This window comes from Trichosurus vulpecula, chromosome 1, assembly GCF_011100635.1.
Source record: "Trichosurus vulpecula isolate mTriVul1 chromosome 1, mTriVul1.pri, whole genome shotgun sequence".
Classification (NCBI taxonomy): Eukaryota; Metazoa; Chordata; class Mammalia; order Diprotodontia; family Phalangeridae; genus Trichosurus; species Trichosurus vulpecula.
Genome location: NC_050573.1, coordinates 77,859,754 through 77,994,570, shown reverse-complemented (window position 1 = coordinate 77,994,570; position 134,817 = coordinate 77,859,754). Strand labels below are relative to the sequence as shown.

At 43.1% G+C, this 134,817-nt stretch overlaps 6 protein-coding genes across 8 annotated transcripts; 3 read left to right on the top strand and 3 right to left on the bottom strand.

Moving 5' to 3' along the window:
- Nucleotides 1–20,449: 20,449 nt before the first annotated feature.
- SHFL (shiftless antiviral inhibitor of ribosomal frameshifting) lies at nucleotides 20,450–24,053 on the top strand. 3 transcript variants are annotated; one of them, XM_036763680.1, is made up of 8 exons: nucleotides 20,611–20,770; nucleotides 21,411–21,543; nucleotides 21,832–21,881; nucleotides 22,382–22,417; nucleotides 22,510–22,662; nucleotides 22,748–22,851; nucleotides 23,177–23,328; nucleotides 23,517–24,053. In XM_036763680.1, exons 1-8 carry the CDS (start codon nucleotides 20,741–20,743, stop codon nucleotides 23,720–23,722), a joined length of 864 nt encoding a protein of 287 aa, XP_036619575.1. In that variant the 5' UTR covers nucleotides 20,611–20,740; the 3' UTR covers nucleotides 23,723–24,053. The 3 variants fall into 3 exon arrangements, with proteins under 3 accessions (XP_036619560.1, XP_036619575.1, XP_036619567.1); XM_036763665.1 differs by lacking the exon at nucleotides 23,517–24,053 and having other exon boundaries at nucleotides 20,450–20,770; nucleotides 22,349–22,417; nucleotides 23,177–23,510; XM_036763672.1 differs by lacking the exons at nucleotides 20,611–20,770; nucleotides 23,517–24,053 and adding an exon at nucleotides 20,777–20,975 and having other exon boundaries at nucleotides 22,349–22,417; nucleotides 23,177–23,510.
- Nucleotides 24,054–24,109: 56 nt separating this feature from the next.
- On the bottom strand, nucleotides 24,110–31,846 carry ANGPTL6 (angiopoietin like 6). The gene is made up of 6 exons (XM_036763653.1): nucleotides 31,787–31,846; nucleotides 29,855–30,475; nucleotides 29,024–29,216; nucleotides 28,575–28,762; nucleotides 28,207–28,477; nucleotides 24,110–24,476 (listed from the first exon to the last, which is right to left on the bottom strand). The coding sequence occupies exons 2-6, from the start codon at nucleotides 30,461–30,463 to the stop codon at nucleotides 24,292–24,294; spliced, it is 1,446 nt and encodes a 481-aa protein (XP_036619548.1). The 5' UTR covers nucleotides 30,464–30,475; nucleotides 31,787–31,846; the 3' UTR covers nucleotides 24,110–24,291.
- A 4,503-nt stretch (nucleotides 31,847–36,349) lies between these two features.
- Nucleotides 36,350–41,956, top strand: PPAN (peter pan homolog). Its single transcript, XM_036759016.1, has 11 exons — nucleotides 36,350–36,787; nucleotides 38,637–38,738; nucleotides 38,957–39,007; nucleotides 39,092–39,262; nucleotides 39,613–39,689; nucleotides 39,906–40,013; nucleotides 40,102–40,225; nucleotides 40,410–40,488; nucleotides 40,607–40,736; nucleotides 40,828–41,000; nucleotides 41,104–41,956. The coding sequence occupies exons 1-11, from the start codon at nucleotides 36,758–36,760 to the stop codon at nucleotides 41,337–41,339; spliced, it is 1,281 nt and encodes a 426-aa protein (XP_036614911.1). The 5' UTR covers nucleotides 36,350–36,757; the 3' UTR covers nucleotides 41,340–41,956.
- A 172-nt stretch (nucleotides 41,957–42,128) lies between these two features.
- Nucleotides 42,129–44,748, top strand: P2RY11 (purinergic receptor P2Y11). The gene is made up of 2 exons (XM_036759027.1): nucleotides 42,129–42,187; nucleotides 42,686–44,748. The coding sequence occupies exon 2, from the start codon at nucleotides 42,691–42,693 to the stop codon at nucleotides 43,744–43,746; it is 1,056 nt and encodes a 351-aa protein (XP_036614922.1). The 5' UTR covers nucleotides 42,129–42,187; nucleotides 42,686–42,690; the 3' UTR covers nucleotides 43,747–44,748.
- A 657-nt stretch (nucleotides 44,749–45,405) lies between these two features.
- EIF3G (eukaryotic translation initiation factor 3 subunit G) lies at nucleotides 45,406–50,502 on the bottom strand. The gene is made up of 11 exons (XM_036759037.1): nucleotides 50,423–50,502; nucleotides 50,121–50,167; nucleotides 49,882–49,965; nucleotides 49,657–49,745; nucleotides 49,147–49,206; nucleotides 47,878–47,982; nucleotides 47,592–47,781; nucleotides 47,218–47,325; nucleotides 45,909–46,045; nucleotides 45,685–45,791; nucleotides 45,406–45,541 (listed from the first exon to the last, which is right to left on the bottom strand). The coding sequence occupies exons 1-11, from the start codon at nucleotides 50,440–50,442 to the stop codon at nucleotides 45,526–45,528; spliced, it is 963 nt and encodes a 320-aa protein (XP_036614932.1). The 5' UTR covers nucleotides 50,443–50,502; the 3' UTR covers nucleotides 45,406–45,525.
- Nucleotides 50,503–52,046: 1,544 nt separating this feature from the next.
- Nucleotides 52,047–131,270, bottom strand: LOC118833450 (DNA (cytosine-5)-methyltransferase 1-like). The gene is given in 25 exon segments (XM_036740810.1): nucleotides 52,047–52,099; nucleotides 52,592–52,682; nucleotides 53,098–53,214; nucleotides 53,809–53,972; nucleotides 54,783–54,960; nucleotides 59,281–59,355; nucleotides 59,584–59,902; nucleotides 60,005–60,384; nucleotides 60,469–60,576; nucleotides 60,677–60,987; nucleotides 62,179–62,309; nucleotides 63,114–63,280; nucleotides 65,422–65,596; nucleotides 67,550–67,554; nucleotides 68,294–68,492; nucleotides 70,971–71,017; nucleotides 71,019–71,172; nucleotides 72,665–72,838; nucleotides 74,045–74,178; nucleotides 74,291–74,492; nucleotides 79,769–79,881; nucleotides 80,858–81,005; nucleotides 82,053–82,149; nucleotides 82,641–82,685; nucleotides 130,928–131,270. Coding segments are annotated over 25 exon segments (3,930 nt in total).
- Nucleotides 131,271–134,817: the final 3,547 nt, after the last annotated feature.

Sequence of the window (134,817 nt, the reverse complement as noted above, 5' to 3'; positions counted from 1 at the left end):
CCAGAGATCTTGCCTTCTGATCCCAAAAAGAGCAGTATCATGACTTTGCAGACTTTGCACAAGGTGGGATGACTAAGTTTTTCTGAGTAATATGAATATTCAAATCAACTACAAAGGACCTATGAAGGAAGATACTAACCACCTCCAGAAAAAGAACTGATATATGGAAGTATGTATTGAATAGTTTCACATGGGTGTGCGTGTGTGTGTGTGTTTGTGAGAAATGTTGACCTTCTCTGGTGTGGAATTGGGAGAGAGGAAGGGAGACAGCTCAGATCTCAAAATGCAATGAGAGAGAGAGAGAGAGAGAGAGAGAGAGAAAGGAAAGGGGAAAAAAAGAATATGCCCTAAGGCTACCAAAGACCAAGAAAAGGGACCCATATATACAAAAATATTCATAGCAGTTCTTTTTGTGGCAACAAAGAACTGCAAACTAAGGGGTTGCCCCTCACTTGAGAATTGGCTGAACAAATGATATATGAATTAATGGAATATTATTACAGTGTGAGGAAAAAAAGACAATTTCAAAGATGCTTGGGAAGACTTATATGAACTGATAGAGTAAAGTGAGCAGAAATAGGAGAGTGATTTATACAATAAAAAGAACGTTGTAAGGAAAAACAACTTTGAAAGAGTTAAGAATGCTAAACAATGCAATGTCCAACGACAATTCCAAAGGACCAGCAATGAAGCATTAATCCGCTTCCTGAGAGAGGTAATGGACTCAAGGTATAGAATGAGACATAGTAAATGGTAAAATGGTACCGGATGATGTCTTTTGATTCATGCATAAATTGGATTTAAGTGAGGCAGAGTGTATGAAGTCATCAGCCTCATTCTCTCCTCCAGAGTCATCACGGTCCAGTGGTAGGGCAGAGTCAAGATGACTAGTGATGGCTGAAGATGCAGCTCTAAGCTCTAAGCCCTCCACAATGCTTACTTCAGTTGCCTTCATGATCATTGGAACAAATTGTTCTCATCCGCCCATTCCACCAGGGGAAGTCTCCACATGCTTAGGATAGACACCCCTCTGACTCATCAACGGGTTTGGGACCCCCCAGTTACCCTGTCTGCTGAAATGGTTTACTGGGGTGTGGCCACTGTACATGGTACAGCTTCTTGGAGCCACAGTTGAGAGTTAGGTAGAATAGGTGGTCACCAAAGGTGGAAACAATGAAACATACATTTTTGGACACAGGCAATGTAGGAATTCATTTTGCTTCAATATGCATATTTGTTGCAAGGATTTTTTTCTTTTCCTTTTTTCAATTTTATTGGTGGGGGGTGTGGAGGAGGGGAGGGGAATGAAAGTCTAGTGATAGGATTGCTGAGAAAAGAGAAAGAAAGAAAAGTAGGTCACTGAAGTGTTTTTTTTTAATGCACAGAAAAGAACAGAAGAAAACAAATAAGCAGGACAAGCTTTGAAAGGTACATGTTGAATTTATTATATACTTAAAAAGAAAAGCAATCTGGATATAATAGAAATTCAGTTTTGTGTACAATTCTCTTTTTATTGAATATTTTATGAAAATACTCATTTTACTTGGTATTTGCTAATTTCAGAATAAAAACAAAATAAAATAAAATAAGTCATGACATGGCAGAAGCAGGAGTGGGGGACCAGGCACTTTCTGGAAGCAGAGCTACAGAACAGGAAGATCAGCTCTGGGCAGAGAGGCCCCAGTTGCAGGTTCATGTGTAGTGTGGAAGTACAGGAAGTGACCACATGAGACACTCACAGTTACAGTTTTAGGTGAGATTTCTTGCAAGTGTGACACTATGTGTATCACATATGACACTTGGGGCACTGCACTAGCAGGAAAGCAGTACAAACAATCTAAATCAGCTTGTGTTTTGGCCTCCATTAAGCCTTGTGGACTTCATTATATTGTTATACATAGTGTCCAGATGAGGAACATAATGTCTGAGTTGTTAAAACAGGCAGTGCTCTACTCAATCAACCAGTCAAGTGGTCTTTTCAGAGTCTCTCTGCCACATGCATGTGGCAGCCTATCCACTCTGGCCTCTACAAAGTCAGCCTACAAATATAGGCTGCCCTTACCTTCTGCCTTGATGGTATGTAGCCAGAGGAGTTTAAAAAAAACCACACTGGAGGCAGCTAGGTGGCAAAGTGAGTAGAGCACCAGCCCTGGAGTCAGGAGGACCTGAGTTCAAATCTGGCCTCAGACACTTGACACACTTACTAGCTGTGTGGCCTTGGCCAAGTCACTTAACCCCAATTGCCTTTCCCCCTCCAAAAAAAAAAACAAAAACAAATAAAAAACCACACTGGCTAATTTCAAAGTTTAGCCAAGAGATGACATGCTCTAAGTATCAAAATTTGGAATCTATGACTCTAGAGTGCTTATCCTACATCTGGAATCTCCATTATCAACCATTACCTTTCCCAGGCTCTCAGCACTACATTCACAGGAAACAGGTACTGTGACCTTGAAATTTTTTAAACATAGAAAAAATTAAAAGGGAAAAAGGCTCCTACATGGAGCCATCCATCTCCAAACATCTCCCCACACATCCTCTAGCTGGACTTTCCAGTTATTTAAGTTGAGCAGTCATGGAGGAGGGCAGTGGGGAATCCTGAACCTGCCACTACCACCTAAGGATTTTAGAAAGGATGGCAATTCCTCTCATACAGTTAGGAAATCAGGATGCTGTTATACTCTCCCTAAAGCACAAGTCACTTATATAGATCCTGAAAGAAATTATCCCACCTTCTACAGGATGCCTTTCCTAATCCCCCTTAATTCTAGTACCTTCTCTCCATTAATCATTTCGTCATTATCTTGTATATAACTTGTTTGTACATAGTTGTTTGCATTAGATTGTAAACTCCTTGAGGATAGGCATTGCCTTTGCCTTTCTTTGTATCTCCAGTCCTTAGTACAGTACTTAGCACATACTAGGTGTTTAATAAATGCTTATTGACTAACTGACCTTCAGCTCCTATGTAGATTCTTGGGAAGAAGCAGTCATCTCAGAGGTGGTTATGAGACATCTGAAGAAAAATGAGCCCTAACAACTAACATCTAACAACTCTCATTTGGGATCCAGGAGAGTGATTGCTTCAGTGGTCTAATGAGATTGACTTGAGATGGTTAACATCTGGTTAACTGAATGCCACTTGATTAGGAAAGGGGAAAGTCAATACCTGTATGGAAGCCTAGACCCTCAGAGGAGGGGTTGTCTTCTTTTTTTGATTCAGCTCTTTCTGATGGCTGAAGGCACAATCTTATCTATCTCTTCTTATCCCACTGTTTTGTATGGCTAGTGCCCTCCTCTCAAACTCTCCTGTATACATTGATCTACATTGTATTTACTTGTAGTTACTCTCTTTGTGTTTATTCTGTATACATAAATATAAGGCTTCTAAAACTTTTTCCACTCTCAATTTCTTTTTGCCTAAGAAATTTTTACAAGACCCCAGCTATACAGATATATAAAATAGGTATACAAATCAAACATTTACTGATAATAAATCATAAATGAATTTATTTTAAAACAATTCTTTGGTATACATATAATTTTACCATTTATTAAAGATAAAAGAAAATTTGCATACTAATGAGATTTTTACATAAAGAATTAAATCTTGGCTGAATATTTGATACTGCAGGACGTAGATCATCTTCAACGTTTTTCAGAGTTGATCAATAATTTGATTTTATAACCATCAATGCTGAGAACTTCACTTCACATAAATATGTAGTACAAAATGGCAGAAGTATGTTTAGGGCCATTTCAGAAATTGTTGGAAATTCTGTCTTAATCCCAAGCCAAAATTTATTTAATGATTTTTTAGGAAACTCAAGTTTTAAACCTGTGTTGTTTGATAACTCGGCAAATTCTTCTTGAACTTTTAGTGGCAGATGATTGACCTTTTTGGTTTCAACTGAGTATGGTTTATGAACCCAACTTAGTTTTTTGGAATCAAAATTTGAAGGGGAGTATTTCTGAAACCATCTCTCCAGGAACTTCAAATGATCAATTATAACTCTTAGAATTAAATCTTTGGGAAGGTTATTTTCAATTATAAAATCATCTGTAGCTGTAAACATTTCTAAAGAACCATTTTCCACTCTATTTTTCCATATGTTAACTTTTTTAGTAAAACTTTCACTTTTATCTTTTAACATAAATGTCATAATTTTTTCCTTGAAGCAACATGTTTAAATCATTTTTTGGGGGGGAAATATCTGACAAATAACATAGTTTTGAAAGCCATAAGTCATTAAGAAAAAAAATGAACAAAATCAGATTTCTGCTCAAAGATATAACAACTTCATCTTTCAATTTCAGTAATCTGTTTAAACTTCACCCTCTGGAGAGCCACCCTACCTCTGCATGTAGTAATAAGATTTCATTATTGCAGTCCTTGTCTTTCCAAAGGTCTGAAAATGAATGACTGTTAGGGGCATAGTTTTTAATGAAGTTAATTATTTTTTTAGTATCACGAAGCACAACATCTAACTCTGGTTATATTTTTTGGCTATGAGTGCCTCTGGATGAATCATGCAATGAGTAAAAGTGATGTGTTCATTGCCACCAGCTTTAACTTTTGCTACAAATCCAACATTCTTGCCCGTCATTGCTCTAGCACCATCTGTACAGACTCCAATGCAATTTTTTCCACTGTAAGCCTTCATTTGTGAAAAATTCATCAACTTTAAGACATATATCTTTCCTTCTTGTGTGCCCTTCCAAAGGGCGACAAAACAACAATTCCTCATATATGCTTCCTTTATAAACATATCTTACATAAAGTAACAGCTGTGCCATGTTAGAAATATCAGTTGTTTCATCTAACTGAATTGAAATTTTGGGCTGTCTTTAAGCCTAGTAATAAGCTGCTGGAATTGGTCATTACCAATTTCATAAATTCTTTTGGAAACAGTATCATTTGATAAAGGAATTTTATTAATTTCATCTCCATACTTTTCCCCATGAACTATTTCTGACATTTTAATAGCAGCAGGTAACATGAGATCTTCTATTGCATAGGGCTTTTTAGTTTTTGCAATTAAATAAGAAGTTTCATAAGATGCAAGTAAATACTTTTCATTGATGGTAACACATTTCTCAAAACATTGTTTTTCTTTATTTGAAGATTTTAAAACTCATTCAAAATATTCCTTTGGTTTATCGAAGTATGCTGCATGCTTGGCATTAAGATGTTATTTTGATTTGGCTGATTTCATGCTCTCTGCAGCCAAAATTTATTACAAATTAAGCAAAGAGGTTTTTCCACACCATCATAATTATTGGAAGTAAATCCATATTGCAAAAATGATTTGACATATTTTCTTTTTCTTGTTAATTTAGGTATACTACAACCTGGTAGCAAAGACCACATTATCATCAGTATTTTTACCTCTTCTGTCTACTGTCTATTTAGCTACTTATCCATAGCCAAAAAATATTTTTGTCCTAAAATAGAAATATTGCTAATAATTTCTCAAATAAATACTAGCTTTATTTTATGAAATTACATTTGTTTGTGCTCAATTTCAAAAATTGACATTCACACTTACATACACATACAGCAGTGATGGCGGAGAAATATTATTAAAGGGCTTTTGTCTTTACTTGCTACAATTAAACACTCATTTCTGTAAATGAAGAAGGTAACAGCAATTTTTAAAATCAAACATTCTAACACAATACAATCCAAAGACATACTAATTTGATATTTACATGCTGAGGAATGACAGTAGGAAAATGTTAAAAGTCTTTATTTTCTGTAATTAAACTATTCTGTTTTTGTAAGAGCAGAAAACTTTGTATGTACAGTAAAAACACTGTGATTCATAACATACAATAGTCTCAAATCCGTGCCAAGGTGTTTCTGACAGTGTTCATTGGTGTTGCATGGCATGATGGGATGCACAGTGCAAAATGCACATTATATATAGTGAAATCACATGATGCAACAAGGGCAAGCACCATCAGAAACACCTCGGATTCACTATGCATTTGATTTTGAATTAATTTGTGGTTCGCTGTGCGTTCAGAAACCTTTTACTGTTGACAAATTTTTCTCAGCCCCCACATTCAGTTACATGGCCTCATATGGGGTTATGACCCACAGATTAAGAAGTGCTGCGTTAATATATGTCTTTAAGTACCCCTCCATTAGACTGTAAATTCCTTGAGAGATTGTTTTATTTATCATAATAAATATATAATATTTATTGTTGCTGTTCAATTCTTTCCAATTCTTTGTGACTCCATTTGGCATTTTCTTGGCAGAGAAACACTGGAGTGGTTTGCCATTTCCTTTTCCAGCTCATTGATAAGGAAACTGAGACAAACAGAGTTAAATGACTTGCCCAGGGTCACAGAGCTAGAAAACATCTGAGGTCAGATTGGAACTTGGGAAGATAAGTCTTCCTGACTTCAGCCCAGGTACGCTATCCACTTCACCACCTAGCTGCCCAATAATATTTATTATAATCTATATGATTTATGACATTCTCTCTCCCCAGGGGTTAGCACAGTAGGTACATAATAAATTCTTCTTAGTTGAATGATGACTTGATTGGCCTGGGAATGTGCTGGAAAATGCAATTCATTTGTCTGAAAGATCTATACCTTCCCCTGAGGCATAAAATCTTCAGTAGGCGCAGAGAGGGGTGGAAGGAGAAGGAGCAATGGTCACTAAGAGCTGGCTGTAGAGTACCTCCTCTTGGAACAGTCCAGTTGCATATCCCAGAATAAGGAATAGTGGGGCAGGGGTAGGGGGTGGGTTGGGGGTGGAAGGACAATGCAGCTAGATTACACTATGTCCACTCCTTACATAATGGAGACAGTGTATGCAGTTTCTTGGTCATACATGTCCTTGTGTAACCAATATCCATGCCATATGCTTTCTTATATTTTTCAAATTATCATTTACCTCTGATCTCAGGGGATGATGTTTTGGGAAGACAGGTAGGTGGGGAGAGGACATCTTCTTGAACGTCATCTTATTGGGAAACTTGGAGAGTGTAGCCAAGATAACTGTAGAAATTATTGTTTTAACATTTAAAAATATATATTTTTATCTCCCTTAGTTTATAACTATATACAAAAGGGGAAAGCCTTTGTCAAATACTGAAAATGAAAGGCAAACAGGCAGCCATTTAGAAGGAACAACTCAGGTGCTGGGCACCCCCTCATGGCCATAAGTGATACTGCAGCCTCCTGCAAGGTTGAAGGTCTCATTTAAGTAAGTCAATAAGCATTTGTTAAACACTATGGGCAGGCACTGTGCTAAGCGCTGGGGATATAGAGAAAGGCAAAAACAGATCCTGTCCTCAAGTAGTTCACAATCTAGATAACATGAAACACCTCTGTACAAAAAAGCTAAATCAGGATAAATTGGAAATAATCAACAGAGGGGGAGAGCACTAGAATCAAGCAAGATTGGGAAAGGCTAGCTGTAGAAGGTGGGGTTCTAGTTGGAACTTGAAAGAAGTCAGGGAAGCCTGGAGATGAAGATGAAGAGGGAGAGAGTTCCAGACATGAGGGACAGCCAGAGGAAATCCCTAGAGGCAAGAGATGGAGTGTCTTGTTCAAAGAACAGCCAGAAGACCATAGTCACTGGATTGAAAAGTACATGGTGGGGCAACTGGGTGTTGCAGTGAGTAAAGCATTGGCCCTGGAGTCAGGAGGACCTGAGTTCAAATCCAGCCTCAGACACTTGACATACTTACTAGCTGCATGACCTTGGGCAAGTCACTTAACCCCAATTGCCCTGCCTTCCCCCCTGAAAAAAAAAGAAAGAAAAGTACATGGTGAGGTTGGCGAGGTGGGGTAGGGAGGTGAGAGCAAGGTGTAAGAAGATGGGAAATATGGGAGGGAGAATTATTTCAAAACCATAGATAGGATTTTAAGCCATGTGACAGTTGTCTCCCTGTATGTTTAAAGGAGATAAAACAAACCAAATCTTCACTGCCTCAAAAGAAAATTCATAACTATATTTTAAAAGACAGGAGATGATTAATTACCTGTAAGAGTAATTCAGCAGTTATTTCTGAATTAAATGCCTATGAATAGTCAGACCACTGACTTATTTGTCAGTTTAAGTTTATTGTTGTTGCTGTTTGTCCTTCATGCTTGAGGAAGACCACAATGACATCATGATGTGAGGGTCAATGTACAGTGTGTGTGATTGTGGTTGATCATACCAATATGAGCTTAGAAGGATCTATCACAGGTTGGACAAAAACAATCCATATGACCATTTGAGAGGGAGATGTTTCTAAATTTGGACATCTCATGTTTTGAGCTACTGCAATTCTGCTTTGCTCATAGAGCACAGCACCTTCTTTGATGTGGGCACTCTGTGCTGAATGATCCTGTCCCACTGTTTCTCATGTCTCACAATTGATACCAAAGTTCTTCAGAGACACCTTGTGAGTGTCCTTGTATGCTTCTTCTGACCACCATGTGAGTGCCTGCCTCATGGGAGTTCTCTGTAAAATAGTCTTTTAGGCCAACGTACACTTGGCATTCAAACAATGTGACCAGTTTGTTGGAGGTGTGCTTTCTGCAGTAGAGTTTGAATGTCTGGCAGTTTAGCTGAGAAAGGACCTCAGTATCCAATATCTTATCTTGCCAGATGATTTTCAGAATCTTCCTAAGACTATTCAAATGGAAGTGATTCAGTTTCCTGGCATGACACTGGTATACTGTCCAGGTTTCACAGGCATACAACAATGAGGTAAGTTCAATGGCTCTGTAGACCTTCAGTCTGGTAGGTAACCTAATACCTCTTTTCTCCCAAACATTTCTTTTGGAGCCTCCCAAATGCTGGGCTAGCTCTGGTAACACATGCATCAACCTCATCATCTCTATGCACATCCCTGGAAAATATACTGCCATGATAAGTTAACTTATTCACAGCATTCAAAATTTCTCCATTTGCTATAACCAATGGTTCCACGTACGGAGTGTGGGGTGCTGGCTGATGGAGCACCTCTGTTTTCTTGGTGTTAATTGTCAGGTCAAAATTAGCACAAGCAAAAGAGAATCGATCCATACTTTGCTGTATCACAGCCTAAAAGGCAGCATTGAGTGGACAATCATCTGCAAACTAAAAGTTGCGCATCAGTTCTACCTTCACTTTAGTCTTGGCTTGTAGCCTTTTCAAATTAAACAATCTGCCATCAGTGCAGTAGTTGACTTTGATGCCATTTTCATCCTTGTTGAAGGTGTCAGACAGTATTGCTGAAAACATCATGCTAAAAAGTGTGGAAGCAAATACACATCCCTGCTTCACTCTATTGGTGACTGGGAAAGTGTAAGAGCAAAGCATGTCTTCATGAAACTGACATACAATACTGATGAACTTCTCCAGACAACCATGATCTTCCACAAGCTCTCACGACTGACAGTATCAAAGGCCTTGGTCAGATTGACAAAGGTTGTATACAGACTTCTGCTCTACTCTTGGCATTTCTTCTGTTGTCGTCTGGCAGCAAACATCATGTTGACTGTTCCTCAGCCCTTTCTGAAGCCATAATAGCTCTCAGGTAGATGAACCATCTTCCAAGAGAAGGATCAGCTCATTAAGGAGGACTCTGGCAAGAATCTTACCAGCAATGTCTAAGAGAAAGAACCCCTGTGATTATCACAGGACAATCTATTTCTTCTCTTTTTTTCCTTTCTTCTAGTTCGATATTGATTTTGACTAAGTTTATTAGTCTAATTAGTCAAAATCAACATCAAACTAGAAAAAAGAAAAAAAGAGAAGATATAAGGGAGGCAGCAAGGTACAGTGGACAAAACCCTGGCTCTGGAGTTGGAATTGCTAGGTTCAAAGCCTGACTATGAAGTTGACTAAATGCGTGACCTTAGATTAGTAACTTAAACTCCCAGAGACTCAGTTTCCTTTTGTGTAAAAAATATTAAAGGATTAGACTAGATGACCTATGAAGTCTCATAATTCTGATATACTATAAAATTGAGTCAATGCCAACTTGACTTATTTAAACTAGATAATGATGCTGAAAATTATAATGAGAGATGGATAAAAGAATGGACATTGTATCTAATATAAAGATCCTACTATGCTTATTGTTTATCAATTTTTGTAGTCAAAAATTTTTAGTGGTGAAAAATATTGTACTACAATGAAATAATTTACATGCATATTTCAGCTTTACATAAGATCCTTTGAAAGATGGAATTAGAGAGATAATCTAGGCAACTTTTTTATGGCTATAAGTATCAGAGAAGGTGCTGACCTGCATGGATAAAGTATTTTGTGGAACAGCAGTAATCAACAGTACACCTGAAAGAATTACCAATCTATAAGGGATGTCATCCCAATTTCTCTAACCTGTTCCATGAACTCCTAGGCATAAGATGGAGACATATGCTCACTAGAGGTGTTTGCCATTGTCATGGAGGATGATCAGTACAGATTTCAAATGAAAAAGTTATTCCAGTTAGATAATGATGTCCTCCAGATAATCCTGTTTGCAGATGATATTGTGCTAATTGTATCAAGTCCAAGAGCACTAAGAGCACTGCATAGCCTCCTAAGCAAGATCCATGATTACTCAAAAGAGTTCAGGTTAACTATCCATACTGGAAAAACCAAATAGAAGAAGAATGACTATTATCCAAACTATAATAATAAAGAAAGAAATGGGGACTAGCCCTGTGATTTCACTGACCGATGCAACTCTCAGATGAAAACATCTGCTTATTTCCTCCTAATTACCCTCATTGAGAATGACCTCAATTCACGTGGAGACGACTCTCTGGAAGACTTCATATTAGATAGGAGAGTAGAAACACAGGGCTAGTTATTAATGTTCTCTCAGTTTCCTTTTTTTAGGTATTAGTAGGATTCAATATTTTTTATGCATTTTATCTTTCCCCTTCATCCAGATACCTTGTATATCAGTCCCTCAATTATCTCCCAATTGTGTCACCTATAACAAGCGTCTTCTTTTTTTTTCAGGCAGCCAGTACTTTAATTGTGAGGCACACAGAACTCAAGGGGAAGTCTAAGAGAAGAGGAAGGAGGGTGGAAAGTGGAAATTCAGGCTGAACTGCCAAATACCAAATATTGGAGTGGAGGGAGAGGGAGAAAGGGAAGAGCAGGGTGGAAAGGCAAGGAAGACCTGAAGAAACTCAATGGAAAAGAATCATTCTCATGACAGATCATGGGTTAACAGCCACAGCAATTTTCTTGTTATAGATGGCACTTTAAACAGGAAGGAAATGAATCCAAACCACCACTAGAGAAAGATGCAAAAAATGCAGGTAAGGTAATACACTGGGTTTTTTCCCCTCCCAACAAGGGTCTTCTTTATGTACACTTAGTCTAATCCAGCAGGTTTTCCCTTCTTTGTTCTGCTTAATGTCATTTCTAACTCTTCCATAAGCATACCCAGAAATTTATGGTTAAGGTCTATGTAAGGTAGTTCTACTTTCTTTGATGGAGAAAACAGTCTATTACAACGGTTTTTGTAAACTTTTCTTCCGTTTGTCTCCTCACTATAGTCTCCCTTCCATTTTTATTCTTGAATACACTTGGGATAACTTTTCTCAGTTAGCTATCTTGACAAGCTTTCTTTAAAATGGTTTTACTTTATGCTGCTTCTCACCTATGAGATAATGATAAAATTATTAACATTAATCATAACTACCAACTTTATATAGCACTTTGAAGTTTTGAAAAAAACCTTTACATACATTATTTCATTTAAGTCTCATGACAAAATGTATAGGGACAGTATGTTGAACTGGGTCAAGTTCTAATCTTCTATTTCTCATTGTCTGTGTTCTTACTGACTTTCAACGAGTCAATTAACATCTTTGGGCTTTGACTTCCTCCTTTGTAAAATGAGGGAGTTGGGCTAGATGGTCTCCAAGGTCTCTTCCAGCTCTAAATCCATGATCCTATGATTCTATGAACTCTGTAAAATGGATATAATAGTTCTTAATAGCCCCATTTTACCAATAAGAAGTCGCTTTAATTATGTCTACCTCTTCATGATTCCATTTGAGGTTTTCTTGGCAGAGATACTGGAGCAGTTTGCCATTTCCTTCTCCAGCTCATTTTACAGAAAACTGAGACAAACTGGGTTAAATGACTTGCCCAGGGACACACAGTAAGTGTCTGAGGCTGGATTTGAACTCAGGAAAATGAGGCTTCCTGACTTTAGGCTTGGCATTCTCTCCACTGTGCCACCTAGCTGCCCCAAGAGAAGGTTAGCTGAAGTGATTTACCCATTGTCAAGCAGCTAATAAGTGCCTGAGGCAGGATTCAAACCTAGGTCTTCTGTTTCCAACACCATCCGCTATGCCATCCTGCCTCCCACACACAAATACAGAGAAAAGGAAATTGATATGGAGAAAAGCAAACATATATACACATAGATATGTAGTTGGATGGCCAACCCATAGAGTTGTTCCATCAGTATGTATACTATATATACATATACAAACATATATTCAATATATACATATATTTCTGTATATACTGTATACACTTATATATAACATCTAGGCAGGTGTATATACATGGTACATGTATGTATATGTATATATACACATAGGCATGTGTACATACATCTATACATACATACATTCATTGTTCATTGACAATGAAGTGACCCCAGAATTGAACAAAAGGAGACAAAAGAGTTATCTTACTTTCACAAAAAATTGCATGGTGCTTTTAATGATCACAAGCTTCCCCCTAGAATGAAGTTTTATCTTTGTCTCAATCCTATTCTTTTGGTGATACCCTATAACAACAAGCCATGTGTGTTAGTAAGCAAAATGGGCCCCTTAGCACTTAATTCAACAAGTGCCCTTGAAGAGTTTGGCTTTTGTTTGCTTTGAGTAATTCAGTGTATTTCATTGAGTCTTACTAAGTGCTAAGCCCCAGGCCCAAACCCCTATTAGGTGTAAAACCTATGTGGGTGTGGATTGGCAACTAAAGTGGGGCCCAAGGTGGGGCTAACTCCAGGGAGGGCCTAGTTTACATGTCTGGGACAGCAGAGGCTCTTAGACCACGTGGGTTTAAGTCACCTCTTTGTGACGATTTTAGGTCACGTGGGTGAGTCGCATGTGTGACTCACCCCTGATGCTGAAAAAGATATAAAACCAGGGGTTGGCCTCCTCTTCCTTGGAGCTCATTCCCGCAGCAGTGGTGGCTGTGGGTGACTCTGGGCCAGCCCTTGTTCTGAGCTCCCAGGCTGAACCTAGATGTTGGTAACTATGAATCTGTATTTGGTCCATCTGTTGATGTTTGTAATTTCTTTGTATTTTGATCTGAAGTTCAGGGTGCTGGTTTTTTCCCCTGAACTAAGTGAATGCTGTCTGTATGCTGGATTAAAGTAAACTTGTCAACCCCTTCACCTTGCTTTCCTTAGATAAGCAGATCAAAAGAACCTGTGCTGTTGGCAGCTTTCTGGGTGCTGACTGTGGGTGAATCTTATACCCCCACAGAAGCTGCTAGCCGGATTGTGGAAACACCATGGAACACCAAGGTCTCTAGAGAATGAAAGTTGAAGGTCACCTGAAGGGCAATGGCAAGGTGTAGAGTAGTTGGAGTAGGCTGTAGTACATTAACAATGAAGACCAGCACAAGAGAAGCACCATAGAGGATTAATCAGTCAAGAAACATTTATTAAGCTCTTACTATGTACTAGGCACTGTGCTAAGCTCTGGGGATACACAAAAGAGGCAAAAGACAGTCCTTGCCCTCAAGGAGCTTACAATCTAATGGGGGAGACAACATATAAACAAATATATACAAAGCAAGCTACATACAAGATAAACAGGAAATAATTAAAAGAGGGAAGGCTTAAGAGGGGCTGGGGAAGACTTCCAGCAAAAGAAGGGATTTTTGTTGGGATTTAAAGGAAAGCTAGGGGGATCAGTAAGCAGAGCAGAAGAGGGAGAGCATTCCAGACATGGAGGACAGCCAGACAAAATGCCCCAGGCCAAAAGATGGAGTGCCTTATTTGTGGAACAGCCAGGAGGCCAGTGTCACTGGATCAAAGAGCATCTATCAGGGAGCAGAGCATGAGAAAATTGAAAAAATGGGAGGAGGGTAGGTTATGAAGGGCTTTGAATATCAAACAGAGTGTTTTGATCCTGGAGGCAATAGGGAGCCACTGGAGTTTATTGAATGGGAGGTGAGTGGAGTGATATGCTCAGACCTGCACTTTAGGAAATCACTTTAGTGGCTGAATCAGAGGATGGATTAGAGGGAGGAGAGATTTTGAGGCAGGCAGACCTACCAATCAGGCTATTGCAATAATCCAGGCATGAGGTAATAAGGGTCTGTACCATAATGGCAGCAGTGTAAGAAGAGAAAAGGGGACATATTTAAGAGATGTTGGGAAGGTGAAATCAACAGACCTTGGCAAAAGCTTAAATATGAGAAGTGAGAGACAGGGAAGAGTCTTAGATGAGGCCTAAGTTGTGAGGCTGAGAGACAGGGAGGATTGGAAAGCTCTACAACTAAAAAAGAAGGCCAAAAATGTGTTCCCACAACCAATGGACAAGCTACATGCTCCTTTTGTGTGACAGGAGCAGTATTTCATAGGCCCTGCCACATAGGCTGGCCTAGCTTTTCTAAGACCCTATCCCATCTTGGCTAGGCTGATTTTACCTTAAAAGTCATCAAAACTGTTGTTAAGACTTAATTGAAGTAACTGCTTTTTTTTTTTACCCAAGTACAAAAATGGCCCACCATTCTCTCAGGTTTCTGACTACATGCCATCAAGGACAACATAAAAACAGGAAAGCTGCTCCCTACTGAATTAATTAAGGTTGTATCCTGATTTAATATCCTTCCCCTTGTAATGGGGTGATTGACCAATGCAGGCCCAATCCTTTGTGCATTTTCTGTAAAACCCACCAGAAGATATAAATCCATGCATAAGAAAATTAAACTTCCTATCTCAAAAGGAAGACCTAGTTCCTACAGGCCTCCCAGAACATATGGGACTCACTCCACAGGAATTAAGTACCTAGGGTCCCCTCTTTACCCTCAAATGAGAAACCAAATTGTCCTGGCTTAAATCCCTTCCAAGACTTCCTCAATGCATTGGGTTATCTAACTGGAGTCTGGTAGAAATCTTTAGGTGTCTCTTTCCACATAGGGTACCCAAACTTTCTCCAGGGGTCCCTGTCCTATTGGTAATCTTAAAGTTACAAGCAAATTTCCACTGAGTTCCTATACCAAAAGGCATCTGCAATTTCTCCAACAGATCTCTGCCACTACAAGGGCATTCTGAATGGAATCCCAAACTCACCCAACCAATAGGACAAGCAGGCATGGTTCAAAAAGGAAGAAAAAAAGTAAGCACAGAACATGTGTAGGGCACCCCAAAGAGATTAAGCATGTGGAGGTGATTATTTGGGGTTTCTAGACTAATAAGCAAAACCTATCCTTGCATCTACAGTCTGGAAGGATCTCACAATAAGGAAAGCAGCCTAGGTCTGCTTGAATGAAAAAAGAAAAACCAATTATATTTATGAACCATCATAGTATAGGCAGTTACAAGTATAGTATTCTAGGAATGCAAAATCCCTGCTGCTCTTAATGGCTGCAAAGTGTGACTAAATAGTTGGGTGATCTTGAACAAAGGAATACAGAAACACAATGGATACCAGTACATAAGCAGTGAGATAAAAGATCTCAGAAGAACTGGTCTGACTTGTAAAGAGAATACATCAGAAAACAGAAATGCTAATGTTTTTCCAGTGGATCTCTGAAAGCAGACTATGTAGTATCAAAAGTTCTGGGCAAAGAACCTCTCTGATAGGAGCTTGCAGATGATAAGGGCCCCCAAATTGTCCTGGACAAGCCCTGTTGTGTAATCATTCTCTGGGGACTCAGCCCACCAATGCAAGCAGGAGGGAGTTCTACATCTCCTTTCATTACCTGCTAAATGTTCTGAGTGTTTTGTTCCATTCCAGTCTCAAACCTGGACTATCAGCATAGTCTGGACTATTACAATTGGTGTACATGTAATGTCAAGAGAACTAGAGGGAAGTCCAACTCAGTACGTTGACTCCCTGTGAAAGATTTATGAAAGGTCAGAGTGAAGAATCTCACAGAATGAGAAAGGATGGACAGGCTGCATTCCGTATCATTGAAAAGAATAGGTCAAGAATGAGATCATGGATCCATCAAGCACTGAAGTAACCAAACGCAAGACACTATGCCAAGTGCTGAGAAAGAATACTAAGACAAAAGGGAAATGGTCCCTACCCTCAAGGAGCTAACATTCTGCTAATGATATCAGATGTATACCAGTAAGTATAATATAAGGAAAAATGAGAAAGGGGGGAGTCCTAACAACTAGGGGAGAACAGAGAAGGCTTCAGAGAGGAGGTGGCACCTGAAATGTGTCTTGAAGGAAGACAAGAATTCTGAGAGGTAGGAATGAAGATGGAGCACATCTGTCTAGTTTGGCTAGAGTGTAGAGTTCATAAGGGAGACTAGAAAACATTTACATGAAGTAAGGCTGGAAATGGAGGTAAGAGGCAGATTGTGGAGAGACTTAAAGGCCAGACTAACAAGATTATATTTTATCATATAAGCAATAGGGAGCTGCTGAAGATACTTAAGCAGAGGAGTAACATGGCAGCAATGTGGAGAATCAATTGGAGAGAAGAGAGATTGGAAGCAGGGAGACCGATTAGGAGGCTATTATGGTAGCCCAGAGTAGAGGTAATGAGGGCCTGAAATAGAGTGGCAGCTGGATGAGTGGAGGAGAAGAGATGAACTTAGGAGATATTGTGGGGGTAGATTTGAAAAGACTTAGCAATTGACTGGATATAGGTCACGATATAGGGAAGAGTCAAGGATGTTATAAACCAGAATGATGGGGAGGATAGTGGGGCTCTCAACAGAAAAGAAAAAGTTTGGAGGACGAAGTTTAGAGATGAAGAGGCCAAATGAATCCATTTCAGATAAGCTGAATTGGAGCCACTTATGGCATATCCAGGAGGAGCTATGCAGCAGGCAGCTGATGATGTATGACGGAAGCTCTGGAGCAAGACAAGGGTTGTATACGTAGATGTGAGAGTCATCTTCATAAATACTTGATTCCAGCGGGAAGTGATGAGATTTCCAAGAGAAAGAGTCTACGCACAGAAGAGGGCTTGCTACAGAGCCTGGGGAATACCCTTGGGGAGGGGGCAGAACATAAATGATAGTCCAGCAAAGGACTCTGAAGGAGAATAGTCAAACATAGGAGGGGAATCAAGGGAGAGTAGTGTCTCAAAACTCCAGAGTATACAGTGTCAGATGCTTCTGGGAGATCAAGATGAATGAGGACAGAGAAAAGTCCATTGGACTTCGCAATTAAGAGATCACTGTTAACCTTGGAAAGAACAGTAGTGGTGGGATCAGAAGTCAGATTGAAAAGGGATCAAAAATGAGTGAAGAAGAGGTGTCAACAGATATGGTTTTAGTTCTAGTTTGGCAGTGGAAGACGGGAGAGATATAGGACAATGGTTTGAGGGGAAAACAGAGTCAAACAAGGGTTTTTAAAAGATGAGAGATGGGCATATTTGTAGGCAGAAGGGAGAGATACCTTCAAATGATCCAAGAGGCAAGCCCCTGAAGGAGTCAGGAGAAGATGGGATGGAGATCATAGGTAGAGGGGTTGGCCTTGGCAAGGGGAAGGGCCACTTTGTCCTCAGAGATGGAAGCATAGGATAGAGCTTTGATGGGCAAAGTGGAGAAGAAAAATAACCTTGTAACAAATGGCCTCTATTTTCAACATAAAGTAGTAGACAAGGACATCTGCTGAGAAAGAAGAAGGAGAAGGCAACGGAGGGACTTTCTTGAAATGAAAATTTATTGTTACATATTTTGAATCCTCTCTTATGGTCCGCTGTGCACAAGACATGCTTTTTTTGTTCTTACTTTATATTTAAGTTTATGATATGTTTTTATTTCTTTTCTCGATTCTGTATTTATGTTCTGGTGTTTGAGTCTAAAATTAAAAAAAAAAAGTAAAGGTCCATAAAACACATTTGCCTGCCCACAGGGATAATCAGTACTTTCTGTACCTTCTAGGGGGCATGACCAGAATAGCTACTTGGAGTCCAATGTCTGTGCAGGTGACCAGATGATGTCCCAAGCTTGAGCAGTTCCAGTTCGCTCACATCACACAGGTGTGAGAAACTCCTAGGTTCTAATCTTGAGTAATTTGCTCACTACCAAATAAGCATGCTCAGTCCACACACAGCTCATCCCCACTCCTAGTTATCTTTCCAAGGTGTTCTATACTGGGATATAAATAATTAGAAGAACTCAGAAATTACTCAAATGACTAGCCCCCATTCTCACTAGATTTCAGTCAGGTTACCAGGGTGACCCGTAAGAATGAGTCACTCACATGTAGATTAAAAAATGTTTCCTGAATGAAAGTAAAAATGAAAGATCCAGTATTCAAACCCCATCATTCTTGAGTAAACCATGTTGTCTTGAGTAACCCCACAAGTCATTAAAAGTGGCAGAAGGGGGAAGGGCTAAGCAAATTGTGGTATACAGATGGAATGGAATATTAGTGTGCCATAAAAAGTGAAAAAATCAGAGAAGTATAGGAAAGACATAATAAACAATGCAGAGTGAAGTAAACAAACCAGGAAAACTACATACACAAAAACTGCCACATTGTAAATGAAAAGAATTTGTTTAATACTATGTAATGCTGTGATGAGACACTGTCTCTTCCTCCCTTCTTTGCAGAGGCAGAGGTCTGTGGGTGTCAAATATTTCCATAAATTGACGTATGGGTTGGTTTTGCTGAACTGGTTTTTTTTTATTCTTGGTTAAAAGGAATAGCTGACCAGATAGAGGAAGAAAGGTTAAATTCAGAAATAGAGGTGATATAAAAACAAATGATAGAAATAAAAATTGAAAATAAGAAAAAAAATGGTGTGAGTCCTGACCTGGCTAAGTATTGGGTGGTGAATACCTCAATCATACTTTTTCTCTCTATAACTATCCATGACCCAGGTATCTTCTGCCTGCATTAATCATCATGTAAGACAGGGAGCTAGTTATCTGCCTTGTTACTGTGGGCAGATCTCCCTCCCCCACTTTTTACTTCTTGCTCTGGTGTTGTAATCAAGTCAACATTAACTTTGGACTATGAAGGGCATGACATGACTGCCCTGTTAATCAACTCAGAATTCCTGTGATTCTAATGACAGGCCACCTAGGGAGAAGCTCCCTTCCTGGACCACCACTCTCTAATCCCTCACAGCTATTTATGTCAGCCCTATCCCTTCCATGTCTCTACCCCACATTAACCAGCTACCTGCTGGAATCCCTCCAGTAAAGAAAGAGCTCTATGTCTGAAGAACTTCATGAGCATTCAACAAGGGGAGAAAATGACTCCCAGTGACCAGGAACTGTTTAAACTCCTTTGCCACGTGTGTTCTCTATGTGTTTCCTTACCTTAATATTTTGAGTTTGAGCCCACACACTTTGTGTGACTATTTTAGATAATTGTTTTTTTCCTTAACTATCCTCGCTATACCTGCAAGGTAAATGCCCTTTCTAAAAGCCAGTCAAGTGGGGCTGATAATCAGTGGGAAGTATGCTGGTGGGGGTAATAGAAAAACCCAGTCTCTGAGAGTTACCCCTAGAGTCCTGAGGAAAGTAGTTGTCAACTACCTTCTGGGGACCAGCCAATTCAAGTGGGAGTTGGGAAAGTAAGTAACCCAAAGGGAGTGCTACACATACATTTTATATTTCATTTTCTCTGTGCATGTTATTGTGCCTGAAAAGAATGTAACCTCCTTAAAGACAGGGTCTGTTTTCTTGATCTTGTATTTCCAGACCCCAGCACAGTGTCTGGTATATAGCAGATAAGAAAATGCTTGTGGTAGTAAACTGAATGCTTTTTAGAGAGGCGGTTGATAAACTGAAGAGGATGATCAAGGTTGGAGGGGGTGGAGGGGGGCGAGGGGGGAAGGAGGCAATTCATGGCACCTAGAGCAGGAAAAGACCTTGGAGAGAAAAGTCTAGAGTCCATGCTATATGAGGATTTGTCAACGGAACTAGAGATGTTTAATCTGAAGAAGAGAAGATGTAGGAATGGCAAATGATGATAGCTTTCTTCAAATATCCGAAAGAATCATACATATGGAAAATATTCTGCGTAGCCCCAAGGAACAGAACTCAGAGCGCACAGGGTGAAAGTTACTGAGAGGCAGCTTTGGGGGAAAACTTCTTAGCAATTGGAGCCACCCAGGCTCGATAACCTTCTTAAAGACGACTTTTCTACTCTGATACAGGTTGCACTTGAAGACCTTGGGGGCCCTTCCAGCTTAAGGCTTCTGACCATTTGGACGCGGGGCTTTTCTTCCGGTTTGGGATGATATTCAGGACACTCGTTGCGTGGTCAGTTTCCCAGTTTCGCAACCCGCCCTCAATTCAGGGACTCCATCTACCCCGCTGAGGTTTAATTCCCCTCAAACTTGGGGGCTGAGCAGGGCTGGGAAGACTCCAAGTCTAGCCTCAGGCTCTGACAATCTTCACCCCCTTCTGAGGCCCCGCCCTTTTCTGAGAAACTGAAAGTGGGCGGAAAAGCGGGGCGGGGGGGGGTTCTGTTTGTTCTGGGCAGAGACAAAAGCGGTGGAAAGAGCAGAGGAACCCCAGTCCGGTGTTTAACTGGGGCGCCGTAAGGTGAGACCCTCGGGAGCCGCGGGAGCTGCCGGTGCCGCGGGAACAAGGATGGCCGGAGCCGGGTCCTCCAGCGTGAAGGTGAGAGGACAGGGGCCAGGAGCCAGGATGCGCTGCGTGAGGAGCCCAACTCTGCCTCCCCCCCAACTCCAGGCTTGGCCTCACGGGAAGGAGAACCCAATGGAGACCAAGATCGCCTGGGACCGGGACAGGGAGGGGACGGGACCCCACCCCCAACTCCTCCCTGATCCCTTTCCTGGAGCCTGGGGAGGTGGCGAGCGGGCAGGTACGGTGCTGCCTTAGGGTGTTCTGTCTGAGGGCTTCTCACCTGCCTTGTAGTTAGGGCCCTCTCTAACCCGAACTTTGGCCTTTTCCAAGAAACGCTGTCCGGTCAAGGGCCAAGGGCCCCGCTCACAGATGTCCCTACCTCTCTGCAGGCTTTTCTCCTCCCCCAACCAATCACAATGGAAGGGAGAGGGGATGAAAGGAAGGAAAACTGACACCAGATGCATGTGACTTCTCTTCTCCCCCTCAGACCCTGACAAGGACCTGGCTTGTGTGCCCATTTTCATCAGTTGCCTAACTGATACCCAAGGAGTAATGGAATTTACTGCCTTAGCTCAGATACTGTCCAATGCGAGCCTTCAGGTTTCTCCAGGGTTTCAGCAATGGTACTAATGATTTTCCTGTGTCTCCCTCCCTTACCTCAACCTCTTAACAGCTGGAGAAGAGTGTCAGACGCCTCAGGGAGAAGTTTCATGGCCATATGTCTGTGCAGAAGGCAAATGTCTTAATGGAGAGATACAACCACGACCACGAGTTCGTGGCTTCCTGGCTGGTTAAACAAATGAATGGTCAGCGGGAAACACTGGGGGGGGGGGGGGGAGTAGAGGAAGCCCTGGAGGGTTCAGGAGGGCTTCCAGGGCTTATTGAGAGTCCTATTGGGTACTAGGGGTCCCCAGAGGTACTGGGAGGGGACCTAGATGCTAAGAAAAATCATGGAAGGGGTGTCCCAGGGAGTTCCAGTGTCCAGAATTATCAGTGGAACCAGAGACTACTGGGGGATAGGTGACTGTTTAAAGGTCCTTGGTCCTAGTATGTCCTGTGACAGCCCTTATGCTCTCCAAACTTGTTCTCTGAAGAGTTCAGATCAGAAAAAGAAGATGTGCACCAAGCAGACCCAGCTGTCCAGGTAATTTCCTTCCCCCATATGCCCCATAGTTGCAAGGAGATCCAACAGTCCCCAACTCTAACAAGCAAATTCCAGAGGAGATAGAGGGCTTATGACCCAGGTTCCTGGGCTCAGGGAACCTCTAGACTAAAGGAAGAGACATAACTCTGGGAGCCTCTTTATGTAACCCTCATGTTCTCCTTTCCCCAGTATGCCCACAATCTCTTTTGCCCAATCCTATATGCACTTTTCTCCTTTCCACCCCCAGTGTGGGATCCAGGCTGGCCCAGGAGATAGTGCCATGGGAGAGATTGGGGGGGGTAGTCTGGGGATCTTGAGGAAGGGTCTGAACTGTGAGCTGAGGCCTTCTCCCTGGCCAGTCCTTGGTCCTTGCTTCAAAATTTGCTTCTTTGCCAAGTGAAGAGCTCCAGGAGTGAGGGTACAGGGGCACCTGGACACCTGAAAGATCAATGCTGACCCCAGCCCAGACTCCTGTCTCTATCTCCCCATTCCCTGCCCAGGATCAACAAAATGTCTTGAAGGACAGAGACATTGAGGTGAGAGGGGAGCAGGGGTGAGGGTGAGGCCATCCATTGTATCCATGCTGGAGGCTGAGGTGCCCTGACCCTATCCCCAACTTCCTACTCAGGAGGTGGCTGCCACCATGAGCTTACCGCTGACAGAGAAAAATCTGCGCATGTTGGATGATGCCCAGAAGGGCCATATCTCTAAGGAAGACTGCCAGTTTGCCTGCGGTACCTGTGATAAAATGTGGTGGCGCCGGGTGCCTGAGCGCAAAAAGGTGAAGGGGCTGGGGCCAGGACTGAGGCTGGGCCCCACAGAGTCCCTGGCAGCAGTCCTGACCCTGCTCACACTGAGCTTTACAGGTGTCCCGTTGCCGGAAGTGCAAGGTGAAATATGATCCGGTGCCCAAAGACAAGATGTGGGGTAAAGCCGAGTTCCAATGTTTACAGTGTGGCCACACCTTCACGTGAGTTCTCAGACCCCTGTCACCTGACCCTTGGCCCCAGTCCTCATAAAGGTCAGTGCCATAGAAGGATCAGAACCAGAGAATCGGGATTAGGATCCCAGCTCCCAGCTTGGGCAAGACATTTCCCCACTTTGGGCCTCAGTTTCCCTATCTGTAAAAAGAACAGTCTAGCTGTAGATCATCTCCAAGGGTTCTTTAAATCTCTCATTCCAACCCCTAGCCTCTTTCTTTCATTCTTACTTTCTCAGTCCCCAACCCTTGATCTCTGACTCACACTTCCTCCTTGGCCTACTACCTGTTCCAACCATTCTTGCTTTCTCCCCAGGGGTTTTGCCCAGATGGGAACTCCATTCCCATGCTACCACTGCGGCACCTCTGTCCTGCCAAATCGCATCCTACCCCCACGCCGATCCCAGAATGAGAAAGGTAGAAAACACACACACACCTGCTTTGGTGGTGACTGCTACAACCGGCAAGGTCAAACCCCGAGTCCCTCTATCCCTTTCTTCCCCTTGCCCCACTTCTCCCTGGCCCCAGTAGAGCTGACATCTACCCCGCTTTAGCCTGCTCCCCTAGGACTGGTCTCTGGCTGAGCACAGAGAGGCCTCAAGACCTCAAAATGTCTCAAGACAGAGAAGGCTCAGGCCCTACATCTGCCCCTCCAGGACCCTCCACACCAGGGACTTCCTGTGTGCACCCCAAGAGCCGGAAACAGAAAAATATGCCTGTTGTCTTGTGGCCAAGTGCTGTCCATGAGAGCACCGGCTCCACTGTGGCCACCTGTCTTAGCCAGGGCAGCCTCATAGAAGACCTGGACCACTTGATCCTGGAGGACCTCAAAGAGGAAGCAGAAGAAGAGGAAGGCAACTAGGAGCTTTTCATTGTTCTTTCCACCCCGATATCCCTTACAGACTTGGAGGACCAGTGTTGACCTGTGGGACCAATAGAAGTGGGGGGTGGGTCCTGAACAATGGTCTGGGGAAAGACTGACAGGTCACTCAGGGGAAAGCCTCTCCCTATGATGTAAGAGGGTCCATACGTGTGCATTTTAGCATAATGGAGGTGGGTAAGGAGCTCTTAACCCCCTCCATGTGAGAAACACTGCGGCCCCCATACCCACATGCCATATACATAGACATACATTATGATGCTAACGTTTTATATGCCATGTTCAAAATTACAAAGGGGCATGCCCTATTCTCGAATGGCAGTATCTCATTCCTGTAGGGCTAAGGATTACGGGGTGGTGGTGGTGCTGGTGGTATGAGCTTGATGGGATATGATTTGTGACATGGGGAGGTGCTATTTATAATGCTCTTGGCTTTGCAGACCCCAGACTCATACAAACTCTAGGATACAAGATGCCAGGCAATCAAAGATGGTCAAAGATACCTCCCTCCTCCCCCGCCCCGCCAAGATCCAAAAGGTATAGGTCAGAAGTCAGAGGGGCCGAATTAGCATAGCCACCTTCTTAAGTGAATAGGCACCACCTCTAAATTCAGCCCAGTAGACGCCATCTTGATAACGGCTTCGATAGTGGCCCCCTAGGTGCCAGACACCATTGAGGTTGGAATGGGCACAAGCGTGGTACCACCAGCCACCTCGCTGATACAAAGCACAGTTACCTAGGGGAAGAGACAAAAGATAAGGTTAATATACTTTTAGAAAAGGGGGATAAACAGGTTATGCTGAGTAAAGCAGTGATCCCCAAGACCCTAACTCTGAAGCAGGAATCTTGGGTTCTTCCCCTCCTTTCCCCTCCAACTGTCCCTCCCTTGACAGGGTAAGATCCTAATCCCTGAACGTCCCCTTTCTCCATCCCCTTCCCTCTTACTGCAATAAGAGCCACAGTCTCCAGGCTCTGCTCCACCCCCACCCCACCCGCAGGCCTTGTCTTCCCTCACAGAACTAGCTGGATGGAAATTCCAAGGCTGTTTAGTGCAACCCACAGTTGCCCAAGAATAACCTCTACACACATCATGAACAAGGAGTCATTGATCCTTCACTTGAAGATAAATAAGTGAGAGGAAATCTGCTACCTTCCATGGCCCATCTCACTTGTGATAGCTCTAAGTGGCAGGAAGTTTTTTCTGACACCAAGCCCACCCTGTCTCTCTGTAGCTTCTACCCAAGCAGAACAAGACTAATCCATCCTTCTTCCTCATGGCAGGATCACACAGTTAGGAAGTGTCTGGGATCAGATTTGAACTTACTTCTTCCTGACTCCAGGCCCAGACGCCTATCCACTCTACTTATCCACTCCTATCCACTTGCTATCCTTCAAATATTTAAGGATAGAGATCATTGTCCTCCTAAGCCTTCCCTTCTCCAAACTAAATACCCATTTCCTGCCAGGATTTTTATATGGAATCCCTCCCAATCTCCTTCCCTTCCTGGTCAAAATCCTCTGCATTCACTGGTTGGTCACAATGTCCTTCCTAAAACATGGGATCCTGAACTGAAAACAACATAGATGGAGTGGGCAGTGATTGTCACTTCCCTCATTCTCACCCCAAGCGCTGCCTCGTTAATGCAGCTCAAGATCATTGGGTCAGAGATCTAGACCTGGAAGAGAGCTCAGAAGCCGTTTAGTCCAACCCCCTCATTTTGCAGAGGAGGAAATGTGTTCCAGTCTTTGACTGCTAAATTATCACATGGTTGATTCATATTGAATTTCTGGTCCACTAAGATCCCTGTCTCCTTCTCACATGAACTGTTGTCTTCCTCCCCATCCTGGACCTGTGAAGTTGATTTTTTTTGGAGGGGGAAAGGTAAGGCAATTGGGGTTAAGTGACTTGCCCAAGGTCACGCAGATAGTGTGTCAATTATCTGTGAAGCTGATTTTTTTAATCTTAAATGAAGACTTTACATTTATCCCTATTAGATTTAATAAGATGAACACATCTTTCTGTCTATGGCTTGTTTGAGCCATCCCTCTCAGCTTTGAGTCAACTATGAGTTTGATAAAGATCCTCTCTACATCTTCATCTAAGTCATTGATAACAGTGTTGAACAGTTCTGAGCTAAGGACAGATCCCTGGGGACCTCAGCTAGAGACAACTCTACATGAGATTATTCAGCCTTCTACAAATCCTCCTATCTGTACTGTCTTCTACTAGTTCACACCCTTCTATCTTTCTTTTTAAGTGTATGTGTCTGTGAGACCGTCTAAGAAATTGTGATTGTCAACAGCAAGTCTGAGTGCACAGCCTTGTGAACAGGGGAGTCTGCATCTTTGGGTCTATATGCTCGTGACCCTGAATTTGTGTCAGTCATCCTATGGGTCTGAGTCTGAGACTGTATGTCATTGAGACCATCTGAAGGTCAGTTTTGATCTCCATTGTAGACAGGAAGCATGGATCCTTTCCTTGCCCGGGACAAAGGTGATTTTACCATCCTATTCCCCTTTTCTGTCCCCAGAGGGAGTGGTGGTGGACAGTTATTACAATGGGGTGACTGAAAACAAGTGACAAGATTGGAGGGAAGTGACTTCCATAGCAGCTTTTAGGTCCTTGAAGCAATGAGGGGATATCCTCTCTCAGAGATCTCCAGGGATCTGTCTATTCTGTTGGGCAAGGAGGAAGGCACGAGGGAGAGAAAGCGAAACTCTAGTAACCTGGGTCAGAGATTGTTCCTTCTTACCACAACCACCTCCTGATTTTCCCTGGCTAATGTCCTGAAATGGGCTCCAAGGAGAGAACCAGTCTGGGACTGTTCAAGATCTTACATCCTGGTCCACCAATCAGTCTGGCCCCTTTGTGATTTCTACCACTATATAGTCATGACTCAGCTCTAACCCTCTCCAACCCCAAGATTCCAGCCATAGCCTTCCCAGAAGTTGTAACCCACCCAGGGTCATACAGCTAGTAAGTATATGAGGTTGGGTTTGAACTCAGGTGTTCCTGACTCCAGGTTTAGCACTCTATCCAATGTACACCCAGCTGCCTCTTTCTAGGTTCCTTCATTCCCATATGAATCAGCAGCAGCAACAATCATCAGATTTGACAATCATCAAGTAGACAGACGGCCTCTCTATTGCTGACATCAGGTCAACAACCAGGTTTCCTGGTGCCCCTCATTGGAGGTTCGCTGACCACCTCCTCTCCTCGGATGCCTACTGGATGGCTTGGCTCCTGTTGGCATCTGTGAATCTAGAGTCACTCTTGAGAGCCCAAGCAGTTGCTTCCCCTTCAATAGTCAGCTGCTTGATCTCTCTGCCTTAAGTCTTCCCACTCTCATCAATCCTACCAAAGTGTTTTTATTAAATTCAAGGTCTGACCAAGTCACACACCACCCCCCACCCAACTCAATAAACTCCAGTGACTCCTTATCACCATCAGGATCAGATGTAAAATCCTTGATTTAGTGTTCAAAGCCCTACATAAGCTGATCCCTCCCTACCTTTCCAATTTTCTCACGTCTTACAATCTCCCACCAATGTATTCTGCAAACCGGTGACATTGGCTTCCTTGCAGCCCCTCCATCTCCTGACTCTGGTCATTTTCACTGGTTATCCCCCAAGCCTAGAAAGCTCTTCCTCTTCATCTCTGCCTCTTGGCTTCTCTCACTAGAAGCCTTTCTGAATCTCCTTTAATTCTAGCTCCTTCCTTCTGTTGATCATTTCCAACTTATCCTGTATATAGCTTGTTTGGACATAGTTGTTTGTGTGCTGTCTCTGCCATTAGACTGTGAGCTCCTTGGGGCAGGGACCAGCTTTTGCCTTTCTTTGTATCTTCAACTCTTAGCACAGTGCCTGGTGCATAGTAGGCACTTCATACAGTAAATGTTTATTGATTGTCTCACTGACATCCCAGGGTCATTGCAAATCACTGCAAAATTCACCTCATTCTCCATACTTGCTATAATCAAGTTTTTCAGTCTTCTGTCCTTGTTGGTAGCTCTTGTTGGGAGCTCAGTTTCTCAGTCCTCAGTCCCTTTCTTTCCCTGCCTTCTATCCTTTCTTTGTCCCCTCCCTCACAAGAAAAGGAAGCTGGGTGACTTTGTTGGTAGAGTGCTGGACTTGGAATTAGGAAGAACTGAGTTTGAATCTTGCCTCCGATACCAACTGTGTGACTGCTCGAGTCATTTAACCTCTATCTGTCTCGGTTTCTTTACCAGTAAAATGATAACAGTAGGGATCTTATGCCCCTTAGGGGTATTATGAATACCTAATGAGATAGTATATGTAAAGCTCTTTGCCAGACTTACGTATTATTATTACCAAGTCCCCCCTCAGTCTCTCCACTCCACCATTCCCCAACCCCTGAATCAAAGGAGTAGGAGTGCTGGGTGCCAGCCCTCCTGTTCCTACTCAGCCAGAAGAACCCCCCACCCCCTTGCCAGAACAGGCCTCACCAGAATAGGAGTCCCGGTCCCTGTCCACAGTGCTGAAGGGTTTGTCATTATGCCAGGACAGAGAATCACCAGCATCACCCCTGTAGTGGCCAAGCCTCAGGCGGTAGTGGTCACTCTCAGGCTCCAGGGAGAATGCATCATAGCGAGCATGGACCCCACGGCCCCCCCAGTCCTCCAGTAGCACCAGAAGCTCGTGATCCCGGAGCTGGGTCAACAGGTGTATGTTCTCAAGACCCAGCCAGTGCTCGCCATCAGGCCGGCCAAAGCCCACCTTATAGGAAGGGAGACCAGTCTTCAGTGGGCCAGAGCCACAGGGAGGGATTTGAGCCCTTCAAAGCTCCTAGCCCACCCCCTCCCACCATACCTACCTTGTAGTTCTGCCAGTTGGTAAAGAAGTTCACAGAGCCATCCTGTCGCCGCTGAATGACCATCCAGCCTCCACCCTCCAGTTGCTGTTCACACCACACAGGCACTGATTTCTGGCCCAGTCTCACTAGGTAAACCCCGCTGATCCCCTGCCTGCCCTTTTGGGCCTCCAGGCAATCCCGCCATGGGCCTAGGGGTCATGAAGACACACATAGTCTGTCCTGGCAAGGGATGAAGGGGTCATGGGAGGACACACAAGATGGCTAGGATAATGGGCCAGGAAGAGGAAGGTCACCCTGGGCATAGATTTGGCCTAAGTTTGGTGGGGGGTAGAGGAAAGGGAAAGAGATCCCACTGTACCCACAGACCCCTCCTTATTCCCACCATCCTTCATAGGGACTTGAACTCTGTTCCTTGCCCCCCCAAGTCATAAGCCTGAGCCAACTCTTACCTGTTGCCTGTGTGGGTGTTCCTGGGGGGTCTGTGGGCAAGGGAGAGGCCAGGACCCCTTGCTGCCTCTGTGGTTGGCCAGGTACCCTGCTCTGCTCCCTCTGCAGCTCCCTATCTTGTCTTCCACTACCACTGCTTCCATTACCCACCAGCCCTCCAAGCCCTGAGGAGCTCAGGTTAGGTGGTAGCAAGACCTGTAGGAACCAATGATTCACTAGGGGTGTCTGACCACACTGACCTAAGTCCTAGGATGACCTATCTATTCTGAGGGACTGGAGGGAGAAGGGCCAACTCTGTACATTTTTTTTCCTGAAAGACCTACTCCGTATCCCTATTCCCAAGGGACTTACCTATTTCTAAGCTATTTGTCTCTGCCCTCATCCAAATCCTGGATTTGGATCTCAGACTGCTTATCCTGGGATCAGGGTCTGAGCAGTACCAATAATAGAATTCCGCCATACACAACCCCTGCCCCCATCGTTCATTGTAACCAAGGCTTCACAACAGCATCTAACCAGTAGAAGAAAGAGTTAACCTGATAATAAATGCTTCTAGAACTGAAGTAATGGTATAAGCTCTGGGAAAAGGAACACTCAGTCCCAGAGAGGATAGAAAATCCAGGTCCCCAAACCTGCCCCAAGTTAATCAATCAATTTTTCTCCTTCCCAGTACTCAGAAATTTGGATATGAGATAGAAGTTATGCTGAGTCTAATTGTACTTGGGCAGTTACCCTCCTCCCAAGACAATGACCATCTTGTAAATAATAATCACTCTCTAAAAGTTTCACCCCCAGGGTAATGACCATTCCCTCAATAGTGACCATTGCTGTACCTGTCCTGTTGTCCTGTTCAGGTCCTGTACCTGTTGCCCCCTAGGTCCTCCTGGACACCGCTGTTCCAACTTGGTGATGACCGTACTCTGGTCATTGACTAGTACAGCCAGAGCATGGTACTTGGCATCCAATTGGTGGTACTGGGCAGTGGCACGCTGAGCTTCTGCTAAGGCCTTAATGACTTGGCCTTTTAGCTGAGCCAGCCCACCCCCCTGGGAACCTTTAGTTCTTTCATGGGTTAGCTGTGGTGTCTGAAGCTGGCTGGGCTGGGAGCCAGGGTCCCGAGTCTCCCCACAAAGGGCCCTGACTTCACTGACAGCAAGCCCAGTTGCAGCCACCTGTTCCCTCAGTTCCTTGATTAGCACCTCCTGCTGTCTGAGCTGGGTCTGAAGAGCCTGCAGCTCATCTGCCCCAGCATTGTCTCGACAAGGAGCTGCTGCCTTTGCTCCACTCCAGCACACGGCACCCACAAACTTCTGCTGGGGAACCACAAAGGTGTAAGTGCAGCGTGGGCTGGCCACTGTGGACCTCTGATCAGCCAGGGCAGGGCCCAGTCCCTTCAGTATGGCCATGAGAAGCAGCAGCCACTTCCAGATGTGGGTGTCCATGGCACTGGTCCCCTGTAACAGAAGGGGGCCAGGTTCAGCCTGTGTGAAGACAGATCCTGCCTTCAGAAGACTCATTTATTGCCCCTGCCAGACTCTTCCCTTTGAGAGAATCCAAGAACCCCAAATGCTTAATCCTAACTCTGACATTTAGTAGCATCATGATGCTGGGCAAGCCACCTTACCCCTATGAACCTCAGTTTCCTCATCTGTAAATAAGTGATAGCCATCTCGTGAGCTTGCTGTGATGAAACCTTTTTTAAAAACCTTATTTATAGTAGTAGGAATATCAGTAATAATGATGATGATGTGTTAAGCATTATTAATAACAAGGATAATCATATTATTTCTCCATGAAATTCATCTTCTAATAGCTGTGAATCAGGTCTCTTCACCCTGCCTTGGTCTGGGTCACTGCCCACCAGGCCTGGTTTTTCCTCAGGTCTCCAGACAAAAAAAATGGACATTTCTGCTGCCTCATTAAATGTCTTCACTAAATATCCACAGCCTTTCTCTGCCTAGCACTCCTCCTCACACTGAATACCTTGCCCATTCTGGGAAGGTTAGGAGCTGACTCAGGGCATGCCCACAGTTATTCTACATGTGGTCATAAGTGCACTCAGCCAAGCCAATCAGGACACCAGGGTCACCCTGATCTTGCTAGTCCTCTGACTCAGAGATAGACTCTTCAGACTGAAGGATCAATGGGGCTGAGAGGCCAGAGACTAGATCTATCCTCTCCTCCTTCCCTGATCACAGACCCCTCAAAAACAGTAGACTCATCCATCTCAAAGGAAATTCCTCAGCTGCAGGCATCTATCCGGGGGAAGGGCAGCCACAGTTCCCACGTCCATATCTATCTCTCTGTTCCCCAGAGGACAAGGCCAGGCTGCCCTGCTTTCCTCCTGCGATATTCCCAACATAGGATGATGATAAGGACGTTTTTTGTGTTCATGTATTATATGTTCAAGTACACATGCCTGTCTGAGCACATGCATGCCTGTAGTGGTCCTCAGTGGGTCCAGTGTCACTCAGATCCATTAGCACACAGAGTCTGTCCCAGGAGTCGGCAGCATTTGGCATTCTGAGGTTTGGCCCCAATTTGGGTAAGGTGAGAATGTTCAAGTCAACCCTGGGCTTCCCTAGCACTTAATGGCCTCTAAGTGCTCCTTTGACCCCTAAGGCTGAAATTGCCTCCTGTGGGAAGGCATGGATAGGCCTAGATGTGCTGTAGTCAAGCCTCAGAGGGTCCAGTCTGTGTCTACCTTTCTGAGGGGTGATGGGAGCTCCCCATCCATCCTGGGGGTTTAGGGTCAGGACACTCACCAGTCACAGCTCACAGCTCCTCAGGCTTGCCCCTCTGGCCTGGTCCGTCCTCACTTTCTGTGATGGGGAGAAAGGAAATCTTGTTGCAGAGATGCTGCTGACCGCCCAGTCCTGGTGCCTGTCCCTCATGTCCCCGCCCTCTCCAGACCAGCCCCTGGAGCTGCACAATCTCTGCCCAGGAGCCCAACTGTAAACATCGATGGGGTCTGTTTGTAAGAATTTCTGCAGATGCTCAGAACCTACCCCATCCATGCTTCCCTTCCCCCACTGGTCACTGACTCTTCATCCTGACCCCCTCCCTCCCTACTGGCTTTTGCTCTCTCCTCTCCCCTTCTGACCATTGACAGCTCCCTGTCCACAGGCAGCTATGATGGGGTCCAGGCAGGGCTGATGGCTGTTGTCACTGCCAGGAAGGAACAATTCTCCTTCACAGGATACAAGGCACAGAAAATGTGATGGAAAAGGAGGGCATCCTGACATGGAAACCAGAGGTCATGGAGGCCTGACAGACACTAACACAACACCAACACCAACATGAACATACACGACTGACTAGCCTCATGTACTCACAGACCCCTGCACAGGAACACACAAGCTGTGCTGCATACGAAAATAAAATTTTATACCCAAATATGGGCATGAACCCACATGCACATATATTTATGCAGAAATATGAACACACAGATACTACTCTCCTATTATTCCCTTCTCCGAGATTTAATAGGAGAAATGGCCAAATCTTGTTCCCAATATCCTCTTCTTAAACCAACGCCCCTACACACACATACATACATACATACACACACACACACACACACACACACACACACACACACACAGCCTTCCCCACCCCCCCTGTCAAAGGAAGCAAAGACCAGGAGGTCACTGAACCTTAGAGAAACAGGAACCAAGGCACAGACAGACAGACAGACAGGAGAGAGGGACGTAGAAGACCAAGAGAGATAGATAGTAAAAGAGACAGTGAAGTGTACAAGGACAGAATAACAATGAAAGAGATAGTCCTGCATCTAGTTCTGACTCCTTGCTTGAGTTCCAGGTATGTGACCCTGGGCGAGTTTCTTCCCTCTCTGAGCCCCAGTTTTATCTACAAAATGACTCTGGATGATCTCTAAGGTCCCTTCTAGATCTAACACATAGTCAAAGAAAATATACTCTACATTTTGAACACAAGCCTTCCAGAAAGGCGGATCATCCTAGGGCCTGGGTCCTGGGTGAATGCGGTCAAATATTCCTAGTTTAACCCCTAGTTATAATTATTCTAAGGGAGTTGGGGGAGGTGTTGCTGTTGTTTGTTTATTTGTTTTCTTTTTTTTTGCTTAAGAAGAGAAATGACCAAACTGGGAGCAGCTAGGAGTAGAACGGATAGAGTGCCAGACCTGGAGGCAGGAAGAGTTGAGTTCAGGTCCACCTTATGACACCCCATAGCTGTGTGATGCTGGGCAAGTCATTCACCTCTGTCTGCCTCAATTCCCTCAACTATAAAATGGGGGTGATGACAGTAGTCACCTCCCAGGCTTGCTGTGAAGACGAGATAAGATCATATTTGTAAACCTTAAGGCACTATAGAAATGCTAGAAGAAAAGGGCAAACCACTCCAGTGCCTCTATCCGCGGGGTCATGCAGCATCGGACTTGACTGACGACAATTCCATCAGTGGACTATTTACCAAGTCCTGAATGTCATCCAACAATTGATCCTCCAACATCACTCTGCCCAGTGACACTGACAATGAATATCACTGATAATGATAGATGATGATAATATCAATAATGATAAAATAACAGACTTTAGGTCATGGTTTGAGGTTTGTGAAGCATTAATATAAATTAACATTAATTAGCCTTTGCAAAAGATGTAGCAGGAATCAAAGCAGAAGAAGCTCTGAAACGAGTCCACTTTCACCTTCCAGCTTAGTCCCTGCGGGGAGTAGGCTTATCATCAAAGTGGTGGATACAAAATATACTCCCCACAAAGTTCGCTTCTAAGGGTGAGCGTGATGGATGGACGGGTAGATCCCCTGCTTGCAGGCACCTTGGCTGGCACTTCCATTCGCCGCTGGGCTGGATCAAGCGGCTCATTCATCAGGCCGTTGTGACCACAAGGAGACTTTTCAATGTGCTCCAGTTGCTGGACTTCTGATGGTTCTTCTGACTATTAAGAGCTCCCAAGGTCATGATTTCATTGGTTCTGCCTCTAAGGCCTTTCCATCTGAGATAAGGAAAGAAGATGTAAGAAACAGAGATGTAATGAAACAAGTGGTGGCAAGTATTCATGGCCACATGGGCAGCCAGGGTGGATCAGCTTAAGAAAGTACCTGCTACCTCTCTCCCCACCCAAAGGCTTATAGCTTTTCATCTTCCTTACTTGAAAGCCAGCTCCATTTTAGCAGCCAATTAAATGGTCTTTTGTCACCATGTTATTATTGTTGTTCAGTCATGTCTGACTCTTCATGACCCCATTTGGGGTTTTCTTAGGAAAGATGCTGGAGAGGTTTGCCATTACGTTCTCCAGCTCCATTTTACAGATGTGGAAACTGAGGTAAATGGGATTATGTAATTTACCCAGGACAAAAAGAGTCTAAGGGCAGATTTGAACACATAAAGACGAGTCTTCCTGATTCCAAGTCCAGTACCCTATCCACTTCACCATCTAGCTGCCCTGTTGCCACTCAGTAAGCCAATAAGGAACAGTCAAAGCATGCTCTGAAGTGACGAATAGGAAGCTTCCTTCGATGTTACCATGAGTTTCTGGAAATTGGCTCACCAAGGCTTTACTAAGAATTCTAAGAAACAGAGAGCATGCTATACATATTCTAAAGATTGGACCCCCAATGTCCAGTCCCCCATTACATACAAACAATTAAAATATCTAACATTATGTAATAAGAGCATAAGAGAGGCCCTATAACTCCAATTTACCCTATCTATATCTTGTTTGTACATAGTTCCCAACTAAAATCCCACCTCCTCCAGTAAATCTTTACAAACTCCTCTTAATTCCAAATCCTTCCCTCTGTTAATTATCTATTCTTTATTCTTTATTTTTGTATCTTTTTGTACCTATAGCTTGCTTTGCATATATTTTTTTTGCATGTTATCCCTCCCACCTTAAAGTGTAAAGCCCTGGAGGTCCTGGACTGTCTTTTGCCTCTTTTTGTATACCCACAGTACATAGTAGGTACTTCATAAATATTTACTGAATTGAGGGTTATTTGCATATTGCTTCCCCATTACACTGTGAGCTCTCGAAGAGTAAGGACTGTATTTTACCTTTGTCTCCCCAAGTTTAGCATAGTGCCTAGCACACAGTAGGTGCTTAATAAATACTACTGAAGGACTGGCTGACCGACTTCAATCATTCTGTCATACTGGCCTTCTTTCCTCTCTTCACAGAGGACATCATCTCTCCTCCTTTTTGCTTGTAGGCGATATCCAAGGGCACCTGGAATATAGTCACTTTTACCTCTTGGAATACTCAGTTTTCTTAAAAGCTCAGGGTGGAAGGCTTCCTAGGGGAAGTGTTACCTGATCTGCCCAGCTTCTAGTGCCTCCCTCACAAAATTATCTTTTATTTTGGATATACTTGCTCTAAGTAGATGGTGAAGTGGGTAAAGAGCTGCCCCTGCAGTCGGATAAAACCAGTTGAAATCCTGTCTCAAACACTAGCTGTGTGTGTTCCTGGGCAAGTTACTTAACCTGCCTCAGTTTCCCTATCTGTAAAATGGAGATAATAGCACTTCAGTCAGTCAACAAACATTTATTAAGCACCTACTATCTATATGCCAGGCTCTGTGCTAAGTACTAGGGATACAAAAAGAGGCAAAAGCCAGTCTCTGCCCTCGCGGAGCTCACAGTCTAGGTGAAAAGCGCCAACGTGATGAAGTCGGAGGAGCGCAGCCGGCTGAGTCTGCTGCCCTGGTGGCTCTCCCCAAAGGCAGGATCTCGAAGCAGCTCCGTGGTCCCCAATCAGACTCAGGAGGGAGGAGCCCCAGAGGAAGGAGGTACGGGGGAGGTTTGAATTTCAGGGTGTGTCGTCTTGCAGGATGATGAGATTCCAGAAGATGATGAAGACCGTAGGAGTGTACGGTAATGGGGAGGGAAAGGCTTTCAAAGGCTGTGGTGCAGACCTGAGATAACATGCAAAGTCCTTTTCAAACCTTTAAATGCTAGAGAAAAGGCCGTTATTACTTATACTTAATTGTGTAGACACTGTCTTCCTAGATAGAATGCACGCTTCCGGAGGGCAGGGGCTGTATCTTTGTATCCCCAGTACCTAGCACAAGGTTTCGCATACAATTTCATAGAAACATAACGATTGATGGATGATGCCGGGAAGAATGGCAAACGGGTACCGAGTCTCACAATGCGCATGCGCGACCTGCCGAGCCGCCTGGAGGCGCCGTAGGGAGAAGGAAGGGAAGGAACAGGAGGAAGAGGCGGGTCAGGGACATTCTTACCATTCATGGCGTTTCGTAGGAGAACGATTTCCGCCTTAGAAGAAAATGATTGGCTCTTGGCCTCGCTCCACCTTCCCCTTGGTCCCGCCCCGGAAGTTCCTCCCGACGCTTCCGGAAAGCCCGCGTGTAAGCTCCTCGTGCTAACTGCGCGTCACTCTCTTCTTGTTCTCGTAGCTGACTTTGTGCTGGTGGTGGCGTCATGGGGCGACACGGGAAGGTGCGATCCCGGGCCAGTGGCAGCGCGGTTTGGACGCCGGGTGAGGGGTTCGGGGCGGGGACCCGGGGGCGCGGGGCCGTTGCGGGGGGCGTCCAGGATCTCTGTTTCTCGCTCTCTGCCTTTGGGATCCCTGCAGAGCCAGCACCAGAAGCGCGCACGGGCGGCGGCCCAGCTCCGAGCGCAGGAGGCGTATGCGTCCGCCCCGCATTCCTTCGTGTTCGCGCGCGGCCCGGCGGGCCCCGGGGTCCGCCAGCTCAGCCTGGACGTGCGGCGAGTCATGGAACCGTACACGGCCAGCTCTCTGCAGGTCAGTGCGTGCCCCGCTCGCTCTCGGGGAGCTGGTCTTACGCTGCCCGGGATCGTGACCCCCATGGGGGGGGGGAACCCATGTGCCCTGACATTTACAAATTCCGCCGGGTGTCCCCAGCCCTCTCTCAGGGGCCGAGAACACCCCCTCCCCTTCTTCCCGACCCTAATTGAGAGCGGCACGAACCAGAGAAAGAGGCTTTGGTGCCCCAGCTCCACGTTTCTGTGCGACCTTGGACAAGTCACTTAATCTCTGCGTGCTTTGTTTTCTTCTCTGTCAGATGAGGGGCCTAAACTAGGTGGTCTTCAAGATCCTTCCTGCTCTAATACCGTGATTGGACAGGAATAGGGGAGGGGGCGCATGATTTGGAATAGGTAGCTTCTGAAGTCTATTTCACCACAGAAATTCTGTGATTCCGGGGTGAGTGTCAGTGCTATTCATGGGATGCCCGCCCCCCCCCCCCTTTTTTTTTTGGTCTTTGGTCCTTACGTGTAATTTCCTTGCTTTAGGATCATAGAGATTTAGAAGAGGACCTTAAAAACCTGCATACAAATGTACAGTTGTTCTCTGACTTCTAGTCTTAGAGGGTTTCCTGGGACACCTACAAGTTGTGATTTGCCCATGGTCACAAAGCTAATGTATATATTAAAGGCACGACTTGAGCCCAGGTGCTCCTGACCCAATTCTAGCTTTCTGTCTACTACCTTATGTATTATAAAACATGGTGGAATACTCTCTTCTCAAGGCTTTCCCTACCTTACACTTTACCAACCAGCCCTTGCTTCTGGATCAGAATTAGGCCTAGAATAGCAGTTCTCCTCCTGGATTTCTCCATACATTGAAGAATAAAATTATCAGTAAGGCAAGTCAGGAATTTATAATTAGCAATCTTGCTTTTGTTTCTTATTGTATTGAGCCTCATTCACAGCCAGGCCCCTACCGGACACTGAACCCTTTGGTTTCTGGATCTTCCCACATTGGTTTCTATGGGAAACTGCTGGTCCAGCCCTCATGTCTTAAACTTTTTTGGGTAGGGGGAAGGAATAAGGTATATCCTCCCATGATCCCATTCTAGTCTTTTTTTAAAGGGGGAAGGCAAGGCAGTTGGAGTTAAGTGACTTGCCCAAGGTCACAGAGCTAGTGCCAAGTGTCTGAGGCTGGATTTGAACTCAGGTCCTCCTGACTCCAGGGCCAATGCTCTATTCACTGCGCCACCAAACTGCCCCCCCCCCCCCCATTCTAGTCTTAAGTCAAATTCATTCCAGCTGTCAGGGGATACATATGAAGCCAAATTTAACTCCTTACATTAAGAGGACCTGGGTTCAAATACCACCTCTGACATTTACCAGCTGTATGACTGGGCAAATCACTAAGCCCCATTTTCTTTATCTGTAAAGTGAGGGTGTTGGACTTGGTGGCCCCTGAGGTCCTGCCTGGCTCTGGATAGATCTGTGAGCTTCTCTTTAGTTCACCTTGTTTGTTTTTCTGACTTTGTATATTTGAGGCCATGGCTGTTATTGCAAGCCTTTTTTTAGCATATGTCATCTCCCCCATCCTCAAATAGCTGTCTGGATCACAGGTATATTTGAGTGGTTTTCTGCCTCATACCCCACATACACATACCCTAATCAGATTAATAAGTCTCAATGCAAATTTATTTAATTGTATCATAAGTCATGGCCCAGAGATTTATTATGCCTGGGTCTCCCAACTGATTTCCCCACAACTTGCCCAAAATCTCAGCTCCCAAACCTTTTCTTTCCAATCTTTCATAACTTGTCCGACAGGAGGGCCCCCCTCTTTCAAACTCTGACATCACCCCTACTCTGCACTTTCCACACCACTGTAGGTTCGTCGGCGGAATTCCCTTAAGGATTGTGTGGCCGTGGCTGGCCCTCTTGGTGTCTCTCACTTCCTCATCTTCAGCAAAACAGAGAAGAATGTGACGTTTGTGAGTGATGCCTCCTCCCCATATAGCCAGGATCCATTCTATATATTTCCCCTGCTCCCAAAAAGGAGCCTGAGCTTCCCTGTCCCCTCCTACTCCCTTTCTGTGTCCCCCATGGCCAGGAAATACATGGTGCTCCCAAACATTTGATTCACCCAGTAAAGACCCTGGCACTGCACTTTTCAGAAGTTGTGATCATCCTGCTCCCTTTTCTCCTTCAGAGGCTGATCCGGCTTCCTGGGGGCCCTACTCTGACCTTCCGGGTCACCAAGGTGAGGGGTCAAGTAGCAAAATGGTGCAGTGGGGAGGCTGAGGGCTCAGCGGCTGAGGTCAGCCTTCCACCCCTCCACCTCTAGTACTCCTTGGTTCGGGATGTCGTCTCCTCCCTGCGCCGCCACCGGATGCACGAGCAGCAGTTCTCACACCCACCACTCTTGGTGCTCAACGGCTTTGGCCCACACGGACTTCACGTGAAGCTCACCGCCTCCGTGTTCCAGAACATGTTTCCATCCATCAATGTGCACAAGGTTAGACCCATTGGAGACCCTGAAAACACTCTGCCTTTAGGTGCAGCTGGACTTGGAGTCAGGAAGACCTGAGTTCAAATGTTGTTTCAGGCACTAGTTGACTGACAAACCTGTCTTGCTAGTTTATCTATAAAATGAGGGTAGTAACAAGGTTTGTTGTCTAAGCAAATAAATATATTTTTATGTATGTAAATATATATTTGATAATATACGTAACAGTATGTCAGTACATGTTATCTCTCTCAGGTAGTGTATATATAACTACTATGTTAAAATGCAGCTGCTGGCATTGTGGCTTGGGCCAGCACCCTGCTGCATGGGCCCCTCCAGTGCTCCTTTCTCCCTGACAGGTGAACCTGAACTGTGTGAAGCGTTGCCTTCTCCTCAGCTATGACCCCGACTCCCAAGAGCTCCAGTTCCGACACTAGTGAGTATGTGAGTGTGCCTGTGCTCGGGTGTGTGAGCTTGTGCCTGGGATATGCACACGTACAGCCTCCAACCCTGGATAGCCATGATGATCAAATCTCTGCTGAGACATTGTGATTGTGTCCAAGTAAACGCTCTGAGGCCCAGGAGGAGGAGGAAGGAGGGAAACCCCTGGAGGCCTCCATAACCCCTCACCCCCAGTCTCTAACCCCTGCAGCAGTCTGAAGGTTGTTCCTGTGGGTGCCAGTCGGGGGATGAAGAAGCTTCTACAAGAGAAGTTCCCAAACATGAGCCGCTTGGAGGATGTCAGTGAGCTGCTTGCCACGTGAGCTGGGATCTAATGTTGGGAGGGTGGGGCTGCCATCCTCAGGCCCTCACTGCCATGAGCCCATTCCATTCCCATGTCTTCGCAGGGGTGCAGGGCTGTCAGAGAGTGAGGCAGAGCCAGATGGGGAGCACAACGTGACTGAACTGCCCCAAGCCTATGCTGGCCGTGGGAACATGAAGGCAGAGCAGAGTGCAGTCCGGCTGACCGAGGTGAGGGCTGGGGAGGGGGCAAGTCCAGCCAGGCAAAGGACTGAGGTATATGATGAGAACTCTGATGTGAGACTCTGTGATCACTCAAAGTAAACGTTCTGATGCTTCTGGCCCTGCCTGCATTCGGAGGATGGAGGGGAAGCGATCATGGGGCAGATCCCCACAATCTCTTTCAACCTACCAGATTGGCCCCAGGATAACCATGCAGCTCATCAAGATCCAGGAGGGCATTGGGGATGGAAATGTCCTCTACCATAGCCTAGGTGAGCCCAGGAGGGGAGGTGTTGGGATGGGGACAGAAATGTCCGCTGTCACAGCCTTGGGGAGCCATGAGAGGGGAGCAGCAGTGCTAAGAGAAGGCCTCGACTTCCCTCCCTGCAGTGCACAAGTCTGAGGAGGAGTTGAGGGCCACTCTGGCCACCAGAGAGCAGAAACTCCTGCTGAAGGCTGAGCGCCGAGGCAAGCAGGAGCAAGATATCAAGAGGAAGAAGGAGCAGCGGGAGGCCCACCGGTTAGTGGGGGGTGGAGGGAATAGACACAGGAGGAGAAGAGGGTGTCTTTGGTTGAAGGCCTAAGTCCCAGGCCTGACTCTTCTCTGCCAGGAAACGGAGCCTGGCAGGCATGCATCGGGGAAAGGCCTCAGGTGTGGACAAGGGGGTTGGGGACAGTGATGCAGAGGACCCTGGGCAGCCCGATGGAGTAGCCCACATGTCTGACGAGGAAGAGGATGAGGCAGAGTATTTTCGTCAAGCAGTTGGTCAAGAGCCAGATGAGGGTGAGTTGGAGAGGGGTGATCTTGGGGGCCGTGTGACCCTGCACCTGTAGGCCCCCTGATCCCACCCTACTGATGGTTCTCTCTCCCTTACACTCCTCCCCAGACATGTTCCCAAAGGTGAAACGGAGACGACCTAACAAGTCCCCTGGACAGCCGGTCTCTGGTGACCAGAGAACAGAGAAAGGTAGAGGTCGGCATCCAAAGGGAAGGTTCCGAGCAGCCAAAGGCAAACAGCCCAAAGGAGCCACAGCTCACCACTTCCCTCGTGGTCAAGCCCTGGGAAGAGCTTTGGCCTCTAGGAGGCCTCACCGGAAGCCCTCAGCGGCAGCCAGAGCCTGAGATTGGGCTCAAGGATGAACTGTTGGTCTTTTTCTCTCTTCTGGGGAGAGAATAAATACATTGGCCCCTGTGGCTTCTGAGGACAAGGCGACCATTTCCTTTCTTAACTCTTCCCCCCTGCTTCACTAAATATAGTCTGCAAGGAAGGGGGGGCTTGAAGTAAGATCTGGTTTCCTGTCATTGTTTTGGTTGTGGGGGAGGGTGGTCACCTTACTGAGCATTATCTTGAGACCTTACTGACAGATTATGTCCTAGTTAATGATCTATTGAGGGCAGAGCAGTTCTGAAGAGTCAGCCTCCAGGCACGAAGCCACTTGAGTTCCAGAGCCCAGTATTCAGTGTGAACACCCCACCCCCCTGAGCTGTATTTGCAAGGAGCAAGTATTTGCTAGCCTGGTTTTTGTATCCCAAAGGACAGTGGGCAACTAAAGGGGAGTGGGCTTTGATAGCCTTTGAACCAGCAGTATCCAAGGTGGTTCCCTCTTGCCTGGAAAATATTAGGGCTCAGAAGTTGGTCTTGGCTGGCCTAGGTATAGGCCTAGCCTGGGTATACAGATGATACAACCCAGAAATGGTTTGTGCTTTTACATCCCCAATAAAGAAGCAAATAAGAGTCCACAGTCTCTTTACTTGGGATTTATTTCTGGTGGGCGGGAAGAGGTAGAAAGTCTGGTTCTGCCCTGCTTGGGGGTGTGAGAGAATGAGGAAGGAAATATGTTAAGGGAGGGGCTAGCTGCCAGAGTGAGGGATGAGGCTGGCTGACTAAGAGGCGGGGGCAGAACCTGGCAGCTGAGATTGAGAGCAGAGGGAGTCCGCCGCCGTCACTACCAGGAGCAAAGCCAGGCCAGGTGAAGGGGGTTCTGGGAGCTGAAAAGGTGGATTGGGGTGGGAGAATAGAGGCACCTTGAATCATTTCTACTCAAAATCAGTGATTCTGCTCCCACTAGAACCCAAGCCACATCCTCAGGCAATTGGGTTCCAGGCTTCACTGGGGGTGGGAGGGCAAGGTATGGAGTAATCATCCCCGTATGTGCCAGAATAGCTGGTAGAAATAAGTTTGGGTCTGGCCTGTGAGATGAAGGGGCTGAACTAAATGATTACCTTATAGCTGGAAGGGATCTTGGAGACCAGCCTGTCCAATTACCCCCATTTTACAGATGAGCTAATTAAGGCCCAGGATCTCACAGTTAACGTCTGAGTTAAAAGTCATTTTGACTCCTGTTCAACCAGACTTCTGAGGCCTCTTTTTGAAGTCATGTGGGAAGGGATTGGGGCCAGAGTTTGCTGACCCCCTCTAGAATTGGGGAAGAAAGCTGCCCATTCAGGCCTCCTTCCCCTTCCTCCAGGCACCATGATCCGTGCTCGTAACAGCACCTGCTCGCCTGGGATGTTGGTGAGAGCTAGCAAAACCCTGAGCCAGTACCAGGAGGATTACCTGTGGCCCGTGTTGGTGGTGGAGTTCCTTGTGGCTGTGGGGGGCAATGGCCTGGTGCTCTACCGCTTCAGTACCCAGGAGCAGCGCCCATGGCATCCGGCTATCATCTTCTCAGCCCAGCTGGCTGTCAGCGACCTGTTGTATGCCTTCTCCCTGCCCCCCCTGGTTTTCTATTTCTATCCACCCAAACACTGGAGTTTCGGGGCAGCTGCCTGTCTGTTTGAGCGCTTCCTCTTCAACTGTAACCTTTACAGCAGCATTTTCTTCATCACTTGCATAAGCCTCAACCGCTACCTGGGCATTGTGCACCCTTTCTTTGCCCATGGCCATGTGCGACCCAAACATGCCTGGGCCATCAGCCTGGCTGGCTGGGGCCTCGTGGCTGCCCTGGCAGCACCTACCTTCAAGTTCTCCCACCTTGTTTCGCCCCAAAATGTCACAGGGGCACACTGCCGCGTGAATCAGCCTGAGGGCTGTACTAAATGCCTGGGAACAGCTACAGATGACAATCTGCCAGACTACTGGGTCTATAGCCTGGTGCTGGCAGTGCTGGGCTGCGGCCTGCCCTTCCTGCTCACTCTCCTGGCCTACAGTGCCATTGCCCAGGCCATCCTGACCAACCCCAATATAACAAGGCCAGAGAAACTCAAGGTAGGAGTGCTGGTGGGAGGCGGTATAGTTCTCTATGCCATGTCCTACATCCCATACCATATCATGCATGTCCTTAACACCCAGGCCCGCCAGCACTGGCTGGAACACTGCAGCAGTTTCTCAGATGAGTCCCAGGCTGTGGCTGCTCTGGACCTTGGTCTATACCTGGGCTACCAGGCAAGCAGGGGGCTCGTGCCTCTGGCCATGTGCTTCCACCCACTGCTCTATACTGCTGTGGCCTCAAGCCTCCGATGCTCAAGACTATGTGGGGGACCCAAGGGTAGGGAAGTACCACTAAGGCAGGTGAGCCCCACTGAATGACTACTAACATGATGCAAACCAGCAAACTAAATGGGGGTTTGTTAGGACACTTTTAGCGAGCAAAGGTGGGGCGGGGGTGACAGGGCTGCAGGGTAAGAACCTGTATTCCTAAGTCCTCTCCCTCAAACCACTGTGCCAGACCAATGGAAGAATTAACGGACCAGTTAGAAACTTCAAGTGACCTTTGAATCTCCTGTTCCCTTGCATCTTACACACTGGTCTCCCAGACCTGGCTCTCCTTTCCAGTCCATCCTAGGCAGCTTGCCAACATAGTGCTATCTACTATCATTCCCCTGGTCAAAAACTTCAGTGGCTACTGCTTCTAAAATAAGATACAAACTCCTTAGGAAGGCTCCAAAACTTTCCTGCCCTTAATTCCCCCTGCTCTCCAAGTATTCCATTTCCAACCAAGTTGGATTGCCAAGGGTTCCGCCCCCATTTGTTGGGCCTAGAACACTTGCTTATTTGTGAATCCAAAGCTTGTCTCCTTCATGGCTCAGCTCAGGTGCCAGATCCACCCAGTAATCAACACCCAGTATACCCCCCCTCCCTGCCCCAAGCTGAAAATATTCTCACTTTCCTTGAATGTTTCTCTGCTTTGCCCAGATCCTGCATCATGCTTTCCTGCACATGTTGTATTCCACCTCCCAATCTAGAAGTCCCTGGAGGGTGGCAGCTGTCACCTCTTACCTTTGAATCCTGCGCCACTAACAGTGTTGTAAAAATAATTAAGTCTGTGGTCAAAGACAAGGGGAAAGCTCACATTTTTGCAAAAATATTTATAACAGTACTTTTTGTAGTCACAAAGAACTAGCAAGAAAATGGATGCCCATAAACTAGGGAATGGATGAACAAACTGCAGGGTGTGGATATTATGAAATCTGTAACAAGTGACGAATATGAAGAATTCAGAGAAATATGGGAAGACTGTTTCCTCAGACCACAGATGTAGAGCTGGCAGGGACGCGAGAGGTCTCATCCTCCCTCCCCAACTTCTCCTTTCACAGAGGCTAACCCTGAGACCTAAAGAGATAATACTTGACTTGCCTATGGTTGCAAAGCATTAAATGGCAGCGCCAGATATGACTGATGCAAAGGAAGCAAAATGAGAGTGATTTACAAAATTATTTCAATAATGTTAAGGAAAAACTTCCTGACTGATACCAATGTGTCTGTCCATCCATTCTCAGTGGATCTGATGGTGAAACATGCTTCCCTCCCTCCTCTTAGCCAAGGTGGACAACAGGTGTGGAACAACATGTTCAGATATGGGCCAACTTGTTTTTGTTAGCACCTTTCTGTAATAAGGTAGGATTCTAATATGGGGAGTGAAGTGATACGACCATTTCATGAAGAAATGACAGCGATGTAAATAAAATTTTTAAAGGGGAAAAATGAAATAAAATAGGCACTGAATAAAAGAGGCTTTTGAATGGCTTAGCAGAGCAGCACATGCGCCTTAAAGCAGTGGGAGCTGTGGGTAGGTGCCTGTGTTGAGAGTCCCAAGCAGGGAGGGAAGGCGCCACCTGGTGACAATTCTGAGCCTAAGTCGGGGCCAAGGAAGAGGCTGGGTCAATGGTGGATAGCCACAGGCACCATATGGCTTCTTGCAGGTTAGAGGTGTGTTCCTGAGACTTAGAAGAATAAAAAAGAGAGACGTGGGGGCAGATGTGAATATTTATTGCCCTTGGCCAGTAGGGGCTTCCATTCCAGCCCCCTCCCTCAGAGTCAGGTCCTTTTCTAATCCAGGGAACTGTGTAGTAAGTGGATGTAGCAACCTCAGTTGGTTGAAGGTCTGCAGAAATGGCAAAGAGATAGTTAGAATTTCTTAATGGGAGGAACACAACCCAGAAATCATTCACGAGAATATCCAGGATGGAGGGCCCAGGCCCAGGGATCCTGGCCAGAGATGGATGATAGGGAATGGGAGGAACTTACTTGGCCCATTCCACATTGAGAATGAGATGGTCATAGCCAAATCCTGACACACCAGCAATGGCACGAGCAGCATCCTCCCGCCGGTGGAAGCTAATGAAGGCAAAGCCCTGGGGAAGGCATTAAAGATGCATTAACCTTCCCTCCATTCAGAACAGAATCTCCCAGCCCCTTATCATTCCCTTCACCCAGAAAATACCTCTCATATACCCAGTCAGTGGCCCTACCTTGGACTGGCCAGTGGTCTTGTCCTTGGCCAGGTAGATTCTGGAGATGGAACCAAATGGCCGAAACAGCTCCTGCAAGTCAGTCTCTCGAGTGTCTTCTGACAGGTTAGTGACTCGGATGGTGGCATTGTCATCCGCTGGAAAAGACAAGCAAACATGGGTATGGCTTGGAAAGGCCCAGCCCAACACAGGCAGTAACGCTGGATAATTACAAGGTACCTGCCAGTCCCACAGCATCACACCCCACCCCCAGCCCTGAGAGAAGCAATAGAGCAGAACCAAGACAGGAAACCACAGTTCTGTGTAAAGATGATCTAACTTACTACAGATTTATGATGCAGAACCTTGGTTTGTCTGTTGATACAGCATGACGATCCTTTTACTGTATTCCTTCTCAATCACCTGCCAGACCCCATTGTTTCAAACCTTTCCCTTTCTCTTCCAATCCTCAAGTAACCAATCTTCTGCTGACTGACAACAGATGAGACAGCCTTCTACTTTACAGAATACTGTGGACATCCAGTGCTGACCTAAGACTAAGCCTTTCATCCCATGCCCTTGATCCCATCTCTCTCCCACCTTCCCCCAAGACCTCGCTGCAGCAGCAATCTCCCTTTGTCTTGTACCTTTGATCCCTCCCTTGCCCACTTTCTCCTTTACATCTTTCCATAAATGTGCTCAGGGCTCCCTGACTCCACTTCCCCTGCTCGTCTCCCCCCAATTTTTTCTTAATCAAAATTACGTTCATTATCAATCCTTTGTTCAAAAATTTTCTTCAATGGCTCAATATTGAGCCATCAAACTTCTCCGTCATTGAAGACACTCTAGAAACAAGTGACACCCCATACTGTTGACCTTTTCTCATGTTACTCCACATGAGCTGGCCTACACCAAGCCTGACCAGGCACTGCGCTCTCCAAGAACTGAACCTTTGTTCTTTTTGCTGGCAGCACTCCCCTTCCGCCAATCAGATGGATTTCTGCTCACCTTTGAGACCCAATTCAAATGCCAATTCTCTTAGGAAGCTTTCTTCGACAGCCCAGTCAGATGAGCTGCTCTCACAGACCTCACATAGCCTATTTACTTTGTAACTCACTAATTCAACTGTGAAATGACATTGTACTGGCATCTTATTCCCCTACTGAGCTATAAGCCTCATGAGAGCAGGGCCCATGTCTCATCTTAGGGCACTTTCTCTTCTTAGGCTCTAAGCAAAGGGCTCCACAAATTATACGTTCTTAATAACCTTTGTTACCTTCCAGTCCCACCTCAGCCCACCCCAACCTGGCCCCCAGGGCCCCTTCCATACCTCTCCTGTTGGGCTGCATAGACTCCCCTCTGCGACTTGCTCCATCTCGAAGACTTGGGGGTACATATTTTCCTGTCTTGCTCTGGGCTGCCTGCACAGGCTCCAGCTCTGTGGGGATAAACACAGGCTGAGGACGGTCCAGGGTCTGCCCCAAATCCCCCTCCCAGCTGCTTCCAGGGCAATGATAAACTGCCTCCACCAGAATCCTACCAAGAAGATTCCCATTTTTGTCAAAGTTTCCCTTTTCCCTAGCCACAGACTCTCCAGGGCCAAACTTCTGTGACCCCAAAACAGTGACATTCACAAAGTCACACAATGTAAAGTCCTACAAAGACACACCCACATGCCCACCAGCCCAGGCGCCACCTCCAAACCTCCAGGCATCTTTTCCTTCTCTCCAGTGGACAGCCCCAGCTGTTCAGCCAGTTCCTTCTGCATAGGTCCCAGCGTATCTTTGTAGGGACAACGTGTCGTCCAGTGGTCACCCTTGCAGATGCGACATGACACAATCTTCTGCCCCTTCAGCTTGTTCATCGGGTCCTCCTCCTCTTGGCAATTCAGGTCCTGGGGAGAGGGGAGATGGACTTGAGATTGGAAATGCTTTGCCCTGAGGGGACTGCTCCTACCCACTCTTCCCCAGATCCTGTGCCCATGGATTACCTCTTTGCTGGTGATAAATGTCATAGAAACATCGTCGCTAACTGTAGTGGTGGCCACATTTGGGCCAGGGGGATCGAACTGTGAGTTGCCAAATTTCTTCCAGTTCTGCAGGTGGGAAAGTTCACTGGGTTAAAACAGGACCAGGCAGACCTGAGCCACAGATCACAAGGCAGGTTAGCTGGATAACCCAACATATTGGGGTTTTTGTGAAGTCTCCCCAGGGGAGTTTAAGTAGAAAGCTGTCAAGGAGAATGTACTTCTGGAATGTATCAAAACCTTTCCCTACTATATCCCTAGATTGTCACCAATTTCCAGTTATAAGAAACTCCTGACCTCCTGACGCGCCCACATGGAGAAGTTCAAATTGAACCAAGATCTTCCTTTCTGCCATTTCCAGCCATTGCTCCCATCCCTCCCCTCCCTGCAGAAAATCAAGTCTAATCATTCCTCAACAAAACAGCCTTTTCAGGTGAGGTGAAGAAAGTATTTCGTTAATCTTAAAACATTAAAGGAATACAGAGGTACACTATCAATTACAGCTTGTTTGCTGAGTGAAAAGTAATTAGCAAAAATACACTGAACTGAAATGGATTCAGTACTCACTTTTGGGGCAATGAGTTTACAAAATCATCCCTACCATGCACCATCCCTGTCTTCTAAGGCTGCCTATTTTTATGTTCTTTCATCCCCAAATATTTTAGTCTTGGATCCAGCCTCCTCATAGCTCTCATCTTTCCAGATTGTAAAAATATTCATATTCCGAATTCATTCTCATGTATATTCCTCCTATTTATTGTCACACTTATTCAATTCATGTTCCCCAAACCTTTTCCAATTCCAAGAAAACTTCCTTTCCTAAGTATATACATGGCCCAGAACCACCAATAAAGCTGCAGGACTCCTCACTATTCCTGGCTTAAGAGTATGTGTAAAATCACTGGGTCCAACTACTCATGTTTATGTAGATTTTTAAGGTTGGCAAAGAACTTTGCTCACACTTCTGTGAGTCAGGTGGAGCTTTATTATACCCCTTTTAAAGATGAAAAAGCTAGAGTTCAAAAAAGTTAAATGACTTGCCCAAGAATACATAGCTGCTCTAAGCGTCAGGGTCAGGATTAGACCTCTCCTGACTCCAAGTCTAGCATTCCTTCCACTGTATCAGGCTGTCCTATTCCATAATGAGCTAACGCAAGGGAACAACATCAAGAAGGGCCTTGAAGAAAAAGACATGGAAAGAAATACACTATCCAACCCCAAAATGGTTCTCACCTTTCTTCTTGCAACAGCCTTGGATGCTTTCCGAGTTTCAATCCTGAAGGTACGGACGATCTGTAAAATGGATAAGAAAAAAGAGAGACTGGGGAAGGATCCATTTAGTGGGTTAGTCAGTAAATCTCACATGGGAATTGGGAGGGTCCACCATCCTACTAGCACCCCTGCATTCTACCTCTTCCTTTAAGGTAAGGTTATCAAATCAGTATTTGCATTGTTACTGGAAAATGTGTGTCATTAACTCCTCAATGACTTCAAAACACCAATCCTGTAACTTCACAGAAGAAAACACTCCTTTAAAAAAGCATACATGCTACCACTGCCCTATATATGTGGTCTCCCACATTAGGAGCACCTTGAGAAGAACAATTGCACCCCTGTTGTACTCCTATCTTCAGTGCTGAGCACATTCAACAAATGTTTTTTTCATTCATAGGGCCCCCAAACCTGACACAAAGGCCAGACAAGAAAAAGGTAGGAAAGGATACAGAAACCAGCATAGCCCACCTTGAACTTCTTGCCGTCTTCTTCTACCTTATACTCAGTGATGGTTTTAATATTCCCGTTGATGACTTCCTTGGGGGCAGGGAGAGGAGCTGGGGAGGAAACAGCCAAGGAAAGAAACAGATGGAGACGCAAACATAACAAAAGCCTACCCTCCCTCCAGGGAGCCAAACACAGAGACACAAACAGACAGACACACAGACACACACACGAAGTTGGGGTACTCACCACCCGGTAGTAGCTCTGGCTCATTGTTGGGCTCTCCTGTGGCCAATGGAATCCCCTTCAGGAGCTCACTGGTGACACACTTGTCTGTGGGGAAGGGGTGGAGATCAGGCTTAGAGCCTGAAGGAGGGCTGGAGGGAAGGAGGAAGAAGGGAAATGCCAGGCCGGAGGGAGTGGGGGGAGGGGTGAAGAGGCGGCTTCGGGGTGCGCGGGCGGCTTTTGGTCAGCCGGACCGGACTCACCATCGTCTCCTTCTTCTTCCACCTGGTCAGCCCAGCTGGGCTTCGAGCTGCGGGAGGAAAGAGCCTTTCAGAGAAGCCCGGGGACCGGCACCCTGGGATCCCTTCGTCCCTGCCCTGTGTGCCTGCCTTGCCTGCTCCGGGCTGCTGTCCAGGCCTCAGCTCCGGCCCAGGCGCCGGGGACACCATCGACACCATCAGCCCCCCGCTCCCCGCCCCCAGCCTCAGAGGTCCCCTCCGCCCTCCCGCTCCCAGTCTCGGCGTCCGGGACCCCAAGCCCCGCGACCCGGGCCCAGCTTCCTCACTCAAAGTCGCCAGTCGGCATTGCCCGGGATCGTCCACGCAGCCGGAGCCCGGGCCAAAGAGCGGAAGCGGAAATGGATTCTAATATTCACTTCCGCCGCCTCGGCCAGGACGCCGCTGGGCGCTTCCGTCGTCACAGCGCCCCCTCGTGGAAGAGGCTGCCTGGCGCAGGCGAGAGCTTCTCTCCTCCCGCCCCTTCTCTTCCAGCCCCAATGCTACATTTCTTTCTGCTACAAAGTATCAGGCTTTCTGGGAAAGCTAAAGGCAAAAGGGGAACCCTTTACTCTCTACGCACCAGTTAAACTGACTGCCGCTGTCTCCCCCGCAGGGAGAAATCCCACGCCCGCGCCTGATTTCTTTCCCCCAGATAGAGCCAACAGTCATATGGGGGGGCGCGGGGGCAGGGGGGCGGGGAGCGGGGAGGCCGAGGAGGTGGGGACTATGTTTCTGCAATAGTAAGGAAAGGGATAGGTAGGAGTCAGAGGGAAGGAATGCAGTGTGTTCACCACATTTTGAAAGATGAAACAGGAATTCAGCTGGTACAGAAACTGTGAACTTGAAGGAAAGAAGTATTTATTAAGTGCCTACTATGTTCCAGGCACTGAGATGATCAATCACAGATATCTCATTTGACCCTCATAACCACCTTCGGAGAGAGGTGCTACTATCCCTATTTTACAGTTGAAGAAACTGAGGCAAGCAGAGGTCAAGTGACTTGCCCAGGGTCACACAACTAGCAAGTATTTAAGGCTGGATTTGAACTCTCCATCTTCCTGACTCCAGGCCCAGTATTCTATTAACTGTACCACCTCGCTGCCTCTCTAAACCTACAGAATATAATGCATATAGGGAAAACAATATTAGTTATGGAGTAAAAAAGATCCGAGGTTTGGATTCTGAATCTGCCACTCGTATTCAGAGGTCAAGTGACTTAAACTTATTCTCCTATTAAATTCATCATCTACAAAATGAGGGTCTTAGTAGACCACTGGAAGTTTCCTTACCGCTCTAAATCCTATGACCTTAAGCAAGAAAAAAAACCCCAGGGAGCATAAAGGCAGTCAGTCCCTGAACACCTAGGATTGATTGATATAGTGCTGAACTCTACTGTTTTAGCAGAACATTTAGATGTCTAAAGTTACACAACTGCCACCCTGGCCAGGCCTTTGACTCTTCACTTTAGCACTAGAAACAGCTTGCCTTCCTTTGATCAAGAAATCTTGTTCTTGTCTTTTCACAGCAGAGGATGCTTCTTACGAGGAGACTTCATTCAAGAACTGAAAAACATTTTAAGCTGTGGCTAGCTGCTTAAGTCAGAAGTGCTAATGGGCCAAAGAGGAACTGGGCCAGAGAGGAATTTCAGAAATAGTTTTTGAGTTGCATAAGAGTCAGGAAAGACACTTGATCGTTCAAAAAGCTTTATTATAATGTATATAAAAGCTGCAAAAAAATATTTCAGTCACTGGACATTACATTTAATATACAATTTAAACAGCTTTAAAATCTAGACTACATAAAAGGCACTTTACAGTTCCATAGCTTAATAGTTTGATCATTAAAAACAGCTCAACGTCAGCAAAGGAGGTAGGCACTTCATGAGTACAATGGAATAAAAAGATTGGCTCATTAAGAAAAGTAGTCCACGATAGTTCTGTCCCTCTTCTCTTCTTCCATTTTACCTGAAGAGAAACAAATTAAAGACAAATTTAAGTTTGACTAGAAAGGGACAATATAGTATGATGATTGCCTAGTGGGACAGTTTAAATGTTTTGGGTTAAATAACAATCATATTAAATATATGGAAATGTTACAGCAACAAGTTGGAAATGGCTGAACAAACACACACACACACACACACACACACACACACACCCCTCTAGAAGACAAAATAGAGCCCAAAGTTCTCCTCCACATGGTAGCTGCTCTCTTAGACAGAATACGGTATTAAAATTCTCAATTTTTACTTAGCATCTGACACCCAGTAAAGGAAGCCCACCCAGAAGAAAGGCTCTCCCAAGTGATTTCCCTTCTATGACCTATAGTCTGCTTAGACTCGATGAGCAGTGAGGGGAGGAAAAGGGGGCAGCTGAGCTACCATACACTACACCTAAAATAGAATAGCACACAATCCATTTCACACACCAGAAGCCTCTAGCCATACTGACACCTACCTCTGGCATTCTCTTTCAGTTTGGCCAACACACAGAGCTTGATCTCCAGGCCTATGGCTTTGGCGAGGGGTGGAGGCACTGCATTACCCACCTGCATGGGAAAAGGGGAATAGAATTTGGTCTTGTGCAATAGGGTTCTGTGCCTAGAAAGATCCCTGTGAACACCTTAGCTTTCAGCACACTATCAGGAGACAGCAGCAGTCTGACCAGGTCTCAGAGGACTTAAATCAGGGTACCATTCTACCCCAAGGTAGAATTCTCATTCATTCCCCAGTCTGTTTTTGAGTGGGTCTTGTTGTTAGAGGCCTCAGGGCCACCTCAAGCCTCCTGGTAGGAGAGCCAAATACAATTTATATCAGATATTCACTTGGCAAGAAGATATTTCATTTTGTTAAGGTGTCTATTACACTAAGCAAAGCCTGATAGTTCCTAATGAAGAATCGTCCGATTGCCTCAGAAATGTGTTCCCCATGCAATTAAAATAGCGATAGGAAGTTAACACTGACCTATCTATGTTTATCTGAAGTACTGCCAGAAAATCTGTAGGTATCTGGGAATCCTTGGGACCGGGCACACTCCCTCACACTCACTACTCGGTCACATTCTGGGTGAAGTACTCAACCCTGCAGACACAAGAATCCATGCCATCAGCTCCCAAGTTTTCCTTTCATTAGAAAGGATGGACTTGCACTAGCCTTAAAGGACAGTAGAGAAAAACAAGACTGCTGACAAGTCTCCTTCCTGTAACACAATGGCCAAAAAGCAGGATCACCGCTTAACTGCGACAAAGCTTTGGAGATGACGTCTTGGGATGGAGTTCTCCATTGGTACGTGGATCATTGTAATTTGTAAAAAGACAGAAGGATGGGATTTTGGCCAGTGGCAGTGCGAGAGCTCCCTTCAATAAAGAACATCAAAGCTAGTCTGACTTTCCTCTAAATCCAGAGGAATTACCCAGGGCCCAGGGTTACAGTTAATAAGCTTCAGAGGTGGGGGAATCTGACACCCTGGGTCTCCAAAGCACCATTCTGTTTATATAAAGCAAAGCCAAGACCAGCTTAGATCATCCTCTAAAGTTACATTGCCATGAGCAAATGATGGGTGAACCTCAATTTACAGATCAATATTGGATTGGTAGTGGCTATCAACATTTTTTAAGTTTCTACAAAGGTAGGGAAATGGGTATATTTCACTTTCTCCCACTGACATGCCCTTACCAGATGACCCATGGGTTCAAGATCAGTAATTGCAGTGCTGAAGAAGCCATCCCATTCCAACCTTCCATAGAGCCCAGCCCTATGGTTGTGCCTGTTCCTAGTGCGGGGCAGGCACCATGGAATCAAGGTGTTGGATTGTCTATCTGCAGGATCACATGGTTTACCTGAATGGAAGAAAAACCAAGCTGAAATTCAGTGGTAAAGGGGTACTTGGTATTTAATTTGAGCGATCATCACAATGAAATGGAACGCTGGGTTTAGAATAGCATCTTTTACCACAGATCACAATAAGCTTCAAAGGAATATGCAATCTAAACGTACAAGGTCATGCAGGGTTGCATGGTTTACCTAAATAGAAGGGTCAGGTTGAAATTAAGAGGTACTTAGTTACTTGGTATCCAATTGAATAAAATGAGAGAGTAAAGGTCTGGCCTCCTTGCTATTATCCATACATGATCTCCACACCTTTGCATAGGCTATCCCCATTCTTGAAATACACTCCTTCCTTTCTCCATTATTCATCTTGGGTGTTACTTCCCACTGAACACCTATCTTGATGCCTCAGTTGCTAGAGGCCTCCTTCCAGGAAAGTTACCATGCTCTTTGTAACTAACTCTTCCATCTGTTGTTTTCCCCCAGTAGAATGTAAGGTCATTGAGGGCAGGAACAGTTTCCGTTTTGGTTTTGTATCCCTGCTAATGGGCACATAGAATGGAATTTAAATAAAAGAGGGTCAAAAAATGCTAGTTAAATTTTACTTAATAGGGTGTGAAAACTTAAGAAGACACTAAACTGCTGGAAAACATTTTGTTCCCTTCCCTCGGTGATCTCAGAGCAGCAAAACAAAATGAAGATAGTTTAGAATCAATGAAGAATTGGCCATGAACTGATTCCTGTTGGAATAATGTCACCAGAGAACACACACATACACACACACACACACACACACACACACACACACACACACACTCTACCGTTGGCACAGGTGCAAACCCCTTTGAAGGGGTTCTTCTTATCATGATGGTTATAGCGGAGTTTCTTGATCACAGTGCCACCTGAGATGTGCACCTGGATGTTAGGAAGGTCTCGCCAGTTTGACCCTGGTTTCCGGGGAATCTGTTCTATTTGAGCGCTCATCAAAGCACTCATTTCCTGCAGCCAAAGTCAAGATTAGCCCTTTCATTGTTCCCTCCCAAACCGTTCCCAGTCAGGCCCCAGCAGGATCTATTCTGACTTTATTGAACACAATTCTGAAAAGTGTTTTAGAACTTGAAACTTTGCTTCCCGGTATCACTCCAGTCCAGGATGTCGTAGATCTCTTTGGCAATCAGTCTGGTGAAGCTGACTCCTTCTCAAAATGTTTTTAAATGCATAGAATAAAACACATAGGATTAAAGAAAACAAGTTCTATTGAAATAAAGATGCAATTTTCCCCCATCCAAGTTTATAGATCTCCTGAAATCTATCTGTGGACTCCAGGTTAAGAATCCTTGTTCCCGGGGCTATTTTTGTAGGTATGGCTTAGATGAGAGGATTGTTGAGGTTCCTTTCAACTGTGACTAGGTGGCTTTGTAAGCCAGTCAATATCTCTTGTTGGGATTTAGGTGGGGGTGGGACGCCGCTTAGGGCTGGGTGGAGGGTGGGGCAGGGACTACAGCTTTCCGGGTATAACGCTTTTCCGGGTATATCGCTGGGCGGTGCCGGCTTAGGATGAAGCCCGTCCATATAAGGCAATGTTATAGCTCTCGCCACTGGATTGGCTGCAATAGGTTATATAATGTACGGGGATAGGGGAAGAGAGCAGAGTCAAGTCGAGCAGTCGCCGTGGAAGATGTACCAATAAAGACCGTGAGCGAGATCCTCTGGCGTTCTGTCTGGTGAATTCCGGTCTGGGTGGAGGCCAGGCCGGCCGGTGACGACCGAAGGCTCGGTGTAGGAGCAGGAGAGGTCCCCCGGGGAGGACTGCCCGCGACCCCCGGCCCAGGAAGAGGCCTAGGGGGAACGCGGCAGGTTGGCGCCCGAACAGGGACCGGCCTAGGACGGCTGGACCGTTGCAGAGTTCCGGAAGAGCCCCGGTGGTAGGGGGGACTAGCCCGACTAGGGCGGACCAGACAGCTTCTCCGTGCAGGTAACGGGGGAAAGGCCCGGAGATGGGGCAAGCGCGCAGCCTCCCTTTGCTGCGGCCAGAGGATCGGGACTTATTAACTTTACAGGTCAGAACTGCTTTGTCTAAACGGGGGTTGTCCGCCTCCACGGAGCAGCTAAAGCGGCTCGTGGAAAAGTTGCTGGTGGTGGCTCCGTGGCTCATACACTCGGGGTTTCAGCCGGACCGTTTTCCGGTCTTACAGCAGCAAATGCTGTCTTATCAAAAACAGTGCCCGGGTTTTCTTCTTCCGGAGGACTTTGGCTTGATGGCCGCCATTAAGGGGTTGCTTGACCCCAGGCCTCCTCCGGACACCAGCACGGCAGAGACTCAGACGGAGACCCGGCCGCTCGGCGGGGGCCCGGGAGGGGAGACTGATCTGACTGAGGTGGTGGTAACTGGGCCAAGGCCCGCGGCCTCTGCTCCCCCGTTGTACCCTTGGGAGGATATGCGGGAGGCGGGAAATGAGCGGCCTCAGGCGGAACATACAGGACAATGGCCCCTTTTAGAGACGAAAAGACTAGTCTCGGAGAACTGCTACCACGCTTCAGGCGCAGTTCGACTTTTTGGAGCGGTGGGCGCACCCAGCAAAGATGGCGCCGGTTTCCGGCCGAGGGAGGAGTCGCGGGCGGTTCCCTCCTGCGGGGAAGGGGAGGCGCGAGGGAGGGGTGGTGTGCCAGAGGGCCGCCCACTGCCCCGCCCTCCAGAACAGGAACGCAGATCTACTTCCTCTTTTCCCCACTCTGACGGCGAAAGCGAAAGCCGCTATGAGCGGCTCAGCCCGGGGGATAGATCAGGCGGGTACCTTCCTCTGATACCTCGCGCGATCCGCGAAGCTATGCGGTCCGGAGAGGTGGTGGACTCAGAAATCTCTGAGGCATTTCCATTATTTCTGGATAATGGTACCCGAGTTTTTCAGCCCCTGCCGCTGAAGACCATTAGGGAATTTAAGCAGGCGGTGCAGGAGAATGGCCCCGCTTCCCCGTTGGCACAGCGCCTTCTTTCTAATATGACTGTCTCCACAGTCTGGACCCCGCGTGATTTCGATGACCTCGCGTTGGGGGTCCTGAGCCCTGTGGACTACACGGCGTTCCAGGCTATCAAAGAATCGGAGGCTAGAGCGCTCCAAGCGCGCACCGGGGGGCCCCCGGGGCGGGTAGACCTGTTGTTGGGCCGGGGACAATACAGTGATCCCCGGGTACAGGCCACTTTTAGTGACCAGGAGCTGGAGGATGTGCGGGTAGTGCATCAACAGGCATGGCAAAGGCTGGGGCGTACCTCTGCAGGAACCCCAGCTGGCCTGGCCGATATGCGCCAGAAGCCAGGGGAGAGCGCACTTGAGTTTGCCACGCGAGTGCGGAGATACGTGGACAGCACGTTTGCAGGGCCGGGCCGGGAACTCATCATTAAGCAGATCCTCCGAGAGGGGTTCCGGGGGGAGGCGAAGACAGCTCTGGCGGCCTTGCCCCCCGACGCCACCCCGGACCAAATGATAGAAAAGGTGATGTCCCTCGCTCCTCCCTGTCCCATGGAAGTCTTGGCGACGGCCATAGAACGGGACCGGAGGGATTGCTTGAAAGAGGAGGCCGCGAGAAATGACGCCCTGGTAGAGGCTTTGAACCGCCTCGCGGTCTCCCGGGACTCCGGATCCGACCGTCGGTGCTTTAAATGTGGTCAGCTGGGTCACTTTCGGGCCCAGTGTCCACAAAGCTGCGGGTCGGGACGAGGCACCCCAAATTGCTTCCGCTGCGGAAAGCCTGGCCATATGGCGAAATTTTGCCGCTCCGACCAAAGGAACCCCACCCAGGAGTCGGGAAACGAGCACGGGGGGCCGAGAAAGCGGGCAACTCGCCCCCCCCGGGTCCAGTCCTTACGGCCCGAGACTCAACCACCCTTCCCTCGTGGGGGGCAATAAAAATCCCGGTCCAAGGGCCAGCAGGAGTGCTCCTGGCCACGGGGAACCCTTTTCAGTCTCGCTATACCGTTCCCACCCAGGTGCTGGCCCCCGGTGACCCGTTACTGGTAGTTAACCCACACCCTATTCTAGTTGATATTTTCCCAGGTGAGGTCCTCGCTCAGGCAGTGCCGTTCCAGGACACAGAGGCTGATTCTTGCCTTTGGATGGAGAAGATCACAATGGACCGCCCCATGATGATCCTCCTGGTGGAGGGACAGCCAGTGCGGGGTCTAGTAGACACGGGAGCCGATCGCTCCGCGCTGCCCCGCAACCAGTGGCCTCCTCAAATTCCACGCCGACGAGCTGGCAAGCCAGTAAAGGGAGTGGGAGGAGTAGTGGAGGCATGGGAGGCCGCCAGGCCTATGACTTGGAGACGGGACGCGCTTGAGGGCCAGTTTAGCCCTTTGTGCGTTACCGGTCTCACCTATGCACTATGGGGTCGTGACATCCTTGCACAGCTCGAGGTTACCTTGTCCGGCCCGGATACTTTAAACTCTTGAGGGCCACTGATCGTGACACGGGCACCCCCACACCCCGAATCACTTGGACATCTACCACGCCAGTGTGGGTAGACCAGTGGCCCCTCCCGTTGCAAAAGCTCGTCGTAATGGAGGAGATTGTCCAGGGTCTGCTCCTTCAGGGCCAAATTAGGCCCTCCACTAGCCCTTACAATTCTCCTGCCTTTGTCATTAAAAAACGCGGTGGAAAAGGCCGCTGGAGACTCCTGGTGGACTTGCGGGCCATCAACCGTATTATGTTACCAATGGGGAAGCTCCAGCCCGGGCTTCCTTCTCCCACGGCCATTCCGGCTGGATGGCCTTTGGCCGTGGTGGACATAAAGGACTGCTTTTTCTCCATTCCCCTCCACCCGAAAGACACCCCCAAGTTTGCGTTCTCTCTGCCATCTACTAATGTTTCTCGTCCCCACAGGCGGTTCGAGTTCAAGGTTCTCCCGCAGGGAATGGCCAACAGCCCTACGCTGTGCCAGAGACATGTGGACGGGGTGCTGGAACCGGTCCGTCGGGACCACCCTTCAGCTCTCCTTCTTCATTATATGGATGATATCCTGGTGGCGGCGCCTACTCAGCAATTGTTGGACCCTTGCTTGAGAGATGTTCGGAGGACGCTACACCGTGCGGGCCTGTTCCTGGATCCTGAGAAGGTCCAACTTACGGTCCCGGCTAAGTATCTTGGCTCGGTGGTGGGGGAGACCTCCGTGCGGCGCCCCTTTCCTGTGCTACAGGAGGCGCGCTGCAAGACTCTTAATGATTTTCAAAAACTTGTGGGCTCGGTGCAGTGGGTCCGCTCTTATCTTCCTATTCCCCCCGGGGATATGCAACCCCTTTATGACCTTCTCAGAGGACCCACGGACCTTAAATCTCCTCGAGCTTGGACCCCTGCAGCCCGCGATGCACTGCATCGCATCATTGCTCGAGCCACGTCCGCGCTGACACGATATGAGCCAAATAAGACAGTTTATTTTAGGCCCCTGCAAGACGGCCTATTACCATGGGGTGCCTTGTATCAGGCCCATGGAGTAATTGAGTGGATCTATGTTTCAGGCGCGGCCTCCTCGCTGGAGGGGCGCTTGGACGCTTTGGCTCGCCTTGTAATAGCAGCCCGGCGCCGCTGCCTAGCGTTGCTAGGCTGTGTGCCCACCCTGGACGCACCGTACCTTGTTCCCGTCCTTCCTGAACTGATGCAGGCGTCCTGGGCGTGGGCGGTGACACTGCTTGACGTCCCGGTGGGCGGCGGCCCTTTGCCCAAACTCTTGGAGACCATCCCCCTTTTCCCCATCTCCCTCGCCCCGTCCCCGGTGAGCCCGCAACCGGTACAGGGGCCCCAGATTTTTACCGATGCTTCTAAGGACCACAGAGTGGCGCTGTATATCCCCCATTTGCAACAGTGCTTGCGACTGCGCTCTCCATATCCCTCGGTGCAGCCCAGTGAGTTGTGGGCGATCCTTCAGGCGCTCCAGTTGTTCCCTGATACGCCTATTAATGTGATTTCAGATAGCAAATATGCCGTGGAGCTTGTTTCTGGCCTCCCAGACTCCTTTATTTCTCCCGGTGTACCGCTCCACCCACTCTTTTCACAGGTCCAACAGGCTCTGCAGACTCGTTCGGCCCGCGTTTACCTCCTCCATGTCCACTCTCACCGGACGACCGCGGGCCCCATCTATTCGGGGAATGCTGTTGTGGACGCCGCCCTCCGGTCTCCGCCTGAGACTTTCCTTGCTGTCGCGGATGAGGTTTCCGAAGATCCGGCCCAATTGGCCCATTCCCGTTGGCACCTCTCCCCCCGATCTCTCCGTCATCTGTACGGAATATCTCGACAGCAGGCCAGAGACATTGTCAAAGCTTGTGCCTCTTGCGCCCCCTTTCACCCCCGCATCCCGGAAAGAGCTCGCAACCCCAGAGGGGACAGTTCTAACGCTCTCTGGCAGATGGACATGACGCACATTGGCTCCCGGGTTCTCCACGTCTCAGTGGACACGTTTTCGGGATTTGTCAGCGCCTCCTTTCAGCCTGGGGAGACGGCTCGCTGTGTTATTGCTCACCTCTACCAGGCGTTCGCACACATCGGCGTTCCTACGGAGATCAAGACGGACAATGGCCCTGCCTATGTCGCAAAGGCCTTCGAGGACTTCTGCCGTGAGTTCGGCATCCTACATACCACGGGCATCGCTTATAATCCGCAGGGACAGGCGGTGGTCGAGCGCACCAACCGCAGCCTGAAGGATTGTTTTACTAAAATGTTCGGCAAACTCCCTCGTCGACCGTCGACCCCAGACCTCGCCCGCGTGCTCTTCGCCCTAAACTTTTTGTCTGTTCGCGCAGACGGGACGACACCGGCGGCCCGTTTTTACGCCGGTCTCGTGGGACACTCAGACCCCACCTCCATACTTCCGCCTCCGGTTCGCGCACGGGAGGGGTCTTCAGTTCTTTGGAGAGACCCCCAAGGACAATGGCACGGCCCAAGTCGGGTTGTGGCCCGACGCCGCGGGTGCCTGGCTGTACAGGGCCCCCAGGCCGGGGACGGGCCCTTTTGGGTCCCTCTCCGTCAGGTTCGGGACGTCCTCGTCAGGACGGACCCTAGTGACTCTGAAGAGGTAGAGCAGCCCTGACTAATTCCTTTTCTTTCCTCTTTCAGCCATGTGCCCGACACCTGGACTTCGCCTGCTCTGGGGGTTCCTCATCGTTCACCGGGAGCGGCGGTTCTCTCTTGGGAGAAAGAGGGAGAAAATTGGACCTTGACTCCTCAGACTGTTCCCCCCCCCAGGACGTTTGCGTCCAACCCCCTTTCTTCTGGCTGTGTGACGAATGCCCCTTATTCTATCGCGGCCGAGCTCAGCCGCAACCTTTCCCGGGCCCTGACCGGGACCTGGGATGAGGATTTTTGGGACACGCTGTACAACCTTCGGCGGGAGTACCAGGCCATCAATGGCACTAGGGTCTCCCCATGGGTCCCGCCCAACCTCTCCTCCTGGTGGCCTTCTTGGCTTTCAGGTCCGTGGTTCTCCTGGTGGCCCTACCTGGCTGCTGCGGCGGCCTTCCTCGCCCTGCTTATTGCGGTCCGCGTTCTTTGCGCCCGCATCTCCCTGCTTTCTCGCCGCCAGCGGGTTGGTTACCGCGCCCTGCGGGCCGTAGGTGTGGGGGAGGACCCCTCAGGTTGGTTGGATCTTGATTCCGCTTTGTGAGCACTGCCCTATGTTTCCCCTTCTTCCTTTTAATTTTAGTTTAAGGGGTGAATTGTTGGGATTTAGGTGGGGGTGGGACGCCGCTTAGGGCTGGGTGGAGGGTGGGGCAGGGACTACAGCTTTCCGGGTATAACGCTTTTCCGGGTATATCGCTGGGCGGTGCCGGCTTAGGATGAAGCCCGTCCATATAAGGCAATGTTATAGCTCTCGCCACTGGATTGGCTGCAATAGGTTATATAATGTACGGGGATAGGGGAAGAGAGCAGAGTCAAGTCGAGCAGTCGCCGTGGAAGATGTACCAATAAAGACCGTGAGCGAGATCCTCTGGCGTTCTGTCTGGTGAATTCCGGTCTGGGTGGAGGCCAGGCCGGCCGGTGACGACCGAAGGCTCGGTGTAGGAGCAGAAGAGGTCCCCCGGGGAGGACTGCCCGCGACCCCCGGCCCAGGAAGAGGCCTAGGCGGAACGCGGCAATCTCTGAAGTACATTAAGGATGTGGTTGAAGTCGAACCACTAACCTAGATTGTGAGACCTCATGCAAGATTTTCATGGTAACACGTTACCTTACAGACGTGGTCTCTGGAACCGACATTCGGGCTCTTCCTTGTAAGCAATCTCTTCTTCTGTGGCACCATTCTTGATATCTGGAAGGTCTGACATTGCATCATGGATGGTCATTGTTCGAAATGGAGCAGAATGCAGCCTGAAACAAAAGGCAACCACTTACACACCTGATTCTGCTTTAGATTGTAAACTCCATGAGGGTAGGTACTGTCTTTTGTCTTTTTGTACCCCTAACACTTAGTACAGTGCCTGGCACGAAGTAGGCATTTAATAAATGTTTATTGATTTGATGTATGTGCCAAGGAATAATAACTACATAGCCCCTACTTATATGCCAAAGCGCTGTGCTAAGCACTCTGCAAATATCTCATGTGATCTTCACAATGATCCTGGGAGGTGGGCCCTGTTACTATTCCCATTTCACAGATGAGGCAAACTGTTTGCCTCAAAACTGAGGCAAACAGACTTACCCAGGGTCACACAGATACCAAGTATCTGAATCCAGATTTGAATTCAGGTCTTTCTGACTCCAGATCTAGCACTCTATCTGCTGTACCATCTACCTGCCCTAGATCTTTATACACGAAAGATGCTGCTTTTGTAGACATTCCCTCAGACTAGACTCTCTTTCCTTCTCTCGCCAATACTTCAAAGAATTTAAGACAAATGCTCCCAAATGAGACCGATCCAAGCTAAGTCTAGCACAAGGGAAGTCTTCTTCTGTGGTGTGAATGGCAGCTTTTAGTCACCTTCTATCCTTCTCTCATATCTACCTCTCCTTTCCTACTCCAAACCCCTTACTTCTTTCTTGCTGTCTATGACCTCCAACCTGCCCCACCCCAACCTGTTGACCCTGAACAGGCTCTAACTTAAAGAATTTGTCACACTTTCTTTGGGAAATTGGTTCTTAGTGGGAAGGGTTATTAGTTCTGAATGTCTTTACCTCTTTATATTGCTAACAAATCTTTTATTATCCACCACTGCGCTGAGCTGGCAGGCTCGGGGTGTGAAAACATGCCAGGGCTCTGGAAACTTGGGGAGTTTCTCGCCTGGGGCTGCAGCCAGGATGATGGCCCTTCTTCTTGTCTGAGCAATGCCGTAGTGGCCAGCCTAGGCACAGAAGACAAAGAAATACACCATTTCTACCAAGTTAGCCAAATAAGAGACATTAAAATATAAAGGTTACCAGTAATAATGGGATACAGGAAATTCATAACAGACTGTGAATCTCAGGGGGATCTGGGTTCAAGTCTTACCCTTGACTCAGTTCCTGATAAGTTATAGGCCTGTATAGATATAGCAAGTTTCTATTCAGGAAATTCCCTGTTCTTATTAGTTCACAAGCCTAGAATGTACCCCATCATAAAAATAAGTCACCTGTATTTCTGGGCTCAAGAAATACCTGTTGAGTAGGAAAACTAAATATATATATATATATATATATATATATATATATATATATATATATATATATACATATATATATGGGAAAATGTTTATTCAAGAACCAAAAATTGGTTCTTGACAGAAGGATCTTCCTTACATGAAAGTAGGGCACAGATGTGCGCATTGATTCCTTAAAAGGAAAGAAAACTAACAATTATGTGGAGACTGAGGCAACACAAAGGTGTATTCATTTATTTGGATTGGCCCCCTTGGTGTCTCCTTGGGAACGGATTTCAGAAAGTGGGGCTGCCTCCAAGATAATCTGGTGGGGAGGGGGCTTCTATAAGAATGGCAATGCTGCCCTGGTGGCCACTCTGAGTTCAGTCTCTTTCTAAGGAGAGTTTATCCTCTTCTGGAAATACTTGGTATGTCCTCTACATCTGTCTATGGGTCCCTTAAGTCTTGTACCTTCTGTACTTTCTTGGTGGGGGGGAGTGACAAAATTTGTCATCTTCATTATGTATTCACTCCCCCAAAAGCTTGAATAAGAGGAACTGGGAACCCTGTCGCCCAAGTCACTGGGAACCAAGACATGAGCCACAGAGGGAAAAAATTACCCCTTTGGTTCAGTCCCTTGAGGTCAGACCTTGGCCATTATGAGCGTGGGACTACATTAAAATTTTTCGTAGCCTTAAAAGAAAAAAGCAGCTGTGTAGTTTTTTAAATGACATTATTAATGTATTTGGGGGGGGGATTTTTTCATTACCATAAGCTCCCCCTTTATCCCTATCCCTCCCAAAGAGTGATCTGGCGTAACAAACAGTATTTTTTTAAAAGACATACAAAAAAGAGAATAAAAATTCAGCTGTTTTGTCTTAAAGGTTGCTGTTGAATTTACCCTGCCAGGATTAGCAGTCATAGTAAATCTCAAGTGATGCCAAGCTAAAATTTCTGACCATAGTAGATCATTCTAGGTCATCTACTTATGACTAATAATAGCAATAATAATAGCTAGCATTTACAGAGTATTTTAAGGTTTGCAAAGCAATTTACATATGCATTCATTTGATTTCATTTGATATTTGATTAATTTCCTTTGACTAACGATAAGCTTTCAACAACATCTAACGCTGGAAGAAAAAAATATCAAACTCCTTGCTACTTTCAGTTTCAGGGAGCTTAATTATTATTCCTTTCCTCTACCCTCCAATCTTTTCTTCAAAGTTTCCCTAAGGTAGCTCAAGACAGTCTGACTCTGGTGCTCTTAATACACACGGTCCATGTAACAATCATAAAAAAAATATCTGAGGGTCAGAAGCAAAGCCAACCTGCTGGATGGACATGGGACCTTTCATCTAAGACATTAAAGGAAATATTTTAAGTTCTAAAAAAGTGACCTTCATGCATTGATAGAAGCTGATTAGTTTACTAGGAGAGGCAACTCACTGAGATGAAGACATTTATGTCTGTCAATTTTGTTTTAAACCAGTGCCAAAACTTTAGCTCATTCTAATCCGTCGGTAGGAAGCATGAGAAACAAATGTTATACAAGAACAGGCAGCAACACTCAGAGGAGGACAGATTTAGAGCTAGAAGGACCCACAGTGGTGACCTAAACCAACCTCCTTATTTTCCAGATGAGGAAATGGAAGCCCTAAGAGACCAAGTGACTGCTCAAAGTGACTGCTTAAAGTCACACAGGTATCAAATAGCAGAAATGGTGTTCGAGCCCAGCTCCCAAACCTAAGTTAGCCCATTTTCTGAAATACTATGATTTTTTTTCTTCAACATTGGAAGAACAGGGATACTGACATCAGTGTCATATTCCTTTGTTATCTCCCCCAGGTATCTTGGTATGAGCCTACCTGTAAAATATCAAATGTGCACTGATACCCCATTCGAACCAGATATCGGAGGGTCAGCTTCAGGATCATGGAATGCTTGAATGACACAAAGTTTCTTACGTTTTCCAGCAGGAGAAACTTCGGCCTGTAGTAATCACAGTAGCTGTGGGAGAACGGAAATGAGTCCAGTAAGATTCTTTGTAGAAAGCTTAACATTCAGACAAGACTTAGGATGGAGGGGATGGGGTTAAGTAACTAAAGATCCTGGGAGTTGTGGGTTTTATTTCCCATCAGTCTTGAAAGAGATGAAGCTATTGTGGACTTAGAGGATGGCATTTTCTTCTTGCAGAACCGGTTTTAAATGCAGGAGGGAGAGAGTTAGAATCAGTGATAGGGGCAGAGATGACCATAGCCACAGATAGCAGACTTTCTGGGAGCCCTTCATCTGGACCATTTTCCATTTCCCTAACTCACTCATCTTATCAACAGAAAGCAGCTGGAAGTTACTGAATTATGTCTACTTGAAGCCATTGGAGCAATGTTGAATTTGCCTAGTTCTCCCTTCTGTTTTATTGCCCTATGCAGTGGGCAGCATTGCTTTTTTTATTAAGTATTTCTCTGCCTTTTTAAGTTGTTTTCCAAGTTGTTTGTATTTAATGATGGTTTTTTTCTTAAAGATAAGAATTTTACATCCTGATTATGTTTAAGGGGAGAAAGAGAGTAATCGACTATACAAATCTGACTGGATGGAGATAACTTGTTTCTAGCTCAGTGATCTAAAGACTACCTGAGACTTCATAGATTTTTAGTTTTTTTAGTTGTTTTTTTTTTAGTTTTTTTTAAATTTTAGTTAAATTTTAATTTTTTTAAATAATCTATATCTTAAGCTTTTGAATTTGGAAAAGGAGCTCTATGGAGCTGTGACCCTTACCCTAGACCAGAGTTTCTTAACCTTTTCTGTGTCATGGACCTTTATGGCCTACTGAAGCCTCTGCTTCCTTCTCAGATTAGTGTTTTGACGATATGCATTAAGATACGTAGAAAACCAATGATATTGAAAGTACAGTTATTAAAGTATTTTTCAAAAAAAGTTCGCAGATCCCAAGTTAAGAATCCCTGATCTAGACTAAAACCTTCATGAACTAATTTATTTCACTATAGATAAATCCTTTCAAACAAAGGGACTCCAAACCTTCTCTACTCTCCGCCCCCCATATTGGTATAGAAAGTAGAGAGAGTGGGAGGACCTCAAGAAAAGGTTATACATGGAGCTGACCCCAATGCGTCAGAACAGGCATGCTCAGGGGAAAAATCAGTTCTTCCTCCTTCTCTGAAGGGAGTTACCTGGGGAGGAGGAGGGGGAAGAGGAAGTTGCTTCATATTGCCATTTTCTAGGTTAAAATGACTCCCACAGAGAGCCTTACTACCAAGCCAGCCAGTTGTCTGAACTCTTTAGAAGTGATTATGTGATACAATGACCCACAAGCATTGAGTTCTCCTGTAAAAGAGCCAAGGCAAGTCTCTCTGTAGCAAATTTCTGTGCAGAAAGTGGAAAGGCAGAATCCTCGTGGTCCAATAGGAGGAAGTAGGGACTTCCTGCTCTAGAGTAGGGATGTCCTCACTAGGAATGTAAGGGCTGCCTGTGTTTGCCACTCCCCAGTAAGCAAAGACCACAAGCTAAGAAAAGGGAATAGTAATTCCCCAGTGCCATTTACCTGAGGAAGGAGACAACTGGGGAGTTGATAGAAGCTTTCTACCCCTTTGCAACTTTCCTCTATTGGTCTGCATTCTGACCCCGAGACCAAAGTAGAGCCAATCTAATATTCCTTTATGAGTATCAACACTCTAATGCCTAAGTGTCAAACATTCTATCTTTTTGCCTCCTGACTCTCTTCTATCCATCTTGTCACTGTCCTTAAGAGAAGTCACCCAGAAATGAAAAGGATGGATGCGGTCTGACCACAACCATTTATAAGTACTCCATTGCCTCTCTTGGCCTCATTAGAGGCTCTCTGGATGTAACTGAAGCTCAGGCTAGCTTCTTGGATCTCATGTTTCATCCTTAAAAACCTCAAGATTATAATCCACTTTAAACCACAGATTTTTCCACAAGAATTTGTCTTACCTATGACTCCCCTATCTTATATACTTGGACTGAAAAAACAAAAAAAGATATTTAGTCCTGCACTTGAACTTATTCCTTGTTAAATTAAATCTGATCCAGCTGACTTTATTATTACTCTGGAAATGACAAATTTGGGTGAAATGGCAGGTGTAACCACTTGGTTGTCTACACCTGCCATCTAAGCCTTTTTCCAAGTCCACTAAGAAAAAAAGCATACTAGAACCAGGACCAAGGACATGCTAGTTACCCTGAAATATTCTCCTAGAGAAGTCTTTGAAGGAGTAGATACAAGAAGCATCTCCCACCTTGAAAGGCAGTACTCTTATTTATATAAATGCCTCAATGGTTTCATAGAGTTTAGTCTGTTCAATGAAAAAAGGAAGGAAATGATCATTTATTAAGTACCCACTATGTGCCAGGCACTATGCTTATCACTTTACAAAGATTATATAATTTGATCCTCACAACATTGGGAGGTTAAGTAATATTATTATCCTCATTTTACAGTTAAGAAATTGAGGCAAACAGAGGTGTTTTTTTTAAGGGATTTGTCCAAGGTCACACAGTTAAGTGTCTATGGCTAAATTTGAACTCAGGTCTTCTCAACTCCAGGCCCAGTGTTCTCTCTACTAGATCATCTAGTCACCTGAAAGTTTTCATGGAGAAGCTCATCTTAAATCCTATTTCTACCATTCAATTATACCTCCTATCAACTACTTATTACCCAGTTTGACCCCAAGGAGGTTATCAATTTACAGAAAGGATCACCTCTTGGAAATAAAAGTGTTCCGAGTCACTGATAGAATATTTCTCAGAAGGTTCTGTCATGGGTTCCCAATACTTTATAACACAGGGACCTTGAATATCTTTAAAATCCACAACAGCTTCTTCATCACTCCTGTATGATAGGTTGATATCTTCCCAAATCTTGTTTATCGCACATTTGTGGGTATTCTCTGGTCTATAAGAGATGAAGTCTTCATTATAAGACATTTCTAGAGAAAGTAGGTAGCTCTAATATATTATTTTGTGTATCTAGGGGTGGTGGGACAGTGCCATAAAACCCAGCCTGCCCCCAATCTCTACTGGCCCCACCTATGGACTTAACCTCTTACCCACCATTTGTCTCTCAGAAGGGATTCATTTCAGCATGCCCCGTTGAAGAGGTGCATTACCCAAGAAGGGCAACCCTTCTTAGCCATGAGCCTGGATTCTTTTGTATTAGCTACCTGGTAGGTCTGACAGTAATTAGAACCCTGATGAAATGGGATACGTACGGCAAGAGGTAGGATTGTTTGCGCATACATGAAATCAGAACAGGGAATGAAGGCAAGAAATGAGAGGTCCTGAAGTCCAGGTATTACAATATGTAGCCCTGAGTCGTTAACTGCAGAAAGCATGAGGATCCAACAACCTGACTGGGTTTTGTTGTTTTTAAAAGATGAAGACCAACAGAAAAGTGCTGTCAACTTCAAACTTTCCCTAGGGTTGACCCTGAAGACATAAACTATGAGGGATCTGTTGTCCTTAACATTCATTGGGTAATTCCAGAGGACAAATGATAAAGTATGCTACTCACTTTGACAGAGGCATCAGACTCAAGGTGCAAAATAAGACAAATATTTTCAGACACATCCAACATGATTATTTGTTTTGCTTAACTGTGCATATGTATTAAAGATTAGCTCTCTCCCTGCCCTTTCCCCCTTGGAGGGTGGTAAGAGGGAGAGGGGAAGACAAAGATAACAATAACAAAAAAAAGGTGGGGGACGGTCATAGAAGTTTTTTTTAATGCACAGAAGGAAACAAGTAGAACTATTTTAACTTACCTATTGAAATTATCATAGATTTTAAAATAAAAGTAAACTGCTCTGAGCAAATGAGATACCACCATCCCCACTAAGCAGACACAGTCCTTTACCACCTACCCAGACAACCAGCCTAGTGTGCTTATTCAGCTTTATGAAGGTGAGAAAGCCATGACAAAGGATAACAACCTGCTTGGCAAGTTTGAGCTCATAGGAATCCCCCTGCCAGCACCCAAGAGTGTTCCTCCAATTGAGGTAATATTTGACATTGATGCAAATGGCATCCTCAATGTTTCTGCTGTGGATAAGAGCACAGCCAAAGAGAGTAAGACCACCATCACCAATGAAAAGGGTCATCTGAGCAAAGAAAACACTAAGGCTATGGTTCAGGAGGCTAAGAAATACAAGGCTCAGGTTGACAAGCAGATATACATGGTGTCTTCTAAGAATTATCTTGAATCTGATGCTTTCAACATGAAAGCTACCATAGAAGATGAGAAACTCCGAGGTAAGATTGATGATGAAAACAAACAGAAGATCCTTGACAGATGTAATGAAATAATTAACTAGCTGGATAAGAACCAAGTTGCTGAGAAGGAAGAATCTGACCATCAGCAGAAAGAATTGGCGAAGGTCTACAACCCCATCATTGCTAAGTTGTACCAGAGTGCAAGGGGCACATCAGGAGGCATGCCTGGTGGGTTCCCCAGGGATGGAACAATCCAATCTAGAGGTGCTTCTTCTGGACCCACCGTTGAAGAGGTCAATTAAACACTCCAGAAGAAAGAGCATTCCACACAGCTTTTCAAAAATTGAAAGACTCAAATTTGTAGCCAAGGTAGTAGTAGTTTAAAAGTAACATTTGGGGCAGAGTCAAATGGTGGAGTAAAGGCAGAGACTCACCTGAGCTCTCCCAAATTCACCTCCAAACAACTTTAAAATAATGACTCAAAACAAATTCCAGAGTGGCAGAACCAACAAAAACATGGGCTGGAAAATTGTTTCACACCAAGACAACTTAGAAAGTCAGCAGGAAAGGTCTGTCTCACTAGGGTGAGAGTGGAGAGCACAGTCCAGCAAAGGCCATGCCTTTGACAAGCCAATATCAGATCTTGGGGGGCACTGAATCAGTAACAATGGCTTCTGGAGCTCTCAGCCCAAAACAGTAAGAGGGTCAGAAGAAGATTACAGAAACCCCTTTGCTGGCACTGGGTACAGGACTTGTTGCATTGCTGTAAGTGGTTTCAGGTCACAGTTTCAGGGTGGAAAAGAATTCTTGTGGTCACTCACAGACCAGAACGCAGGCCAGGAGAGGAGTGACCACACCTCTCCTTAGATCATACCACCTTGGAAGAACTGAAAACTTACAGACTCCCGGAACTAGTGTTGGAGAAAAAAAAACAGCACAAAAAAACCTGAAGGTTGGAACAGTGTCTCCTCTGCCCCAGGAGCAGAGACCAACTTTAACACGAAGTTAAAAATCAAGAAATAAGCTGGAAAAATGTGTGCAGGAGAGAAATGAACAGCATTGTACTTTATCCACACTATAAATAAGTAGGAATGTAATTATTGTCCTGGAAAATAAAATCTATTCAAAATTGGAGAAATTAAGGTTTATAGCTGCTGCCTCCCTGTAAAATTTGTAAATTCCGAGTTTGATATCTGCTTCATTGCTTTGTTTGTTAACAGAAGATTTCTTTGATTCGGCCAATGCTGTATGGCACAGGGACACCCTGGTTGCTGCCTTTAATACAATCTAACTGTTTTCGATAGTATTCTGGGTGTTCGTCCTCATTCACCGCTTCTTACAAGTCCCTGATTGGAACTGGAGGCTTGATTCTGCAAAGAATAAGAAAGCTTTACGTAGTATGATTAAAATAAAATGCTACACTTTAAAAAAAAATTGATAGAACTCTCCCTTTTCCTATTAGCATTGTCAAGAGTTTCTGCTGTAAGACTTTAAAACTAGTATGTATTACCAATAAAAAAGTGTTGAATAAACTTAGTTCATGGGCTATTACCTGGAGGAAAGAAAAAGTTAGATCTATTTTATTAGCCAGACTTCAGAATTTATACTTTTATGGTAGAGATACCATTTTACAGTCTCAAGGCAGTGGTCAAAATAGCTCACCAGGACTTTCACTGGGGGCTATCAGTGACTGTGTTGACTCTTATTCAGAGACTTGGCTTTTGTTGTGCCAAGTTGACCAGGGTCCATGGGCTAAGTCGGGCCATGTTCTGAATCTCTGGAGGTAGGGAGGTAACCTTCACAACAAGTACTTTGGCTTCTTATCTTGGACTGGATTCAATGGCACAAATGGCAACTTAACCCATAATTTAAAAATTCCTAAGTAGTCTTCTTTCTTGGGTAATTTGTTAAGAGTTCACACAATCCATTTAATTGGACTCAGTTGGTCAATCAATAAGCATTTATCAAGCACGTACTATGTTCCAGGCACTGTGCTGAAGGCTTGGAATAAAAATAGAAGCAGACAGGAAGACAGACTGCCCTCAAAAAGCTTACATTCTCATGGTAGGATGAACTTTACATCTGACTTGAAGGAAACTAATTTCCTTTATGTTTTGAAGAAAATCTATCCTGGCAAGAGTTCATTGGGTTTCTAGAAGGATCCCTCCTCTAGAGTCCTCCACTCACACCTTGGATATGGAGATGACAGGACAGGACCCTCAGCTTTGAGACCATGTGATCTGTGTTGGCTGAGAGAACACCTCTAATATTGTCTCCAATGGCAACAGGCTGAGTTAAAAAAAAAAGGTATTAACATGCATTTGAACCCCAACTTAGCCACTGTACTCCTGAGAACCAGTTTCTTCTGTCAAAAGGAAATAACCCTCCTAGACTACTCAGATTAGTCAAAAAACAAAGATTTCATTCCCGTGCGTGGAAAATGCGCTACATAACAGCTAATAGCTAACATTTATAGAGCACCCAGTATGTGCCAGGCACCATGCAACTATTATCTCACTTGATCCCCACAACAATTTTCAGAGGTAGATGCCACCACTACCACCACCAGAAAGGACCACATTCTCAGTCCTGTTGCTTAATTTCACCATTATTCTTTTGAACAAACTCTAATCAGAGCCAGATAAGCCTTGTCTAGCTCTTCAGGGCATCATAATTGCTTAGATTTATCTCTGACCTTACATCGTAGCTAAGGCTACTTGATAGGACTGCCCATAAAGATAATCTTCTATGAAAATTCCTAAAATAATTCCCGATATGGGACAGATACTACAAATCAATGTTTTCCCATCATGACTGTCACAGAGACACCCAATCAGATAAATTGAACATGAGAATATTAACAAAAATTCAAAAGCCTCAGGCAGTAAGAAAACTCCATCTCTTCTCCTATATTCTACACCACTTTTCATTGCCAGGCTATAGAATATTTTGTCATCGACTTCTTCTAGAGGTTCCAACACTCTGGGGATTTTCTCTTCTTTCATTTCAGACTCACAGACATAGCTTGCACAGAACCTAAAAAAGAGCAGAAAGACTTGTGTTAGGCTAAGGATTTAAGCAGAGGAGAACTGAGACTGAGTATCTAACTATCTGTTTGTAAATAGAGTTTTTCACATCCTCCAATCCCAATTGATGTCACTAGCAGAAATGCTCTAGTGGATACTTTTACTGGGTGAGAATGCCTCTAACTGGCAAATCAAAGATGTAAATAATTCTTGGGTACCTTTATTGACTCAATCATGTAAAATAGATGTGAATTGAATGTAAGCAGGTATGACACATAGAAGTAACTTGTAGGTGGCTAAGGAGAAATCAGTCTGTCCTTGTGTAGCTTGGATAAGACAGCAAACTGGTTTGTAATCAGAAATTCCAACAGCTGGTCAACCTGATTGTTGAGCAGTTCCCTGGATATTCTCAGAAAATTGTTTAGGCTCTGGGGGGGAGAGATTTGCTTATGGAAGAGTATCCCAGATCTTTTAGGGGAATTTTTAAAAATAAAAACTGTTCTGATTATAGCACATCAGCAGCTAGGCGGTATAGTAGATAAAGCACAGGGCCTACAATCAGGAAGAGTGATTCGAGTTCAAATATGGCCTCAGACACTAGCTCTGTGACCCTGGGCAAGTCATTTAACCCTTTTGCCTCAGTTTCCTCATCTGTAAAATGAGCTGGAGAAGGAAATGGCAAACCACTTTGCCATTTTTGCCATATCCTTGCCAAGAAAACTCCAAATAGGGTCACAAAGGGTTGGACCCCATTGAAACAATTGAACAACTACAAATATCTCCTTTCCAAAAGCTAATGTGTCTGGCTAACTGATATCCAATTTGAGGGTAGGAGAAAAGCATGCTGGATGGGAACTCATGAATAGTACTAGAACCTACATATACAGATTCTTCAGGGTTACCTCTAGAACCCCAATGGGAGCAGTAGCCACCTGCCTTCTGGAGACCTTGCTCACCAATGCCAGTATACTTGGTAAATAAGCCCCAGTGAGGGTACTTCCATTTTACCAGAGGGCAGCAACAACTTTTTAGGAAAGGTTAAGTCCTCTTTGCTATCCTGGCACGTGTCCGATAACCATTTTCTCTAGATATTCTTCCACATCCTGTATTGTTCTCAGAAGCCTATATCTTTGCGATGGCACAAAGGAGACTTGGACTGAATTGCAAGTGGACTGAAAGTAGATACCAACGTGAATATTCACTCTGGAATACTCACCTGTGCTTGTTGTCCTCCATAGGCTGGCTCTCTGGAGGAGTCTCAAACCTTGCATACTCCATATCATACCACATCTGGTAGAAATAGGTTCTGCCACCATCTTCAACCATTTTGAGCTCTCTATCTGACCCCCCCTTTGGAGATTAAGGAAAAAAAGTTGTTTTTTTCTTCCTCACATTTAGGGTTAGAATTTTTTAAAAAAGAATTTTTAGTGGGCCCAAGCTAAATCACTGGATTTGTGCCTACCTCCATGGACCAATGTTTTGAGGGTGCTTTATAAATAACATTCACTTTCTCATGGATGTAGGAGAGCTCCATATCCTCACACATATCTACCAAGAAGAGGTCCAGAGGGTCTGATGTTGCCCCAAGGACAGTATCTATCCCAGAACAGAACCAGTGAGCATGAAACATCTGTCTTGTGCTCTCTTCCCATAGTGAAGTAATTCTAGAATCAGAAAGAGAAATTCAGATTTTTAACATATAATGTCTTTCTAAAGCAAAGGCTCCTCCTTTCCCCCTTAATTGACATCATTCTTGAATGTAAGTGATAACTATGAGAAATAAAGGCATAAATATAGGCAAAGAAGAGACAATTATCCCTGACTACTGATGTGATTTCCATAGGTGCTCCCAAATCAGCTAAGGAACTTAAAATAACAGGCTACCACTACCACTGATGCCTATAGCAATCACAGAAAGCAGGAGGAAGTGATAGGAAGACAAGTCCTATTCAAACCAACTATAAAATACACAAGGTATCTGAGAATCCATTTACCAAGGCATTAAAGGCTTATAAATACAATTATATATAATAGGTACATATTCATACTCTTCAAAGAGATTAAAAAATACAAACAATCCTGAGTTTTCACCTTATACCCTGCAAACTGGCAAAGATGACATGAAAAATTGTGGACTGATAGGCACACTAATACAGTTTTGGTGGAGCTATGAAATGGTATAACCATTGTGGAAAACAATTTGGAATTACACAACTAAAATGATTAAAATGTCCATACCCTTTGAACCAGAGACTCTACTACTGGACCAAAATATCTATAGCAGCACTTTTTGAGAATTGGAAACAAAATAAAAGCCCTTCGATTGGAGAATAGCTAAAAAAAATTGTGGTACATGAATGTAATGGCATATTATTGTTTTGTAAGAAATGTGTATGATGAACACAGAGAAGCATAGAAAGAATGACATGAACTGATGCAGAGTGAAGTAAGCAGAGCCAAGAAAACATACACAATAACTATAAAAATGTAAATGGAAAGAACAACCATAGACCAAAAAAATCAAAAGTTAATGTAACAAAATTATAAAGACCAAGCATGACTCGAATGATGAGATATGAGAGAACATCCTCAACACATTTCTCTATGGAGGTAAAAGGTCCACAGGTATTATACATTATACATGTTTACACTTTTTCAATATATTGATCAGTTGTGTTGATTTTTTCCTCTTTTTTGTCTTTATAAAAATACTAGTTATTATTTGAGATAGCTCTCTGGGAGGAGACTCTGGGGAAAACTATGATGATGTAAAAAAAAGTCATCAATAAAAGCTTATTTTTAAAAAATAAAAGACCACTTAAAGGTACATACATTGTTCTTGGTTGGGCTATGCCAACATACTACAAATGGTCATATCTCCTAGGTTTACGAATTTAGTCATATGCTAAATTCCCAAAGGAATATTCTTCAGTTAGTCAAAAATCATTCCTATAATCGCAAGAAAAATAATGGGGGGGGGGGGAGCAGAGCCAAGATGGTGGCTTGAAAACAGGGTCTCACTTAAGCTGTCCCCCAAATCCCTCCAAACACCTGTAAAAAAATGAGTAAACAAATTCTAGAGCTACAGAACCCACAAAATAACAGAGGGAAACAAGTCTCCAGTCCAAGACAGCCTGGATGGTCACTGGGAAGGGTCTATCGCACCAGGCTGGGAGCAGAGTGCAGCCCAAAGTGGGCCACACCAGGAAAGACCATGCTGAGAACAGACCAGGCAGAGCAGGCCTCAGGGCCCTGAATCACTGAGCTATGGCAGTTACCAGACTTCTCAACCCACAAACGCCAAAGACAACTGACCAGGTCAGTGGGAAAACTTCTGGATCTGAGTGAGAAAAGTGCCTGGTCTGGCCCCAGCCCCAGGGGTAGCATGCGGCAGCAGCAGGAAGCTCTGGGGCTGCTTCCAGAGCTCCAGCAGCAGCTACTTCCAAAGTCCCTGGCCCATACAGTGGGAGGAATCAAGCAGTGGATCAGAGTGGGAGTGCAGAGGCAGGGTTCTCTTGCTCTGCCTTGCTTGGCTCTGGGTCACTGTCCTGGTTGGCAGTTCTTGGGGGAGGAGTGCTAGTGTGGCAGAGCTTGCAGTGACTGTGGAGAGGGAGTCCTCCTGGTAGTTACACAGCAGAAAGGAGTGCTTGAGATCACTCACAGACCAGAGCACAGGCCAGGAAAGCAGCATCATATCACCTCGGAATAGAAGTAGCTCTAAAAACAGCAGCACAAAATCCCTGAAGCTTGGGACAAGCACTCTTCACTCTGAAAGCAGTCATACCCTGAGGAAAAGCTCAAAAGTCAAGTAATTGGCTGGGAAAATGAGCAAGCAGCATAAAAGGACTCAGACTATACAATCTTGTTTTGGTGACAAAAGATCAAAATATACAGCCAGAAGAAGTCAACAAAGTCAAAGAGCTTACATCAAAAGCCTCCAAGAAAAATATGAATTGGTCTCAGGCCATGGAAGAGCTCAAAAAGGATTTAGAAAAGCAAGTAAGAGAAGTAGAGGAAAAATTGGGAAGAGAAATGAGAGTGATGCAAGAAAATCATGAAAAACAAGTCAACGACTTGCTAAAGGAGACCGTAAAAGATAGTGCAGAAAATAACACCTTAAAAAAATAGACTAACCCAAATGGCAAAAGAGCTCCAAAAAGCCAATGAGGAGAAGAATGCCTTAAAAGGTAGAATTAGCCAAGGAGGTCCAAAAGACCACTGAAGAAAATACTGCCTTAAAAATTAGACTGGAGCAAGTGGAAGCTAGTGACTTTGTGAGAAATCAAGAAATTATAAAACAGAACCAAAAGAATGAAAAGATGGAAGACAATGTGAAATATCTCATGGGAAAAACCACTGACCTGAAGAATAGATCCAGGAGAGATAATTTTAAAATTATTGGACTACTTGAAAGCCATGATCAAAAAAAAGAGCCTAGACATCATCTTTCAAGAAATTGTCAAGGAAAACTGCCATGATATTCTAAACCAGAGGGTAAACTAGAAATTGAAAGAATCTACCAATTGCCTCCTGAAAAAGATCCCCCAAAAGAAAACTCCTAGGAATATTGTTGCCAAATTCCAGAATTCCCAGGTCAAGAAGAAAATGTTGCAAGTAGCCAGAAAGAAACAATTCGAGTATTGTGAAAGCATGATCAGGATAACACAATATCTAGCAGCTTCTACATTAAGGGATCAAAGGGCTTGGAATATAATATTCTGGAGGTCAAAGGAGCTAGGATTAAAACCAAGAATCACCTACCCAGCAAAACTAAGTATAATACTCCAGGGCAGGATTTGGATATGTGTGTGTGTGTGTGTGTGTGTGTGTGTGTGTGTACATACACACACACACACACACACACACACACACACACATATATATATATATAGACAGAGGGCACAGGGTGAGTTGAATATGAAGGGATGATATCTAAAAAAAATTAAGGGGTGAGAGAGGAATATATTGGGAGAAGAAGAAAGGGAGAGATAAAATGAGGTAAATTATCTCACATAAAAGTGGCAAGAAAAAACAGCCATAATGGAAGGGAAGAGGGGCAGGTGAAAGGGAATGAGTGAATCTTACTCTCATCAGATTTGACTTAAGGAAGGAATAACACACACACTCAGTTGGGTATCTTACCCTACAGGAAAGTAGTGGGGAAGGGGATAAGAGGGGGGCAGATTGAGGGAAGAGGTAGTCAAAAGCAAACACTTTTGAAAAGGGACAGGGTCAAGAGAGAAAACTGAATAAAGGGAGACAGAATAGGATGGAGGGAAATGTAGTTAGTCTTTCACAACATGACTATTATGGGAGTGTTTTGCATAATGATACATGTGTGGCCTATGCTGAATTGCTTGCCTTCTCAAGGAAGGTGGGTAGGGAGGGAAGAAGGGAGAGAATTTGGAACTCAAAGTTCTAAAAACAAATGTTTAAAAAAAAAGGTTGTTTTTACACACAACTGGGAAATAAGATATATAAGCAATGGGGTATAGAAATCTATCTTGCCCTACAAGAAAGTAAGGGGGAAAGGGATAAGGGGGGGAGTGGGATGACAGTAGGGAGGGAGGACTGGGGAAAGGGGCAATCAGAATATATGCCATCTTGGGGTGAGGGGAGGTTAGAAATGGGGAGAAAATTTGTAACTCAATCTTGTGGAAATCAATGTTGACAACTAAAAATATTAAATAATAAAAGAGAAATTTAAAAAAAAGAAAAATAATGGAGGCTGGGGGAACTGGAAAATGCTTCCACATATCTGGTTACTTAGTAAAGTGGTAAACTATTTGGCGCCAATTTTAAAAACTCAAAAATAGTTTTGTCAAAGAATCTAAACAAGGAAGAATTGACCCAACTCAATAACCTAGTCTTCAACAAACCCAGAAATATTTCTTGGGGATGAACTCAGTTGACAAGAAGTACTATTAAAACTGGAAAGCAATTTAGCAAAAGTTATGTTTAGGCAACCTCTTATGCCAGAATTAAAAATACATATACTACATGATGTAACAGCAAACACCCTGGCATACCCATGATGGCCTGCTAGCACAGATGCTTTGATTTGCTTTGAAAGGAAAGCTACTTCAAAGGGGTCAACAATCTTCTTTACTACATTCACTAGTTCAGGGGAAAAGTAAGCCCCCTGAACATCAGAAAATACAAGCAGAGAAATTAGCATAAAGACAAACAGACAAGGCTCTGACTGCCTGCATCAAAGCAATATTGCTATACACTTTACATCCATGACTGAATTGAGAGAGCATTTGCATCTGAGCAGTCAGGGGGTCTGAACACATGGCTACGCAGAGTCTTGACCAGGAAATCAAATGGTCTTAAGTGAACCCCCAAAGCAAAATACCAACCCCTCACTTCTCAGAGCCAGAAGGCATCACAACCTTCCCAACTCAGTACCAAAAGGTGTAAAAGCCTTCCTCCAAGTAAGCCTTTCCTAAACAAGCTTTCCTTATTGGACTCCGTATGAGACCTATTAATGGGCGGAGAAGATCTTCATATTCCATTAACATTACGCATGAACATTGAAAAGTTGTACCATGAAAATAGTTAAAAGATAGAAAGAACACAATCTTTTCCTTGCACTGGCTGTGGGAGAGTTCTAAGCTAGGCAAACACAATGATAAATCAGATATATTTGACTATATGAAATTGGAAAATCTTCTGTACCAAAGTCAAAGCCACTAGGATAAGAGGGAAATAAGCAACATCTTTTATCAAGTATTTTATATCCAAGATTATGTAGTGATCTAGCAAATATAAAACCCAGTAACCATTCCCGAGTGAATAAGTGGTCAAAGAATAGGATTTTTTTTAAGGCTACTCAAATGCTTTCCTGCAAATATGATAAATATATCTAAACACATTGGAATGGGGAGTGCACAAAAAGGGGAGAAACATAATTAGAGATGAGGCATATGATACGAACCTAGCTAGCAATGGTGGTTCAGTGAGGTCATCAGGACTAACGGATACACCATCACCAACTTCCAGTTTTTCAGAGTTAATGGATATCTTGTTATAGTAGTTTCTTTCTCCCTCCTATAAAACAATATCACAAAATACCCAGTTTTGTATTAATTCAGCAGAAAATTTCAAGAACTCTGCTCTTGATCCCACAAGTTATATGGTCTTCTTTCCCCAACTTCTCCACAAGTTGGGAATTTATAGCTGTCCTTTCCAATTTAAAAGGCTTATAATGGCAACTGTCAAACACCAAAAAGCAATATGGGCCCATTTCCGAAATGAATTAGGTTGATGTCTAAGAAAAGACAAGTACTTTTCCTCCACAACTGCATATATGGTATGGAGGAAGGTCTTGCTACCCCGTCTGCCCCTCAAACCAAGACAAAGGGCATGATTTTAAACAAATAGCTGCATGTCCAAGGGAAGACTGTCACTAGCCCAAGTGTGTTAACGTACTCTGATGTAAATGACCCAAAACTTAAGGAAGGAAGAGTTCATTTTTTAAGAAGTTGGAAAACAAAACAAAACAAAACCTTCATCCATGTTTTAAAAGCTAACTTGGTGACTGTCATTAAAGAAACTATCATTAAAGCCATCTAGCCATTTTTTCCATTTCTTTGGCTATTTACTAGAAATATAAGAAGCTTGACAAAAAACGGCATCAATAACAAATCGATCTCTTTCTGTACACCCCTCTCCCCATAATCTGTACATGTCAATTTAAGGTTTGTAAAATATTTTCCTTACAACACTCCTGTGATGTAGATAGTGCAAGGATTATCACCATTTTTGTTGGTGGGTGTATTGGCAGAGCTAGTGAGCCAAGTGACAGAACTTTGAAGGAGGATGGATGGCCCATGGACTAGCACTATTTGAATGGCAGAGGAACAGTAGCCTATGAAGATACTAACTTAGCAGCTGTGCAACCTTAGGGTTAAAAGAATGGATTAAATTTGGTGAAATGTCTTTTTACCCACTAGCAATCACTATGTGCTTGTTAGAATGGTAACATTTTTTTTCTTCAATAAGACAAGAATTTTCTAAATATTACCTTGATTGGAGTGCCAATCCAGGAGATCTCATTCTTGTTCTGTTTCTTCTTCCTCTCTTGGAACATTTGCTTCAGTCGTACTGTTGTAGGAATATTCTCATTAACTTCTTCATCCTCTTCTGCCTCCTTTACAGCTAGATATGGGCACCTAGAAGATCACCAATGCTTATGTTTGGTTTTGAGAGGAGTCTCTGGAATTTGTGACCCCTTATCAATAATCTTACTGGTTTCTTTTGTCTTTCAAGTCTTTATGTAAATAAAGAGATAGCATGGCTAAAGAGCTGGAGAGTTGACCTCAAGGCTGGAAGCACATAGGTTCAAGTCTTGCCTCTCATACTAAAAGTATGACCCGGGGCAAGTCACTTTCAGATTTCTAGACAGCTCTATAAGATTATAAATTGCTGAGAATGTAATAACCTGCACTGGTAGAAGTTTCTAGTACCAATGATATCATAGGTTAAGTCCCCAACTTTTTTAAAAATAAGTTTTACTGAAGAATCTCATGCTGATCTCACTCTACTTGCTTCCCTGAGACATGCATGGCCAGGACTCCAGACTCTCAAAGCTTCCACCAGCAGAGCAAGGATAAGCATTGGCAAGTCCAACCACATTGGACAACCTTCAAGTAGAGGCCCAAGGATGGGCTGCAAATTGATCATCTAAGGCTAGCCTACTTGAGAGAGGATCACCACAACCATATTTATCTGCAGGATGAAGTCTTTCCAGATGCAGCAGTTTTTGAAGATTGTAGAATCATAGCTTTAAAACTGGAAGGGACATCAAAAGGTCATCTAGTCCAATCCTCTCATTTTATGAAAAAGGAAACTGAGTCCCAGAGAGGTTAAGTGATTTGTTCACAGGTCACGCAGCAAGTGCCTTATGCAGTACTTGGACCCAGGTATTCCTGAATCCAAGTCTACTATTCCATCCACTACATCCTGCCATTTGCTAAGGCAAAGAAGGATTACCAACTGTATTGGTGAAAGGAATATCCATGGAAATTATCCTTCAAGTCTAGGAGAGGAGAGACCTAGAAGTTGTCATGAGAGTGGAATGGAAAGGAGCCTTTGATAAGGTGGGCTGTAACATAGGACCTGCCTCACAGGTCTGTGTTCTCTAACAGGACCTAGTCCTACAGAAAGAGAGAGCATAATGTAGATGACTACTAAGAAAACCCGGATAGTTTGAAATTTACCTTCTCTTTAGGCAAGCCCGCTTGCGGCTCCCACTGCCTCCAAATTTAACCATATCCTTGAAGGTTGTACATTGTCCATAGTCATCCTGTTGGCAAACTTAGAAGAAGAAATGGTATCAATAGTCAACAACCTTGACTACTGAAATTTATATTAAGAATTAAATATACATACACACACACATATATATCCATATGCCTTTCTTGGTCTGGAGTAGCAACATTGACTTAGGGAATTATCTTTTGAGACTCATTCTAAAGCCACTTTAGGAATGGATTGGTCTCATTCTCCAGAGCAGGAGATATTCACCTTTTGTGTCTGGATCTCCCTCGGCCGTCTGATAAAGCCTATGGACCTCTTCTCAGAAGAATGATTTTAAATACATGAAGTATAGAGGATTTCAAAGAAAACCAATTATATGGAAATAAAGATGTAATTTTTCCTTAATTCGCATTCTCCCGAAATCTCTAGACTTCTTCAAGCTATGATTCTAGATGACCAAGCCTCTCATTCCTTTAAAAAGCTGGAGTGGGTGATGGGGCACAAAGAATGGTTATCAAATACAGAGCTATGACTCCCAGGTGAAGAGCTCTGTTCTAGACCACATTGCGCATTTTGCTTTTCTTCCTTACAGTCTGAAGTTGGTATGATATTGTTACTCAAGATTCAAAGGTTAATAGATCACCCCCTTCCTTAAGTGCCAGCGTCCTGGCCTGTTTTGTGGGCACTAGGATGCCTGAAAATGGCTAATTACAATCTTAGCTAAGCTTTTAGATGGTTGTTTTTAGGCAACTGGGTGGCACAGTGGATGAAACAGTGCAACTGCAGTCAGCAACACAGACCTGGGTCAAATTCCACTTCAGTCTATTACTAGCTGTGTGATCCTGGACAAACGACTTAACTTCAGTCTAACATTCAGTCTCCTTGTTTGTAAAATCAAGTTAGTAACAGTACCAGCCTCCCAGGGTTGTTGTGAGGATCAAATGGGATAATACTTTGTAAAATGCTTAGCACAATGCCCCGCACATAGTAGGCACTTAATAAATGCCCTTTCCTATTCCTCATGGCTATATCAAAGGGATGAGAAGTTTGTTCATTTGGAACCACAGAACCAAAAGTTTGTAATAAGTAACCTGCATATATTCATTCAACACTCAGCATAGGGATATCTGTATGACCTAGAGATACAAGGACACACACACACACACACACACACACACACACACACAGTAGGGAAGGAGACCTAGAACAAGTCTCCTTTACGATTATGATGTAGGTGGGTGAAACTCTTAACTAAAGGATAGCAACGTCGTAGGGGAATAGCTCTGGAAGTAGGGGAAGGATGCATTGGAAAGTATGGATGATATAAGAACAAGAGATAGACATTAAACATTTGAGGCAAAAAGACATTTTAATAGTCAGATGCTGGTCGTATTACCCAGTATAGGCATGAAGATGAATAAAAATATCTATTTTGAAACAAAACTTTTAAATGGCACTTCTTATTTAATTCATTGTTAATTATTATGATTGGCTATTGAGATCTTCTATAACTTTGCATCCCATCTCTACCCTAACTTTATTTTCCCCCTATTATCTCCTCCAACATGTACCCTCTGCTCTAACAATGCAGATATCCTTACTATCCCTTGTCCCACAGATAATTTTCTGCCCTTCCCTATTCTATTTACTCATCCCGTCCTCTGGCAGGCATAGCTACAGGGTACTCTCCCATTTATTTAGTTTCAGCAGTGATAACACAGAACACATTCTGATAACAAAAAATTACTCTTTTTCAAAGTACAAAACTAAACTTCTTGAGATCTTTAATTATGTTGGTCAAGATTTATTTTTGCAAAGGAACGGGATCAGGAGATCCTGATAATTTTCATTTTTAATAATTTTCACCAAAAATAAACCTGGTTTAGAATCGTTGCTTGTCCAAACCTCTTCCTCAGAGAATAGGGACATGCCCATCGGTGCCTACTTAAGAGAACAAAAAACCTACTCCCGATCAAGTCTCAGCAATTGCTTCTAGCAGAAGAGAAAGAATTGTGCTGATTATGGGCTAGATGGAGTCTCTACTGTTTTCTGCTCTTGTTTAGTGTTTAATTAACAATTAATGTTTAATTAACGATTCCTTCCAACACCTAATTTTGCCCTGCTTAAAGTACAGAGGATAAAAAAGCTGTCCTTTGCTCTCCCTTTCAATAGATATTAGGTCTGAAACCAAGATGTGTGTGGGAGTTCCCAGTAACACCAATAGTTTAAGGGGAAAAAAAGTGAATTGTCTTCACGATCATTTCTAGCAGCCAAGTGAAGAGGCAGCTGCTATGGGGCATAGTAGATAGAGCACTATGCATGGAGTCAGGAAGACCCAAGTTCAAAACCAGCCTCAGATATCTGACAGCTGTGTGATCCTGGCCAAGTCATTCATCCTGGATACTCTCTTCTGAGTTTTTGTCACCATGATTACTCTAGGATCTTATATTATTTGTCTGCCTGCTCCTTTTCAGTTTCTTTGCCTAGATCTGCAAACATGTCATACCTACTAACTATGAATGCCCCACCTCAAAGCTTTGTCCTGGGTGTATAGAGCTTAGGAAGGTGACCTTGAGTTTCACAGAAAATGTAAACTACCTTGAATAAATGTAAACAGCAAAAGAAGCTCCAAATATCCCGTGAGACATTTGCATGTGACCCTGGGTCATCCCTGGCACTATGCCTTTTTTGTTCTCTTTCTATATAACATCTGGTCTAGCCTAGGGTTGGTGTGGGTATTCACAATGTTACTTTGTCCTTCTGCTGCTCAGGATGAATGGCCTCATATGAGTAAATGCCCTTAAACAACCCAATTAGCCCTAATAAACCTATTAATAATCAAACTGGTATAAGCCCCTCTTTCTTTTGGTATTTCAGTATTCTCCCCCAGGGTATGCTGCCCTACAATTGGCATAATTAAGGCAGAACAGATCTGCTCCCTTACATTTGTCATAGTGGGCAGGATAGTCTGTCCCCTTACACTGAGTCTTCTTTTTTCTTTCTCTTCTCTCATGTGGTTATCCCCTCAGTTACCATGGGTTTAATTATCATGTCTGTGTGGACTATTTCAATATCTATTTTTCCAGCCTACTGTCTCCTGAACTCCAGTACTGCATCATCAAAGGCCTTATGAACATTTTGAACATGATATTGTCCCTTTAAGGACTATAAGGAGACCACTATCATTCTAGTCCATGTCTAAAACTTTGCAGTCATCCTCAATTCATATCTAATTAATCATCCAATCTTGTACTTTCTTTCTAGTGCTTCTTAAACTATGGGTCATGACCCCATATGAGACCATGAAAAATTTGGAAACAGTAAAAGGTTTTTGAACACACAACAACCAAAAACTAATTAAAAATCAAATGCATAATGAATTTGAGGTGTTTCTGGCAGCGCTTACCCATCTTGCATCAAGAAACATCACTGCAGCCTTTTTTTCTAAACACAAAACATGCTTACTTTGCACTGCACAGGCCTTCAGGCCATGCAACCTAGAAAGTTGCCAAAATGGAAAGGGGTCATGAGTGGAAAAAGTTTAAGAAGCCTTGCTCTGTACTGTACTTGAATGAATTCCCTTTTCTCAATTCACATACCATCATAGTTCAGGTTTTCATAACCTCTCATTTAAATTATTGTGAAAGCCATCTTATTGCTTTCCCTGTCCATTTGCAGATGACGCAAACTGAGAGGGATCTGTAATATATAGGAATTCCAAAAAAGAGACTTAGAATAAGTAGAAGGTGAACAGTATTTTGTGGTGGAGCCAAAGAGAAGAGTGGCATTGTATATTCAGAAGACATACCCATGTGAGGAAATTCATGAGCCAGAGGAATGAAGCATAGTAGAATGCATTTATGTGAAGATCAACGAAGGCAGAAAGGGAAGCAATATTGTCATAAAAATTCTAAAGACCCTCTGAACAGAAGGAGAAAAGGAATTGGAGAATGCTTCTATTATTCTTTTGGCGAAATGTGTGATAGATGAGAGCATAATTAGAAGCATTTACAACTTATTAAATGTTCTGAAGACGAGAATTAGAGATTCAATGATAACGTTAAGGATGTCTCAAGTAGATACCACATGGTACTGTGTTTGACCATATCCCATTTATATACATACATATACACATAAATACACATACATATATGCATACATGTATATGTATACATACATGCATACATATATATAGTGTACATATTTTATTTTTCTAGTTACATATAAAAACAAGTTTTAACATTCATTTTTTAAAATTTTGAGTTCCAAAATTCTTTCCCTCTCTTTTGCTCCTCACCTCTCCATGAGAAGGCAAGCAATTTAATATAGATTGCACATTTGTAGTTATGTAAAACATTTCCACATTAGCTCTGTCTGGAAAGAAAACACGGAGGAGGGGGAGGGGGAGGAGGAGGAGGAGGAGAAGGAGAAACAAGAAAGGGAGGATAAGCTAGCTCAAGAGTAGTGGGCTCCCCCTCATTGGAAGTATTCATTCAATCAAAGGCTAGGTGACCCACTTGTCTGATGAAATGTAGAAAGAATTCTTGTTTAGGTATGGTTGTTACAGGTGGCTTCTAAGTTGTGTTGGGTTTTTGAGATTTTTGCCTCTATCTCTTTTCTTTTTCTTATAGTACCATGAAGCTCTGTTCTAGGGATACAAAAAATAAATTCCATCCTTGGATTAAAAAAATCTACTGTGTAGATAGATCATGGAGGATATGTGGTTTGAAAACAGCATATGGGAAAATGCTTGAGGGTTTTGGTGATCCATTGGCTCAGTGTCACAGTATGGCAGCCAAAAGAACTAATGTGATTTTATGCTTCATTAATAGGAACACAGGGTCCAGAATGAGTGAGGTGAGAGTGTCACTGTCCCTTAACCTCTTCAGACCACATGTACTGTGTACAGCTCTGGATGCCACAGATTGCAAGGATACTGACAAGCTAGAGGAAGTGTAGAGGAAGATAACCAGGTTAGGTGATAAATTAGTGCCACTATGGAATATTAGAAATTGAGGGTGTTAAACATGCTAGCTGCTGGCAAAGATCTAAAGGACTATCATATGAGGGAGGGATTAGACACAACAAGGGGAAAACAACAGGAGAAACAAGTTTCTGCTCAATATAAGAATGTTTCCAAACAATTAGAGCTGACCCAAAATAGAATGAGCTTCCTTCATAAGAATTGAGGGAATCAAGCAGAGACTGGATGACAATTTGTAACTGATGTAGATAGGATTCTTGCTTAGGTATGGGTTAAACCAAGTTTACAATTCTAAGAGTCTATGATTTTATCATTCTATGAAATCTGAGTGCAAGACAGTCAAAGCAAGTACTCCTTGACAAGGAGTTGGGAGAAGAATAGGACATGGGGCTGGCAGTAGGTTGCATCAAGGCAATTAAACACACAAAGGATACCTAGAGACAAAATCAGAGCCAAACTGCAGACTAATGGAGAAATGTGGATCAATCATATTTTAATGATCTCTCTCTCTTTTTCTCTCTCTCTCATTTTTATTTTATGAAATAATACAAATTGTTCCATAACATAGTAGAATAAAAAAGATGATTGCATATGAAACTGCCAATCTATTATGTTCAACTTGCTATTCCCTTTAAATGTATAATAAAGTTATCATGTAATTTTTCCCCTTTTTTCTTCTCTCTCCCCCCCCAGATATGTATACCATTAGACACAAATATGTACATACATATACATATATAATATATACATATAATTATTCTATACATATTTATCTTTATCAGTTACTTCTCTGGATACAGATATCATCTTCTTTCATAGGTCCCTTTGTAGTTAATTTGGGTATTTGTAAGAGTCAAAATGACTTAGACACTCAAAGTTGTTCTTAAAACAATATTGCTGTTACTGCATACAGTGTTCTCTGGGTTCTGCTCATTTTACTCTTTGTTATTTTGTTCAAGTCTCTCCATGCTTTTCTACAATCAAGGAGCTCATCATTTCTTATAGCACAGTAGTTTTCCATCATGATCGTATACCACAACATGTTCAGCCATTCTCCCATTGAAAGGCACTCTCCTCTGGGTTTGTCAAGGCCTAATGATCGAAAGAATAAAGAAAGTTATATTTCAATTCTAGTTTTGAGGCAGGCACTTCCTTGAGCAAGGAACATTATATCTCTGAGCCTCAGTTTACTAATATTTATCATAAGGAAGCTGCATTAGATAGAGTGTAAGTTTCCCTATAGTTTTCACAGTCTTTGAGCCTGTAAATCTTGCTTTATTTTCTACTGTGTACTCCACACACCCCCCCCCCCGCCCCCGCCGTCTAGCACCATGCTAACCATTTATTAAGCAAGCCATACTTGAAAGGCTGAGCCATGTTGCCCCCATTTGCCAATTTCAATTTCAATCCTAATAAGTGAAAGTAAGACAATGCACTTGAATACTTAGAAGAGTAGGTTACTCACACTCCTACTTTTCTTTTCAGGATTAGCGGGATATATAATCCAGGCCTTCCCTTGTGAGAACTGTTGTAGCAAAAGAAACTGTGGAATCTCAATCAACTTCATAATACCAAGAAGAGAACAGGTTGATAACCATATCATTTTACAAAGGAGCCATTCCTGTCCAAAGAAGCTAATCTTGTATAGTAGAGTAATGGGGCTAGGAGATAGAGGGTGAGGAATCAATCATTGTAATATATTTTGACATGAACTAAATAACAATAATAGCAAACATTTGTATAATGCTTTAATATTTTCAAACTGTTTCAATCATATTATCTCCTTTGATTTTCACAATAACTATGGGATGGTACTATTATTACACCCATTTTATAGATCTGGTTTCTTTCCCATGCAACATCTGCCAAATGTGGCAAAAAAAAAAGAGTCTAAGCAATATTATTGTTTTAGTGTGTGCAGAGCTGGCTGGAGACTGGCAGGGGGGAGTGGGCACCATATTTTAGGAAGGATACTGTTAAGCTAGAGGAGATTTGGAGGAGGACAACCACGTTGGCAAAGAACCTCCAATTCATCCATACTCTAATTAGTAGAAGAGACTGGAGATGTTTAGTTTAGAAAGCAGTAGATTTAAGGGAGACATCATAGTTGTCTCCAAGTATTTGAAGTGTTGTCAAGTGGAAAGATAGATTACACTTATGTTTTTTGGTTTCAAAATGTTAGCTAGGAGCAGTGGATGGAAGTTGCAAATAGGCAAAGTTAGGCTTGATGCTAGGAAGAATTGCCTTGCAATTAGAGTTGTCAAAAAATGGAATGGGCTACCTTGAAGTAGTAGGTGTTCCCTCACTTCAATGGGGTCTTCAAGAAGAGTCCAGAGGACCACTTGTTGTGTATCTTGTACAAAATATGGTTTCTCAGGTGTGAATTGGACTACTAAGTGAAGAAAAGTCCCTTCTAAGTGAAAAAAAATTGGATAAACAGAAGAGTTCATGCATAAGGGGGATTTTAAGCAGGTGCTCTAGAAGGAAGGCTTGGAGAAGAGGAAAGAGTATTTATTAGTCTTGTAAGACTTGGGATTTTCTTCCCTCTTTGCAACCTACTAATTGCATCCTCAGATAAGTTATATAACTTCTCAAAGTCTTGGATGTCTTATTTGCAAGAGAGGAATAGCTATTCCTATTCCACCTATTTCAAATTTGATAATACATACAAACTTTCTCATAAGTGCTTGATATAATGCCTAGCACATAAATACTTGTAAAGTGATATAGAAACATAACATATTATTCTCATGAGCATGCTCATTAACATACGCTTTGATGGATTGAATGACAAAGAAAAGTAGAAAAGTGAAGTAATGCAAAACATTTCGATATTAGCAACATAGCTAAAACACAGACAAAAAAAATCATGAAAAATAAAGACAGTTTTAAAAAGTTTTCTTCAATATGGGCTCATAGTTCATCAGTTCTGTCTCTGGAGGTGGATAATATTTTTCTTTTTTTTCCCAGGAGAAGGCTTCTTTTTTTCTTTTAAAAATTAATTTTTTTTTAGTTTACAACACTCAGTTCCACAGGTTTTTGAGTTCCAAATTTTCTCCCCCTCCTTCTCCTCTCCTCTTCCACTCCCCCAAGGCGGCATGTAATCTGATATAGGTTCTACATATATCTTCACATTAAAGTTATTTTCCCATTAATCAAGTTGTAAAGAAGAATTATAACCAATGTAATGAACCATGAGAAAGATGAAACAAAACAAAAAATAACATAAAATTTAAAAAAGAGAGAGCAAATAGTTTGATTCAATCTGTATTCAGACTCTGTAATTCTTTCTCTAGATGTGAATAGCCTTAGAACCTTATAATAGCTGTCTTAGAACCTTGCATTATTGAGAAGAGCCAAGTCTATCAAAGTTAGTCATCACAACTGTGGTTGTGTATAATGTTCTCCTGATCTGCTCCCTTCACTCATCATCGGATCATATAAGTCTCTCCAAGTTCTTCTGAAGTCCATCTGCTCCTCATTTTTTATAGCACAATAGTATTTCATTACATTCATATGCCAAAATTTGTTTAGCCATTCCCCAATTGATAGTCACCCCCTTGATTTCCAATTCTTTGCCACCACAAAAAGAGTTGCTATAAATATTTTTTTACATATGGGTCCTTTTCTCCCTTGTATGATCCCTTTGGGATACAGCCCTAGAAGTGGTATTGCTGGGTCAAAGGATATGCACATTTTTATAGTCCTTTGGGCATAGCTCTGAAACAGAAAAATAACAAATGCTGGAGTAAACGTGGGTAAAATTGGAACACTATTGCATTGTTGGTGGAGTTGCAAGCAGTTTGGATAGTATTTTTCATCATGAATCCTTTGAAATTTTCTTAGATCATTTTCTTGATCAGAGTACCAAGTCTTTCACAGTTGATCAGCCTTACAACATTGCTGTTGCTATGTACAATGTTCTTCTAGATCCGCTCACTTAATTTGCATGAGTTCATGCAAATCTTTGCAGGTTTTTTCTAAAGTCATCCTGTTTGTCATTTCTTATAGTATTCCATCACAATCATATAACACAACTTCTTCAGCAACTTCCCAAATGATGGGTATCCCCTCAATTTCCAATTCTTTGCCACAAAAAAGAGCAGCTAAACATATCTTTGTACAAATAGATCTTTTTCCTTTTTCTTTGATCTTTTGGAGATACAGCCCTGATAGTGGCGTTGCTGGGTCCATGGGTATGCACAGTTTTATAGGCCTTTGGGTATATAGTTCCAAATTGCTCTCCAGAATGGGGGGAGTTCGCAACTCCATTAACAATACATTAGTGTCTCAGTTTTCCACATCCGAGAGTTCCTGCCCCAAAAGAGCTTACATTCTATTGGGGAAAATAGCATGTAGGTATAAAAGCATCTACAAAATGTGTCCAATGTAAGTACAAGGTAATTTCAGGAAGAGAAAGCACCAGAATCTGGGATAATCAAAAACCACCCCATTTGTAAGGTGGTGCTTTTAAGGAAGCTTGGATTCCCTGAGGTGAAGACAAAAATACTACACATGGAAGCCAGCCTGTGCAAAGGTGAAAATAGGAGATGATACGTAATGAGGAACAGCACAACCAATTTGACTTATTTGAAGTACGTGTGAAGGGGAGTAACATGTAGTAAAACTGAAAAGGTAGGTTATAAGGACAAAAGACTATTTGCATAGAATTTTAACAGCCATGGAAAAATTCGAATCTTTGCCTTAGGAGAAAGAGGACCATCCAGTCTCTATGCTTTTCTCTGTAGAAAGGTTAGGGGGGAATATGATTGAATTCATCAAGAGTACTCACTGGGTTTGAAATTAGAAATTTGACTTGGATTCAAATCCCTCCTCTTCCACCTGTTAATTATGTATGGCCTTGGACAAGTTATTTTGTTTTGAGACTCAGGCTCCATGTCTGTAAAATGAGGAGTTTGGGCTAGATAGTCTAAGAGATCCTTTTCACAATTCTAAACCAAATTGTTCAATGATTAATACAGAATATTTGCAATGGTTATTATTCTGTTATTAACTATTATTATGTTATTAACTATTATAATTTTCAGTGCATACCACATGTACAAATAAGCAAGAGTTGAGGAGAAGCAACCTAAATTTCCTGTACCAAAAAGGAATCTCGCCTAACTTTGAATTGTCATACCAGATTGTGCCTCTCTCAAAGCATTTGTCATATGCTGCCTTGTACTAGAGTTATTTGTGTATGTTTCCTATCTCTCCTTCTGGCATGTTATTTCCTCAAGGGCAGAGACTTTGTCAGTCAGAGAGCCTGAACAATTGATCTGTCCAATATAAGGTAAGAGCTGCTGCTATTGTTTCTGATGAGTGAGACATCTCCTTTCCCACTCTGAGTCTGCCTGTAGGCAGCATGTAAAAAAAAAGAAAGAGACAGAATCTCTAGGCCAAGTTTTTAGGCTGACCAACTATGCTGCATTTGTAGAGCTGGGCTGTGAAAGGTGGGAGAGTAAGAGACCCAAATGAGACAAATGCATGATTGAACAGTATACATCTTGGAGCATAGCATTCCTGGGTGATATTCCTAGAATTCCTGCTTTCTGCTATGTTGGGAATACAAGGAAATCTTGAGTTTTGTACCGTAAATTGCCAGAGATCTTGTACAGAAAAAGCATTGAAGGACTGGGTTGAGAGTGGGTAATGAAACATTGGCACCCTTGTCCATAAGTTATCTTTTCCTCTAAATTTGTCCATCCTCTAAATATTTTCATTTCTAGTGAAGGCAGCACAATTCTTTTAGTGACTCAGGTCCATGATTTCAGACTCATCCTTGATTTTTCCCTTCCCCTCACCCCCTATTTTCTATCAGGTGCCAAGTTTGGTCACATCTACCTCTATGCCACACTTTTCATGTTGTAACACAGATAACACTGACTATCCCAATTGTTGGGGAGGGAGGTAACACAGGAGAGCTTTTCTAGTATGTGTTCTAGCACTCTCTCTCTCTCTAGGAGGTTCATTCTTGATCTGGGCAGCCAGAAGGAAAGTATTAGAGACATAATAAGTGGTTAACTAAACTTACTTTATTCTAGTCTTCTCAAAGTGGTTGCTGATAATGAGAGCACAATTCCTACAACATCCCCTAATTATTCTTCTTGCAGGGGTGGGCAAGGATGGGAGTTCCAACTCCTACAGGATCCCCTAAGTCTCCATGGGGGCCAATCTAGACAAGCACACACGTTCACAAATTCCCCTAAGCCTTAATGGGGGCAGGTGAAGACATGCACACATGCACATTCCCCTTTGCGCATTCCTGTTCCCCACTTACTGACCAGTGCTCACTTGCCAGCAACAGCCTGACAAGTTTACACTAACTTTAGCAATATCATGGTGACTTAGCACAGTGCACGGGCAGTAGATTTTTACCAGCTTAATTCAAATGTTTACAATAGTTTAAGGTTATAATATGATGTGAAAGCCTAGTGGAGATGTTTAAAAGTCATGAACTTGGGAACTAGTTACGGCCATGGATTCTGGTAACTACTATCTATGATCCTGGGAACTATTAACTAAAAAAAATATAGCAAAATCCACCTTACATACACTAAAATCCACATTACATACACATGTCTATCCACTTCTTCCCAAATACACATCCACCACCATAGTTCAGATATTCATAGCCTTTTACCCTCCTTATACCAATAACTTCAGAATGTGTCTCCTTACTTCCCATCTCTGTCCTCTCTCATGTACCCTCTAGTCTACAATATTGCCAAACTGATATTCCTAAATTGTAGTTCTGACCACTCCCTTCCTTGAAAACATTCTGTAGCTCGTTACTGCAGAAAATGTAAATGTCTCTTTCTAGCTAGGGAGTTAAGTGAATGAAGTGCTAGGCTTGGCATCAGAAAACCTGATTTCAAATCCAGCCCCAGAGTCTTACTGTAGCTGTGACCCTAAATCAATCACTTAACCTCACTTGGCCTCAGTTTCCTTATGTGTAAAATTGGTATAATAATAGCACCTGCCTCTTAAGGTTATTGTGAGGCTCAAATGAGAAAATGTATGTAAAGTGCTTTATAAATCTTAAAGTATCACCAACATTTAGGGCAGAGCTTGTCACATAGTAGGCACTTAAATGCTAGTTAACCAACGATTTTCCCCAGCCACTTCATAGTAGAAATAAACAGGTTGTCTTTTGCCTACAAGCATCTACAGGAGCTGTCCAACTAAATAATTGAATCCTATAAATATTTATTAGAAAAGACAATGTAGCACAATGAATAGAGAGCTGGCCTTTAAGCCAGGAAAACCTGAGTTCAACTCCTACCTCTGAAACATGCTGCTTTTGTACCATTATTCAAGTCACTTAAACTTAATGCTCTGAGTCTAGGCACTGCCCCAAGTAAAAAAGTTAAAAAAGAAGGGATAGACTCCCATTGGTAGAGGGAGTTTTCTCAAGGGGAATTCCCTATATCAAAACAAAGTCACAAATCTAGTCCCTACCCCTAAACATTTATTAAATACCAATTGTGTGGAGAGCACTCTGCTAGCTTCTGAGATCACCACCTTTACCATGAGGAGACCTAACACAGTTTTACACAGTATTATAACAACTTAACACATTTATACACAGGATTGTTCAGTCATGTTCTACTCAAACTGGGTCATGAACAATCCTGTGTATGATAACTGTGTTGGGTTGTTTTTAGTCATTTCACCCATTTGGGGTTTTCTCAGCAAAAATACTGGAGTGGTTTGCCATTTCCTTCTCCAGCTCATTTTTCAGATGAGGATACTGAGGCAAACAGTATCACACAGTGTCACACAGCTAGTAAGTGTCTGAGGTCAGATTTGAACTCAAGAAAATAAGTCTTCCTGACTACAGGCCACCTAGCTACTCCATCATATACAGAATAGGTGGCTAATAAACATTTTTGCATCAAATGAACTTCTTTTCTTGGGCATGGCTATGTCAGAAATCACTAGACCTTGCAGTAAGAGGTCACAAAGCCATCTTGCTTACTAGAGTTTTTCACACTTTGAAGAAACTATAATGGTTGAAGCCATCTAGCTCTATTTTAGCCTTGATCCCTTGAGAACAGATGAATCTCAATGAATCAGTCATAGGACTTAGACAAAGTGCTAAAATGCCTTTGAACTGGAATGACTTGTAGAAGAATTGTTGGATAGAGAAGAGGAAACCTGGACTGATGAAGTGAGTTGAGAAGGGATTGAATTCCAGAAACTGGATCATGTATGGTTTTACACAGCTTCCCTGAAGAGGAATTATGGTGCTTGAGAGAAGAGAGCCATCAGCTTTGACCTTGGCCATATCTCCATCCCTTCCACCACCTTTACCATGAGGTGAACCTTGCAATCCAGAGGATTTTCAAATGTCCATCTTTTCTTTTTATCTGTGTCATAGCATCATTTCACTGGGACAGTAGTGGCTGATGTAGTGTCTGTCTCAGAAGACCAGGACAGACTGGACACAAATTAATCCCATTAACAAGGTACTTCTTGAGTACTTCATGAATGAGGAAAAGAAAGAGAGGGGAGGAGAGGGGAGGAGAAGGGAGGAGAGGGGAGGAGAGGGGAGGAGAGGGGAGGAGAGGGGAGGAGAGGGGAGGAGAGGGGAGGAGAGGGGAGGAGAGGGGAGGAGAGGGGAGGAGAGGGGAGGAGAGGGGAGGAGAGGGGAGGAGAGGGGAGGAGAGGGGAGGAGAGGGGAGACAACATGTTAGAGACTTGGGGTCAGGTATTTTTTTGCACCAGAGATACCCAAGATCTTATATGATCTACAGAACCAATGAAATTATGAACCAGTCAATGGAGTTCCTTTGGAAACACTGGAAAGTAACCAAGGGAAATCCATTATCTTAAAAGACTTTCCATATAGAAAATATAAATACTGTAAGGTCAAAAAGGATTTTGGCAAATTCGTGGACACTAATAAAACAGTAATTCTATTGGGGTGATTTCAGGTGCATTCTGATCTTTGAGGGAGCACTCCACAGAGGACAATTACCACACTCTTCAACTTCTCTAAACTTCTAGAACTCGTTGAGTCTGCCCTCGTCAGAAACTGAATGTAAGGCTAGAAGGGTCATTAATCTGACTCAGTGTGGCATTTCTTCAACTCTTCTGCATTCTAATTAAGGGGAAAAAGAGTATGTTCCAGGCAGAGGGAACAGCATGTGGGAAACCATAGAGGTGTAAGCAATCAAATCAAGAGCAGGGGGTGATAAACAGCTTTGTCTGCTCATGGCACTCCTACCAATGAATAATCACATGCCAGTCTAGCTGCCTGCTCGTTCCTTCCACATAGATCTCACCTTCAAAATGCATTCACTTTAACTTGCACATAATATAAACATATTTCTAGCCTTTCATTCTTTTGTTCAATAAGTATCCTACTCAGCAATGTGTTGGTAAATGTTTAACAATCAGCTGAGGGGGGAGGGGGGAGTATGCTTACTTGACACACTTTTAAGTTCAATATGCTCCTTTAACATTTTCTCCATTACTCACTTAAGTCTAGACAATTTACAAATCCATTACCCAAGCCCTGATTTTTAGCATTTGGCAGTTTCTGAGGTGTAATCCCTCACATTGATAATTTAATAATCAGCTTTCATAAACCAGTTCGAGCTGCCTCTAGCCTGCCCTTTACTACTCTTGCTCTACCACCACCACCACTATTGCTTCTACTACTTCTACTACTATTACTGCTGCTGCTGCTACTTGCTACCACTCCTCCTGCTGCTGCTGCTACTCGTGGCTAGAATTTATTTAGCTCCTACTGTGTGCCGGGCACTATGCTAAGCATTTTACAAATATTCACTCATTTCATCCCTACAATAATCTTGGGAGGTAGGTGAGATTATTCTCTTCACTTTGCAGTTAAGGAAACTGAGGCAAACAGCTAGTTAAGTGTCTGAGGCCAGATTTTTAATTCAAGTTTTCCTGACTCCAGGCCCAGTGCTCTATTCACTGTGCCACCTAGTCGCCTAGCCCTCATTTGAAATCTAATTCAAACACCACCATCTTCATGAAATCTTTGTTGGTCTCCCAATAGTAACAACCCTTCTCTCCTAGATCATATGTACTATTTTGTACTGTAACTAAAATAGTTATCAAGTAGTCTATGGTTTTCTGTCTTTATTTCTTAGCCATCTCATAGACAGTAAGTTCCACAAAGGTGAGGACTATGCCTTATCTTAACTTTGTGCCTATTCTAATGCCTGCTGAGCATAATTATCTGCAAAGAGAAGGGATGAATGGTGAGTGGATGAATGGGAAAAAAACATTGACTAAGTCCTTACAGTACACAAAGGATACAAACACGAAAGTACAGTTCTACTCTCAAGGGGACTGTCCATTCTAATAGGGAAAAACAATCCATATACAAGGTTTCAGTTATAAGTTAGGTGGAAAAACCCGATGGTCCTGAGTATGCAGTCACAAAACAAACTGTAATGCATCATTTTTGGTGCCATTTCATTAATAAAAGCGTGTGTTAAAACAGTTGACAGTGCCAAGAATTATGGTATTGAGAAATTTCTTCTCTGAGTCTTCAGTAGCTGTGGTTCCTGGGAAGCCAGGGGCTTCAGGACCAGTAGAAGCAGTTGCCGGGTCACTTCTCCAAAGGGCTATTCTGCTAGACAGTAGATGTTGAGCATTGTGTTGGTAGCAAGGTTGATGGTCTGTGGGCCCCACGAGCTGCCGTTCTTGAGGTTCTTGTATTCATCTGCCCATAGATGGCAATAAGTGGTGGTAGTGGGAAGGGGGGTTATTGGGTCCTTTTCCTCTAGGAATTTCTCCCCTGGATGATGGCTATGAGACCTGGACTGAAAACAGGACAGGCAGGTTTGAGTTCACTACCCTTCCTGAGGCTTTTGGGTATACAGTACTGGGCTGTTTCTTAATAAATGTTTGGTAAATTGTATAATATGTGCATGACACTATTAGACACTATAGAAGGGAGGTTGTTTCTTAAGATGCATAATCTACTTTTAGCAAGGTTACAAGATAATAGGAAAGATAAGACATATATTTGAAATAATTACATTAGAAAATAGATTGTCCAATAAGACCTGGGTCTGCTGAGGAGCCCAGTAGCCATGTGGCTTAATGAAGGGTATGGAAACTATAACAAGGGTAGAGGAGGAATGGATAGAAGTGGATAGAGACAGAAATATTTCAAGTTCAATGATCTGGAACCTCATGGGACTACATGGGGTAGACACAAAAAATTAAAATGGTATGGAAATTCAGGTGAAGGAAAGATTACTTCTGGTTGGGACAATCTGGGCAGATTTCATAGAGGAGGTAGGATTTAAGCTGAGCTTTGAAGAATGCATAGGATTTCAACAGATGGAGATAATGGGGAAGGTTTCATTCTTAGTATAAGGAGCAGCTTGAGAAAAGACTTCATGATGGGAATGTGTTCAGAGAAAAGCAAGTAAGCCTTAAAGTATCACCAACATTTAGGGCAGAGCTTGTCACATAGTAGGCACTTAAATGCTAGTTAACCAACGATTTTCATACAGAGTGAAAGTTCAAGAGGAAGACTCAGAGGATGAGTAGGGGCAGTGGGAAAAAAAGGAAGGGCAAGATTGAGACATAGTCTGGAGGTAGAAACAATAGGACTCAGCAGCTATCTCTACACTGGGATATGGGAGGCTTACCAAATACGAAGCTGACACAAAGCTGAGAGGGACAGTTAAACTGGGCGACAGCGTCAGGATACAGAAGAATCTCAGATCTCAACTGTCTAGAACACTGAGAAGAATTGAACAGGATAATATTTAATGGGGATACATGCAGTCTTACACTTGAGGTTTTTTTTTTTTTATCAGCTTCACAAGTACAAAATGAGGGAGGCCTGGCTAGACAGTGTTTCATTCAGAAAAAAAACCTGAAGTGAATGCCAGTCTCAGTATGACTCAGGAATGTAATATGACATCCAAGAAAGCTAATGAAATCTTAGGTCACTTTTAAGAGAAACCTAGTATCCAGGATTAAGGAAGTGATTTTGCGTTTTGTGTTAGCTGAGTCACACGTAAAGTATCGAGGTCAGTAGTGGGAGCCAGATTTATGAAGGACAGGGATAAACTGGAGAACATCCAGAAGATGGTAACCAAGATGGTGATGGGCTACAATTTCATGAGGACTAATTGAAGGGACAAAGGTATTTGATCTGGAGAAGAGAAGATTTAAGCATGACATAATACACATCTTCAAAAGAGGAAAGAGGTCTCACATGGAGGAAAAATTAGACTTGGTCCTGGGAAGCAGACCTAGGACAGATGGAAGGAAGCTACAAAGTTAGGCTTGTGCAAAGGGGAACTAGACCTATGATTTTATTGGTATAGAGAACTACCAAATGAGGAAATATGAAGGTTGGTGCCTTCCACCACTTCCACAACTCCTGCTCTCATTGGTTGGTGGGTTATGTCCCCAGACTATTACTATCTTTGAGATTCTAGGCATAGTCTTGAGGGGCTAAGTTTCTATCATTCATGGGACACCCCCCTCCACTGGTATATATCTCATTAGCAGTGTTTTTACTCAGAATTAATTGGGCTTTTTAAAAAAAGTTATTTACTAATATTTAACATATATTCTAATATATAAAATATGCAATATTTAAAAGATATTTACCAGTATATAATATTTAATATATAAATAATATCAAATATATAATATTTAAAAGGTATTTACTAATGTAGCAAGAGCAGTAGTTCCAAAAATATTCATGACCGAAACCACAGCACAGTCTCTTTTTACACACACACAAGGTCCCCAGGGAGAGAGACCATAAGGCATATAATCAGAAAGCACATACATCAAAGATGTATCTCAAGATGATACTGGTTCCTAGAAGTTCTTATCTCCCTTTAGAGGTTGTCTTGAAGTTCCTCTTCAAAGTTTCTCTCTGCTGGGATTCAAGCACCAAGTCTCTGTTAAGTCCACAAATGGCACTTTTTCCCATGATGGGTCTTCTTCCCTGAAGCTGCCACTATCCTTAGGTGACTGTCATTCCACATCTATCTGTAAGCATTTTCTCAGTCTTTGGCCACTGCTACCACCTCATTTCAGTGCTGGCACTTTAGAAGGGACTCCTGGATCTCCCAAACTCACACAGTCAGCTGGGAGTTGGGGGTGGGAGGTGGAAATAAAGATTAAAAGAAAGAAAAAAACAGATTCAGAGACTCTGCTCCCTCATCCACCTAAGGGATTTCCTCTCTGGAGCCTCTCTGGAGTTCCTCCTCTACTAGACTGGAGTCTATAAGACTATATGTCAAATTCTGCTTCAAATACTTACTTGCTATGTATCCCTGAGCAAGTGACTTAACCTTCCTCAGCCTCAGTTTTTTCATCTATAAAGTGGGACAATAATAGTATCTTTCTCACAAAGTCATAATGAGAATCAAATGAGGTAATACAGTTAAGTGTTTTGTGAGCCTTAAAGTACTAAATAAATGTCACCTATTATTATAATTATTATCATTATTGTTATCATTACTATTATCCTTAGGGGTGGAGGACCTGCAGCCTCGCAGCTATGTGCCGTCCTCTAGGTCCTCAAGTGTGGCCCTTTGACTGAATCTAAACTTCACAGAACAACTACCCTTAATAAAAGGATTTGTTCTATAAAACTTGGATTCAATCAAAAGGCTACACCCAAGGACCTGGAAGGCCACATGCATCCTCAAGGCTTCAGGTTCCCCACCCCTGGTTAGGAATCTAATTACTAAAATAAAATTCTCAGAGTCCAAAAAACTCATTAACTCACATGAGTTACTATCTTTGTTGGTTATTATCTAGCAGTTACAATGGGTTTTACACCCAAGAGGTAAGTGGTATTAGTTGAGGAAACAGTCTCAGAGATGGGAAGTGACTTATGCATTACCATCCTGGTACTAGGGGCACTTAGGTGGCACAGTAGATAGAGTGCCAGGCCTGGAGTCAGGAAGACTCAGCTTCCTGAGTTCAACTCGGGCCTTACTAGCTTTGTGACCCTGGGCAAGTCACTTAACCCTTAACAACATGATTTCATTGGCTATATATCCCTCATCAGGAGTGTGGCATTGGAAACTCCTGATGAGGAAACTCCTACCAATGCCAAACAATCAAGCAACTCTATCGGGGGGACCATAGGTACATAAGTGAATATACAAAATGAGTAACAGAAAATATAAGGTAGTTTAATGATGGAGAGTACCAGGTCAACACCTGCTTAGCCATTTTACTTTGAGCATTAAGGAAATAAGAAGTTAGATGACACGGTCAACAAGTATCAAAGAGAAATTTGAATGTAAACCTTCCTGAATTGAAGGCCAGCCCTATATCCATGATATCGTGCCCCACTCTGTTATTATTATAATAATATTTCACTGAATGAATCATAATGAATGTTTCACTGAATCACTCTCGGGAAGCCCAAGGATGAGCTGAGGCTGTGCTGGGGAGTTATGCTCGTGGACTCTTCTAGCCTCTCGTTAGATGCACAGATTTGGAATGAAGCAGCCCCTCAGGGACTGTGAGAAGATAATGCTTTTCATCTCTGCTGCCAAATTAGACACACTTGCTACCAAACGACCCTTTTGTCAACCCACGTGGGTTGTTTAGCTCACGAACCTATTCAGGCCTTTGCTGTGTTACTGGGTGACTCATTTTGCTCTAATGAGCCTGTTCAACTTTCCAGGAACTTGCCCTAAAATAGCTAAGGGAAGGGATATTGAGGGGAAGAAGAAAGAGTAGAAAAAGAAGAAAGAAGAGCAGAGACAGATGGGGAAGGGAGAAGGAGGAAGATTTACCAACAGATGTTTATCTTAATTAGAGAAAATCATATGCACGAAATCATAGACCTCAGAGGTTACCTCAGAGGTCCAACCCAGAGAAAAGGAATCTTCCCTACCACATTCTTGACAGTCTAGCTTCTCCAATGTTGGGATTCACACTACCTACCAAGGTAACCCATCCACTTCCAAACAGATGTCATTGTGTAATTTCCTTTTTCCTAAACCCATTCAAAAATTGCAGCTTTCAGTTCTTTTTAGGGCCAAGAACGTGATAAGCTGATAAAAAGGTTTCAAAATTATTAAATGTGTACTAAGTGCCAGGAACTGTGCAAAGTACTAGGAATGCACATACAAGAATAAAGATGCTCCCTGTCGTCAAGGAAACTTACAATCTAATGAGGAAAGACAGCATACAGAAGAAAGCTGAAAAGGAGGGGAGTGGAGGGGAGAGAACAACACAGGGGCGAGACGGAGAAATGAATATGGCCGATGTACTTCCTTAAACAGGGGTTCTAGGGAAGAATTCACCAATAAGTGAAAGAGGTTATAGGAGTGGAGGCACTGCTGACACGCGAAGGCTCAGAGAGGTAGAAAAGTAGTCTGGGGAGTAATGAGTGGAACCAGGTTTGAGTAAGTGTGTGTGTGTGTGTGTTGTGGTTGTGGTTGTTTGTTGTTTGTCTTTCATACTCAAAGAAGACCAATGACTTCACGATGTTGAGGTCAGGATACAGTGTGTTCAACTGTGGCTGATCAGGCCAGTGCTAGCTCGGAAGGCTCTATCATAGGTGGGGCACAAACAGTCCATTGAACACTTGGGATAGAGATGTCTCTAGATTTGCGCATCTCATGTTTCCTTTGTGTTACTGCGATTCTGCTTGGCTCATATAGCACATCACCTTTCTGACGCTGACATGCCATGCTCCATGTTTTGATGTCAACCTCTCTCAAATCTCACAATCAATACTAAAGTTCTTCAGAGAGACCTTGAGAGTATCCTTGAATCGCTTCTTCTGACTATTATATGATAGCCTGCCTTGTGTGGGTTCTCTGTAAAATAATATTTTAGGCAGACGTATGTTCGGCATTCAAACAGCTTGGACAATCCATCGGAGTTGTGCTCTCTACAATAGAGTTTAAAAGCAATGTATATAGGTATATATGTATGTGCATGTAATATATTGTATGTATGTATTTCTGTTTCCATATTCATATATATACATACATATATACACAAAAACATACACATTATAAAATATATAATGTATTATTTATACATATTATATACATACACACACATAGGTGGTACAGTGGATAAGGCACTGGGCCTGAGGTCAGGATGGTCTGAGTTCAAATCCAGCCTCATATAGGTAATAGCTGTGTGCCCTTGGGCAAGTCACTCAGTTTACCTCATTTTCCTCATCTGTAAAATGGGGATAATATAATCCCAGGGTTGTTGCGAGGATCAGTTGAAATAATATTTGGAAAGTACTTTAGCACAGTGCCTGGCACAGAGTGGGTGCTATACTAATGTTAGCTATTATTATTCCTCATAATACATTCAAATGCTTGGATATAGGTAACTTACACACTCTTCTTCCACTCCTCCACACACCTCCTGTTCTCCAGGTGAAAGTAACTAATTCTTTCAACTGATCTTCATATTGCTTCAATCATATCCACCCTCTACTCAAAAATATTCCCTCTCTTCCCATTCCCTAATGAATAGTTTTCTTGGGACAAATTCAATTGAATTTGACAAATACACACTTTCTGTATATAGAACATTGTACTAGGTGCTTAGGGAGATATCAGTCTTCAGTAAAGCATGGCCTCTACCCTCTTAAAGCTTATAGTCTTGAATGGATACAATACACAGAGATAACCGTAGCTGAAATACACAATGAGTACATTAATATTCTCTATGAGCACTCGGGGTGGGGCGGGAAATGCTGTTACTGATTACAGGGCAGCAGAAAGATATAAAATTTTAGCTAGGCTTTAAAAATAGATAAGTATTTAACAACTGAAATGGAGAAAGGACCACAATCCAGGCTTCTGGAAGGGTTTTTGCTTTGTTTTCTTTTGTTTTGCTTTTGCCTTTCTTTGTATCCCCAGTGCTTAGCACAGTGCCAGGGTTTTATCAGGATGTGGCTGATGCACCTACTACAGTCTCTTGGAGCCACAGGTGAGAGTTGGGTAACAAGCGGACCCCAAAAATAGATGAGCAGCCTTGAAAAGAGTTCAGCAGCCCTCACATCAGGGGCACTAGTACTCCTTGAAAACCCCATATACTTCATGCTCCAATATCCCATGCACATAATAAATACTCAATAAAAGTTTATTGACTTGATCTCCCCTATGTTCTTACCTAATTTGTACTATAATTATGTATATATTTTCCTCTTCCTATGATGTGTAACTTAGTAGGGCAGGGTCAGTGTCCTTCTTCATACTTGTATCTCCTAAAGTACCTATTATGATATCTTTTACTTTGTAGAGGCTTAACAATAGTGATGATTTCCAAGACTTTTCTCCCATTTTCCTGCCTGGAATGTTTGCGATACTGCTCTTCTTCCCATGTCCCTCCATGCTTCTAGTAGAGTCTCATGAAATCCATTCCCATTGTTGTCACAGGGTTCCCCTGAGGGCACATTACTGTGTGGAGATGCATACTTGGTATCCCAAGTTGAAACTAAGAATTCACATAAAAGCAATTCTACAGATGCTAACTAGGCTCTTACTATACAGTATATTCTTTTATCAGGCAAAAATTTGTTAAACTCCACTACTCTCAAGGCCCAGTGCTTAGTGCTAGGGATCCAAAGACAAAAGATCAGAGAAGATAAACAAGTACAGAGATAAATAATATAAGAGAGTAAATCACTGGAACTATTCGATATTCACCTCCAGACAACCATAAAATAGTGACCCCAAACAAATCCTGGAAGAGGAGAAGCAGCAAAAAGATGAAGTGAAACAATCTTGTAGTGCAAGAAACTTGGAAGATCAGCAAGAAAGGTTTGTCTCACTCAGGTAAAAGGGGATCACAGTTCAGGACAAGAAGGATCCCAGGAAGTCAGAATTAATCCCCATCTCAGCAAACCAGGAGGAGGATCCTGAGCCCTAGGGTGATGGAGCATGAAAACACCAACAGCAGAGCCCCACTCCTCCATTTCTAGGGAATGGAGGGAAACAGGAAGACTCCAGCTCCAAAAACTACCAGTTCCTTCAGCATAGCCCTGGGCAAACAGGCAACCTCCAGCAGCCAGACCTCCAAGTGCTTCAGCGTAGCCCCATGGAAAGACAGAAAAACCTCACTGGCCTCAGTACATGCCAAACGCCAGCACTAAACTAGTGGCTCAGCCCCAGGTAAGTTAACAGACCCCCCCTACATCCTCTATCAATGCCAGCCATTCCCCACTGAACCCCCTCAGCACAGCACCAGATATGATGGCCTCCCATGGGCCTCAGGACAACATCAGTGCAGCACCGGGTAAATAGTCAGTATCTGTAGCCCATGGAACAAGAAGCCTGAGACAGTGCCCCTTCCACCCTGGGAGCAGAGATAAATTTTGAAAGAAAGGAAAAAAAGGCCAAAAAAATGAGCAAAAAACAACAACAGCAGCAGAATATGACCATAGACAGGTATTGTTACGAGAGGGAAGATCAAGACAAACTCAGAAGAGGACAACCATGTGAAAACATCTATGGGCAAAACCTCAAAGGAACATGGAAAGTGGTCTCAAGCCCAGAAAGACCTCATGAAAGAGCTCAAAAAGGAGCTTCAAAATCATCTGAGAGAAGTAGAAAAAAATGGGGGAAATAAATGAGAGTGGTGCATGAGAATTACGGAAAAAGAGTTAACAGCCTGGAAGAAAACAACTAACTAAAAAGTAGAATTGGCCAAACAGAAAAGGAAGTACAAAAGCTAACTTAGGAAAATAACACCTTAAAAGCTAGAATTGGTTAAGTGGAAGCTAATGATTATATGAGATATCAATAATCAAACAAATTCAAAAGAATGAAAAAATAGAAGAAAATGTAAAATATCTCATGGGAAAAACAACTCACCTGGAAAATAGATCCAGGAGAGACAATGTCAGAATCATTGGACTACCTGAAAGCTGTAATCAAAAGGTAGACCTGGGCAGCGTCTTTCAAGAAATTATCAAGGAAAACTGCCCTGATAATCTTGAACTAGAGGGCAAAATAGGCATTGAAAGAATCCACCAATCACTCCAGGAAAGAGACCCTAAAACAAAAACTCCCAATTTCAGAACTATCAGTTCAAGGAAAAAATACTACAAGTGGCCATAAAGAAACAATTCAGATATTGGGGACTTGCAATCAGGATTACACAGAACTTAAAAGCTGCAACATTAAAGGACTGGAGATGATGGAATATGATATTCTGGAAGGCAAATGAACTAGGACTATAACAAAGAATCACCTACCCAGTGAAATTAAGCATAATACTGCAAGGGGGGAAATGGTCATTTGATGAAATAGAAGGATTTCAAGCTTTCATAAGGAGAAGACAAGAATTGAACAAAAATGATCTCCCATATCAACACCCAAGAAAAGCCTATAAAGGTAAAAAAAAATGAGGGATTCAATGGAGCTGAACTGTTTACATCCCTACAAATGGAAGATGACACTTGTAATTCTTAAAAATTGTCCCACTAATACAACTAGAAGGAATATACATAGTACAGCTAGAAGGAATATACATTGAAAAAATGTATGGGTATAAGGTGAATTTGAGGGAATGACAAAAAATAATTAAGGGACAAGAAAGAAGAGTACACTGTGCAGAAGGAAGGGAGAGGTAGAATGGGGAATATTATTTTATATGAAGAGGCATGGAAAAACCCATCACAGTGGAGGGAAAGTTGGGTGGGTGGATGATGGGTATCTCATGAACCTAACTCTCATCAGTATTGGCTCAAAGAGGGACTAATATACACAGTCGGTTGATTATAAAAATCTATCTTATCTGACAGGAAAAATAGGAGGGGAGAAGATTAAGTAAAGGGGGGAAGGGGACTGACAGAAGAGAAGGCAGACCGGGGTGAGGGATGGTAAACAGAAATAAAACACTGTCAAGGAGGAAAAGGGTGAAAGGAGAAAGAGGACAAAAAGGAGGAAAAATGGGATGAAGGGAAATACACAATTAGTAATCATAACTGTGAATGGGAATGGGATGAACTCACCCATAAAATGGAAGCAGATAGCAGAATAGATTAAAAACCAGAATCCTACACTATCTTGTTTCCAAGAAACATACTTGAGACAGAGACGTACACACAGAGTAAAGGTAAGGGGCTGGGGCAGAATCAATTATGCTTCAGCTGAAGTAGAAACAAAACAAAACAAAACAAAACAAAAAAACCAGGAATAGCAATCCTAATCTCAAAGGAAAAGGAAAAATAGACTGAATGAGGAGAGATAAGGAAGAAAACTGCATCTTGCTAAAAGGTACCATAGACGATGAGGTAATATCAATACTAAACATATATGCATCAAGTAGTAGAGCATTCAATTCTTAAAGGAGAAGTTAAGCGAGTTACAGCTTTATTACCAAACAAGAGATAGAGAACATTATAAAAGGTAAAATAGATAATTTTTACTATACTAAGTTAAAAAGCTTCTAAACAAACAAAACCAATGCAACCAAGATTAGAAGGAAAGCAGAAAGCTAGGAAACAGCCTTTATAGCAAGTGTCTCTGATACAGGTCTCATTGCTTAAATATATAGATAACTGAGTCAAATTAATAATGATACAAGACATTTCCCAATTGATTAATGGTCAAAACTTACAAAAAAGCAATATTCAGATGAAGAAACCAAAGATATCTATAGGCATATGAAGAAGTACTTTAAATCACTTTTGATTATAGAAATGCAAATTAAAACAACTCTGAACTACCACTTCACACTTATCAGATTGCTACTGTGACAAAAAAGGAAAATGATAAATGTTGGAGAAGATGTGGGAAAATTGGGACACTAATGCATTGTTGATGGAGTTGTGAACTGATCCAACCATTTTGGAGAGCAATTTGGAATTATGCCCAAAGGGCAACCAAACTGTGTATTCTTTGATCCAGCAACACCACTCTTATGTCTGTATCCCAAAGAGATCATAAAAAAAGGAAAAAGGACTTACGTGTGCAAAAAAATATATTTATAGCCGCCCTTTTCATGATGGCAAAATATTGGAAATTGAGGGGAGGCCCATCAATTGGGGAATGTCTGAAGAAGCTGTAGTATATGAATGTAATGGAATACTAATGTGAAATAAGAAATGAACAGGCAGATTTCAGAAAAACCTGGAAATATTTGTACAAACTGAAGCCAAGTGAAATGAGCAGAACCAGGAAGACATTGTACACAGTATTAACAACATTGTGTGATGATCAACTATGGATGACTCAGCTCTTCTCAGCAGCACAATATGCGAGATAAGTAAAAAGGACTCAGGAAGGAAAACGCTACCCACACCCAGATAAAGAACTGATGGAGTCTGAATGAAAAATCAAAGCATACTTTTCCCACTTACTTTATTCTTTTTCATGTTTTTCCCCTTTTGATCTGTTTCTTCTTTCACAACTATGACTAATATGGAAATATGTTTTACATCATAGCACATATATAACCTATATCAAAGTGCCTACCATTTTAGGAAGGGGTGAAGGGAGGGAGGGAAAAAAATTTGTAACTCAAAATCTTGTAAAAATGAGTGCTAAAAATTGTCTTGACATGTAATTTAGAAAAAAAAATACTATTAGGAAAAAATAATATCTTATGTAGGATGTGGTGAGGGATAAAGGAAATTTCATACAAAAGCTCTGAGAAGATGTGAATGTTGTTGCTCGTGTCTGACTCTTCCTGACTCCATTTGGGATTTTCTTGGTAAAGATACTGTAGTGGTTTGCATATTCTTCTCCAGCTCATTTTACAGATGAGGAAACTGGGGCAAACAGAGTTAAGTGACATCACATAGATAGTAAGTGTCTGAAGTCAGATTTGAACTCAGGAAGATAAATCTTCCTGGTTTCAGGCCTGGGACTTTATCCCCTATACCATGTAGCTGCCCCAGAAAGCAGATTAAAGTGAACTAATTTAGGAATCATTTGGCTATCTGAAAGCCATGACAACTAAGAATAGCTTACCAAACAAAACTGAGTATAAGTCTACAAGGGACAAAATGGAATTTCAGTGAAATAGAGCACTTCCAAGTACTCCAAATAAAAATACAACAACAGCGCTTAGTAGAAACTATCGAATATAACCACAGGAGAGAAACAACAAAAGGTAAGTCAAAGTGACCAATTAGAAGGGACTATCTAAGAATGAAGTGTTAACATTCTAACAGGGAGTTATGATAGAAGTGTTCCCTAAGAATTTTAATGTCTTCAAGGGTCATGGAGGCAGCAAAAAAGACAGAGGTCCTGAGAGTTATTTTGTTGTGGATTATCTTAAAAGAAAAAAAGAAAGGAAGGGGAAAAAGATACACTATGAAAGAGGGAAGGAAATAGGGAAATAGCTCATATAATTAAGGTATTTAAGTGGATGTTTGTAAAAAAAAAAAAAGAAGGAAGGGTAGAGGGAGCAGGCATCACTTAAATATTACTTTTATCCGAACAAGTCAAGGGAGAGTAGAACACATACACACACACACACACACACACACACACACACACACAAACATAAAACATTTGGTATTGAAATTATTGTTGTCTGTCATTCATGTTTGAAGAGGACCAAAATGACATTAGTATTTTAGGATTAAAGTACAGTATATCCAACTGTAGCTGGTCAGAGAAATAGCAATTTTGTAGACCTTCACTTCAGTAGGCAGCCTAATATCTCTCTCTCCCACACACTCCTACAGAGCCTCCCGAACACTGAGCTAGCACTAGCAAAGTGCATGTCCACCTCACCATATATGTGTATGTACTTGGAAAGAATACTGCCAAGGTAACTGAACTTATCCATAGCATTCAAAATCTTTCCATTTGCTGTAATCAATGCTTCCACATATGAATGGTGCAGTGCTGGCTGGTGGCAGAGAACCTGTGTTTTCTTGATCTTAATTGTTAGGCCAACATTATCACAAGCAGCAGAAAAGCCAGCCACACTTTGTTGCATCTCAGCCTCAGAGGCGCCATTAAGCAAATAATCATCTACAAATAAAAAGCTGCAGACCAACTCTCCCTTCACTTTAGTCTTGGCTTGTAGCCTTTTCAAGTTAAATAATGTACTCTCAGTGTGGTGGTTGATAATGATGCCATTTTTGTCCTAGTTGAAGCTGTCTGACAACGTTGCTGGAAAAATTACGCTAAAATGCATGGGAGCAGGCACACAACCTTGTTTCACTCCATTGGTGACTGTGAAAGCATGAGAGCATCGTTCATCATCCAGAATCCATGCAAGCATTCACTCCTTTTGGGAGGAATGCAAGCTTGTTGACTAGATTTGATTGGGAAACCTACACCAACTTCATGACTCCCCCCATCACTGGGGCCCCCTCAAGAAAAGTGTATATTCAGGTGTAACTTCAGTAAGTTGGCCTTCATTTGTTAGCCTTGTTTCAGTCATGGCTGCTATGTGGATATGATATCTGCTGAGTCTTCTCACAAGAGCTGTTTGTCTTTGAGGTCTACTAGATTTTTTATTGTCCATAAGTGTGCACCATTCCATGTACCAATGGTAAGTGGAATCATCTTTGCAAAAGTGGGTGTGTTGTTATTTCAACCTCATGATGGGATCCCTGCGTTTTGTAGTAAGCTGGCCAGAGTTAGGTGAAGCAATTTTTAGGGTACCTTTTCTACCCCCTTCCTCATGCCAGGAAGTGAGCAGTGGGGTTCCTAAGAAGGCTGTTCAGATACTCAGGGGGCTGCTGAATCCCTCTGCTGCTTTAGTCCTATAAGAAGATGACCCTATGGCCTGTGCTGCCTGTGTACAAGGTTGTGACTACAGCTCCCAGTGTATCTAAACCTACTGCTTCATAACTTCCCTGTTACCACAGGACTTCAAGGTAGGTAAAAATAGTAACATAGTAAAATAGTAAACAATAAAATAGTAAAATGGTTCAATAGCAAAATTATGAAATGATAAAATTGTAAAATTATTGAATAGTAAGATTATAAATTAATGAGATAGTAAAATAATAAAATGGTATAAATCACGCATTTTGACTCACATGTAAACTGGATTTACGTGAGGCTGAGTTGTAGTGGTTATCATCACTCTCTCTTCCAGAGCCATTGAGTTTCAATGGCAAAATGGAGATGGCTCTGAATGCAGCAGATGACCTTGGCATCTTCCATGTCTGACCAAGCTCTAAGCACTCCACAGAATCTGTTTCCTCTGCCTTCATAGCCAGTTGAAACAAAATATTCACATCTGCCTATTTCATCTTCTTATGGGACTAAAGCAGCAGAGGGATTCAGCAGCTCCTTGGGTGTCTGAACAGCCTTCTTAGGAACCCCACTGCTCACTTCACAAGCTTGGTATAGACACCCTCCAACTCATAGATGGGTTTTAAGGTCCATCAGTTATACTCAACCTGGTTTAGATTGTCTACCAGACAGTGTACCAGGAAAAGGCTGCTGTGTATGCTACAGTTTCTTGAGCCACGTATAAGAGCTGAGTGGCAAGTGGACACCAATGGTGGATGAGCAGCCCTGAAAAGGGCTCAGCAGCCTTCACATCAAAAGTACTAGTCTTCCCTTGAACACTCTCGCAACCCACAGATGGTGGGGGATTGGGGGATTGAGTGGCTGATCAGAGGGGGATTACAAGGATCTCTTTTCTGGTGCTAAGGCAGGATTCTCTTGCTTTGCCCATGCTTGGATCCGGGTCACAGTCCTGGGTGGTAGTTCTGGGGCAAAGAAGAGCTTGTGGCGGCTATGGAGAGGGAATCCTCCTCACAGTTCCAAGGCAGAAAAGAGTGCTTGTGGTCACTCATAGAGCTGAGAACAGATGAGGAGAGGGGTGAACACCTTAGAAGAGTGGAAAATTTACAGGTCCCTAAAAGTATCTCTGAAAACAGATACGCAGAATCCCTGATGCTTCGGACAATACACCCTCCACACAAGAAGCAAGAATCCTACCTTAACAAAGAACTAAAAATCAAGTAATTGGCTGGGAAAATGAGCAAACAGTGGGAAAAAAATCAGACTATAGAATCTTACTGGTGACAAGGAAGATCAAAACATACAAATAGAAGAAGACAACAAAGTCAAAGCTCCTATATCCAAAGCCTCCAAGAAAAATATGAATTGGTCTCAGGCCATGGAAGAGCTCAAAAAGGATTTTGAAAATCAAGTAAGAGAAGTAGAGGAAAACCTGGAAGGAGAAATGAGAGTGATGCAAGAAAATCATGAAAAATGAGACAACAGCTTGCTAAAGGAGACCCAGAAAATCACTGAAGAAAATAACACCTTACATGCAAGACACATAGTCAACAATTATAGCAATCTACTCTTTGATAAACCCAAAGAATCCAGCTACAGGGTTAAGAATTTACTAATTCACAAAAACTGCTGGGAAAATCGGAAAATAGTATGGCAGAAACTGAGCATAGACCAATATCTTACACTACATACCAAAATAAAGTCAAAATGGGTTCATAATTTATATATAAAGGCTGATACTATAAGCAATTTGGGAGAGCAAGGAATAGTTTACCTGTATGATTTATGAGAAATGGAAGAATTTATGACCCAACAAGAGATAGAGAGCATTACAAAATGCAAAATGGACAATTTTGACCATGTTAAATTGAAAGGTTTTTGTATAAACAAAGCCAATGCAACAAAGATTAAGAGGGAAGCAGAAAATTGGGAGAAAATCTTTACAACCAGTATCTCTGATAAAGGCCTCATCTTTAAAATATTCAGGGAACTGAGCCAAATTTATAAGAATAAAAGTAATTCCCCAATTGAGAAATGGTCAAAGGATGTGAAGAGGCAATTTTCAAAGAAAGAAATTAAAGATATCTATGGCCACATGAAAAAATGTTCTAAATCACTATTGATTAGAGAAATGCAAACCAAAACAATTCTTAGGTACCACATCTCTCCTGTCAGATTGGCTAACAGGACAAAACAGAGAAATGATAAATACTGAAGAGGATGTGGAAAAATTGGAACATTGCTACCTTGTTAGTGGAGTTGTGAACTGATCCAACCATTCTGAAGAGCAATTTGCAACTATGCCAAAAGGGCTATAAAAATGTACATATCCTTTGACCCAGCAATATTACTTCTAAGGCTATATTCCAAACAGATGATACAAGTGGGAAATGGATCCATGTGTACAAAAATATTTATAGTAACTCTTTTTGTGGTGGCAAAGAATTGGAAATCAAGGGGATGCCCATCAATTGGAGAATGGCTAAACAAATTGCGGCATATGAATGTAAGAGAATACTACTGTGCAATAAGAAATGAGGAACAGATACACTTCATTACAACCTGGAAAGACTTGTATGAACTGATGCTGAGTGAGGGAAACAGAACCAGGAGATCACTATACCAGATTATAGACACACAGTATCTATGAGGACTAACTTTGATAGACTTGACTCCTCCCATCAATACAAGCTTCAAAGACAGCTCCAAAAGACTCATGATGGAAAAAGCTATGCACATCCAGAGAAAGAATTATGGAGTCTGAATTGAGGCAGATTGAGGCAAACTGTTTGTTCTCTTTTTTTTTCTTCTTTTTTGGTTTTGTTTCTCCTTTCTCATGATTCATTTCATTGGTTATAATTCTTCTTTACAACTGGATTATTATGTAAATAAGTTCAACGGGAAGGTTAATAGAACCCACATTGGATGACATGCCATCTTGGGGGGCAGGGGGAAGGAGAGGCCAGGAGAGAAAATTTGGAACCCCAAAACTTGTGGAACTGAGTGTTGTTAACTAAAAATAAAAGAATAAATTTATTAAAGAAGGGAAAATAACACCTTAAAAAATAGGCCAACCCAAATGGCAAAAAATGTCTAAGAAGCCAATGAGGAGAAAAATACCTTAAAAATCAGGATTGACCAAATGATGAAGGAGGTCCAAAAGCTCAATGAAGAAAATAATTCCTTGAAAATTAGAATGGAGCAAATGTAAGCTAATGACTTCATGAGAAATCAAGAAATTATAAAAACAAAACCAAAGGAATGAAAAAATGGAAGACAATGTGAAATATACCTTGGGAAAAATAGATCCTGGAAAATAGATCCAGGAGAGATAATTTAAAAAGTGTTGGACTACCTGAAAGCCATGATCAAAAAAATAAGAGCCTAGATATCATCTTTCAAGAAATTATCAAGTAAAACTACCCGGATATTCTAAAACCAGAGGGTAAAATAGAAATAGAAAAAATCTACTGATCATCTCCTGAAAGAGATCCCAAAAGGAAAACTAGGAATATTGTAGCAAATTCCAGAGTTCTCAGGTCAAGGAGAAAATATTGCAAGCAGCCAGAAAGAAACAATTCAAGTATTGTGGAAATACAATCAAGATAACACAGGATTTAGCAGCTTCTATATTAAAAGATTGAAGCTCTTGGAATATGATATTCCAGAGTTCAAAGGAGCTAGGATTCAAACCAAAAAATCATCTACTCAGCAAAACTGAATATAATACTTCAGGGAGGGAAATGGATAGTCAATGAAATAGAGGGCTTTCAAGGTTTCTTGATGAAAAGACTAGAGCTGAATAGAAAATTTTACTTTTAAATACAAGAATTAAGAGGAGCATGAGGAAAGAGCAATCATAAGAGACTTATTAAAGTTGAACTTTTTACATTCCTACATGGAAAGATATTAGTAACTCATGAGACCTTTCTCAATATTAGGGTAGTTGGAATGAATACACAAACACACACACACACACACACACACACATATATATATATATATACACACACATGTATACATATATATGTATGTGTCTGTGTATATGTGTGTGTTCTTGCCGCCACTTGCCTCCAGTGGCTGTAGCCATCAGAGAGTGAAAAGGATGCCACAGAGAGTGAAAAGAAAATACGGACCAGGTGGAAGAGCAAAGGACAGCTCCATTTATTATGCAGAGGGAAAGGGCTTATATACCTTTTAGGCAAGCAGAATCAACAAGTTCACATGTGAGGCATTTGTTGTAATGTATGACTTCCTCATGCTTAGTTCCCCTTTGCATGGCTTCCTCATGCTTTTGCTCCCCTTTTGCCATAAACAATACTGTGTTAATAGCCCACAGGTGGTGTTCAGCACATGAGTGCCATGGAGGTTTTGGAATGAGCACATGTGCCAAGGAGCTTTGGAGAGCTTTCATCCTAAGCAGCATGTGTGTGCCAAGGTGGGGGGTGGGGTTTGGAGAGCCTGCGTGATGAGTTATCAGCCCAAGGGCAAGAACAGGCCTCAGGGAAAACGCAGCCTGTATCTTATCCAGAATGGACTTTCTCAGAGCTGGCCCTCTACATGTTATGTATGTGTGTGTGTATATATATATGTGTATATATAAGTATATATAGGGTGAATTGAATAGAAAGAGATATCTAAAAAATAAAATTAAGGGGTAAGAGAGGAATGTACTGGGAGAGGTAGAATGAGGTAAATTGTGTCACATGAAAGAGGCAAGAAAAAACTTTTACAAGGAAGAGGAAGAAGTGAGAGGGAATGAGTGAGCCTTACTCTCATCAGATTTGGCTTAAGGAGGGAATAACATACACATGCAATTGGGTACAAAAATCTATCTCACCCTACAGGAAAGTAGGGGGGAAGAGGATAAGCAGGCGGGGTGGGAAATGATAGAAATGAGGGCAAATGGGAGGAGCAGGTAATCAGAAGCACACTTTTGAGAAGGGACAGGGTCAAAGGAGAGAATAGAATAAATATAGGGCCAGATAGGATGGAGAGAAATATAGTTAATATTTCACATGACTGTTATGGAAGTGTTTTGAATGACTACACACATATAATCTATATTGAATTGCTTGCCTGCTCAATGAGAGTGGGTGGGGAGGGAGGGAGGGATAGAAAGTGGAACTCAAAATTTTAAAAATTAATGTTAAAAATTGTTTTTACATGCAACTGGTAAATATATAGGCAATGGGGTATAGAAATCTATCTTGCTGTACAGGAAAATAGAAGGGAAGGGGGTAAGAGAAGGGGGGTGATAGAAGGGAGGGCAGATTGGGGGAAGGGATAATCATAATGCATGTTGTCTTGGGGTGGGGGGAGGAGAGAGATGGGGAGAAAATTTGGAACTCAAAATCTTGTGGAAGTGAATGTTGAAAACTAAAAATTAATTAATTAATGGAGAACAAAGATATCTGAAAAAGATGAAAATACTCCCAGAAAAAAAAAATTGGTATCTTAATATTTTAAAGGGGATAGGCCTTGCAAGAACATCAGCAATATCAGTACACACACACACACACACACACACACACACACACATAAGTTGTGGAATTCAACAATCTTTTTCAAAAATTAACTTTTAGATCACTCAAAAGGCAATCAAGAGAGACATAGCATGAGTTGACTGAAGGACATCATCAGAGAGGTTTCAAACTAGGAAAGAAGATGAGCTAGTCATGTAAGTAAAAGCGAGAGAAAAATTTTAGAGATCCGTTGTGTTCCACTGAAGTCCTCACATTATAAGTGATAAAAAGAAGGCTTCCATCATGTTGGGTGGACCCTCTGAGCAGGTTTTGTAAGAGAGCACTGGAAAGATTTGCATAGGAAGGATTACTGTATCATCAAGATGGCAGGAGAATTATTCTTAAAACTTATAGGGTAATAAAAATGGGGGAGTAACCAAATTGACATTTATTAATTAGGTAATGGTATTTTAATGTAATGCACTAGTTTTGTGCCACAAGAAAAGATCAAAATCTGAAATTCAGCGAATCACTGGAAGACTTGTATATAACCTAATGAAAAGTAAACATAACCAGGAAAGATATTTAGATATATCTACAATGTAAACGAAAAGAACACTAAAACAAAGACAACCACTATGTAATTGTGATGACCAATCTTAGCTTGAAAGAAGAGATAAGGATAGATGGAGGTTTGTGGAGCAGAATGTGATATATCCTGTCACATGCAGTAACTACATTGGTTGGTTTTGCTTAGCCAATGTTTTGTTACAAGGGAAAATTCATTAAGTGGGCATGTGTGGAGAAGGGGATCTGTATCCTTGAAATGATTGTGAAATGAAAGCAAAAGACAGCAATCAAAGCTAAAAAGAAGGAAAGGGGAGTGAAAATACATGCATATGTTATAATATACATTGTCAGAGGAAATACATATATAGATGTCAGCAGAGACCCAACAAAAAATTGAGTTCAAAATTCTCCCCAGTAGTAACATTATATTATCAATATTCTAATGTTATGTTTTCAAATCCCCCTGAAAGCTCTAAAGTTCTGTTATCCCACATCCCTTCAGATTCTGACTTTCTGTGTTTTAAATACCTTCTCTGAACATCTCTATAAAGAATAATGTGCATTTTAGAAAAATTCTCAGGAATCTAATTAATGCCCACTAATACTATTTACATAACCCTTTCCTTAATGAGGTCCTAGCACTTTCCAAACATTGTGATAGCAACCTGTATCAGTTCCTTTAGTATTGTCTATTCTATTGGGGAGAGAAAAGAAAAATCTTTTTTTTTTTTTTTGCATGGGGGAAGGCAGGGCAATCAGGGTTAACTGACTTGCCCAAGGTCACACAGATAGGACATGTGTCAAGTGTCTGAGGCCGGATTTGAATTCAGGTCCTCCTGACTTCAGGGCCGATGCTCTACTCACTGCACCACCTAGCTGCGCCCCCACCCCCCAAAAAAAAACCATTACTTGAGGATCAGACAATCCCTCTGCACAAAAGTTCTTGGCTGAAAGTACTTTTGTGGTGTTAGAACTCAGTAGACAATCTATGTAAATCAGCTCCAAAATGCAAAACAAAGCATTTTTAAGGACCACTTCAAATTCCACCTAATCCTACCAAAATCCATTGGCATAGCTCAATAAAGAATGAATTGAGAATCAAGAGAACTTTTGCTCCAGTCCTGGCTCTGACACAAATTCATTCTATGACTTTGAACAAATCACCTTCCCTCTGTGTTTGTTTCCTCTTGTGTAAAATTAGATTTATTTGAACTAGAGATCCCCTCCTACTCTTATATTGTACCATAGTATGAACGTATCGAATAACTATTGCGTATAGGACCCCATTCTAGCTAGTGTTTTACTGCTAGCTTTCAAGGAGTTTACAATCTAGTAAAAAGCCATGATATATAGGGGTGTGTGTATGTATGTATATACATGTGTGTATGTATATATATGTATGTATACATATGCATATGTGTGTATATATAAATATCTCTCTCCACAGGAGTGTATAACATGCATAAACATATACATGTACATACATCATTAGTGGCAAATTGGACTTCGAGTCCAAAAGCCTCTGTTCCAGTCTAGATTTCCCACTTAAATATCTATGTTTCTGGAAGCAAGTCACTCGAATTCTTTAAGCCTCCATTTGCTCTTGTTTGTCTGCTCATGAGTAAAATGAGAATAAAAAGAAAAAAACAACTTTGAGAGATGTTAGAGCTCTGATCAACACAATAATGTCACAAGTTCTAAAAAATACGGATGAAACATACCACTCACTTCCTGAAAAGTGATGAACTTAAAATGCAAAAAGAAAAATCAGTTTTTGGCCGTGGCTAATGCGAGAGTTCGTTTTACTAGAGTATGCAGCTATCTATTAAAGGCTTTTTTTTCCTTTTATAATCTGCCTATTGCAGGAAGAAGGGTGAAAAGAAAGAAAGGAGTGACAGATTAATAAATATTTTTAAAAGATAAAAAAGAGGATGATTATAGCATAAAAAGAAAATATAAAAAGTTAAAATAAAAAATATGTAGTTGAGGGAAGACCCATAATAATAAGGGTATTCCCTAATTCATATGTTGACTGTGAACAAAGCTCTTTATATGCTGTAAAATATTCCAGAAAGGAAAGCTATTGGACTAATTGTCCTCTTTTAGTCTCTCTTACAATCCTCTCAAATGGGAGATTCAGAGGTCCTATCATTATTTATGATAGCAGGCTGACTAGTCAATTAAATTAAATAAACCTTTATTAAGCAAGTACTCTATACAAGGTATTCAGTAATTCTGCTCTGACCTTCATTTAGTCCCCTTCCCTAATAAGCTAAACAAAATTTCAATCTTTAATATCTGTGCTATTTGTGGCTTTCAGGCTTACTGCATTAAGACCTTGAGCAGTCATTTAATGTCTCTGGTGTTCAGTTTTCTTGTCTGTAAATTTAAGGGTTCTACAAGATCAGAATTCTCGACCTGTTTTTCCCCCTGTGCTGTGGACCCTTTCTCAAATGTGTTTAAATGAATAAAATAAAATACACAGGATTGTAATAATATCACCTACGATGTGCAAACACTTTACAAATATTATCTCATTTGATCCACACAACAACCCTGGGACATAGGTCCTATTTTTATCCCCATCTTACAGATGAGGAAACTGAGGCAAACAGAGGTTAGGTGACTTGCCCAGGGTCACACAGCTAGTAAGTATCTGAGACCACATTTGAATTTAAGTTTTCCTGACTCCAGGCCTGGTGCTCTATCCACTGCACCGAGTAGCTGCCACAGAGGAAACCAATTATATTGAAATACAGTTATCAAAATTTAAAAAAAAAAAGCTATTCACAGATCCCAGATAAAGAATCCTTGGACTATATGTTCTCTGAGGTCTCTTCCCACTCTAGATCTATGATCCTGTCCTATAATTCTTTGTGTATTGACCTTGCTGCAACTAATTTTTTTTTTATTTTAAATTTTTATCTTTTTATACTATAATTATTCCATTATATCTTTTAAAATTATTTATGAATCTCTTACTTTCCCTTTCTTTTTCTTCTCCCCCATCCTATTCAGCAAATGAATAACTAGTCTAACAAAACAAAGCTTTTTTCTCCCTAACGTTATCATTGTGAAATTTGTTTTCCTGGTTCTGCTCACTTTGCTCTACCATAGTTCACAGAGGTTTCTTCTGAAGTTGCCCATTTCATCATTTTTAGAATACAATAATACTCCATTATGTTCATTTTCCGTAATTTATTTAGCCATTCCCCCCCCAAAGGAGGACCTTAGTTTCCAATTTTTGTCCACCTTGAAAAGAGTTGCTATAACTATTTCTATGCAGACCATTTCCCACAGCTTGACCAACAGTGGATGGCCATACTTGTTTTTATACGCTCCCTCCAATATTTGTCATTCTCCACTTTTGTCATATTGACCAGTCTTACAGATGAAGAAACTGAGGCCTAGACAGGGGAATGTACTTTTCTAAGGTTACACACCGATTAAGTGGCAAAACCAAAACTTAAGCCCAAGACTCCTTTCCAAGGCATCTTCTCTGTAGGACAGACACACACACACACTATTCCCAGACAAATGAAATTTCTGTCTCATTCACTTAATGTTATTCTATCCCATTTCTAGTATTCCTAGGAAGGATAGGGGAAGAAGATGATGAGGGATAAAAGAAAAGAAAAATCTCCTGTGGTGGGGGCGGGGGGGGGGGGGGGGGGGGGTAAGGTTAAAGCCAGGTGTCACAAATGACTTTTCATGATTTTATCCCTACCATCCTGTTTGACAGAATTTTTAACTCAAACTAAAGCACCTGAGCTCTTTGGAAGACTGAGAGGTGCCATACCTAGCAAGGTATGGGTTAACAGACTCTCTTACCTGGTGAGAGGCCCCAGTTGTCTGCCTTCAGGGCAGAACCGAAAGCCCTGAAGAGGTGGGGAGGGGATGTGGGTGGAGTATTTTTTACCAGATCCAGGTGAAAGTAATTCCACTTAAGTGCCCGTGAAAGGTATATAAGTCTGAGACAAGCCGGCTGTTTTTTTTTTTTTAAGTGGGGGTTATGCTGAGAACGCTTGTCTCTGAACTACTACTCTACAACTTAGTCTTTGAGCCTTTTAAAGAAGACTTGGCAGCTTTTTAGGCTCTACTAAGCAGCTTTCCGGAACAGAGTGAACTGAGGATGGGACTCTTCACCTTAGAATAATCTGAGATTGTCCTAGCAGTTGTTTATCTGGAGAATCCAGCATTTGTGTGGATTCTTTCTATCATTCTGTTCTTCTGACTCTCTCCTAAGTGGTCTTTAAAATGCCTGATTCTGACTTCTCTCTATTCTTAGGAAGTTTTGTTTGTTTTGTTTTTTAGCTGTCCTAAGGTTTCTGGGAGGATGGGGAAGGAGAAGTTGGTGATCTCTGTAAAGACATACAGTTGGGCAGCAGAGGAAACTAGACAAGAAAAAGATTTGATCCCAAAGGGATTAACTTAGGTGCCTTAAAATCATCTGTTTTCCTAGATGACTTAAGGAAGAAATTAACTAAGAAATGACTCATGAAAGTAGATACTGGACACACTAAATGAAAAACCATGTAGCTTCTCTGTCTTATGTTTAGAGAGAAGAGTAAAGAGCAGATAGGGGTCTTTGGCCCAAATTCAGGTTAAAGGTCAAGGGAAAAGATGGTGAAAAATTCAAATGTTCCTAAACAGCAAGCCTCTTTGATTGCTAAATTGCCTTTAACTCCTCTAAAAACATTTTATATCACAGACCAAGGTCTGTCAACTTCTTTCCCTAATTAGAGACTAGACCTGTGAGTTTCCTCATATAGATGACACCTAGATGATGGAACTTCTACCATTATAGATCTATATCTTTAACTTAAAGATGCCTTGGAACAGAGGGGTCCAACACATCCCAGGAGGGGCTACATTCCAGCTATCTACACTGAACGTGGCCTGAACCAAGTAAAAATATAACTGGGAAATACTTAACAGGAACAAAGATAAATTAGAACATAATTAACTTGTGGCTTTCCAAGTCTCAATATGGGGCCAGCATGTACAGTGTAGTGGTCTCCACTGTTTGAGTTTGACACCTCTGGCTTAGAGGACCAAAAAAAGAAAAGCCATGGGACTTACCCAGGGTCACATAACCAGTATGTGCCCAGAGGCATCATGAACTCTGTTCTTTAGGGACTTCTAGTCGGTGAGCAACGCTGATTTTTCTTCACTAATCACCACACTGAATAGCTATTCTACTTTTAAATTAGGTGTTTCCAGACTGTCAGCTTTCTAGCTCCACTGCATAGAAATCTTTTTTGTGGGTAAAGGAAACTTTACCCTGAAATTTCCCCTAAAACTTCCTTAAGACAACAGCTGCAGCTGGTCTGCACTGGGGCTTCACTTTGTAGCTAAGAACTAGGTTCCATTTTTTTCCCCAAGGTAAGGTGAAGGCAAGTCTTTAAAACTTTCCCTCAAAGACTAGTGGGGAAAGCATCAACAGAGTGAACAGTCCTAGAAGTCTAACCAGTGGCCAGCTTTATCAACAAAACAAAAAACTAAATGCAGGGTTTCTACAAAGTCCTTGCAAAGAACAACAAAGCCTGACAGGCAGAGCCTCTTTTTTGCCAATCTAATGACTTACTGGTAGCCTACCACAAGAAAGAGGCCAAGAAAACCTTAAAAATAGGAAAGGTTTCTATAGACAAATATCACTCAGGACACCAAGATATAATGAGGTTATATGCCACAGCAGAAACAGTTGGCCTTAGTATTTTAACTAAAAACACCTCAATTTGGGTACACAGGAAGGTTCCCCTGCCCCCAACCCAATATCAGGAAGAGCCATTTTGAAGAAGAAATAGCTCCTGAGCTGAACCTGAAAGAAAACTAAGAATCAGAGGTAAAGTTGAGGCAATAGATTACAGCTTACCCTGGTATATCATGAGATTGCTGTGTAAATGAAACTGTAGGCACTCATTGGGTATTGCCACCTAGTCATCTGTTTCTAACTCCCAGCCCCATTAAATGTGTTTGAGAAACTTTGGGCTTTTGGAACTTGGAGAATATACAGAGAAGGGGATACCAGAACTACTTTCCTCTTGCATCTAGGCTGATTGCTGCTCCAGGCCCCTGACCTGAAATTTGGGTAGAATTTGCAAAACTACTTCTACTATCCTTTCCTCTGGGGAAAGCTGTGACTAATGATCTCTTCAGGTCTACCCCGGGATACCAGGCTACCTCTTGATTCCTCTCTGGTAATTCTCCTTCCTACTCCTCTTGCCCAAAGCCTGAAAGCTCTAGGAGAGGCTCTTGCCAGAGAAGGCATCAGGAACTCTGCACACACTTTAGGAGGGTTGGAGTGTTGCCAAGCCAGTTTGAGCTCCAGTAATCAGGGCTAGAAGGCCACATCTGGATCTGGTCTATTGAATAAGAAACAACTGACTGAGCTGTCTGTCAAATATATCTACAAGGAGAACAAGGTTCAGCTGGGTTTTCCTCAGTACTGATAGCCACATCAGCAAACACTGCCAACTTAATGTTTGGGCATCTGTGCTGGTAGATATAGTCTGAGACCAGGATGACATCCAGCATTCAACCTGGACCTCTTGTGACCAGAGGAGACAATAGCTCCAGCAGGGATTATGCAAGAATGAGACAGGCCAAGGTCAGCAACTTCAATGGACCACTGAGACAGACAAAACACCAGGATTGAGACAGAGGAAAGAGGCTAGTACGAGTCACCCTATTTAGACTAGAGAGGTTATAGAACCAATTGGCCTTAATCATTAAAGAGGGCCAAAGAGGGATAGACTGGCTCTGACAGTTTAAATCTAAGAACTGATTTTGGGTGGTCTAGGTAAATAAGACTAAATAATGAAGAAATAAGCTATGGGGCAAAAGGAGCCAAGAGGGTAAACCTAGGCAAGAATAACTATTAAAGATAATAGACAAGGGAAGGAAAAGCCTTAGCTCCCAGGACAATGTGTGACCATAAACTATGGCTTCTACTCCTGAATGTTCAGTGCCAACCCTTTAGCATATATCCTTTTTGCAACCTTGTTTATTAGAGTAATTTCTTTATCTACATCTTTCAAAGATTCTTAAGTAACTAATGTTCAAAATACTTAGCCTTCAGGGTGCCATCTGGCTGTTCTGAAAATAGATGGTACTTCTATAGTGTTTTATGAATCTCACTTCTATTATCACAACTCTGGAAGATGGATGCATCCATTTGAGTATTTTTTTTGAAAGTTGTTTACTATGTAAATATAGCAAGGACCAAAGTATATAAACATCCCTGAGAGTCTGGGACCCTGGACTACAAGTAAATTCAGTCAGGAGAAAAGAACACATGGCAAATGGATGATTCAAAGCTTCTGGATGAATAGAAATTCTCTCCTCCCTTCCTGGATTCTTCGCAAGGTTTCCTTGTGATGTAGCCCTTTGCTACGTAACCTTTGGCTCGAAGGTTAGAGTTCTGTATAGTTCTGAAACTGCCTTTTTCTCAGTGTGTCTATAGAAATTGGGAGCTAAGAACAAGCTAGACAAAACCAAATTATTTTCCCTAAAGTCTTGAGGGAGGTGAAGAGTAAAAAGAAAAAAAAATCCCCCTTTCTTCTCACTCCCGCTGTCACTAAGAATAAAATTAAAAACCAAACCCATATTTTCAACGTGCATAGTAATGGAAGAAAAACTTCTACTTTGTTTATATACAAAAATTTCATTGTGGACTTGAGTCCTTCACCTGTATCTGTATAAGGAGGGGGAAGGAATAGCGGCAGCATGTCTCATTAGTCCTCTGGGAAAGTGGCTGATCATTACACATCAGAATTCCAAAGCATTTCAAAGTGCTATTTACAAAACTTTCTCCACATAAACTCTTCCTGGTTCTGTGTTCCCCTTTAGTACGCACCAGTTCAAATGCCTCTTCAGGTTACTTTAAAACCATGCCTTCACTGTTACAGCACAATAGTGCTCCATCATGTTTATATATCATAACTGACTTAAGCATTTAACTTGGTTAGTTTCTGTTTTCTTCCTGGAGGGAATATCTTGGTAGAGTTTGTGTCCTCTTTGGTCTTGCTGATGCTTTCTTGGGTATATTGAATGTTGCATTATTCCAGGATCTCAAGTACAGCTTAGGCTGGGGACCTGAAATCTTTCAGTGTTAAGGTGGTCTGATCATGGCAAAGTTGGTGTTCCCCTTCCCCAACGCTGGAATCTTAATTCTGCAGGTTTCCTGACTTGGTTTGGGGTCTTGGCAACAGTAAATCAGCTCAAGTTAGCTACTATCAGCCAGCTGGGAAGTTCTGCAGGTCCTCTTTAGTCTATAATTCCTGCCTCCTGCCCTAATTCTTCTGTGTGCTTCAAGCTGGGACCAAGCCTCTGCTCTCATCCTGGGACCTGAGCCAGACAAACTATTGATTCTGAACCTGGTCCTCTCTAGGTCTTTCACCTACAGCCTGCAACTGTTCCTTACCCACTGAATGCTGCCTCTAGGCATGGGCCCTCACCTATCCCATATAGGACTTGGTAGGAGGCAACCAAGATTCCAGCTGACCCTTGTTCCAAGTCCCTCGTGTTCACAAGCTAGGTTTCATCCTCTACTTCTCAGTTATCTCTCACTCCCATACTGATTTGTTGCCAAAGTCTTTCCTTGTTGCAAAGGTGAAATCAAATATGTGAACACTTCTTTGCTCTAATATTGCCACTGCTCTAGAGCAGGCTCTAATTATTTCACACCTGAACAATTGCAGTAGCTTGCTGGTGGGTCTGCTTGCCTTAAGTCTCTCCCCACTCCAATCTATTTTCTACTTGGCCATTAAAGTGATTTTCTTAAACCACAAATCTAACTGTCACCACTCTGTACTTTACCACCCCCAGTAAACACCAGTGGTTCCCCATTGCCTCCTCTAGAATCAAATACAAAATGCTGTTGGACATTCAAAGCCCTTCATGACCTAGTCTATGCCTCCCTTTCCAGTCCTATACCTCACTCCTCATTACATACTCTCCAATCAAATGATACTGGCCTCCTCACTTCCATGAACAAGACATTCCATCTTTCAGCTCCAGGCATTTTCACTGGCTCTCTTCCTTCCCTCTCCTTCCTACCCTGTGATGATGCTCTCCTTCCTCCTCTCTACCTACTACCCTCCCTGGCTTTCTTAAAGTCCCACCTATGGGAAGCTTTTCCCAATCCCTCCTAATGGTTTTCATTGTTTCCTATTTATCCTGTATGTAGCTATCGTCTGCCTGAATGTGAGGTCCTTAAGAGCATGTAGTGTCTTTTGCCCCTTTTGTGTATGCTAACCATTTAGCACATAGTAAGCACTTAAATACTTTATCTTCATAAAGGTATGAATTTTTCAAAAACTTAGATAATTATAGATAGATTGTATCTACTTTTCCCATGTCAAAACAAGGAAGTTAGTTTGGCATGAAGTCATTCTGACTTCTCATGAGTTTCCTTTATAAATATTTAGCAACCATTTTTTAATCCATTCTAAAAGATTTCTGCCCTTCCCCCCCACCACCTCAGAAATTCATGTTAAGCTCATTGATCTAAAATCTTCAGGTCTATTCAAAACCCCTCTCATCTTAGGGTACCTCTCTAGTATTCATTTGGTCTGTCAAATATTAATGACAGTGGCTCAATCTTTATCAGCAAGTCCTTCCAACATAATGTAATTTGTGGGCTAAAGGATTTAGTTATCAAACCATTTGATGCTATCTGCTTCCTTAGCATCTATATGAACTTAGTCATTTTTTCGGTTACTTCAAGTGTAAACATTTTTCTCCTTGGCAGAGAAAAGCAAATGAAGAGCTAAGCAATTCTGCAACTGGTCAATTATCCCTTCCAGCCCCAAGCCAAAGTCCTAACTTCTCATTCTTCTCCCAAGAGTTTGAAGCAACCTTTCTCTAGTTGTCCTTTTTCCCCTCAAATGATCCTGGGCCTTGACAATTCTGACCTATTTCACGTTTATCCTATTTTTTATGCGTCTTGTTCTTTTTGTATATTCCTACTCAATTTTGAGTTGCCTGTGCAAAATTTCTTCCAAGAGCTTCTTTCCTTTCAGCTCTGGGGGAAAAAAAGCACTGGTCCAGAAATCCAGAAGGCTAATCTTAAGGGAAGGACCTTAGTTCAAATCAAGCCTTAGCCATTTAAGAACTATGTGACCCCTGGGGTAAATCTCTTAAAAATCTATCAGTTTCCTCAACTATGCAAACTGAGGATAACATCTCCGGGTGGCAGAGCCAACATGGCAGTGAAAGAAGCAATGCAGTAAACTCCCCCATAAACTCCTAACATCTTGAAAATGAACCAGACCAAATGACCTTTGATGAAAGGACTTTCAAGCATTTTCTTTTGGCAGGCAATTGGTTAAGTGACTTGCCCAAGGTCACACAGCTAGTAAATGCCTCAAGTGTCTGAGGTTGAATTTGAACTCGGGTCCTCCTGCCTCCAGGGCCGGTGCTCTGCTTCCAAGTGTTTCTGATGAAAAGACCAGAATGGCAGAGAAACCTTGAAGTTCACACAGAAGGGAAGAGAAGAAACATAAATAAAGCAAATGAGAATTAACTAGCATAAGGGACTTAAAAATGTGTCTCCTCTGATATTATTTGGCCTCATAGGGGGAATCCAATTAGAAAAGGCTTGGGAGTGATTATTTGGCTTAATATTAAGCAAAGAATGAAAGGGGAAGAGAAGAACACTGAGGTTGGCAGATGGAAACAAAGATCAGGAAATATTCTCATGATGAGGTAGGCTGCACAAGTAGACATTACCTAGTGAGTGGTTAGGAGTATCTGATATTTGAACCTCCCTCTTCTAGTCAAAAGAAGGAAGAATACCCACAATACACTGAATACAGAAATACATTTCACTCTAGTGAAATGGGAAAGGGGAGTGGGAATTAGAGGCAGGATGGATTGAGAGGGATTGGTCTTAAGCAAAAAATAAATTCAAAGGATGTACAAGAATATCTACAGTTCTCCAAGGTGGTGAAGAATTGGATTGAGGGATTAGCCATATAAATAGCAGAACATGAACAAGTGAGGTCTGTAAATGTAATGGAATACCATTGCATTGAACTCAGATTAGCATAATAACCAAGCAAGATTCCACAGAAATAATGATGAAATATGCTGCCTACCACCTGATAGAGGCAAAGGACTCTGGTACACAATGAGAAATCTTTGACAGCCACTAGTGGACTTTTTTTAATTGACATATCTTACATGAAGTCTTTGTTTTTGTATTGGGATGGGTGGGTGTCAGAAGCTGGGAGTGGGGGAAGAAGATAGAATGATAAGGTCGATCATGACTAAATGTGTGTATATGTAGAGTGACACAGGTATGTGTGTGCACACATGGGAATTCTGATCAATACAATGATGAACCACAATTCCTGAAGACTCATGATGAAACTCTGCCTACCTTCCTGGAAGAGCTGATGCTTGGTACATAGTTTGAGACATAACTTTCTTTAGTAGTGACAATGAGATTTTGATTAGCTTTGACTTACATACCTTCTTGTAGAAGGGGGCTTATTTTCCTTTCTCAATGGAGAGGTGAATAAGAGAGAAGCCTAATTTTAAACTTTTTTTTAAAATTTAAACTAAACATTTTTCCAGATCTTCCTTAATATATAAGCAAAAAATGACAATGACACCTACCTTTTAGGGTTTGAGGATCAAGTAAGTTTAAGACAAGGTGCCTATCAGTGCCTAGCACATGGTAGGTGCTTGGGTAATACACACTGGTCTTCAGCCCACTCATCTGATGGCTGTCATAGGTAGCACCCTCTGCATTTAGCTCTTTAACCTTTGTCAAAGGGTTGACTATCTACTGCAGTTCTGTCCTTGTTCCACAGAGGGTTAGGCTTTTCCATTTTCCCTGAAAAGGTAATAAAGCTGTCCCCAGGATTCAATTTACATAATGAGTAAAGGCTCTATGTACTTCCCTTAGAGCAGTGGTCTGAGGGCATCTGGACAAATTAGTGTGACTGCTTGGTAACCTAAAGGCATAAAAGGCCTACCCATGTGAAGTCAGGGTCCTTCAGATATGATAGATTTCCCAAGATGTCCCATTGCCACAATGAGCTCTGCTTACCAGAGGAGCTTCCAAGTGGAAGTGAGGAGAGCCTTATCTACTCAAACTAAAGAACTAGTGTTCTCATTGAACATACTTTTATGCTATTCTTTGTCTTGTAATTATTGAATGATCTAGGAGTATTTGATTTTTATTCAACATCTAAACTGAGCATTGGTCTCAGTTCCATCCATTATACCCTTCCCAGATCAATCTAGGGACCCCCTCCAGCCTCTAGCAGAGTCAAACTTCAAAGAAATTGAAGTATCTTGACACACAAACTTGATTCTTTCAGTCTTCCATTTTCTCCTTGTTGCTCTTGTGGTCTCTGCCAGAGCATAAAACACTGCACAGGGTAGACTAAATTATACCATGAGGAAATCAATCTGTATGGTAATAGTATGCAGTTAAGGACCTGATTCCCAGGAACAACAGGGACAAGGAATAGAATCCTAATATCCTCTTCTCTGCTCCCCCCTACTCCCCTACCATTCTCACAAGGGACATGAGTCCATGTTGCTTTGTGACCAAAGGTCATTCAAGACTTCAAACTTCATGCAGGATATTCTTAGGCTAGCCAGATAAACTTCCTACTTCTCTAGAAGATATTCCATCATGCTACCTACACCCGATCTCAGACCAACCTTTCCTCAGGATATACATATCCTCAGGGACAGCTCCATCTGACAAAATCTCATCCTTGCAGGTTCTCCAGGGAAGCCAGGGCAGAGGATCACAATCTCAAGTTTAATGTGTCAGACAACTAACTGCCTGTAGCACCTTCTGGTTGGAATGATGAAAGAATGCTGATTCTTACCTCTTCATCCAACAAGTACACAAACTGTATTTCTTCCTCATTTTGGAACCAGTTGCAGACCTGAAACTAGTGGAGTGGTCCAGTTAAGGTGCCAGGGATTCTACATTCTCAGATGCAAGCTTTTTATTTGCCTTGAAATGATTCATCAATGCTTGTCCTTGGTGTAAGGTATGTCAACCACACTGGAACCTGCCTCAAAAGCCTGAAAATGGCCATAGCAGAACAGAGAAGGCTAGAGGCAGGTGTCAGATCAAATGGAATTTTAATTTCAGAATTAATTTCAGTGCTTGTAAGAAGAACCCCCAACCAGGGCTTTAACATGCTCAGGCAAATACAGGTATTATATACATAAAGTGGGTGGGACCACAAAACAATTGCTCTTAGCAGTTCCCATGGTAGGCTCATCCATGGACAGTGTAGTCATTCCTGGGTCCTGTGGGAACAGTTATGAAGTTGACAGTCAAGTCACTGAGCCTTGTGATTATTCAATGGGGTACAGCATGGCAGGAATAAGAGGGCAGTACCTGGTTCTGTTCACTTGACTGTTAAAAGAAACAGGGATTGTGGGGCAGCTGGGTGGCACAGTGAGTTAGAGCACTGGCCCTGGAGTCAGGAGGACCTGAGTTCAAATCCAGCCTCAGACACTTGACACTAGCTGTGTGATCTTGGGCAAGTCACTTAGTCCCAGTTTCCTTGTCTTCTCCCCTCAAAAAAAAACTGAGCATGTCAAGAAATGCAATAGGTGGCTTTAGGCAGATTAATATGAAAATCATAAATCTCTCTGAGCACCTGATACTGGTCAAAGTGACACACTTTGCCAGAGAGTGAGATCAGAGCACAAAGGATTATCATGTCAAGCTTGGGGGCACAGTCTGCTTTGCTGGGCCTTAGCTCTGGGGAACAGAGTATCTCCAAATACCTTGATGAGAGAGGCAAATCCAACTCCCTCTGCTTAGGCTTGGAAGGGCCAACAGCATAGCTTCTTTCTTCTACTCCTTCAACTGCAAGAAGGGGAGGAGGCAATGGGTCTGGCATGGCAGTGTTGCTGGGAAGCAGCGCACCTGAATAAGTCCGCATCTGTGATCCAAGGTTCTGCCTTCCTTCAATGAGGCGGAAGGACACTTCTGCATGAGCCTGCCTCTATAGGCTGCTTTCTCTTCCAACATCCCAAGAAATCCAGCAATGGAAAAATAATCCTCAAAAATAACAGGTTCATTTTGTCAGGACAGTTTACTTGTACTTTGGGACTGGTTCCTGAAATCTCACTAGTTACTTTGGTTTCTGAGACATCCCTCTTAGTGTTCAAGTTGGAATAATGCAAATTGGCATGCATCTGAACAAATCGTTCCACACTGAGTTCATGGTCAGAGTCTGAAGTTGAGAGACGGATTCGTGTCTCTGGGCTCCAGGTAAATGAAAACAATGGGGAAAAGGTTTGGGTCACTGTTGCTTCCTGAAGTTGGAACTTCTTCCTGCCAAAAAATTGCCTCTTGGATGGGGGAGTTGACTGTTGCCTTGCAGCTCCTCCTGGGAGTTCAACTAGCTGGAGTGTGACTTCATTTTGAAGTGTCTCCTCAAACCCAGTGTCCATATCTTTAATAATACCCATGCTCTTGAGAATTTGAGTGGGAAACGTGGTCATGACTTCAACTGGGGCTCCAAGGCTTCTTCGGTGAAATCAGGTAGACAAGCCCCAGGTTTGTCTTGTGTCTGACACATCTCGAAGCCTGATGCTCATCAATATTTATTTTTACAAATGTCTTGCCTTGTATTGGGGGCACTATAAGGTCTTGCCCCCTCCACTACCATACAGAAAATCCAGGGACAAAAATGCCTGTGTCAATGGGATAGGCTTACACATTTCCAGACTGAGTAGTTACTCACTTGGACTGTCTGTAGTGAGCCATATCACTTCATAGTTCAGACCCTTCCTAGGAAGCCAGCCTAAGCATGTGTAAAACAGAGAATCTCCCTTCCCCCATGCCTTCCTCACATTCCAGTAAGTATTTTACATGCAAAGAAGACATGCCACTAACAGTTATGGTACTCTCTAAAATTTCTAGAGATGCAACTGCTTTCCCATCAAGGCATAGTCCAAATAACTCAGTAATGGAAGTTACCCCCACACACACACACTGAGTTGTTACTGTTACCTTGCTACTACTTCTGTAATTGCAGGGACTTTTGAATAATCCTGTTGTGATCGTGTGCCCAGAAACTCCCCCTACTTGGCCTTATGGGTCTCCTTTTCTCAGGTCTGTGGGGTGTGAGAAAGGTGATCAATGACTCCAGTTACCATAAGCTGTTGCTGCTGCTGTTGCTTTCCTTCTTGAGAAAGACCAGGACTTGGCAAGTGAATTATATTTAAGTGATAGAGGGCTGTGCAAAGTCACCAGCCTCACACTCTCCTCCGGAGTCATCTAGGTCCAGTGGTGAGCTATAGATCAGGACGACTGGAGACGGAAAGAGGCTGTTCTATGCCTCATTTTACTTTATTTTCCCTTCCCTATGTCTACATAGGGTGGTATCACCCTTATCTGAGGGTGCTCTGACCAAAAGAATGTAATCTACCATTAAATGTAAAGAGCCAAGGAAGCTCTAATTATCTCATGGGAAAATTTGCATATGACCCTGGGCTGTCTCTGGCACTATATAGTCTACATAATATGACCAGGCCTAAGGGTGGTATGGAGATCTACCACTGTTCTCCTGCCACCAAGAATTGATCTTGAATACTCCTCTAATAAACACCAATAAACCCTATTTACTTCCATGCTGGCATGGACTGCCCTTCTTAGGTATCTCAGAACCTTCCCATTAAGGTGGAATTGTTCCTTTGGATGGCTTGCATCCTTACCAAGTTATATAGCTGAAACATGTGTGACTAAGACATTCTGCACTTTTGCAGGATTGGGTCTAAATTCTTGATCTACCACTGGCACCTGGGGTGATGGAAGGGGTGGGATAAGAGGGTGCAATCACTCCCCAGGTGCCAGAGTCTGATATCTGGCTTCGTGCCCAGCCCTGGATCACTCCAAAGGGGAGAGGGAGGAATAGGCAATAAATGTGCCTCCTTTAAAAGCCTATACAAAGGAGTATTTCTAACCTGCAACTCTCAACCACCCAACCTACCCCCAACAAAAAAATTAGTGACCCTAATTCTTATTGATGTCTGGTCATGTCCCTTATACAGGATGATAAATTGTGGTCACTCTGGACCTTTGCATATTCTTCAAGTCAATGCTAGAATCGATTCTCTGAATCTGAAGAACACAACAGAGAACCACTTCTTTGCTCCTTGTTCAATGTGACCCCTCCAAGAACAGAAGTAACAGTTGCAGGTCAGCTAGATGGCACATGTGGAACACTTTATACCATTTTATATCATTTTTAATTTCAACCAGACCCAGAGCCTGAATTAATGAGTAACTGGAAGAAGATCTAGGACCTGGGCTTCTTTGTTCCCTAAAATTTGCTCAGGAAATACCCCTACCTTTGTCAACAAGATCAGATCAGACTGACCTAAGGACGTTCTTTCCCCTGTTAGCCATTAAGGGATGAGACCCTAATCCCAAGAAGACCACCTCACTTAATATTCTATGGGTATATACTTTAACTGACCTTTGTCAACACTCTTGTCTTTACAAACCTATTCCATTAAGGAAAAACCTTCTTGTATCATGGTTAAACATACATGGGGGTCATAAAGGTGAGGTAACACAGGCTTGCTGGGTCTGCTAAAATAACGTATATAAGTTTTCTCATTCCTTTGTTCAGACAGCCAGAGCTTATGCTCTGACTCCTTGTACGTACAAGTAAGCTAGTTTAGCTATGCTTTAAGGGAAAATAACAAACATGGATTTTTCTATCACTTAGCTTGTTTGCCTACTTCAACCAAACTTTCAAGTTTAACAGTTATTGGTGCCATGAACTTCAGATGGAAATGATGGAAACTGGACAAAGCAGCCCAACCTTGCCAATGCTTTGGGCACCACAGGATTAATTTTTCCTGGAATTTTGGCCTTGACAAGGTTGGGGGGTAAGTTGTCTCTCTTCCCAGCTTCCAAAAAGGACTCCCACAAAATTGGTTGAAGTCTGAAAATTCCCTTTAAGCTAGCTCTGGGGGCAGGGATCAAATCTGTGGTAAAACACAGATCTGCAGGCAAACGCACATATATCCCCTGGAAACACTGATCTAGAAAATAGCTATGGACAGTCAAACTAATATTAGAAGTCCAACCATTCCTCCACTCCCTCACCCCTCCCTCCCTTCCCTTGGAGGCCTGGATCCAGGGGAGAAAATCTGTACTTTGCTGTGTTTACTCCCTCCCCCTCTGCCTCCCAGTAAAGGCTCTGATCTGGAGGGGAGGTAACTCTGTTCTGCTACCATTGCCTTCTCTCTCCCTTCCCTCACCCTTTCCCCTAAGGGCTCTGTTTTTGCCTTCTGCCCTATTCCTGCTTCTTTCCCTTAAAGGCTCTGATTATGGGGAGGATAAATGCATTTTATCCTTACTTCTAGCCTTCCTTTACCTGCCCTAGTCCTCCATCTCCCCTTTCCCCCTTCCTAAGGGATAGGATATGGAGAGTCAGAAAAATCAGGAACTCCAAGGCTTCCCCAAAGACCATAGGGATGCTAATAGCCAACTCATGAAAGCTTCTAATTCTCTGTTTAAACTCTGAGCTCAGTCTGTAATTTGTTAATTGTCTGTTAATTGTATGAGAGTGTGTGCTCTATGTCTATACCATGTAAAATCTGAAACTCAGGTAGCCAGAGAATTCTAAGGCTACAGTTAGGGGAAACAGATTCTTTTTTTGTAATGTCTGGTCTGGCCAAATGGACTTACAGGAAAAAAATAGAGCTGAAACATTTTAGCAGATTCTGGGACTGATTATTTGTCAAAAGTTTGGAAACTGGTTAGTTGGATTTTGGGAGAGAACTCCTGAGACTGTAAAATCACTCCAGGAGCACACTCTTGCTGAAACACCCTCCCAATGCTGACTACTTATTCCCCACTCCCTCCCCGGAGTTAAGAGGGAATCTTTTCCCTTAGATTTAAGTGCAAAACGTTTTTAAGGAGTGAGCAAAAGGTGAAGTTTACTTTGAGATCTTTCACCATTGTTGTCCTGTCTCTGACCAAGCCAGGGCTGCAGTAAGA

Bases quoted from the DNA above. Each gene is read 5' to 3' on its own strand.
- SHFL (XM_036763680.1), top strand. From the start codon at position 20,741: ATGGCCGGAGCCGGGTCCTCCAGCGTGAAG. The intron at 20,771-21,410 runs GTGAGAGGACAG...ACCTCTTAACAG, and splicing joins CCGGGTCCTCCAGCGTGAAG to CTGGAGAAGAGTGTCAGACG. The intron at 21,882-22,381 runs GTAATTTCCTTC...TTCCCTGCCCAG, and splicing joins AAGCAGACCCAGCTGTCCAG to GATCAACAAAATGTCTTGAA.
- ANGPTL6 (XM_036763653.1), bottom strand. From the start codon at position 30,463: ATGGACACCCACATCTGGAAGTGGCTGCTGCTTCTCATGGCCATACTG. The intron at 28,478-28,574 runs GTAGGTATGGTG...CCTTCCTATAAG, and splicing joins CCAACTGGCAGAACTACAAG to GTGGGCTTTGGCCGGCCTGA. The intron at 24,477-28,206 runs GTGAGGCCTGTT...CTCTTCCCCTAG, and splicing joins GGACCGGGACTCCTATTCTG to GTAACTGTGCTTTGTATCAG.
- PPAN (XM_036759016.1), top strand. From the start codon at position 36,758: ATGGAACCGTACACGGCCAGCTCTCTGCAG. The intron at 40,014-40,101 runs GTGAGCTGGGAT...ATGTCTTCGCAG, and splicing joins GTCAGTGAGCTGCTTGCCAC to GGGTGCAGGGCTGTCAGAGA. The intron at 40,226-40,409 runs GTGAGGGCTGGG...TCAACCTACCAG, and splicing joins GTGCAGTCCGGCTGACCGAG to ATTGGCCCCAGGATAACCAT.
- P2RY11 (XM_036759027.1), top strand. From the start codon at position 42,691: ATGATCCGTGCTCGTAACAGCACCTGCTCGCCTGGGATGTTGGTGAGA.
- EIF3G (XM_036759037.1), bottom strand. From the start codon at position 50,442: ATGCCGACTGGCGACTTTGA. The intron at 49,207-49,656 runs GTGGGCTATGCT...TCCATTTTACAG, and splicing joins AAGACGGCAAGAAGTTCAAG to ATCGTCCGTACCTTCAGGAT. The intron at 45,792-45,908 runs GTAGGGCCACTG...TGCCTTCCCCAG, and splicing joins AGACCACTGGCCAGTCCAAG to GGCTTTGCCTTCATTAGCTT.